Source organism: Jaculus jaculus, chromosome 21 (assembly GCF_020740685.1).
Source record: "Jaculus jaculus isolate mJacJac1 chromosome 21, mJacJac1.mat.Y.cur, whole genome shotgun sequence".
NCBI classification, from domain to species: Eukaryota; Metazoa; Chordata; class Mammalia; order Rodentia; family Dipodidae; genus Jaculus; species Jaculus jaculus.
In genome coordinates this window covers 6,067,668-6,204,633 of record NC_059122.1, presented here as the reverse complement: position 1 = coordinate 6,204,633, position 136,966 = coordinate 6,067,668, and the positions used below count along the sequence as shown (strand labels likewise).

The window sequence follows — 136,966 nt, the reverse complement described above, 5'->3', positions numbered from 1 at the left end:
CCCTTACAAACTCAGACTCTGATTGGCTAGCCCCTTACAAACTCAGACTTTGATTGGCTCAGCACTTACAAGCTCAGGCTGTCATTGGCTCATCCCCTAGAAACTCAAACTATGATTGGCTCATCCCTCACAAGCTCAGACTGTCATTGACCTATCCTCTAGAAATTCAAACACTATGATTGGGTCATCTGTTACAAACTCAGACTGTCATTGGCTCATTTTCTAGAAACTCAAACTATGATTGGATCATTTTTTGTTTGTTTGTTTTTTGTTTTTTCAAGGTAGGGTCTCATTCTGGTCCAGGCTGACCTGGAATTAACTCTGTCATCTCAGAGTGGCCTTGAACTCATGGCAATCCTCCTACCTCTGCCTCCGGAGTGCTGGGATTAAAGGCGTGTGCCACCACGCCCGGCTCTGATTGGCTCATTCTTTACAAACTCAGGCTGTGATTGGCTCATTACGTACAAACTTGGAGTGTGATTGTGTCGTCCCTTACAAACTTAGGCTCTGATTGGCTCACCCTTTACAAAGTCAGAAGTTCATTGGCTCATTCCTTACAAACTCAGGCTCTGATTGGTTCATCCCTTACAAACTCAGGCTCTCATCCCTTCCAAGATCAGGCTGTGATTGGCTCGTCCCTTACAAACGCAGTCTGTGATTGGGTCACCCGTTCCAACCTCAGACTGTGATTGGCTCAATCAATCAGTGACTCGGAGACCTCATTTTTCTTTTCTCAGTCATCCTTCCTGGCCCTAGTCTGTATTTCCTTTAGGAGACACGTCCCTGTGCGCTGTCGCTTTAAGAAGGCGGGACTTCCTCCCGGAGGAGGCGGAACTTCGATCTTCGAGTTTCCGGCAGCCCGTGCAGGCGGAGCGTCTCCGCGCCCTGGGCTCCGGCGCAGGGGCTGCAAGCCGGGCATCCCGGTCTCTCGCTAAGACCCGCCCGTGTACTGTGGGCAGTTCAAATGGGCATGAACCCATTTGACAGATGAGTCAGCCGAGGCCCCGAGCACGAACAGAAAGGAGAACCGGGAATCGAACCCAGGTGTGTGCGTCTGACCACACCCCCTGCCCCCAGAGCCTTTGCCGTACCTCATCCTCCACCTCAGCCTTCCATCTGTCCCTAAACGTTCAAGGTTAGTAGGTTAGTTTCTTTCTTTCTTTCTTTCTTTTTTTTTTTTTCTCGAGGTAGGGTCTCACTCTGGTCCAGGCTTTCTTTCTTTTTTTAATTGCAGCATCATTTATTTATTACTTAAGAGAGAGAGGCAGACAGAGAGAATGGGCGCCCCAGGGCCTCCAGCCACTGCAAAGGAACTCCAGATGCATGCGCCCCCTTGTGCATCTGGCTTTCGAGGGTACCTTGGGGGATTGAACCTGGTTCCTTTGGCTTTGCAAAGCAAGCGCCTTAACCGCTGAGCCATCTCTCCAGCCCTTACTACAGTTTTAATAATATTGAATGTTTAGTGATCATCTTTATATAAACCCGGTAGAAAATGAGGTAAGAGGGGGCTGGAGAGATGGCTTAGGGGTTAAGGTGCGTGCCTGCAAAGCCAAAGGACCCAGGTTCGATTCCCCAGGACCCACGTAAGCCAGATGCACAAGGTGGCACGTGTGCCTGGAGTTCGTTTGCAGTGGCTAGGGGCCGTGGCATAACCATTGTCTCTCTCTTTCTCTCTATTTTATTATTATTATTATTATTATTACTATTATTATTTTGGTTTTTCAAGGTAGGGTCTCCCTCTAGTCCAGGCTGACCTGAGATTCGCTATGTAGTCTCAGGGTAGCCTTGAACTGGTGGTGATCCCCCTACCTCTGCCTCCCATGGGCTGGATTAAAGGTGTGCGGCACCATGCCTGGCTTTTCTCAATATTTTTATCTAAACATTTTTATTTATTTATTTGATAGAGAAAGAAGCAGAGAGAGAAAGAAAACGTGTAGCGTTTGGTTTGCAGGGAAGCACCTTAATCATTAAGCGCCCATTCTCTCTATCTGCCTCCCTCTCCTTTCTCTCTCAAATAAATAAACAGAAATACAACTATTCATTTTTATTTTTTACAAAGAAGGTAATAGGATGTAATACCGTTTCACCCGGGCTGACCTGGAACTCACTGTGTAGTCTCAGGGTGGCCTCAAACTCACGGCGATCCTCTTACCTCTGCCTCCTGAGTGCTGGAATTAAAGGCGTGCGCCACCATCAACGGGCTCGATTCTGTTTTCTTAATTTCACTTATTTCTTCCTTTTAGGCCTCTGCAAAGCTTCTCCTTCACGATCGGGATAAGCCCGGCTGGCTGAATGGCGGCTGTAGACGTCTTGCAGTTCGCAGGTACGACAGTTGGATGCTGCTTATGACCGTTGCTGCCCCATCACAGCAAGGGACTCTCACTGCTGTACGGCTTAAAGAATTTTACTTCGTGGGGCTGGAGAGATGGCTCAGAGGTTAAGGTGCTTGCCTGCAAGCTAAGGACCCGAGTTCGATTCCCTAGGACCCAATGTAAAGCCAGATGCACAGGGTGACTTGTGGGCACCTGCAGTTCCTTTGCTTGCAGTGACTAGAGGCCCTGGTGTGCCCATTCTCTCTCTCTCTTCTCTGTATCTTTCTCTTTGTGCAAATAAATAAATATTATGGGAGGGAATTACCATGGGATTTTTTTTTATAATTATGGAAAATGCTAATAAAAATTTAAAAAATTTAAAAAAAAAATAAAAATAAATAAATAATACCAAAAAAAAATTATATATATACACATACATATGTTACTTTTATTTATTTGAGAAAGAGAGAATAGGCAGGTAGAGAGAGGGAGAGAGAATGGGCACACCAGGGCCTCCAGCTGTCTTGTGCATCTGGCTTACGTGGGTCCTGGGGAATCGAACCTGAGTCCTTTGGCCTTGCAGGCAAATGCCTTAACCGCTAAGCCATCTCTCCAGCATCCAATAAATATATTTTTTTCTAAAAACAGGATTTTACTTCAGTTCTTTATTTATTTATTTTTATTTATTTATTTATTTTTGTTTGTTTGTTTTGTTTTCCAAGATAGGGTCTCAGTCTAGCTCAGGCTGATCTGGAATTCACCACGTAGTCTCAGAGTGGCCTCAAGCTCACGGGGATCCTCCTACCTTTGCCTCCCGAGTGCTGGGATTAAAGGTGTGCGCCACCACGCCCGGCTCACTTCAGCTCTTGATAAGAGACTGTTGGCCACAGCCAGGCTTTTGGCCATACAAGGCCTTCATTCTTTTCAAATGACCCTTCCAATTGGCAACAGGTACCATGAACACTTACACAGTACTTCAGGTAATCAGGTCCTGTTCTAAGAGCTCTACAAACAAGACAGAGATCAGTCTTGGGCTTAGTGGTTAAGGAGCTTGCCTGCAAAGCCAAAGGACCCAGGTTCCAATCCCTAGCACCCACGTAAGCCAGATGCACAAGGTGCTGCATGCGTCTGGAGTTTGTTTGCAGCAGCTGGAAGCTCTGGTGCGCCCATTTTATTTTATTTTTTACTTTGGTTATTTATTTGACAGAGGAGAGAGAGAGACAGAGAGTGACAGAAATAGAGGGAGAGAATGGGTGCTCCAGGTCCTTCAGCTGCTGAAAATGAACTCCAGACACATGCGCCACCTTGTGCATCAGGCTTACATGGGTGTTGGGGATTCGAACCGGGGCCCATAGGCTTCACAGGCAAGCGCATAACTGCTAAACCATTTCTCCAGCCCTTTCTATTTTTATTTATTTATTTATTTGAGAGTGACAGACAGAGAAAGAGGCAGATAGAGAGAGAGAGAGAGAATGGGTGCGCCAGGGCCTCCAGCACTGCAAACGAACTCCAGACGCGTGCGCCCCCTTGAGCATCTGGCTAACGTGGGACCTAGGGAATCAAGCCTCGAACCGGGGTCCGAAGACTTCACAGGCAAGCGCTTAACAGCCAAGCCATCTCTCCTGCCCTTACTTACTTTCTTGTCCTCATATTTTCTGTGTTGATCACATAGGACTCAGTGGAGTCAGATGGTGTAGATTGGGTCGCTAACCTAAAAAACCTAAAAGCCTCAGTTATTCCCAACTCCTCCCATGACATTACAGTGCCCACATTGACCCTACTGGGTTCAAGATCTTCCCGCCTCAGCCTCCCTGGTTCGCAGTCTGTCGCCGATGGTCTTAGATTCGTGTGGACCCCGGCAAAGCTGAGGTTGTGGGGTGGCGCCAGGGGGTGCCAGGAGTTCCAAGCATGCACCTTGGCATTGCACCGCATGCCCAGCCCCAGAGCCTGTCTCTCCATAAGCGGCACTGGGTGGCCAGCGTGATGATTATCTCTGTGCTCTGATGTCAGAATTCGGCGATGGAGCCGTGAGCCCGGATGCCACCTCGATAAGCATCGACGAGCCTGGTGAGGCTTCCGCCCGCCACCCAAGGGCCCTGGGAGGCGCAGGGCGAGAGGAGGATGAAGAACTGCTGGGGAACGACTCTGACAAAACTGAGGTTTGCGCTTGCCTTTCACGTCTCTGCCTGGTTTTTTCTTTTTATTTTATTTTTTTGTTTTTTTTCCAGATAGGGTCTCGCTCTGCCCCAGGCTGACCTGGAAATTCACTATGCAGCCTCAAGGTGGCCTCAAACTCACGGCCATCCTCCTACCTCTGCCTTCTGAGTGCTGGGATCAGAGGCGTGCGCCACCACGCCCGACTTCTTTTCTTTTTTAAAGATATTTTATTTATTTTTTATTTTAAGACAGAATGAGAGAGAGAGAGAGCTGGAGGTGGGGTGGGGGGAGAGGTGAGCCAGGGTCTCCAGCCACTGAAACGAACTCTAGACGCATGTGACACCTTGTGCATCTGGCTTTACCTGGGTCCTGGGGAATCAAACATGGGTCTTTAAGATTTGCAGACATTCATCTTAACTGGCGAGCCATCTCTACAGCCGCCCCACCCCCCCCCCCTTTTATTTTCCCCGAGGTAGGGTCTCACTCTAGCCCAGCCTGACCTGGAATTTACTATGCAGTCTCAGGGTGGCCTCGAACTCACAGCGATCCTCCTAGCTCTGCCTCCGGGGTGCTGGGATTAAAGGTGTGTGCCACCACACCCAGTAACTCATTAACTTTCTTTCTTTCTTTTTTGGTTTTTTGAGGTACAATCTCATGCTAGCCCAGGCTGACCTGGAATTCACTGTGTATTCTCAGGGTGGCCTCAAACTCACCGCAATCCTCCTACCTCTGCCTCCCGGCTGCTGGCATTAAAGGCGTGCGCCACCACACCTGGCTCATAATCTGTTTCCTTCAGATGTGTTTAAGTTTCAATTAAGGTAGGCTGCCTCTTTATGATTATTTTGAAAATATTTATTGCCTAGGACTTCTGGTTTAGCACACACAAAAAAGCTAATTTAAGGGATATTAAGTGTTTCTGATTGAGGGGAATGCCAAGCCAAATTATCGTTAGTTAGATTTTCCCAGTTTTTCTTCAAATATTTGCGAGTTGAATTAGCACCATTATCAAACATAAGGCCAGCTGGAGTGCCAAATGACAGCTTTCCTCCCCACATTTCCTCCTGCCTTAAATTAGATATTGGAGGAGCGGCTGGAGAAAAAGCCCTACTGCTGGTTAATGAGCAGACCCAATGCCGCCAGTGCCCCAAAGCCAACCGAAACAGAGCGAGTGGTCAGCAAGCAAACAGGCTGCATGACCGCCTTAACCGCAGAGGCTTAGAAAGCAAACACAACCAGTGAATACACCCTCACCATCAGCCCCGAGCAAACCAGCGGCCCGCTCCCCTCCACAAAGAGCTCACCAGAACGCACCTGGGGAGGCTCCACTGGGAAGCCGGGCACACAGGATCCGTGCTGGCACCTGGCACTGGTCCACATGAATCCTCTAGTTCAAGTTCGATTGTTATTGGGGCTACAGCCATCCATGCCAAAAAACATAGCTCTTACCTCCGTGGGCGTGGTCTGGGAACACAGAATGAGGTGACCCCCCCCCCCACATTCTGTGTTCCAGTGAGGGCATGTTTCATGATGTTTTTGTAGTAATAGTACCAAGAACGTCATAAATCAACACACTTTCTCAGGGCTGGAGAGATGGCTTAGCCGTTAAGCGCTTGCCTGTGAAGCCTAAGGACCCCAGTTCAAGGCTCGATTCCCCAGGACCCACATTAGCCAGAAGGGGGTGCATGTGTCCGGAGTTCGTTTGCAGTGGCTGGATGCCCTGGCGCGTCCATTCTCTCTCTCTCTCACACACTCTCTCTCCTCCTCTCTGTCACTCTCAAATAAATAAATAAATAAAAATAAACAAGCAAAAACCACTTTCTCAGTCATCAGTGCATACCTCAGGTAGGTGGTCCTAACTTAGTGGGGACACCTCTCTGTGTACCTCAGATGCTGTGCGGTTTGGTGAGACCTAAGAGTCTGCTTGTACGCCCCAAAACAGTAAACCCCCAAACAGTGTACTGATTAGGCCCAAGGATGTCAGTTCACACAGAGGTGGGCAGTACGAGGGTATTTAAAGGGCTGAGATAATCCAAGATAATTTGTCTCTAACCTGTACCCTTCTAAAGCTCTCCACAGTCGTCAAAGTTCTGATCAGCCTCCAATATCCAACACAGATTCATTTCCCTGGGATTTCTGTCCATAGCTTACAGTAGGAAAGTAATATTTACACTCATACCTTGTGTGGGTATGATGGTGTGTGTGTGTGTGTGTGTGTGTGTGTGTGTGTGTGTGAGCATGTGTGTGTGTTACCCGTAGTAAAATTTCTCTCAATGATAGACCAGACAAACCTGTATAGGTTCTTTTTTTTTTTTAATATTATTTCTTTGTTTATTTTTTTGAGAACAACAGAGAGAGAGAATGGGTGTGCCAGGGCTTCCAGCCACTGCAAACGAACTCCAGATCAATGCACCCCCTTGTGCATCTGGCTAACGTGGGTCCTGGGGAATCGAGCCTCGAACCGGGGTCCTTAGGCTTCACAGGCAAGCGCTTAACCACTAAGCCATCTCTCCAGCCCATGTATAGGTTCTGGTTGTTGTTGTTTTTCAAGGTAGGGTCTCGCTCTAGTCCAGGCTGACCTGGAATTCACTCTGTAGTCTCAGGGTGGCCTCGAACTCACGGCGATCCTCCCACCTCTGCCTCCCGAGTGCTGGCATGAAAGGCGTGTGCCACCTCACGTGGCAGGAATGTTTACTTCTGTGCCTGCCTAGGAGTGGGCGTCATGATTGGAGTTGCTCGTCACATGCCCCTTGGGCTGTTCTCGGTGCCTGGAATTAGGAAGTGAGTTCGCTGGTCACTGTGTCATCTTATGTCTCTGACAGTTACTTGCTGGCCAGAAGAAGAGCTCTCCCTTCTGGACGTTTGAATACTATCAGACCTTCTTTGATGTGGACACTTACCAGGTTGGTAAACCACTTTCACCTTTCCTTCTCCTTAGCAGGGATGTGGTGCTTCCGGAATTAAACAGCCAGATTCTGTAGGAGCCATTGTGTGCTGTTTTATAGAAACAAAAGCTTGCTGGCCTGTCAAGATACCATCATGAGGGCTGGAGAGATGGCTTAGTGGTTAAGCGCTTGCCTGTGAAGCCTAAGGACCCTGGTTCGAGGCTCGGTTCCCCAGGTCCCACGTTAGCCAGATGCATAAGGGGGCACACGTGTCTGGAGTTTGTTTGCAGAGGCTGGAAGCCCTGGCGCGCCCATTCTCTCTCTCCCTCTATCTGTCTTTCTCTCTGTGTCTGTCACTCTCAAATAAAAAAAAAAAAGAAGATACCATCATGAAAGTTCAAGTAACTGCATTTCAGTTTTGCAGTAGTTGAGTATATTAAACTTTTTTTAAAAAAATCATTTATTTGGGCTGGAGAGTTGGCTTAGCGGTTTAGCGCTTGCCTGTGAAGCCTAAGGACCCCAGTTCGACGCTCGATTCCCCCAGGACCCACGTTAGCTAGATGCACAAGGGGGCGCACGCCTCTGGAGCTCATTTGCAGTAGCTGGAAGCCCTGGCATGCCCATTCTGTGTCTCTATCTGCTTCTTTCTCTCTTTGTCAGTTGCTCTCAAATAAAAATTAAAAAAACTATATAAAATAAATACAAATAAAAATAATTTATTTATTTGACAGAGGAAGAGAGAGAGAGAGAGAGAATGGGCACATCAGGGCCTCCAACCACTGCAAATGAACATGTGCACTCCCTTGTGCATCTGGCTAACTTGGGTCCTGGGGAATCGAACCTGGGTCCTTTGGCTTTGCAGGCAAACACCTTAACCACTAAGCCATCCATCCAGCTCTGTTTTTGGTTTTTTGAGGCAGGGTCTCACTTTAGCCCAGGCTGACCCGGAATTCACTATGGAGTCTCAGGCTGGTCTCGAACTCACGGCGACCCTCCTACCTCTGCCTCCCTAGCGCTGGGATCAAAGGTGGGCGCCACCACGCCCAGCTTTCTCACTTTCTCTAAAATAAATAAATAAAACATTAAAAGCAGACAAAAAGGGCTGGAGATATGGCTTAGTGGTTAAGCGCTTGCCTGTGAAGCCTAAGGACCCCAGTTCAAGTCTCAATTCCACAGGACCCACTTCAGCCAGATGCATAAGGGGGCGCATGTGTCTGCAGTTTATTTGCAGCGGCTGGAGGCCCTGGTGCGCCCCTTCTCTCTCTCTCTATCTGCCTCTTTCTCTGTCGCTCTCAAGTAAACAAATGAAAATGAGCAAAAAAATATTTAAAAAAAAAAAGAAAACTTCCATGTAATTACTTCTGTTATTTTTCCAGGTCTTCGACAGAATAAAAGGGTCTCTTTTGCCAGTGCCTGGGAAGAACTTTGTGCGGTTGTATATCCGCAGCAATCCAGATCTCTATGGTGCGTGCAGTGCCTTTGGCTTACTTTTTTTTTTTTTTTTGGTTTTTTGTTTTTTGGTTTTTTGGTTTTTCAAGGTAGGGTCTCCCTGTAGCCCAGGCTGACCTGGAATTCACTATGGAGTCTCAGGGTGGCCTTGAACTCCCGGCGATCCCCCTGCCTCTGCCTCCCGAGTGCTGGGATGAGAGGCGTGCGCCACCACGCCCGGCCTGTTCCCTTCTTTACCACATGCCAGTAAGCATGGGCGTTGCCTGGAAAGTTCGAGAATTGCCCTGTTGGTGGGCTGTACAGTCAGTGTTTCATTTGATTCTTCTAAGATTTAACAGCAACCCTTGCAAAGAATTTAGGGGAGTAGTGATATCAATGCTATGTCTACAAGAATTACTCTGCTATAGGGCTGGAGAAGTAGATAGCTTAGCAGTTAAGGCATTTGCCTGCGAAGCCTAAGGGCCCAGGCTCGACTCCCCAGGACCCACACGAGCCAGATGCGCAAGGTGGCGCGTGCATCTGGAGTTCGTTTGCAGTGGCTGGAGGCCCTGACCTGCCCATTCTCTCTCTTTCTCTTTCTGTCTCTTCCTCTCTCAAATAAATAAATAAAATACTAAAAAAGGGCTGGAGAGATGGCTTAGTGGTTAAGTGCTTGCCTGTGAAGCCTAAAGACCCCAGTTCAAGGCTCGATTCCCCAGGACCCACGTTATCCCTATGCACAAGGGGGCGCACACGTCTGGAGTTCGTTTGCAGTGCCTGGAGGCCCTGGCGCGCCCATTCTCTCTCTCTCTGCCTCTTTCTCTCTGTGTCTGTTGCTCTCAAAGAAATAAATGAACAAAAAAATTTAAAAAAATAGAAATAGAAACTATTTAAAAAATACTAAAATGGAAGAGAAAAAAGAATTACTATGCTCTGAAAAAGTCTTCAGATGACATTATTGTAGCCTTGGGACAAATTAAGTCACCGTGAGCATTATTGGCTTTCCTTTGTGGAGGGTTGGGTGGGGGGGCAGGGTGAATACGGATCATGTTTCCTCACATACCTTTCTACTGGCGAGCTGGCCTCTTCTTGGATTTAGTCATCATCCCTAGAAGCTTGATGGAGGGGTGGGCCAGCGCATAGGTGTCGTCCCTGACCCCCTTGTCTGTGGCAAACACAGAGGCCTCCCCAGATACCCGAGGAAGGTCAGTGGCCTTCTGCGTTGGAAGGGAGAAGAGAGTCCATAGCGCAGCCGCCCTCTGTGCCCGGTGCTGGCCAGACCGTGTCTGGGCATGGTCTGTTCTTCCCACACCCCTGGCACAATATACCTGCTCTCCATCAAGGTAGCTGACACCCAGTGATGCTGGCTGCAGCGCATGCCCAGTCCTGAACCATGGGTGGCGGAGCGGTTACCGCTGTGGTGGATAGAGAGGCTAAGGAATCTTTGAGGGTCACTGTGGGCCCCCTTAGTTTGTTCTTTTTTTTTTTTTTCCATTTTTTAAAAAAATATTTGATAGAGGGAGAGAGGCAGAGAGAGAGAATGGGCACACCAGGGCATTCAGCCACTGCAAAGGAAATCCAGACGCATGTGCCCCCTCGTGCATCTCGCTTGCATGGGTCTTGGGGAATCGAACCGAGGTTCTTTGGCTTTGTAGGCAAGCTCCTTAACCACTAAGCCATCTCTCCAGCCCTCTTCTTCCGTTCATTTTGCTGTGTTATGTGCTCGTGGCTTGCAGCGTCCACCCACTGCCTTGAATGCTGGCTTCTGTCCCTTCCCTCCCAACTTGTTTCTGTGCTTACTGATTTATTTGGGAGAGAGAAAAGTCAGAGAGAGAGAGAGAGAGAATGGGTGCGCCAGGGCCTCCAGCCGCTACAAATGAACTCCAGATGCATGTGCTCCCTTGTGCATCTGGCTTACGTGGGTCCTGGGGAATCGAACCTGGGTCCTTTGGCTTTGCAAGTAAGCACCTTAACCACTAAGCTATCTGTCCAGCCCCCCTTAGTTCATTTTTTTAGAGTTTTTTTTTTTAAGACTTACTTTTATTTATTGGAGAGGGAGAGAAGGGGGGAGAGACAGAATGGGCGTGTCAGGGCCTCCAGCCACTACAAATGAACTCCGAATGCATGTGCCACCATGTGCATCTGACTTAGGTGGGATCTGGAGACTCGAACGTGGGTTCTTAAACTTCACAGGCATGTACCTTAACTGCTAAGCCATCTCTCCAGCCCTTTTTCTTTCTTTCTTTTTTGGTTTTTGTTTTTTGAGGTAGGGTCACACTCTAGCTCAGGCTGACCTAGAATTCAATGTGTAGTCTCAAGGTGGCCTTGTACTATATCAATCCTCCTACCTCTGCCTCCCCAGTGCTAGGATTAAAGACGTGTACCACCACACCTGGCTTCTTTTTTTATTTTTATTTTTTTAGGTAGGGTCTCACCCTAGTCCAGGCTGACCTGGAACTCACTCGGGGTGGCCTCGAACTCCAGGCAATCCTCCTACCTCTGCCTTGTGAGTGCTAGGATTAAAGGTGTGTGCCTCCACGCCCAGCTCTATTATTATTCCTTTTATTTTGTTTGTTTGTTTGTTTTTCCAGGTAGGGTCTCACTCTAGCCCACACTGGAATTCACTATGCAGTCTCAGGACGGCCTCAAACTCATGGCCATCCTCCTACCTCTGTCTCCCAAGTGCTGGGATTAAAGGCGTGTACCACCACACCCGGCTGTTATTCCGTTTTACATGTGCAGAAACTAAGGCTGAGAGCAGTCAGAGTAAAATGTTTATTGTTGCCTGAAATCTGGACCTTTTTTTTTCTTTTTGGTTATTTGAGGTGGGGTCTCACTCTAGTTCAGGCTGACCTAGATTTCATTATGTAGTCTTACGGTGGCCTTAAAGCCACGGTGATCCTCTTACCTCTGCCTCCCGAGTGTGTACACCACTATGCCCGGCCAATCTGGTCCATTTTCATCAAGAGGTAGGAATATCTTATCTAAGAAAAGGAACTAAGCTACACAGGTTGGGAGGTTCCCTTTGGCCCTCCTTGGAGTGTTTGAACAGCTCCTCTGTGGGATTCCCAGCGCTGTCTAGGGACCTGGTGGGAAAGCATTGTCAACTGCGTCACATCTGAGGGTCATCAAGGTGATTTCTTCCCAGCGCCTCATGCCTTCTGAAGTTTTACATGAGACCTTCCTGAGGCCTGGACTTTGTGTGTCTAGCATCAGGATGTGGCGGCTCAGAGTAGCTGCTCAGCCATTTTCAACCATCTTTGCCAGGCCCTGTCCTTTGGTTTCACAGGCAAGCTCCTTAAAACTCTAAGCCATCTTTCCAGCACATTAAAATTTTATTCATTTATTTATTTTGAGAGAGGAAGACACAGATAGAGAATGGGAGCGCCAGAGCCTCCAGCCCCTGCAAACAAACCCCAGACACGTGTGCCACCTTGTGCATCTGGCTTATGTGGGTCCTGGGGAATCGAACCTAGGTCCTTAGGCTCCGCAGGCATGTGCCTTAACCACCAAACCATCCCTCCAGCCTCGTTTCACCCTTTAAAATGGAAGCTCCCTTTAAGTGACTGCAGATTGCATCTTGACTTTGTATATGTTATGTTCTGCTTGTTTAAATACAGATGCTGGTAAGAAATTGCTCTATTACACATCTGATAGCATGTGCCTCATTTTCTTCTTTCTGGATTTTTCTGGTTACTTTTGCAGGCCCCTTTTGGATATGTGCCACGTTGGTCTTTGCCATAGCAATTAGTGGGAATCTTTCCAACTTCCTAATCCATCTGGGAGAGAAGACGTACCACTATGTGCCTGAATTCCGGAAAGGTGGGTGAATGGCTTGACTCATTTTTTTTTAAAACTTTACTATTTATTTATTTGAGAGATAGATAGATAGAGAAAGATAATGGGTGCTCCAGGGCCTCCAGCTACTACAAACGAACTCCAGATGCGTGCACCTCCTTTTGCAGCTGGCCAACATGGGTCCTGGGGAATCGAACCGAGGTCCTTTGGCTTCGCAGGCAAATGCCTTAAGCATTAAGCCATCCCTCCAGCCATTTTTCCAACCCGCTTGACTCTTTTGAACGCAGCCTGTCTCTGACTGTGAGCTCTTGCCCCCAAGTGTGTGGGTCCAGTCTCTAGGCCCTACTGCCCCTGGCCTCTGTAAACTGCTCTTAATCTCAGAGTTTTCCACTGTTCATCTATATAAATCCACAGCTTTTTATTTTTTATCTTTTTGGTTTTTCGAGGTAGGGTCTCACTCCAGCTCAGGCTGTCCTGGAATTCACTATGGAGTCTCAGGGTGGCCTCGAACTCATGGTGATCCTCTTACCTCTGCCTCCTGAGTGCTGGCATTAAAGGTGTGCGCCACCACGCCCGGCTGCTCCACAGCTTTTTTTTTTTTTTTTTTTAAAGTACAGAATATGTATGTTACGTGCAGCTTTGCCATCTTAAGCGTATATAGTTTATCAGTGCACATACCTTCACTGAGTAATAACTCCACAACATTGGGTGGGGGGAAGGGAACCTCTTAGGCCAAATAGCAATTGGAGTCTATTTAATACTAATGTGCAAATTAACTAGAAGGCAGTGTGCACGGGGGTCCAGACTGTAGCCTCATGTGTGCTGTGTTGTCCAAGGATGGAAGACAACAGGTGCGTCGTTCACAACACGAAGGCTCGGCTTGCTGAGATGCCTGCACGTGCCGATTAGGAAGCGCCAGGCATCGTGGGAAGCCACTGACTTGTGCGGAATGGCCGTGTGATGTTGGCAGCTCTGTTAATGAGATGGTCAAGGCCCAGGGAGAACCATGCAGAATTGAATGTGACCTAGACATGGGCTTGCAAATGATATTCTAGCCCAAACTCATTAACTTCATGACCAACAGAACAGCACCGGGCAGTTGAAACAAAACAGCTAACGTGGGTCCTGGGGAATTGAGCCTTGAACCGGGGTCCTCAGGCTTCACAGGCAAGCGCTTAACCACTAAGCCATCTCTCCAGCCCCAGCTCTTGCATTTTTGATAGGGAGGAAGATGTGTTCTTTAAAAGGCGTAAGTGGCTTTATCTGATTGAAATGCTTGGTATTATTGAAACATTTTTAATTGTGTAATTCCATTGTTTCACAATAGTTTGGGCTTGTCACTAAGGCAATTAAAGACATATAGGCTTGGTGGTGAAGGTGCTTGCCTGCAAAGTCTAAGGACTCACGTTCAACTCTCCAGATCCCACGTGAGCCAGACACACAAAGGTGAGGCAGGAGCAAGGTTGCCCATGCCCACTAGGTGGCGCAAGCGCCTGGAGTTTGATTTCAGTGGCTGAGGCCCTGGTGCTCCAATTCTTTCTCTCTCTCTCTTTGTCTCTAAAATAAAATAAGAAAAGACATAAGAGACTGCCGGTCCTCACAGCAAAGACAGGCAGTAAAGATTCTATCTGTGTGGTGAGCGTTTATAAAGCACCTACTGCGTGCCGGGTGTGGTACCAGGCCTGGGGAACACATCTAGAGCCATCAGCACGATTGCAGGGAGGGTCTGCTGAAGCAGGTTGGCACGCTTGATGGTGAGGGCACTAATGTGTAGGAAACACCTGACCGTGGTCACAGGCTTGAGGAAACTGTCCTGTCGCCTGCCCCGCAGTGTCCATCGCAGCGACCATCATCTATGCCTACGCCTGGCTTGTCCCTCTCGCGCTCTGGGGCTTCCTCGCGTGGAGAAACAGCAAAGTCATGAGCATCGTCTCCTACTCCTTCCTGGAGATCGTATGCGTCTACGGCTACGCGCTCTTCATCTACATCCCCACGGCGGTAAGCCCCGAGGCGAGGAGCCGACCCCCAGGCAACGCCCCGTCCCCGGTTGAAAAGTCAACCAAGAACTCCAGTGGGGGCTGGAGGGATGGCTCAGCAGTTTAAGGCGTTTGCCAGCACACCCAAAGCGCCCTGGTTCGATTCCCCAGGACCCACGCTAGCCAGATGCACAAGGGGGCGCACGCGTCTGGAGTTCGTTTGCAGTGGCTAGAGGCCCTGGCGCGCCCATTCTCTCTCTATCTTGCTCATAAAAATTTATGAGAATAAAACCAAAACATACAAAAAAAAAGGGAGAGTCAGCCTGCAAGCCTTTAATCCCAGCACCCAGGAGGCAGAGGTAGGAGGATCACCGTGAGTTCAAGGCTGTCCTGAGACTACATGGTGAATTCTAGGTCAGCCTGGGCTAGGGGACCCTACCTTGAAAAACCAAAAAAAAAAAAAAAAAAGAAGAGAAAGAAAGAAAGAGGGCTGGAGGGATGGCTTAGCGGTTAAAGCATTTGCCTGCAAATCCAAAGGATCCCGGTTTGATTCCCCATAAACCACATATGCCAGCTGCACAAAGTGGCGCATACGTCTGGAGTTCATTCGCAGTGGCTGGAGGCCCTGGTGCATCCATTCTTTCTCTCCCTCTGTCTCTCTTTCTCTGTCAAATAATAAGTAATAAATTATTAAAAATATTAAAACGTGGGCTGGGGAGATGGCTTAACTGTTAAGTGCTTGCCTATGAAGCCTGAGGACCCCAGTTTGAGGTTCGACTCCCCAGGACTCACATTAGCCAGATGCATAAGGGGGCACACGCATCTGGAGTTCGTTTGTAGTGGCTGGAGGCACTGGCGCGCCCATTCTCTCTCTCTCTCTGCCTTTCTCCCTCTGTCTGTCGCTCTCAAATAAATAAATAAATATAATTAAAAATATATATATATTAAAAAGGAAAGAATTCCAGCAGGCATTATTATTCCCAGCTCAACGCTCCCACGCTGTCAGCAGCACCCGTGGAATTTCAAGGGTGCCCCGCTGGGTGGGGGGGGGCACCCCTCTCAGCCTGCATGCTGCCACCGAACAGAGTGGCACCAAACATCCAGCTGCTGACTGGTTCAGGGTCCGGGGAGCTCTGCCACCTCCCTCTTCTCCTTTTTCAGATACTCTGGATCATCCCCCAGAAAGCTGTTCGCTGGATTCTAGTCATGATTGCCCTGGGCATCTCGGGGTCTGTCTTGGCGATGACGTTTTGGCCCGCTGTTCGCGAGGATAACCGGCGCGTTGCCTTGGCCACCATGGTGACAATCGTGATGCTCCACGTGTTGCTGTCTGTGGGCTGCTTGGTATGCTCTTGTTGCTGTGTTTTTTTTTTTTTTTTTAATCTATTTAGTTATTTGAGAGAGAAACAGGTGGGCCGAGAGAGGGGGGGGGGGGGGAAGGAGAATGGGTGTGCCAGGGCCTCCAGCCTCTGCAAACGAACTCCAGACGCATATGCCCCCTTGTGCATCTGCTTAACATGGGTCCTGGGGAATCGAACCTGGGTCCTTTGGCTTCGCAGGCAAATGCCTTAACCGCTAAGCCATCCTTCCAGCCCCCATGTGTTCTTCTTGGTGTGTTTTATACCCACATGTTAACCCTCATTTTGCAAAGACCACAGGCTATTATAGACACTACACTTCTTTTAAAAGGGACAGTATGGGGCTGGAGAGATGGCTTAGTGGTTAAGGTGCTTGCTTATGAAGCCTAAGGACCCAGGTTTGATTCTCCAGGTCCCACGTACGCCAGATGCACATGGTGGCACATACATCTGAAGTTTGTTTGCAGTGGCTAGAGGCCCTGGCACACCCATTCTCTTTCTCCCTCCCTCTCTGTCTCTAATAAATAAATTATATATATATTTGTCGAGGTAGGGTCTCACTGTAGCCCAGGCTGACCTGGAATTCACTCTGTATTCTCAGGGTGACCTCAGACTCACAGTGATCCTCCTACCTCTGCCTCCTGAGTGCTGGGATGAAAGGCGTGTGCCACCACGTCTGGCTAAAATAATAATTCTTAAAAAAAAGCAAAAAAAACTTGACACTATCAACTCAACATTGTTTAAGTTGCCATAGGGAAGGATGCGGTAAAGATGGGAGAACTGGATTGTAACATGTAGCTTTATGTAGCCTGGAGAGATGTTTCACATTTAAAGTTTTGTGACTGGTTACAATTGTTTTATTTTGTTTATTTACCTGGAGAGATGTTTCACATTTAAAGTTTCGTGACTGGTTACAATTGTTTTATTTTGTTTATTTACCTGGAGAGATGTTTCACATTTAAAGTTTCGTGACTGGTTACAATTGTTTTATTTTGTTTATTTACCTGGAGAGATGTTTCACATTTAAAGTTTCGTGACTAGTTATAATTGTTTCATTTTATTTATTTATTTATTTAGTTTTGAGAGAGAGAGAATGGGTGCTCCAGGACCTTTAGCCTGCTACAAACGAGCTACAGATGTGTGCGCCCCCTTGTGCACATACATGACATTGCACGTTTGTGTCACTGTCTGGCTCTGTGGGACCTGGAGATTTGACCATGAGTTCTTAGGCTTTGCAGGCAAGTGCCTTAAACAGTAAGCCATCTCTCCAGCCCGTTGGAATTAAAAGGAAAAAAAAAATGTTTTGGTTTTTCGAGGGAGGATTTCACTCTAGCCCAGGCTGACCTGGAACTCACTATGTAGTAGAGAAAGAGGCGGACAGAGAGAGGGAAAGATTGAGACAGAGAATGGGCACACCAGGACCTCCAGCCACTGCAAATCAACTCCAGATGCGTGCGCCCCCCCCTTGTGCGTCTGGCTTACATGGGTCCCAGGAAGTCGAACATGAGTCCTTAGTCTTTGCAGGCAAGCGCCTTAACCGCTAAGCAATCTCTTCAGCCCCCATTATATATCTTGTTGAGAAGTTGGCAGAGCGATAGGGCCAGGAGAACATACCACTCAGAGCTCAGCTCTGAAAGAACACAGCCCACTGAACTGTGAGTTGAAAGTCCTGTGGATGTAGGGAGGCTTCCCTGGCTGGATATTGAGCTAGGGCCTGTATCTGGATGTGGGGAACCCTCCCTGTCTGGATGTTGGGCCAGGGCCTGTGTCGGAACTCCATTCTCTAGCCGGCGATGGCTTTTCCTGTGTCTTCTGGAGAAGGGCTGGCTCAGTGGAGGCCTGGGTTCTAGAACTGCCTTCTCAGCTTCTGCTCTGGAGTCCCACCTTTCCTTGTAGAAAAGAAGCCAAGCATTCATGCCACAGTAATGTCTTTTCTTTCCTTCTTTTTTTTTTTTTTTTTTTTTTTTGTTTTCGGAGGTTGGGTTTCACTCTAGCCCAGGCTGACCTGGAATTCACTATGTAGTCTTCAGGTGGCCTCGAACTCATGGCCTCCTCTGCCTCTCGAGTGCTGGGGTTAAAGGTGTGCATCACCACGCCTGGCCTTAGTAACATCGTTTCTGTTGGAGTGATCCAATATTTGCTACATGAAAAAATTATGACCTGTTAGCTGGGTATGGCGAGAGACTGAGAGAGGAGGACAGCCATGAGACCATGGCTAGCCTGAGCTACACTGTGTTCATAATGAGTTTAGGTTTTTGTATTTTAAATATTTTTATTTATTTATTTGAGAGAGAGAGAGAGAGAACGTACACACCGGGGCCTGCAGCCACTGCAAACAAACCCCAGACTCATGTGCTGCTTTGTGCATCTGGCTCACATGGCTCTTGGGGAATTGAACCTAGGTCCTTTGCTTTGCAGGCAAGTGCCTTAACTGCTAAGCCATCTCTCCAGCCCCCATAATGAGTTTATTGTTCAGAGGTAACAGCAAAACTCTGTCTTCCAAAGAGTTTTTATTTTTATTTTGAGTTTTGTTTGCTTTTTTTTTTTTTTTTTTTTTTGAGGTAGGGTCTCACTCTAGCCCAGCCTGACCTAGAATTCACTATGGAGTCTCAGGGTGGCCTCGAACTCATGGCAATCCTACCTCTGCCTCCTGAGCGCTGGGATTAAAGGCATGTGCCACCACACCCGGCTTTTATTTTTATTTTGAGAGAGAGAGAGAGGATTGGTGCACCAGGGCCTCAGCCACTGTAATCAAACGCCAGACTCTTGCGCCACCTAGTGGCCATGTGCGACCATGTGCTTGCCTCACCTTTGTGTGACTGTCACACGTGGGATCTGGAGAGTCAAACATGGGTCCTTAGGCTTTGCAGGCCAGCGTCTTAACCGCTAAGCCATCTCTCCAGCCTGTAGTGTTTTTACTGTTTTTTTTTTTAAGGAAGGAAAAGAGGGAAGGGGAGAGAAGGAAAGGAAGGAAAAGAAAGACAATTATTGTTACTGTTTCTGTAAGGTGGCAATTGGAATTGGCTGGGGTGTCATTTGAGCTGAGGAGCCCAGGCTAAACCACACAGCCTGGCTTTCTCACTCTCCCCTGGGGAGCATGATTTGTGTTTTTGCTCAGTGCACTGGAGTGACAGCCTCACAATGACTGAGGGCCCCTCAAAATAGCATGGGCATTGTAGCCTCCATCACTCCATCCCCACCAAGTTCAACGCTGACCTTACTGTGTGGCCAGAGAGCGGCTGCAAGGGAGGAAACCTTTTTAAAAGTAAGATAGGAGCCAGGCGTGGTGGCGCACGCCTTTAATCCCAGCACTTGGGAGGCAGAGGTAGGAGGATCGCGGAGCGTTCGAAGCCAGCCTGAGAGTCCATAGTGAATTCCAGGTCAGCCTGAGCTAGAGTGAGACCCTACCTCAAAAAGAAAAGGGGGGGGGGCTGGAGAAACGGCTTAGCAGTTAAGCGCTTGCCTGTGAAGCCTAAGGACCCCAGTTCGAGGCTCCGTTCCCCAGGACCCACATAAGCCAGTTGCACAAGGGGACACATGTGTCTGGAGTTCATCTGCAGTGGGCCCTGGCATGCCCATTCTCATTCTCTCTCTCTCTCTGCCTGTGTCTCTCAAATAAATAAAAATAAACCAAATTAAAAAAAAAAAAGTAAGATAGGGCTGGGGAGATGGCTTTGAGATTAAGGTGCTTGCTGGCAAAGCCAAAGGACCCGGGTTTGAGTCTCCAGGTCCCACATAAAACGAGATGTGCAAGGTGGCACATGCATCTGGAGTTCCTTTGCAGTGTCTAGAGATCGTAGCATGCCCATTCTCTTTCCACCTGTCTGTTTCTCTCAAATGAATAAATAAGCCGGGCGTGGTGGCGCACACCTTTAATCCCACACTCAGGAGGCAGAGGTAGGAGGATCACTCGGAGTTCAAGGCCACCCTGAGTCTACAGAGTGAATTTGAGATCAGCCTGGGCTAGAATGAGACCCTACCTAGGAAAAAAAAAAGTATTGAAGAGAAGACTTGTTGGGGAAACCCCAGCGTGTCCTGCTGGTGCCCTCTTGTGGCTAATGTGGGCAGAGCTGGAGAAAAGTGCTTCTTGGTTTCACTTTTCTGAGTCACCCCTGGCCAGGGGATCCTATGCATTCATGGTCCTTGGTAGAAGAACACATTCTCCCTTCATTTGAAGGTCCAGGGTTCAAGACTAGCGACGTTGCTGTTTTCCCAGCCTGGTGTTAGAATCCTCAGGCTTTGGGGCAAAAAGAGCAATTCCTCATTTTCTTTTAGATTTAAAAATTTTTTTCTTTATTAGAGACAAAGAGAGAGAGAGAACGGGCACGCCAGGGCCTCCACCCACTGCAAACGAACTCCAGACGTGTACGCCACCTTGTGCATCTGGCTTATGTGGATCCTGGAGAGTAGAACCTGGGTCCTTAGGCTTCGCCGGCAAGTGCTTTAACCACTAAGCCATCTCTCCAGCCCTGTTAGTTTTTAAAAAATATTTTATTTTATTTTTTATTTATTTGACAGAGAAATAGGGAGGGAGAGAGAGAGAGAGAGAATGGGCATGCCAGGGCCTCCAGCCATTGCAAACGAACTCCGGTCACGTGTGTCCCCTTGTGCATCTGGCTAATGTGGGTCCTGGGGAATCGAACCTGGGTCCTTTGGCTTTGCAGGCAAATGCCTTAAGCATTAAGCCATCCCTCCAGCCCCCAGCAAAAACGTGAGTGAGTTTTAATAGTTCCTCTCATCTGAGTGAGCGGATCAGACATAAGCAGTCAGTTGCATTTCAGCGCGATGACAAATGTGGTGGGTGGTGGGGGAGGGGAGGAGAGGCCCCGGGCCCCCGCGGGGGACTGTTAGCCTGGCACCTACAATGACGCTCAACCTGCGTGGATTTTCTGCTGACCCCCGTGCGTGGCCTCTTTCCTGCAGGCTTACTTTTTCGATGCTCCGGAGATGGACCACCTCCTCACTACCACCGCCCCCCCAAACCAGACGGCCGTCACGGCCAAGGCCAGCTGAGAAGGACCGCGCAAGGTTGACGCTGTCACCTGGCTGTGGGGCACATTAAAGGCGGGCAAGTGTGTCAGTCCCTGGGGGGCCTGAGTTCTTACACTCTGGGGTACAAGGCCCGGCTCTGTCCTCGTACACCCCCCCCCCCGCCATACACACTCTGTGGACTTCCCCGCATTCCATTTCATAACAGCCCTAGAGGGTCTCACCTGCATCTCTTAAGCTGAGTTGGGACTGTTGAGATGATTTCGCTATTTTTATTTTTTTTCTAAGGTAGGGTCTCACTCTAGCCCAGGCTGCCCTGGAATTCACTCTGTAGTCTCAGGGTGGTCTCGAAATCACGGCGATCCTCCCACCTCTGCCTCCCGAGTGCTGGGATTAAAGGCGTGCGCCACCACGCCCCGCTATTAATGTTTGCTTGGTGGGTTCGAGTGCAGGAAAGTGACCCGGCATCACTTGTCCCTTGCCTCCTGCTCCACCTCCTCCTTGTCATTGGACCAAGCCCACAGCCTTGTTGAGCCTAGATTGTTTGTTTGTTTGTTTTTAAGAAAAAATTTTAGGGCTGGAGAGATGGCTTAGCGGTTAAGGCGCTTGCCTACAAAGCCTAAGGACCCCGGTTCGACTCCCCAGGACCCACATAAGCCAGATGCACGAGGTGGCGCACGCATCTGGAGTTCGTTTGCTGTGGCTGGAGGCCCTGACGTGCCCATTCCCTCCTTCTCTGTCTAGCTGCCTCTTTCTCTCTCCCTGTCCCTCTCTTTCTCAAATAAATAAATAAAAATAAAATTTAATTTATCTGACCATATCCAGCTGTGTGTGTGTGTGTATGTAGGAAACTCACTCTGGTGTCTTGCCGCTAGAAAAGATGGCCGCCCATCGCACCACTTTTTGGGTCTGGCTTTATGTGGGTACTGAGGAATCGAACCCAGGCGGACAGGCTTTGCAAACAAGCACCTTGATCTGTTGAGTCATTTCCCCAACCCCCTTTTTGTTTTTAAGGTTTAGAGAGACTTTTTGAGATTAAAAGGAGGAAGTACATAGAGCTCCCGGCATGAGGGAGGTGAAAGGAGGTACAGCGCCCCCCATGTGGGCGTAGACGGGTTTACCAGAGTGGAGATCTGCAGGTTCAGGCTGCTGGAGAGATGACCAGCCAAAAAGAGTTTATTTTTTTCAGGGGGTTTTCGAGATAGGGTCTCACTCTGGCCCAGGCTGTCCTGGAATTCACTCTGTATTCTCAAGGTGGCCTCGAACTCATGGCAATCTTCCTACCTCTGCCTCTACCTCAGCGCTGGGATTAAAGGAGTGCACCACCATGCCTGGCTCTTTTTTTTTTTTTTTTCACTACTTAATTTATTTATTAGAGGGAGAGAGAGAGAAAGAGAGAGAGAGTGTGTGTGTGTGAGAGAGACTGGATGCGCCAGGGCCTCTAGCCACTGCAAACAAACTCGATACCCAAGCGTCATCATGTGCATCTGGCTTACATGGGACCTGGAGAATCAAACCGGTGTCCTTAGGCTTTGCAAGCAGGTGCCTTAACCATTAAGCCGTCTCTTCAGCCCTCCCCCCAAAATAGCCTTTTTTTTTTTTTTTTTTTTTTTGGTGGCTTTTCAAGATAGTATCTTGCTCTATCCCAGGCTGACCTGGAATTCACTATGTAGTCTCAGGCTGGCCTTGAACTCATGGTGATCCTTCTATATCTGCCTCCTGAGTGCTGTGACTAAAGGCGTGCACTACCATGCCCAGCAAGGCCTGTTTTTTTTTTTTTTTTAACAGAAGTTGTCAATAATTAAACAAAAATTTTTTTTAATGAATGGCTAAATGTCTCAACAAATTAATAGGCAGGCAGATGGACATACCAGCAGACAATTAGTGAGTACCAAGAGTGACCCAAAGTGTAATGGGACCACAAGGTCAGTGATGAGAGTGACAAAGGAAGAACATTTCCGACAGTGGAGGTGTGGGTGCAAAAGCAGCTGCATTTAGCCATTCATTTGCCCTCTTTGTGGGCTGGAGAGGTGGCTTAGCGGTTAAGGCGCTTGCCTGCAAATCCAAAGGACCCAGGTTCAATTCCCCAGGATCCATGTAAACTAGCTGCACAAGGTGGCTCATGTGTCTGGAGTTTGTTTGCAGTGGCTGGAGGCCCCTGTGCGCTCATTCTCTTTCACTCTCTGCCTCTTTATCTCTTTCCTCTCTCAAATAAATAAAAATAAAATAAAATAAAACATTTGCTCTCTGTGCACTGGTGTGTCTTCCTGGTCAGAATTGACTCCCTGAGAACAAGGGGTGGGTTTTATTGCCAATTATATAACCTAGTACATAATTGGTGCATAATAAATGTTTGGGGGATAACTGCTCACAACCTCACCGTGGGCCAAGAACCTTTTTTTTTTTTTTTTTTTTTTTTTGAGAGGGACAAACAGAGAGAAAGATAGATAGAAAGAGAGAATGGGCGCGCCAGTGCTTCCAGCCTCTGCAAACGAACTCCAGACGCGTGCACCCCCTTGTGCATCTGGCTAACGTGGGACCTGGGGAACCGAGCCTCGAACCAGGGTCCTTAGGCTTCACAGGCAAGCGCTTAACCGCTAAGCCATCTCTCTAGCCCGGGCCAAGAACCTTTAATCTGCCTGTTTTGTTTTGTTTTCCCTCCCGAGGTAGGGTCTCACTCTAGTTCAGGTTGACCTGGGACTCACTCTGTAGTCTCAGGGTGGCCTCGAACTCACGGCGATCCTCCTACCTCTGCCTCCCAAGTCCTGGGATTAAAGGCGCGCGTCACCACGCCCGGCTAATCTCCAAGAACAGGCTGTTCTTTCTGCCCAGCAGTGGGATTAACTGTCAGAATTAAATCCTGGTCCTATCTCACACCCACCGTGTGTGTGTTTGTGATCTTGGAGCCTCAGCTAAGATGTCTCTAAAATAGGGGTGACAGAACCCACACGGGAAGGCTGTGGATAAGGTTTAGAGAGCGCTTCGTAAGCTCCTGGCCTATGCGAGCTGTGTCCTCAGAGTGGCTAGTGATTTCTATCGAAATGCTCTGGTTCCCGCTATCTATACCTTGGTCCTTCATTTCCTTTGTGTAAAGTACAGGGCTTTTCTCACGCTCTCTCTGTCCCTCGAGGAATTCAGGTTGCAAGCCCCAGCAAGCCACTAAGATGTGAGGTCAGAGGGGCCTCCTTTGACCTCAGGAAGACAGCCTCCCAGGCTGCCCCATGCTATTTCTCCGTTCTCGGGGTAGGCAGTGTTCGCCTCAAAGAAAGCCTGCGATGGCATGGGCTTCCCTCTTGTTTCTGCCAAAGCAGCCAGGAGAGTGGCCAACTGCGTACACCTATCACACTGCTGCCCTTTAAAAACCGCTTCCTAAGGTCCCTTTTGGCAGCTTTGTCCACCCTGCTGTGTAGATAAGGTGGCAGGGTTTAGAAGAATTAGCTGGGATCTCAAAGCCATGGAGAAAGAGAGAGAGACAGAGACACTGACTCTATGAGTAAGAGGGAAGTTACAGCCTTACGTAACATATATATATATATATATATATATGGGAGTGGCAGTTGTCACTTGGTCATATTCTGCTACTAGAAGTAAGACATGAGCCTAGCCCATACTTTAGAGGAGATTAACATAAGGGCGTGAGTTAGGAATCGTTGAGGCCTTTTATTTTATTTTTTTCTTTTTCGAGGTAGGATCTCCCTCTAGCCCAAGCTGATCTGGAATTCACTGTGGAGTCTCAGGGTGGCCTCAGACTCATGGTAATCCTCCTACCTCTGCCTCCCAAGTGCTGGGATGAAAGGTGTGTGCCACCACGCCTGGCTGAGGCCATTTTAAAAAATTATTTATAATTTTTTTATTAACAACTTCCATGATTATAAACCGAACCTGGGTCCCTAGACTTTGCAGGCATGTGCCTTAACTGCTAAGCCATTTCTCCAGTCCTTAAAGTTAATTATATTGATGAAGTATCAGTCAAGGATCTGATATTTTCTTTTTGCTTCCTTGGTGGTTGGCTGGGGAGCCTTAGCAGGAGGAACACACGGTGGCATGTTTTCAGTCTGGTTGAATTGTCACGATTCAGGTCATCCCGCAGATGGGCTGTTGGCGGAGCAGGCCGTCTGTAATGTGGCTCCCTTCCTGAGGCCAAAGTCCACAGGGAAGGGACAGAAGCCTTATTTGACTTGGCTGCTACAGCCCATCCTAGTACGTGGCTGGGCTGGACAGTGCAAGTGACCAGGTCACAATGGGAACACATACCAACCTTTGTGCTGGGAGATCAGGATGGGGATTAAACCATTGAGCATGTGGCCTTCATTTGCTTAAACACACACCACAAACACAGGAAAAAGGCCACTGTGGGGAAAACCAGATACAGTCTCTGCCTCAGAGAACCTCACCCCACATGGTGTGAGAAGTTACTGAGGCAGGTTGTCAACTGAGCCCTCTGGGGATACATGGAGAAGTGGGGGGGGGTGGAGAGATCTTATTTGAATTGGGTTCTGAAGGTTGAGTCTAAATAATCAGTCACTGTTCTGAAAAAGTACTCCGTTTCCCATGGCTCTAGAAAGAGGACTCTTTTAGGCTGATCAGTGAAAATGATGATACCCTAATGGCTTGCATCTTGTTTAAAGAAAAAAATATTTTATTTTTATTTATTTGAGAGGGAGAGAAACGAAAGGAGGGAAAAACATGGGAACGCCAGGGCCTCCTGCCACTGAAAACAAACTTCAGACGCATGTGCCCCCTTCTGCATCTGGCTCACGTGGGTCCTGGGGAATCGAGCCTCGAACTGGGGTCTTTAGGCTTTACAGGCAAGCGCTTAACCACTAAGCCATCTTTCCAGACCCTCCCTCCCCTGCCAGGGCTCTTGAAAGGTTCATTAGCCTGGGCGACCTGGAGTGGACACACCTGGACTTTAAGCTCTGGTGGCTCCATTTGGGTGTCAACTCTCCAAATGTGCTAGTGATGAACAGCTGTTTTCCAGTCTCCCTGGCAGGAGCATCCATCGACTTGCCAACGAGAGGGTGCTGTCCAGAGCCCCGGGTGACACAGATGTATGAGTTACCTGTGCCTTCTTTTTTAAGCCCCAGGCTCCCCCCTTTCACCCAAGAGCAATGGCTTCTAATCTCCACGACAGCTTTCCTCACCTAAGTCTGGGCTTAGTTGCAGAGCAGGATCTGGTGAGAGCATGAACCTCTTCTCCCTGGAAACTTCTGATTACTGCTAGGCGGTTTAAGGAGGATCTGGTGTCTGTCACCCCTTCCCCATGAACTCATCAGTGCCATTTCTTCCGTGTCTGGAAATGACCTGAGAGGAAGGTGTGCGTGTCTTGATGGGGGGCAGGGTACACGAAAGCCCACATTTAGACTGGTGTGCCTCCTCCATGGGCAGTGACAAGCACATTTGTTCAGAGGGGGTCAGCCAACCAAATAATTGTTCCGCACACGGTGTGATAAGGGCTTCAATAATGGACAAACAAAGGGCTCCTGGAGAGGGTCTTGAAATGGAAAACCTCCTGACTGAGTACCTGGGTTGGTAAGCGATTGTCCTTTCTCTCCTGATTGGACACATGGCTTTGGCATGTAATCACCTTTCGCTCGCTTATGGTGGGAGTGCTTGCTTCATAAGCGGAGTGTACGCAGCATTTTACTGGGCTTGTATGCATCCGTCCCTTTATTCTGAATCAGGGTTTTTTGTTTTTTTTTTTAAATTTTTATTCACATTTTCCATGATCAGGGTTTTTTTTTTTTAATTTTTATTTATCATTAAGAGAGAAACACACACACACACACACACACACACACACACAGAATGGGTGCACTAGGGCCTCCAGACATTGTAAATGAGCCCCAGACACATGCGCCATCATCTAGCTTATGTGGGTACTGAGGAATTGAACCTGGGTCCTTAGGCTTCACAGGCAAGTGCCTTAACTACTGAGCCATCTCTCCAGCTCCCTGAATCAATTTTTTTTTTTTTTTCAAGGCAGGGTCTCATTCTGGCCTTGTAAGCCCCACAGTCAGTAAGACACTCAGGCCCAAAACAAGAAAGAGGAGTGCATGGACCTGTGCTCTGGGCCATCATGACAGAGTGGGACATCTGACATCTCCAGGCCACCACAGCCAATCGCCCCCTGCTTCAGGCAAACATATACGGCGCCACAGGACACATATACGTACATACCACACACACCCACACACATGTACACACATGCACGCAAAGAAAAGAGCGATTTGGTAACAAAAAGTCCCATATCTCCACATTTGCTGTTACCAGTAGTGAAGCTGAGGTCCTGATATTTCTGGGTTCCTGTTCGTAGGTTCGAACATGTTTGTCTTCGCTAAGATTGAAAGAATTGTTTCAAGCCCTGTCTTAAACAATCAAAAAACAAAACAGAACAACAACAATAACAAAAAAAGCAGAAGGGAAACTGAGGGATTTAAGGACTAGCAAATGGGGGGCTGGAGAGATGGCTTAGAGTTTAAGGTGCTTGCCTGAGAAGCCTAAGGACCTAGGTTTGATTCCCCAGATCCCACGTAAGCCAGATGCACAAGGTGGCGCATGCGTCTGGAGTTCATTTGCAGTAGATAGAGGCCTTGGAGCACCCACTCTTTCTCCCTTTCCCTCTAAAATAAAAATAAAATAAAAGACTACCAGACGTGGAAAGGGGATAGAAAAAGAAGAGAGATAAATGTGCTCAAAATATATATGTTTAAAATTGTTCTTATGAAATCCAACATTATATGAAATTAATATATACCAATAAATGATTTTGTTAAATATTTGTAAGGAAACTGTGTGTGTGTGTGTGTGTGTGTGTGTGCATGCGTGCACACGCACATTGGTGTACTACGATCTCTTGCCCATGAACTCCATATGCATGTGCCACTTTGTGCATCTGCCTTTACATGAGCAATGGGGGGATTTGAACCTGGGCCAACAGGCTCTGCAAGAAAGTGCCTTTAACCACTGACCCATATTCCCAGTCCATAAATGATGTCATTTTGTTCCTATTTGAGGCAGTCTTACTGTAGCCCAGGCTGACTTAGAACTCTTGGAGATCCTCCTACCTGAGCGTCCTAGCGTTGGTAGTAAAGGCATGTGCTACCACGCTTGGCTTACCAGTGATTAGTTTTTTACGTTTCTTCCCTCATCCCCCCAAAAGGGTCTCACTCTAGCCCAGGCTTACATGCAGTTCACTATGTAGTCTCAGGGTGGCCTCGAACTCTCTGCAATACTCCTACCGCTGCCTCCCGAGTGCTGGGATGAAAGGCGTGCGCCACCACGCCCGACTCAAATGATTATTATTTTTTAAAAATTTGGTGTTTTGAAGCAGGGCCTCACTGTAGCTCAGGCTGACCTGCAATTCACTCTGTAGTCTCAGGGTGGCCTCGAATTTACAGTGATCCTCCTACCTCTGCCTCCCACGTGCTGGGATCAAAGGCGCGTACCACCACACCTGGCTTCAGATGATTTTTTTTTTTTTTTTTTTAAAGAGTAAGCATTTTCTTTTTCCCTCCACCACCTGATCAGAGGTTTCTTCGGAGGCACAGACCCAATCAGGCAGTTGTAGTCCACATCTGTCCTGCAGGCTTTCAGACATGATTATGACTCTGCACATCATAGTTAGCAAACATGTGTGTCATCTGTTTCTCTCAGTAACCCGTGAATTTCTTCACAGTTACCAAATCATTGTGTATATTCCTCTGCCCTGCTGGAGTACTGATTATTGGCATTGCATACAATAAAATATGAAAAGGGAGCCTGTCGTGGTAGCACACATCTTTAATCCCAGCACTTGGGAGGCAGAGTTTTTTTTTGAGGCAAGCCCAACAAACTGGCCTTTTTGTTAAAACGTATGTGAGAGAGAGAGAGAGAGAGAGAGAGAGAGAGAGAAAACGAGCATGCTGGGGCCTCCAGCCACTAGGCAGAGGTAGGAGGATTATTGTGAGTTCTATCTGCTTCTCCCTCTCTATTTGTTAAGTAAGTAAGCAAATAAATAAAATCTATTGGGCCTAGCTAAAGGATCCCGGTTCGATTTCCAAGGACCCACGTAAGCCAGATGCACAAGGGGGCACATGCATCTGGAGTTCGTTTGCAATGGCTGGAGACCCTGGTGCGCCCATTTTTCCCTCTGTCTTTCTCTCTCCGCCTCTTTCTCTCTCTCAAATAAATAAATAAAATAACTATATTAAGAAAATAAAATAAAGGGTTTGGAGAAATGGATTGGCGGTTATGGCACTTGCTTGCGAAGACTAAGGACCCAGGTCCGATTTTCCAGGACCCAAATAAGCCAGCTGCACAAGGGAGGTGCATGTGTCTGGAGTTCATCTGCAGGGGCTAGAGGCCCTGACACACCCATTCTCTCTCTCTCTCTCTGCTTGCAGATAAATAAAATTTAAGTCTTATTTATTTAAGAGAGAGACAGGGAGAGAATGGATGGGCCAGAGCCTTCACCTGCTGCAAGTGAACTCCGGACGCATGCACCACTTTGTGCACCTAGCTTACGTGGGTCCTGAGGAATCGAACCTGTGTCCTTTGGCTTTTCAGGCAAGCGCCTTAACCCTCAAATTAAAAAAAAAAAAGGCAGCAGCAAATAGAATAAAAGGACTACATTTCCCGCCATGCCTCGCGTCACACCCCCCCCCCCGCGCCACTCCAGGTTCCAGAATGTAACGCTCCTCCTCCTCCTGGACCCGCTGTGGGGCGAGGAGACTACAGTTCCCGGCATGCAGCGCCGCAGCTACGTCCTTGCGTCGTCCCGCCGCTCCCTCCTCCGCAGGGAACTTTTGGACCGCAAGGGGCGGCTGGTCGAGGGCCCGGCCCGCGCGACTCCCGCACAGCCGTGGGCCTGGCGGACGCCGCCGCCGCCGCCGCCGAGGGACGCGCCGCGGACGGGGCCTCTCTCCGTGCAGGCATCGCGGCAGACAGCCCCGGCCGGGCCCTACGGGGTCCTTCCCGTCTTTGAAACGCCGTGGCGGGCGGGCCCCGTGTGCCCGGCACGCTGCTGCAGAGCGGGCTCCGCCATCGCCATGGCCACGGCCCCGGCGACGGCGAGCGGCGCGGGACACGGCGGCTCCAGGAGCATCCTTTGGCGCGTGAGTCCAGGCTGCGCGTGCGCGCTTGGGGGGCTGGGTGGGGGAGGGTGACGCTCTTTCCCCCCCCTCTTTCCCTCCCTAATTCCCACCATGCATGCAGGGGGAGTTGGTTGCAAGACCGTAGAGACGTCTTGGGTTGGGTTTATTATTATTATTTTTTACTTTTTTACCTTTTGAAGTTTTATTTGAGGAAACCAGGGTCTCCAGCCTCAGCAAACGAACTCCAGATGCATGCACCACCTTGTGCACCTGGAATCGTTCCTGGGGAACCGAACCTGGGTTCCTTTGGCTTTGCAGGCATCTCCTCCAGCCAGCTTCCGGCTTTTTTCTGGGTACTGTGGAATCGAACCAAGTTTGTTAGGCTTTCAAGGCAAGTGCCTTAACCCCTGAGCCATCTCTTCAGACCCTAGGATAGGGGATAGGGTTTTATACAAGGGTAGTTGCTTCCAGCTGGTACGAGAAAAAAAAAAAAAAACAACAACCTTAATTTCTCTTTTTAAGATTCTTGTAAAATTATTTTATTTATTTGCAAGGAGAGAGAGAGGAGAGAATGGGAGCATCAGGGTCTCCAGCCACTGTAAACGAACTCCAGACGCATGCACCACCTTGTGCATCTGGCTTGCGTGGGTCCTGGAGAATCAAACCGGGATCCTTTGGCTTTGCAGGCAAATGCCTTAACAGCTAAGCCATCTCTCCAGCCCCCACCCCCCTATTTTTTATTTTTTTGGTTCTTGAGAGGGTCTCACTGTAGCCTAGGCTGACCTGGAATTCACTATGTAATCTCAGGGTAGCCTTGAACTCATGGTGATCCTCCTACCTCTGCCTCCCAAGTGCTGGGATTAAAAGCATGCATCACCACGCCTGGCTAAAAGTGAGCTAAAAGCTGAGCACTCCTCTGTCACTTCTCCTTAGCACCATGGTGCTTTCTGAGTCATCCCAAGGTCACTGCCATCAGAAAAGAGAAGCTTCTCTTTTTTTTTTTTTGTGGAGTTTTTTTTTTTTTTTGGTTTTTCGAGATAGGGTCTGACTCTGGTCCAGGCTGACCTGGAATTCACTATGGAGTCTCAGGGTGGCCTCGAACTCTCGGCGATCCTCCTACCTCTGCCTCCCAATTGCTGGGATTAAAGGTGTGCGCCACCACGCCCGGCATTTCTGTGGAGTTTTTAACAGTAGGAACCATTTGGGCTTATGCATAACTGCATGAACTGTGATCTGTCTATATATATGTATATAAATATTCGTGATTAATGTTAACAGTCTGTATGAGAAACCAGGATTTGCATAACTGAAGGAACTGAATTCACGACTGAGGAGTTTTGCCTGTTTAATTTTAGGTTTTGGGCTGGAGGATAGTGACGAGTGTTGTGTGGTCAGTGACGCTTCTGCCCATCTGCACTGCGGTGTTCACAGTCTTCAGCAGGATCGACCTGCTTCATCCTATACAATGGCTGTCAGGTGAGTGATAACTTGGGGGAGGCACGTTTACTGTGGAAACTACACACGTTTCAAATTCTTTATTTTTTCTTAAAATTTAAAACCATTTTAAAAGCATTTTTATTTACTTATTTATTTGACAGAGAAAGAGGGGGAGAGAGAGAGAGAGAGAGAGAATGGGTGCGCCAGAGCCTCCAGCCACTGTAAACAAACTCCAGATAGGTGCGCCCCCTTGTGCGTCTAGCTAAAGTGATCCTGAGGAATCGAGCCTGGGTCCTTTGGCTTCTGAGGCAAACAATGCCTTAACCGCTAAGCCATCCCTGCAGCCCTAAAATTTTATTTATTTGAGAGCAAGAGAGGGAAAGAAGTGGACAGAGAGGGTGAGCGAGAGGGAATGGGCGTAAATTCTTTATTTTTATTGCAGATTTTTTTGTTCATTTTTTAAAAAATTTATTTGAGAGTGGCAGAGAGAGAGAGAGGGAGAATGGGTGCACCAGGGCTTCCAGCCACTGCAAACGAACTCCAGACGCGTGCGCCCCCTTGTGCATCTGGCTAACATGGGACCTGGGGAACCGAGCCTCGAACCAGGGTCCTTAGGCTTCACAGGCAAGTGCTTAACCGCTAAGCCATCTCTCCAGCCCTTTCTTTTCTCTCCTTCCTCCCTTCCTTCCTTCCCTCCCTCCCTCCCTCCCTCCCTCCCTCCTTCCTTCCTTCCTTCCTTCCTTCCTTTCTTTCTTTCTTTCTTTTTTTTTTTTTTTTACAAATAATGTGTATTTGCAAGAGGGAATGGATGTGCTAGGGCCTGAGTGTTGGGGAATTGAACCGAAGCAAGCAGCTTTGCAAGCCAAGTGCCTTTAATCACTGAGCCACCTCCCAGGGCCAACTTCTGTTTTTCCATAGTGCCGCATGAGAAAAAAACTATAGCCAGGGATGGTGGCACACATCTTTAATCCCAGCACTCGGTAGGCATAGGTAGGAGTATCACCGTAGTTCGAGGCCAGCCTGTGACCACATAGTGAATTCCAGGTCAGCCTGGGTAGGGTGAAACCTTACCTTGGAAAACCAAACCAGGGCTGGCCCAATCTCTCTCTGCCTCTTTCTCTGTCTGTTGCTCTCAAATAAATAAAAAGAAAAAAAGAAAAACCAAACCAAAAAAAAGAAAAAAAGAAAAAGAAAAACAAATGTTGCCAAAATACAGTTTCTTTTGTTAAAAAAATACACGCGCGCACACACACATATATAATTACAGAGAGAAAGGAAAGAGTCAGGCCTCTTGCAACTGCAAAGAAACTCCAGTCACATGCCCCTCTTTGGTGCACCTGGCTTAACATGGGTGCTGGGGAAGTGAGCCCAGGCTGTCAGCGTCTGTAAGGAAGTTCCTCTATCCAATGAGCCATCTCCCCAGCCCCAGAATAGGTTTTGAAGTCTTTAAAGCCATACCTATGGCTAAGGAACACAAATTCTATTTTTGTTTTTGTAATGTTTTTCATTTATTTTATTTATTTGAGAGAGAGAGTGAGAATGGGCATGCCAGGGCCTTCAGCTACTTGAAACCAACTCTACATGTGTGCATCTGGCTTACGTGGGTCCTGGGGAATTGAACCTGGGTCTTTTGGCTTTGCAGGCAAACTCCTTAACTGTTAAGCCATCTCTCCAGCCCACAAGTTCTCTCTCTCTCTCTCTCTCTTTTTTTTTTTTTTTTGAGCCAGGCCCAACAGACTGGCCTTTTTTATTTTATTTTATTTTTTTTTTTTAATTTTTTATTTATTTATTTGAGAGCGACAGACACAGAGAAAAAGACAGATAGAGGGAGAGAGAGAGAATGGGCGCGCCAGGGCTTCCAGCCTCTGCAAACGAACTCCAGACGCGTGCGCCCCCTTGTGCATCTGGCTAACGTGGGACCTGGGGAACCGAGCCTCGAACCGGGGTCCTTAGGCTTCACAGGCAAGCGCTTAACCGCTAAGCCATCTCTCCAGCCCGCCTTTTTTATTTTATTAAAATGACAGAGAGAAATTTGGTACAGCAGGCCTCTAGACACAGTAATCAAACTCCAGACCCCCTTGTGCGCATGTGTGATACTGCATGCTTGCATCACTTTGTGCATCCGGCTTATGTGGGACCTGGGGAGTCAAACATGGGTCCTTAGGCTTCACAGGCAAGCACCTTAAGCACCTAGCCATCTCTTCAGCCCCACAAATTCTTTTGAAATCTCTTCCCCCCACCCCACCTCTCAACAATAGTACATGTCTTTCCTCTTTTTTTTTTTTTTTTTTTTTTTGTTTTTTGAAGTAGGGTCTCACTCTAGCCCAGGCTGACCTGGAATTCACTGTGGAATATCAGGGTGGCCTCGAACTCCTGGCGACCCTCCTACCTTTGCCTCCCAGGTGCTGGGATTAAAGGCGTGCGACACCATGCCCGGCTTCAGCTCTTCTTTTTAATCCTAGTTTCTTTATCAGGCTGGTGAGAGTCTCTGTGTTTAAGTGCATCTCCTGTGCAAACATGAGGGCCCGAGAGGACTAGAGACTGCCTAAGTTCAAGCCACAGGACCCACATTAAGCACCTAGGCGTGGTTACACACACCTGTAACCCCAGTCCTGGAATCACCCAATCTCATGAGCTTGCAAACAAACAAACAAACAAACAAGCTGTGGGATCTATAAGAGGCTCTGGCTCAAATATGAACAGGTTGAAGCGTGATGGTGTGGGTCACCTGACATCCTGTGTGGCCACCTGAGGCCAGCACACTCCCTGCAGGAAAGCTCATGGGGTACCACAAGGGCATGGAGAGGTGCATGCACACATACCCATAAAAAAAAAAAATATATATATATATAGATATATATGGCTGGTGACCTGGCTTTGCAGTTAAGTGCTTGCCTGTGGAACCTAAGGACCCTGGTTCGAGGCTCGATTCCACAGTATCCATGTAAGCCAGATGCACAAGGAGGTACATGCATATGGAGTTCGTTTGCAGTGACTGGAGGCCCTGGTGCGCCCTTTCTCCCTCTCTCCCTATCTGCCTCTTTCTCTCTCTCTCTTGTTGCTCTCAAATAAAAATAAGCAAAAAATTAAAAAAATATATATATATGTATGTATATATCAGCCAGGCGTGGTGGTGCACACCTTTAATCCCAGCACTCGGGACGCAGAGGTAGGAGGATCACCGTGAGTTTGTGGCCACCCTGAGACTACATAGTGAATTTCAGGTCAGCCTGGGCTAGAGTGAGACCCTACCTTGAAAAACAAAACAATGAAAAAAAAAATAACCTCACAAAACAAAAAATACCCTAAATCTTTATCATTTGACCTTTGGAGACATTGTTGCTTAAAAAATAATAGAGGCTGGAGAGATGGCTTAGCTATTAAGGCCTGCAGAGCCAAAGGACCCAAGTTTGATTCTTCAGGACCCATGCAAGCCAGACGCACAAGGTGGTGCATGCATCTGGAGTTTGTTTGCAGTGGCTGAAGGCCCTGGCTCGCCCATTCTCTCTCTTTCTCTGTCATGTAAATATGCTTAAAAAACTATGTTTACTGGTGTCCCAGTCTCAGTCACTTCTGGGTTAGGTCACCCAGGCTACATGAGGTTCGTCCATGAGCCATTAAAGGGATAGCCGATATTTCACTGTGGAAGTTTAGGGAATATCTTCACTAACTTTGGTCTCTGATCCCAGACCCCATGGAAAGCCGTGCCCATTAGCACATGGCGTTCGTAATCCCAGCTCATACAGAGCAACTGGAGGCAGAGTCAGGAGAATTACGAAGCTTGAGGGCAGCTCGTGTGGAAGTGTGCAGTGTTAAAACGACAGTGCGTGTTTCAAAACCAGGAGGAAGATAAGGGACCCAAGTCCTGAGTCCTCTACCCGCACGTCCGTCCGCGCACACTTACACCCAAACACACACAAACAGGCAGAACTTCTGAAGTTAACATTACAGTGGTGGTGGCTTGAATCAGGTGACCCCCCATAGGCGCGCGTGTGTTCTGAATGCTTGGTCCCCAGTTGACGGTGTAAGACCCCCCAAAACGAGGACCCCACGCTCTGCCCGGATATGGCGACACCCCAAATCACTCACGAGAAGCGGTCTTGATGCAAACTGCAAGAGGATTTTATTCCAAGCGCGCTGGGGCCCACAGTCGTACACCGCACAGGGGTAGAGGACTGCAGAGCCCCGAATGCAGGAACGGGACAGTTTTTATAGGGTTTCTAACAAAGCCTGTGCATTAGACCAATCATTTTTTCAATATCAGGAGCCCGCGGGGTGCGAGCCAGTCAGTTTGTGCCACCCCATAGTTTCTAAAGCCAATTAGTTTAATTTGTTCAAGCTCCTCGTGGACCAATCATTCTCTTATGACCTTGGAGGTCAGCATTTGCGCAGGTCCTTGGGTGGGGGTAGCAGAGTGTGGTATCAGTCTCTTATGACCTTGGAGGTCAGCATTTGCGCAGTTCCTTAGGTGGGGGTAACAGAGTATGGTATCAGCCTCCTATGGCCTTGGTGGTCTGAGGCAGGCTGCTACAGCTTATGGTGCGGGCTACTAAGGCTTACAGTGTGGGCTATTAAGGCTTATAGTGTAAGGCTTATGGTGCAGGCTATTTACAGAAACCAAATAAGTGGTTTACTTCATTACTCATTTCCCATCCTTGAGGGCTATCTCATGCCCTTTTTACCTAGTTTTATATTAGGAGCGGGCTCTGATATAGTTAGAAGAGGGATTCTTTACTTGCTTCCAACAGAGAGTAAAGCCTGGAGTTTGAGGTATGCAGGGGCCCGCTTAAGCTCCCTTTGGAGCGTGATAGTATTTCTGGGCTTCTGAATTCTTGGGCCTTTCAATGGCAGGTTGGGAGATGGAGCCTTGCTGGAGGAGCTGTGTCGTTTGGGGCAGGCCCTTGCCAGAGACGGGGCTGTTCTCTTGCTCCTGTTGTCCACCTGCTGGGTCAGGTGATGTCCAGCCTCTTCTTATGCCATGCTTTCTCCTACCAGCATAAAGCTTCCTTTGAGACTAAACCAAAATATACCCCCCCCCCTTTTTTCTTTTGGTTTTTCGAGATAGGGTCTCATGCTAGTCCAGGCTGACCTGGAACTAGCTATGTAGGCTCCGGGTGGCCTGCAGCTCCCAACAATCCTCCTACCTCTGCCTCCCGAGTGCTGGGATTAAAGGTGTGCGCCACCGCGCCCGGCTCAACCCCTTTCTTATACCAGCTGCTTTTGGTTGGGTGTTTTGTCCCAGCAATGCAGAGGTAACCGTATTTTTTGTTTGTTTGTTTTACAGTGCTGTGCATTTATGCCCGTGGACTGAGGAAACGTCGCTAACTCATTTCTCTTGTGCTTCAGGTTCTGTCAACCACCTGTACAGTCGCCATGCGATTGTCTGTCTCCTGCTGCTGTCCGTGGTCATAGTGATAATCAGCATTTTCAATGTGGAGTTTTATGCAGGTTGGTTTCCAAATTTTAATCCTTTGAAGAAACTTGAGGGTACTGGGCATTGTGGTGCACACCTTTAATCCCATCACTCGGGAGGCAGAGGTAGGAGGATTGCCGTGTGTTCGAGGCCACCCTGAGACTACATAGCAAATTCCAGGTCAGCCTGGGCTAGAGTGAGACCCTACCCTGTGTGTGTGTGTGGGGGAACCCAACAAAACTTGATGGGCTGGAAGGGTGACTCAATGGTCAGATGGTCAAAGGCACTTGCTTGGAATGCATGACAGCCCAGGTTTGATTCCGCAGTGCCTGCATAGGGCCGAGTTCATCTGTAGTGACAAGAGGCCTTAGTGGCATCCATTCTGCCTCTTTCATTCTCTCTGTGCGTCTGTCTCTGGGCTTATAAATAAATAAAAAATATATTTTATAATTTTGAGCAACAACTGTGGTGGAATATGTTTGTAGTCCCAGCACTTGGGAGGTTAAAGCACAAGAGGCCATAAGAATTGGAATTATTTTACCAAGGGCAGACTTGGTGGCTGCCAGGGGCGGGAGAGGATTGTCTGGGGCAGATGGGAAGCGTCAGGAGATCATGATGGTTGCCAGAGTGCAGATGCACTTGCCTCAGAACTGTACAAGATTTATTAACGTAGATTTTATCACCATCAACAAATAGAGGACTTTTTAAATGTTTTAATTTAATTTTATAGTTGTGAGTTAGCACATGAATTGTGAAGTAATTTCTTTTTGTTTTGTTTTTTTGAGGTAGGGTCTCACTTTGTCTAGGTGGCCTCGAGCGCACAGTGATCCTCCTACCCTGCCTCCCGAGTGCTGGGATTAAAGGTGTGCGTCAGGCCCAGCCAGCTTCTTTATGTAGGTAGACCAGATGAGGGAACTGTAGTGCATGTCTCTTCATGCTCATGCTCTGGTTTCCATTTTCTTTCTTTCTTTTTTAAAGATTTTACTTTTATTTATTTATTAATTAGAGACAGAGAGAGGGAGGGAGAGAGAGAGAGAGAATGGGCATGCCCGGGCCCCTAGGCACTTCAGATGAGCTCCAGATGCGTGCGCCCCCTTGCACATCTGGCTCACGTGGGACCTGGAGAATTGAACCAGGGTCCTTAGGCTTCGCAGACATGTGCCTTGTCCTCTAAGCCATGCCTCCAGCCCTTTCTTTTTATTTTTGAGAGAGAGAGAGAAAGAGGCAGAGAGAAAATGGGCGCACCAGGGCCTTCAGCCACGGCAAACGAACTCCAGACACTTGCGCCCCCTTGTGCTCATGTGCGGCATTGCGTGCTTGTGTCACTGTGCGTCTGGCTACGTGGGACCTGGAGATTTGAACATAAGTTCTTAGGCTTCACAGGCAAGTGCCTTCACCACCACCACACCATCTCCAGCTGCGCTTTCTTTACATAGGTAAACCAGATGAGGGCGCTATAGCACATCATTCTGGAAGCCTCACTCCTCACTTTAAGTATTCTATTTTTATTGAGGTAGGGTCTCACTCTACCCCAGGCTGACCTGACCCTGGAATTCACTCTGTAGTCTCAGGGTGGCCTCGAACTCACAACAATCCTCCTACCTCTGTCTCCCAAGTGCTGGGATTAAAGGCGTGGCTCTACAGTGAATATTCTGTATACATATACTGTGTCCCACACATGACATGGTCCCAGCTTTCTCCAGAGGACCACAGTCACCAGGCCAGCTGTGCTGCGCGTTCATTTACAGTGAACTGGAGCTGTGATGAGGAGGATGTGGGAGCTTGCTGGAGGAGGTGCTGGTTAGACCAGACCTGGAAGGGGGGTTGTGTGAAGCCCACAGAAGGGAAATGATGTTCTAGAGAGATGGTGGCTTGGAAGATGATTTGACACATTCAGAGTATTAGAAGTCGGTCACACAGTTGTCCCTTGGGGCACTGCTGGAGGGGAGGAGAAGGTGATGGCAGCCTTTCCCCCAAACCATAGAGCCCTGAGTCCTCTCCCGTTGAGCCTGCTTTTCTGCCTCCCTCCGTCTCCTTTTCTATACACTCGTAGACTACTCTGAGCGAAGGGCAGAACGCCCTGGGCCACCAGTTTCCAGATAGGCACTTCCAGAGAACTGTTTTGAATTGTCAGGTCTAAAAGAACCTATACAGAGCTGGTGTGGACACACACAAATAAAAAGCTGGGCGTGGTGGCGCACGCCTTTCATCCCAGCACTCGGGAGGCAGAGGTAGGAGGATCGCCGTGAGTTCGAGGCCAGCCTGAGACTACATAGTGAATTTCAGGTCAGCCTGAGCTAGAGTGAGACCCTACCTCAAAAAACCAAACAACATGGGCTAGAGAGATGGCTTAGTGGTTAAGCGCTTGCCTGTGAAGCCTAAGGACCCCGGTTCGAGGCTCGGTTCCCCACATCCCACGTTAGCCAGATGCACAAGGGGGCGCACGCGTCTGGAGTTTGTTTGCAGAGGCTGGAAGCCCTGGCGCGCCCATTCTCTCTCTCTCCCTCTATCTGTCTTTCTCTCTGTGTCTGTCGCTCTCAAATAAACAACTAAATAAAAAACAAACAAACAAAGAAAACAAAACAAACAAAAAAAAACAACCCTGCTGCTCTGGAGGCTGAGGCAAGAAGATGGCTTGAGTCTAACAGTTGGGACCAGCCTGGGCAACAACTGGACCCTGTTTCAGTCAGGTTCGCGTTGCTGGCAGAAAACACCCAACCAACAGCAGCTTATGGGGAAAAAAGGTTTACAGGCTAGAGGGCTGGAGGGGAAGCTCGACGATGGCAGGGAAAAACAAGGGCATGAACAGAGCTGGACATCACCTCCTGGCTAACAATCAGGTGGACAACAGCAACAGGAGAGTGTGCCAAACTCTGGCCAGGGGACACTGGCTATAACACCCACAAGCCCGCCCCCAACACTACACCGCCTCCAGGGGGCGCTAATTCCCAAGTCTCCATCAGCTGGGGGCCTCCCGTTCGGAACATTGATTTTGGTTTTCTGTGTCTCCAGGTCGTGCTGGTTTTCTGGTGGGTGACACGGGGGCAGTTTTACATGTTGAAACACAAGCCGCGTGCAGAGCTGCACTGATGTGCTTTCTTTGCAGTTGTACCCTCCATACCTGGCTCCAGACTGGCCCTGATAGGAAGGGCCCTCCGCCCTCAGCAGCTCCTGCACTCGGCCGTGCACGCGGCCATGGGAGCGGTGACGGCGTGGTGTGCGGCCGTCCTCGCCCAGGGCCCCTTCAGCTCTCTCACCGTTCCCTGCGCTGGCGCCGAGAGGTAATAGTGAATACGTTCCTGTCCTCGTGTGTCCTCCACGCCCAAACTAACCTATGTACGTAAATAGTGTATAACGATCGTTGATCTCTAGCATCGAAAGTTCTTGTTTTTGTGGGTTTTTTTTACCATTTTAAATTTTTATTTATTTTTAACTTTTTTGTTTTATTTTTATTTATTTGAGAGTGACAGAGAGAGAGAAAGAGAGAGAGAGGGACAGAGAATGGGCACGCCAGGGCCTCCAGCCACTGCAAACGAACTCCAGACGCGTGCGCCCCCTTGTGCATCTGGCTAACGTGGGTCCTGGGGAATGGATTCCTTAGGCTTCACAGGCAAGCACTTAATTGCTAAGCCATCTCTCCAGCCTGATTATTTATTTATTTATTTGACAGAAAGAGAGAGAGAAAGAAAGAAAATGAGCGCACCAAGGCCTTCAGCCACTGCAAACAAAGTCCAGATGCATGCGCCGCCTTGTGCATCTGGCTTACATGGGTCCTGGGGAATTGAACCTGAGTCCTTTGGCTTTGCAGACAAATGCCTTAACCACTAAGCCATCCCTCCAGTCCAAGTTCTCATTTTTATACACCTTGTTCTATGCAGCAAATATTCTTGATGTTTTATATTTGATGAATTTAGCAAAGTTTTAAAGATGTGTACGTTAGGTGCGCTTTATGAGTTGTTCAGATATAGGCTATAAATAGCTGCTTGAGAGTTAAGAACAATGGGAAGTTAGGACCATAGATGCAAGTGGGTATAGTAGGAAGAACGAAGTAAGATGTCTATCCATAATCCAAAAAAAAGGGCTGGAGAGATGGCTTAGCGGTTAAGCACTTGCCTGTGAAGCCTAAGGACCCCGTTTCGAGGCTCGATTCCCCAGGACCCATGTTAGCCAGATGCACAAGGTTCACACATGCCTGGAGGACCTTTGCAGTGGCTGGAGGCCCTGGCGTGCCCATTCTCTATCTATCTATCGGCCTCTTTCTCTCTCTCTCTCTCTGTGGCCCTCAAATAAATAAATTTTAAAAAAGATGTCTATCAGATGGGTGTGGGGCTGAAAGGCCTATGCCCTCCCCCACTGTCAGTGTGTTTTATAGCATTGTTAAAGACCTATGATAGCATTTTTGTTTGTGTGTTTTTGGAGGTAAGCTCTCAGTCTAGCCCAGGCTGGCCTTGAGCGCATGGCCAATCCTTCCCACCTCTGCCTCCTGAGCACCGAGATTAAAGGCGTGCACTAACCATGCCCAGCGTGGTCTTAATTTTAAATTTACTACTTTAGTTATTTATGAGAGAGAAAGAGATATTTAGAAAGAGTGAGTATAGGGCTGGAGAGATGGCTTAGCGGTTAAGTGCTTGCCTGTGAAGCCTAAGGACCCCGGTTCGAGGCTCGGTTCCCCAGGTCCCACGTTAGCCAGATGCACAAGGGGGCGCACGCGTCTGGAGTTCGTTTGCAGAGGCTGGAAGCCCTGGCGCGCCCATTCTCTCTCTCTCCCTCTATCTGTCTTTCTCTCTGTGTCTGTCGCTGTCAAATAAATAAATAAATAAAAATACTTAAAAAAAAATTAAAAAAAAAAAGGATTTGTTTTAAAAAAAAAAGAAAGAGTGAGTATAGGTGCCCCAGGGCCTCCTGCCGCCGACATTGAACCCCACATGAACGTGCCGCTTAGCGCCATCCAGCTTTATGTGGGAAACTGAACCCCGGCCGTCGGGCTTTGCAAGCGAGCATTGTTAAAGGCACACGGCATCGAGAGCCCCTGTTACGGGTTCACAGTCAGAGAAGACAAGCAGGCGAAGCCCAAAGCCGCCTCCCCACACCTGCAGCTTGGATGTAGATCCCGGCAGGCCAGATGAGTGAGCCAGCTTTGTAGGCAGCATGCGTCCGTTCTCACCGGAGACTTCGAGAGCAGCGGGGCTACCGTCAGATGGCTCACGCTTACCACAAAAAAAAAAAAGAATTGTTTTTGCTAGAATTTGTTTTTGCTAGAACTCTGCCCTCAGCAGTTACAAACCCTAAGACAGCGATAATGTGTCCCTGGCTGTTGACTTAACAAGTGTTTTTCCTTCAGCTCGGACAGCCCCGCCGAAGAGCGCTGCCTGAATGAGGGTCACCTCTTCTTCCTCCTGGCTGGAGCGTTCACGGGCCACAGCTACAGCCTCCTGTACTTCGCCAACAACATGAACTACCTCCCGTTTCCCATCGTGCAGGTGAGATGCCCCTTGACTGGGACTGTAGGCCAGAACGCGGCAGCATCTACGCTGCCATGTGTTTGAACAGCCTCATCTTACTTGTTCATCAATAAAACGTGAGGACTGAAACCCTAAAGCCTCCTCAGAGCGAAGAGAGTTGTTTTCAGGAGACTTCCCGCCTGCCTCTCCCATGCCCTGGAGCCGACGCAGAGGGCTAAGCGATGGTGTGCTCCTTCCTTCCCTCCTCGAATCTGCCCCGCTACAAAACCAAAGACACAAGCCTGAGTGATGAGATGTCCAGAGAACGGAGGGACTTGTCCCCTGTCCTGTTGCACCCTCCACCCTGTGACCTGTGTACTTTGTTCTAGGCAGGAAAAGAGAACTGAGCAAAAACAAAACAAAGCAAACAAAAAAAAAAAACCCCAGAGAACAGAAAAGAAAAGATGATTCTGGGTACCAGGATCCAATCTCCCTTACCCTACTGTGCTGACCAACACCACCTTATTCCTGGGGCTGGAGAGATGGCTCAGTGGCTAAGTTGCTGGCCTGCAAAGTCTAATGATCTGGGTTCAGTTCCCCAGGACCCACATAAAGCCAGATGTACAAAGTGGCGCATGCATCTGGAGTTCATTTGCTAGTGGCCCTGGTGCGCCCACTCACTCTCTCTTTCTCTGTATCTTTCTGCTTGCAAATTACAACAAAACAACAAAAGAAAGAAAAAAAAAAAAAAAGCTGAGCTGGAGAGATGGCTTAGCGATTAAGCATTGCCTGTGAAGTTGAAGGACCCCAGTTCAAAGCTCGATTCCCCAGGACCCAGGTAAGTAAGCCTGATGCACAAGGGAGCGCATGCATCTGGAGTTTGTTTGCAGTGGTTGTAGGCTCTGGTATACCCATTCTCTGTCTCTGTCACTCTCAAAAAAATAATTAAACAAAATTAAAAACAAAAAGACAACTTTTATTCCACCCATCCTAAAGCTGAAAATTGCAGCTAGATGGGAGGAAATAGGCCTATTCAAGTCCCTGCAAGACTCCAGAGTGGGGTGATAGTTATGGTCATTTACTACTCCCTCCCTGTTTCTCTCTCTTTTAAAAGAATATTTATTTATTTGAGAGAGAGAAAGAAGGAAAGAGAGAGAGAGGAGGAAGAAAATAGGTGTGTCAGGGCTTCCAGCCACTGCCGACGAACTCCAGACACATGTGTCCCCTTGTGCATCTGGTTTACGTGGGTCCTGGTGACTCGAACCTGGGTCCTTTGGCTTTGTAGGCAAGCGTCTTAACCGCTAAGCCATCTCTCCAGCCCCAATTACTTTTGTTATTGTTTATTTTTATTTATTTGAAAGTGACAGACAGAAAGAGGCAGAGAGGGAGAGAATGGGCACACCAGGGTCTCCAGCCACTGCAAACGGACTCCAGACACGTGCGTCCACTTGTGTATGTGGCTAACGTGGGTCCTGGGGAACCAAGCCTCGAACTGGGATCCTTAGGCTTCACAGGCAAGCTCTTAACCGCTAAGCCATCTGTCCAGCCCCTTAATTTTTTTTTTTTAAATTTTTATTTATTTATTTATTTGAGAGCGACAGACACAGAGATAGACAGAGGGAGAGAGAGAGAATGGGCGCGCCAGGGCTTCCAGCCTCTGCAAACGAACTCCAGACGCGTGCGCCCCCTTGTGCATCTGGCTAACGTGGGACCTGGGGAACCGAGCCTCGAACCGGGGTCCTTAGGCTTCACAGGCAAGCGCTTAACCGCTAAGCCATCTCTCCAGCCCCCCTTAATTTTTTTTTAAAGTAAAATTCATTTGAGAGAAAGAGGAAGACAGACAGTATATGTCTGCCAGGGCCTCTGGGAGCTGCAAACAAACTCCAGATACATGTGTCGCTTTCTGTAGATCTGGCTTTGCTTGCGTACTGGGGAATTGAGCATCAGGCTGTTAGGCTTTCCAAGCAAGTGTTTCTGACTGCTGAGCTATCTCTTATGTTGGCTTATGTTGATCTTAAGTGTTTGCCTTAGCATAATATGAAATGTGTCATTTGATTTACATGTGATATTTCATTTTTTTTTTTACTGTTTTCCATAGCAATACAAATTCCTGCGTTTCAGGAGATCTCTCCTCTTACTAGTTAAACATAGCTGTGTGGAGTCACTGTTCCTGCTTAGAAATTTCTGCATTGTCTATTATTTCCTTGGTAAGAATTTATACTTCCTGATATAGTGTGTTTAGACATTATAGACATTATAGATGTGTGATAAAGCCAATGGATTTTATTCTTTAGATTGTCAAGAGTATTTACTTAATTAAGGCAAAATACTGTTAAAGAAAATGTGATGTAGTAATGTAATAAAATATTTTTCATCTTGTCGGCCATGGTGGCACACGCCTTTAATCCCAGTACTCGGGAGGCAGAGGCAGGAGGATCGCTGTGAGTTCGAGGCCACCCTGGGAATACAGAGTGAATTCCAGGTCAGCCTGGGCTTTAGTGAGACCCTACTCTTGAAAACCTGAAAGAAAAAAAAAAAAAAAAAAAAAAAAAATATATATATATATATATATATATATTTCTCATCTTTGCAAAAATAAGAAATCAGTTCTCATGTGCTACAACACAGGTAACTTATTATTCTGACTGAAATCACCCAGTCAGGGAAATAAAAATTTTACATGGTCTCACTTCTGTGAGGCGTTTCACGTGGTGAGAGTCTTAGAAACAGTACGGTGTTTGTTTCCAGCGGCTGCGGGGGCGGGGTGGGGGGCAAAGGAAGCCGGAGCTGTTTCGTGGGGAGAGCGCAGCCAGTCATGCGAAATGAGACTAGAGCTGTGTGGTATGTTAGAACATTGGCATCCGCATTGAGTGCTTAGAAGCGATAAACACACTTTTTGCCATAGTAAAGCAGATATTCCCTTAGGGAAAACAGCACTCGGGCTGGAGAGACGGCTCAGTGGTTAAGGCGCTTGCCTGTAAAGCCTAAGGACCCATGTTTGTCTCTCCAGATCCCACATAGTCCAGACGCACAAGGTGACACAAGTGTGTGAGATTGAACATTCCATAAGGTGGTGTATGTGTCTGTACTTTTTCATTTTATTTTTTCAAATTTTTATTAACTTCCATGATGTGTCTGCACTTTGATCGCAGTATCTGGAGGCCGTGGCATGCCAATTCTCTCTGTCACACATCTTTTTAATTTTTTTAAAATTTATTTTTAATTATTTTTTTTTTGAAGTAGGGTCTCACTCTAGCCCAGGCTGACCTGGAATTCACTATGTAGTCTCAGGCTGGCCTCGAACTCGCGGCGATCCTCCTACCTCTGCCTCCCCAGTGCTGGGATGAAAGGCTTGCTCCACCACACCCAGCCCTTTTGTTTTTTTAAAATATTTATAAGCAGAGAGACACAGACTGAGAGATAAAGATTGAATGGGTGCGCCAGGACATCTGCCCAATGCCAACAAACTCCAGATGCTTACACCACTTCTTGTGGGTACTGGGGAACCAAACCCACATCATTAGGCTTCGCAGGCAAGAGCTTTAACCACGGAGCCATCTCTCCAGCCCTTGTTTGCTTTTTTATATGTCTTATATATTTATCATGTGTGACAAACACATGCTTCGCTGCCTGTGTATGAACTGAAGAACGATGTGAGTGACCCATCACCCGTAGCCTTTCAGAGAGCAGTTGAGAATGTTTGCAGATCCCGTAATCTACATATACTGATTTGTGCGCTGGAAAGCTAAAAGTATTACGTGTGTTCTCAGCTAAGAGAACATGGAAACAGATTTGCACTATTGATAGGGCAGCTTTTGTTTTATTTATTTATTTTTATTTTGTTTCATTTATTCTTTTAATAACCATGGTTGGTAGCTAAACATGCATAACTTAGATCTGTACAAAGCATGGGCTGTATTTAGAAATTCTTCTTTCTGTCCGTTCTTTCTCTCTTTATTTGAGAGAGAGAGGAAGAGAGGATGAAAGAGAGAGAAAAAAAAAATAATGGGCGCGCCAGCGCGTCCAGCCACTGTAAACAAACTCTAGATGCTTACGCCCCCTTGTGCATCTGCCTTAAGTGGGTCCTGGGGAATCGAATCAGGATCCTTTGGCATTGCAGGCAAATGCCTTAACCACTAAGCCATCTATCTCTCCAGCACCCCCTCTTTTTTTAAATTTTTATTAGCATTTTCCATGATTTAAAAAAAAAATCCCATGGTAATTCCCTCCCCCTCCACTTTCCCCTTTGAAATTCTATTCTCCATCATATTACATATATATATATAATATCAACTTATTAAGTACCCTCCTCCCTTCCTTTCTCTTCCCTTTATGTCTCCTTTTTAACTTACTGGCCTCTGCTACTAATTATTTTCATTCTCACGCAGAAGCCCAATCATCTGTAGCTAGGATCCACATATGAGAGAGAACATGTGGCGCTTGGCTTTCTGGGCCTGGGTTACCTCACTTAGTATAATCCTTTCCAGGTCCGTCCATTTTTCTGCAAATTTTGTAACTTCATTTTTCTTTACTGCTGAGTAGAACTCCATTGTATAAATATGCCACATCTTCATTATCCACTCATCAGTTGAGGGACATCTAGGCTGGTTCCATTTCCCAGCTATTATAAATTGAGCAGCAATAAACATGGTTGAGCATGTACTTCTAAGGAAATGAGATGAGTCCTTCGGATATATGCCTAGGAGTGCTATAGCTGGGTCATACGGTAGATCCTCTTTTTGTTTTTTAAATATATTTTATTTATTTATTTGAGAGAGAGAATAGGCACACCAGGGTCTCCAGTCTCTGCAAATGAACTCCACACACACGCGCCCTCTTGTGCATCTGGCTTACCTAGGTACTGGGGAATCGAACCGGGATCCTTTGGCTTTGCAGGCAAATGCCTTTAACTGCTAAGTCTTCCCTTCAACTCTTTCTTTTTTTTTTTTTAATTTTTTTTTGTTTATTTTCATTTATTTATTTGAAAATGAAAGACAGAGAGAGAGGGGGAGAGAGAGAATGGGTGCTCCAGGGCCTCCAGCCACTACAAACGAACTTCAGAGGAGTGCGCCCCCTTGAGCATCTGTATAACATGGGTCCTGGGGAATCGAGCCTCAAACCGGGGTCCTTAGGTTTCATAGGCAAGCGCTTAACCTCTAAGCCATCTTTCCAGCCCCCCTCTAGCCCATTCTGTCCGTTCTTAATCAAACGACCTAGCATTTTGACTGAAGCCTCTCTGTGTTCTTTGACCTCCTAGTCTAAAGAAGCAAGTTTAAGATATGTTTTGTAGACAGACCACTTAGGTTCCTTCGTAACGTGGTGTTTTTCTTCTCAGGCCATATTCCCAAAGCTTGGATCCGCGGCGCTCTGGATCTTCCCGTAGATGAGTAAGCCGTCATAGTTACAAAGCCTCATTTTAACCCCGCTCCCAACTTTTAGATTCTGCCACTTTCTAGAATGCTTTGTTTAAATTTATACTTTCCTTTTTTTTGTGGGGGGGGGGGGTCGTGCCCTTTAACTCCTCTCCCAATGTCTATAGGACACACACAGAAAGCTAAAGTGTCACCCAGGAACGCTCCTTGACATTGTTTTTGAGGCGAAGCTGGCCTTGATCTTCAGATATGAAGTTGGTCCTGCCGTCTGGCCTCTTCCTTCTGTGTCTGATAGGTTTATTTAACTCCCAAGCAGGACTAGTAAGCGTTTTACCTACCAGCAGCCTGAGGAACGTGACGCACCCTTCCTTTAAATGAATGCGAGCGACGCCAGAGCCAGTTTAGGCCTGACCTTCCCCTGCGCCCCCCTGTGCACCTCCCAAGGAAGCGCTAGCGAATGTGCTTTACGAAAGGGTTCGCCAGGGAAGGGGGCCCGCACAGCCGGGTGGAAATTGGGCCTGGGGAGATGGCCCAGTGGGCAGCGCTGTGGATCTCCAGACTCCACTGGAAGCCCTAAGCGTGGCGGGCGGCCGGGATCCCAGTGTCCCCGCACAGACAGGGGAGCAGACAGTGGAGTCTCATCTCCACACACGTGCCGCGGGGCGTGCGCGCTCACGCACGTGAACACACGCCCAAGAAACTACCGCGTTGCCAGCTTGCGGTCAAGATCATGTACCAGGCACCTGTTTCTCGGTGCGGCGTCCCGCGCTGCCCGCGGGCTCTCACAGTGCTCCTCTGCCTTGGCAGGCGCATGCCCCGGCCTCTCGACACAGTGGGCGGCCTCTTGAGCTTCTCGCTGCTCTACCACGTCTGGCTCTGCGGGGTCTTCCTCCTGGTGATGTGGCACATCTCGTGGGCACTCTTCAAAATCTATGCCACGGAGGTCAGTATTGATTTTGTTGTTGTTGCTGTTGTCCTTGTTTGTTTTTCGAGGTAGGGTCTCACTCTAACCCAGGCTGACCTGGAATTCTCTGTGTAGTCTCAGGGTGGCCTCGAACTCATGGCGATCCTCCTACCTCTGCCTCCTGAGTGAGTGTTTTTGTCAATAACTCTTGAGTTTTAGACTGCAGAAACAGAGTTTTAGCACAGCACTTTGTGCCTAAAGCCATTTTATTTTTATTATTTATTTATTTGACACAGAGAGAGAGAGTGAAAGAGAGAATGGGCGTGCCAGGGCCTCCAGGCACTGTGAACGAACTCCAGATGCGTGTGCCACCTTCTGTACCTGGCTTACCTGGGTCCTGGGGAATTGAACCTGGGTCCTTTGGCTTTGCAGCCAAACACCTTAACTGCTAAGCCATCCCTCCAGTGCCCCAAAGCCATCTTCTGAGACTGTTGATGGCATATCCTTTGTAAGCATAATTTTTTTGTTTATTTTTATTTATTTATTTGAGAGCGACAGGCAGAGAGAGAAATAGGCAGAGAGAGTAACAGAGAGAGAGAGAGGAGAGTGGGCACGCCAGGGCCTCCAGACACATGCGTCCCCTTGTACATCTGGCTAACGTGGGTCCTGGGGAATCGAGCCTCGAACCGGGGTCCTTAGGCTTCACAGGCAAGTGCTTAACCGCTAAGCCATCTCTCCAGCCCATAGTTTTTGTTTTTTTGAGGACCAGCGTTGGTGTTCACTTAATATTTAGAAATGAAACTGGAGGTTACTTACAGTGCTTCCTTTGCGCAAAGTCTGTTTATCTACTAAGTACACTCGACAAGGGCCTGAGGGTTTTTTACTCATTTGTTCAAAAGAGAGAGTTTGGGAGCCCCAGGGTTTTTGCCACTGCAAGTGAATTCCAGACCCATGCATTATGTTGTCCATCGAACTTTACACGGGTACCAGGGATTTGAACTCTGGTTCTTAGGCTTTGCAGGCAGGCGCCTTAACTGCTGAGCCTTATCTCTAGCCCTTTTGTGGAGGGCGGGGTTTGAGGTGAGGGCTCCCTCCTACCTCTGCCTCCTTAGTGCTGGGATTAAAAGCGTGCACTGCCATGCCTGGCCCTTTTTTGTTTTCCACCTTTTTTTGAGATAGGGTCTCACTGTAGCCTAGGCTGACCTGGAATTCACTATGTAGTCTCAGCGTGGCCTCGAACTCATGGTGACCCTTCTACCTCTGCTCCCGAGTGCTGGGATTAAAGGCGTGTGCCACCACGCCCGGCTCTTTGCATCATTTTTATCATTGAGGTGTATGTCTTAGAAAATACCATTTCTGTGGGTTTGTTTTCTTTGGTAGCTTCAAAGAATACTGTTTTTTATTCCTGTCAATAAAAGTCAGTCTAGGGCTGGAGAGATGGCTTAGCGGTTAAGCGCTTGCCTGTGAAGCCTAAGGACCCCGGTTCAAGGCTCGGTTCCCCAGGTCCCACTATAGCCAGATGCACAAGGGGGTGCACGTGTCTGGAGTTCGTTTGCAGAGGCTGGAAACCCTGGCACGCCCATTCTCTCTCTCTCCCTCTATCTGTCTTTCTCTCTGTGTCTGTCGCTCACAAATAAATAAATAATTAAAAAAAAAAGTCAGTCTAGTAATAAAATTAGCACAGTAGCACTTTTTAACAGAATTTTGTTTTTTTAATACAATCTTACCCTAACCTGTGTTAGCCTTGAACTCAGTAATTCTCCGAACTCAGCTTCCTGGGACTAAAGGTGTGAGACAGTGTGCCCACCACCAGTTTATATTTGGGTTTATATGACTTTAAAGTCCTCTTTTTTTTTTTTTTGCGAGGATCACTGAAGATGTTGATTTGGTTCTGTTGTCTCTTAGAACAATTTTAACTAGTCTTTACTTATTAAACATAACAAGATCATGAAATAATTTTTATATTATTTGTATTTGGTTGTGTTTGCTAAGGCTCACGTGTTCCCTGTTCATCCACCATTTGCAGAGGAATCAGATGAATGTCTCCCGAAGGTCTTGAATACCAATCCCCCCCTTATCATAAAGGTAAAGATTGCCCTGATTTTGGGGTTTAGAAGGGGTCTGCCATCATTTATGAACCCCAAGTTTTGGGTCCTACCTTTAACAAAGAATTGATAACGATGGATTCCAGAAAGACAAATTATGAATTACTAAGTTTATTGAGGGGGGAAAAAATCACAAATTGTGGGATGTATGAAGCACTGCATAATTGATAAGGTTTATTTAAGGGGAATTGAGGTTTTTGGGGAAAAAAACTGGAGTAGAGCTGCAAGCATGTAGACTTAAGAGAAACTGAGGCTTAAAGCTTTTTTTTTTTTTAAGTTTTTACTTATTTATTTGACAGAAGGAAAGAGAGAGAGTGAGAGAGAATGGGCACGCCAGGGCCTCCAGCCACTGGAAACGAACTCCAGACGCATGCGCCACCTTGTGCATCTGGCTAACGTGGGTCCTGGGGAATCGAACCTGGGTCCTTTGGCTTTGCAGGCAAACGCCTTAACCGCTAAGCCATTCCTCCAGCCCAGAACTGAGGCTTTTAAAGAGAGATGGGAGTAAAGCCGCTAGCACGTGGGAAGTAGAATGATCTAGGAGCTTATGTAGTGGAAACTTGGGGAGCCCCGCACGTGGTAGACTCAGAAACCAGAGGGGAATCATGCACGCAGTCAGAGAGAAGTCACCACAGACTGAAAAGCTGAGGCAGACAGAAAAGCTGTCCAGAGAAACAGTTTTATGTTGTCCCCACCCCCCTCCCCCGGCAGAAGCTGGAACCCCCATGTATCCTGCGGCCCCGAAGAAGAGAGGTAGGGCAGCCTTCAGAGGAGCTGAACTGAGCTGCGCTGAGCAGGTTCTGCATGGGAAGGAGACATGAGCCTTTATAGGCAAGGGGAGACCTGACTGGTTGGTAGATTGAGGACGGATCCCTGGGCCATCCGTGTAGGTGAGCGCTTAGCCAGCCATCAGCGGACAACGCCCCGCCAGTGCTCATGACCCCCCAGCCACAGGCTTTTTTTTTTAATTTATTTATTTGAGAGCGACAGACACAGAGAGAAAGACAGGGGGAGAGAGAGAGAGAATGGGCACGCCAGGGCTTCCAGCCACTGCAAACGAACTCCAGACGTGTGCACCCCCTTGTGCATCTGGCTAACGTGGGACCTGGGGAACCGAGCCTCAAACCAGGATCCTTAGGCTTCACAGGCAAGCGCTTAACCGCTAAGCCATCTCTCCAGCCCAGCCACAGGCTTTTGACTAGGTTTTCAGTACCAGGAACTTCAGTACCAGGCGTGCGTTCCTTGCTTCATCAACACTGATGACCTCCCTGTCCCCCATGGAGCCGCATGCAGCATAGCTTTTCCAAGCCTCCCGTCAGCTGCTCTACAGGCAGTCGGTTTTCAGCTCAGCTCCAGCTAGGTTCCTCAGTGGCCGTGCACTCCAAGCATGTGGGGTTGTCAGCAGTAGAGTCTTACCTACTTCTGGTGGGAAACCGAGAGCTTTGGCAATGGTCTGTAATGTTTTGGGGACATCAGAGATCTCCCTGGTCACTGGAAGGTATCTTGTCCCTGGCACTGAAGTTTTTCTAGTAACCATCTACAGCTTCTCAGTGCACCATTGTCCAAAAAAGTAGGTTTTCATATGTTTTTTGATACCATCTTCAATTTTGATGAACTCTCCCTCTGCAAACAAGTGCCTTTTAACCACTGAGCTGCCTCCCCAGCCAGGAATTTTTTGTTTGTTTGCTTTAATATTTTTATTTATTTATTTATTTATTTGAGAGAGACAGAGAAAGGAAAAATGGGCATGCCAGGACCTCCAGCCAGTGCAAATGAACTCCAGATGCATGTGCCACCTTGTGCATCTGGCTTACATGGGTCCTGGGGAATCGAACCAAGGTCCATTGGCTTTGCAGGCAAGTGCCTTAACCACTAAGCCATTTCTCCAGCCCTATTGGTTTTTGAAGTAGGTTCCCACTCTAGCCTAGGCTGACCTGGAATTCAGTATGTAATCTCAGGGTGGCCTCAAACTCACGGCAATCCTACCTCTGCCCCCCCCCCCCCATGCTGGAATTAAAGTTGTGTGCCGCCACGCCCAGCTAGGAATGGTATTTTGAAGGATGAGTAGTAAGTTTTGCCAGTGGAAAGAATTTAGATTTTTCAGCCAAATGAACTGATTTGTGTTTATTGTCTGTTGGATCCTCATTTTGGACTTGGTAGTGAACCTTATAGTGTGGTAGACAGAGCCAAATGAAACAAGTGAACAGATGGAAATTGACAATGCATTGTGTTAAGTGCCAATTTGAGGGCCATGTAGTTTGGGAGACCAGAGAAAATTCCAGGGGGAATTGCTGGTTAAGGTTTCTACCACAGAAGTACAAAAGAACACACTTCTGTGGTTTCTCATACATGACCAAAGCCTACAATAGGTAATGATGGAAGAGGTAGGAAAGTTCTAGAAATGGAGACAGGAAGATTATGATGCTGAAATATTTATTTTATGAGAAAGTCTATCTGAGTTCTCCTTGGATATATAATGAACCGAATTCATTCATAAGATTTTTTTTTTTTTAATTTTTTTTGTTCATTTTTATTTATTTATTTGAGAGCGACAGACATAGAAAGAAAGATGGAAGGAGAGAGAGAGAATGGGCACGCCAGGGCTTCCAGCCTCTGCAAACGAACTCGAGACGCGTGCGCCCCCTTGTGCATCTGGCTAACATGGGACCTGGGGAAGTGAGCCTCGAACCGGGGTCCTTAGGCTTCACAGGCAAGCGCTTAACCGCTAAGCCATCTCTCCAGCCCACATTCGTAAGATTTTATATAGAGAAGTTAACAACATTAAATGGTGTTTTTTCCCCTCTCTTGTAGTATTTAGCCTTGCAGGACCTGATGTTACTTTCCAAGTATTCTCCTTCTCGAAGACAAGAAGTTTTCAGCCTCAGCCAACCAGGTATTGCTAAGACTTAACAGACGTGTTAGGCTTCTGAGTGCCCAACGTGCTCCAGTGAGTTTTGGTGGCAGAGGTGGAATTTCATAAAATTCCGTACGTCATTGATTTGACTGCGGGTTCAGTCACACACGACTTGGAGTTTGCATTGCGCTGAACAGAATTTGTTACCGTGAAAGTATTTATCCATAAGCTGTTGATCCACTCAGCACCTTCAACACACTGACACGAAGAAGAAAGTGTAGGAGGTTGACAGTTTCTCAACACAAAGTGCGGTTTAAGGATGTTAGACTTCGTTTATTTCGAGACAGGGTCTCGCTGTGGTCCAGTCTGACCTGGATCTCACTGGCCTCCCAGGCTGGCCTCCGTCTCATACCCACCACGCCCGGCTTCTTCTTGTTTCTTTGTTTGCGGGTCAGGTGACATGTGTGGGCTGTACGCGGGGGAGATGTTCAAGGAGAGATCTAAGTGAAGAGGGAAGGAGCGACACGCCCGTAAGATGGCTGAGATGGTTCTGAGCCGCTCCTTGTCTCAGCACAGAGCGGAGCGTGCTTGCTTCTCACAGGACAGCTCTGGGAGACAAAAGCCTTGGAAACGTAAAAGACAGGAAGATATGAGGGAATCGTTAAAGGAGCGAGAATTATTAGTTCATTAAATAGTATGATAGCAAGCATGTAAGCTCTCCAAGTATAACGTCTGGCCATTTTCAGACAGTGAGTCATTCCTAGAGATGTAATCGTAAATGCTAGCTCTTACGTGCAATCCCTTCCTTATCGGTGGGTATGATCCAGCGTCCCCAGTGGGTGCCTGAAATTGGGTGTACCGAACCCTATAAACTGTTGTTGTAGACAGTGTCACGTCGCTGGGAGGAACCTCTGGACCAGACCCAGTTTATGAGAGGAGGAAGGGATTTGCTGAAGCTTATACTGGCAGAAGGAGTCGGCCCCCTTTCACAGGTCCACGCACACAGAAAAGCCACCTCTCACCCCGCAAGCAAGCACACTCAGGAACCCAGGCAGAGCTCAGGCCCTTTGCATATCTTAAGTTGGAATTCAGAACCGCCTTACGGCTAGGCCCTAGGATCTGCTGCAGATCTGAATCACAGTCTTCTAATAAACTCCTGAGTATATTGGGGCTCATCCATTCAAACAACCACAAGTATGTTCTCTCATTTATGTTTACCTATGATAAAATTTAAAATTAAGCACAGTAAGAGGTTAACAATAAGAAAATGGAACAGTTATAACAATATAACAAAATTGCTATTATCACTACTTGTGTGCTGTGGGGCCATTGTTCATTAAATTAAGGGGAATTTGAACGCAAGCACTGTGATATCAATGGCAGTCTGTGTGATAAATGACAACGTATGACTTATAAATGGGCAAATAGAGAGAGGGAGGGAGAGAGATGGGCGCACCAGGGCCATCAGCCACCATAAACAAACTCCAGACGCATGTGCCCCCTCGTGCATCTGGGTTACATGGGTCCTGCGGAATCAAACCTGGGTCCTTTGGCTTCTCAGGCAAACGCCTTAAGCGCTAAGCCATCCCTCCAGCCCTAGCTTGGGAGTTTTTAATGGTCTAATGGCAAGTGTTGGCTTTCTGGCCTTTGGATAAATTGATCCACCCAAGTGTTGGTTAGGTTCCTTCATTCAAGAGAGCATGGTCATACGCCGAGTAGCTGAACTGGGGAGAGGGCCCAGAGCAGCGTGGAGCAGGGCATCGCTTGTTGCTCCCCGGCCCTGGCTTGCCAAGGAGAATCCATGCTTATTCCCATGTTAACAGCTTGTGTCGTGTCCTGTTAGGTGGACACCCCCACAACTGGACTGCCATCTCGAGGGAGTGTCTGACTCTTTTAAGTGATATGACTCAGAAACTGATTCTCCACCAGGAAGCTGCTGCTTCAAACGGGAGAGTGCCGTCTTCATTCCCCGCGGGCCCCAAGAAGCTCAGTTCCACAGGTAGCTCCTCCTACTTGATTGGGGGCGGGGGGGGGGGGAAGTACCTCTATCTGCTTCTTAAGCGTGTTGACAGTAATTAATCCATGCTGAATTAAATGAGTGTGAGGTCTATGTTTCAGGGAAGATTAACCCAGCATAAGGGATATTGTGTTGAACTAAGGGAAAGACCTGACTATGTCGTGGTACACTGAAAATGCTAAATAGAGGAGGACACACGACGCCTTCCTCTGGCCTCTGCACACACACACGTGTACACATACACCAAAAATAAGAAAACTGCAAAGCGTCAATCCATTGCATATCAAAAATACACATTTGTTTTCCCTTTTGCCAGTTAATAAAATGTTTTAAAGTGGTTCCATATGGCAGTGGTATTTAAAAAGCCTGATAAAATAATGGTCATCAGAGCTGGAGGGATGGCTTAGTGGTTAAGGCGTTTGCCTGCAAAGCCAAAGGACCCAGGTTCGATTCCCCAGGACCCACGGAAGCCAGATACAGGAGGTGGCTGGAGGCCTTGGCGCGCCTGGGTGCTGTTCTGGTTGTAGCATCCCAAAGAGTAAACGTCGCTGGTCCAGAGTTGGCAGCTGAAGTGATTGAGAGATTTTTGGAGGATGTGTACGTGTACCAACACTCCTTGGTAAATAAATCTCTATTTTTTCTCCTTCCCAATACTGGCAACTGAACCTAGGGCCTCATGCATACTCGACAAGTGCATTAACACTGAGTTATATACCCTTGCCACGCTCTCCCCTTTCTTTTTCTTTTCACTTACTTCCCAGGCCCTTTGAACTCGTTGTGTAGTCCAGGGTGGCCTAAAATTTGCAATTCTCCTGCCTCAGCCCACTGAGTAGCTGAGATTATGGGCCCATCTCACCAGACCCAACAACAACAGTCTTTGGTGTGATTTATTTTGGGGAAAATGGGAAAAGGTTTTCTCTCAATGTAAATTTGTATGTTTAGCCAAGTAACAATTACAGTAGTTGTTAATATGGTCAAGCTGTGTACATCCTAATCCTGTAAAGTTGTCATTCAAAAGAAAATGTGAGTTGACGAGTTCATTTAAAATAGCTTAGAGAAGCCGGGCGTGGTGGCGCACGCCTTTAATCCCAGCACTCGGGAGGCAGAGGTAGGAGGATCACTGTGAGTTCGAGGCCACCCTGAGACTATGTAGAGAATTCCAGGTCAGCCTGAGCTAAAGTGAGACTCTACCTCGAAAAACCAGAAAAAAAAAAAAAAAAAAAAAAAAAAGAAAGGAACCTTGAAGATCAAGATTTGAATCTTTTTTTTTTTAATTTTTTATTAGCATTTTCCATGATTATAAAAAAAATCCCATGCTAATTCCCTCACTCTCCCTCCCCCCGAATCTTTTTAAAATTTTATTTATTGGGCTGGAGAGATGGCTTAGCGGTTAAGCACTTGCCTGTGAAGCCTAAGGACCCTGGTTCGAGGCTCGGTTCCCTAGGTCCCACGTTAGCCAGATGCACAAGGGGGGCGCACGCGTCTGGAGTTCGTTTGCAGAGGCTGGAAGCCCTGGCGCACCCATTCTCTCTCTCTCCCTCTATCTGTCTTTCTCTCTGTGTCTGTCGCTCTCAAATAAATAAATAAAAAATTTTTAAAAAAAATAAAAAAAAATAAAAATTTTATTTATTTACTAGAGAAAGGAAGACAGAAAGAATGGGCACGACGGGGCCTCCAGCCACTGCAAATGAAATCCAGACACATGTGCCCTCTTGTGCATCTGGTCTATGTGGGTCCTGGGGAATTGAACCTGGGTCCTTATGCTTCACAGGCAAATGTCTTAACCGCTAAGCCATCTCTCCAGCCCCAAGATTTGAATCTTGAAGATCAGGATACTCATGGAGGGAAAGATAAATGAATTTATACTGATCTGACAGAAAAAGATGTCCAAGGGCTGGAGAGCTGGCTTAGCAATTAATATGCTTTCCTGAGAAGCCCAAGGACTCAGGTTCGACTGCCTAGGTCCCATGTGAACCAGATGCACAAGGTGGCTCATGCCCCTGGAGTTGGTTTGCAATGGCTACAGGCCCTGTCGTGCCCATTCTCCCTCTTTCTCTGTCTCTCTCACGTAATAAATAAATAAATAAATATATATTTTTTCCCTAAAAAGGAATATTTGTTCAAAATTCCAGTGACACTTGAATTGCAGAAATAAAATCTAGACCTTAGGCTTATCACCTTAAATGGAAGCCTTCCACTGTGCTTCAGGCCAGCACCTTCAACCACACTGGGGGCCGTTAAACAGCACCGAGAGCCTCTGAACTGGCCGGCTGGGACCAGATCCCCCACCCCATTGCATCTGTTCTCTTACAGAAGAGACCGCTTTTCACACACCCAAATCCAGCCAGGTGCTTCGGCCTTCCATGCCCCCCTTAGTGAAAACATCGCTGTTCTCTTCAACACTGCCCACGCCGGATGTTTCAAGTCCCCGCTCGGCCCCGTTTGGCTCCGCTGTGGGGAATCGCATGGCTGGAATACTGGACGCCAGCCCCTGCTACGGGTCTCCCCGCAGTCCCCAGCTCACCAGGAGAGGGCCGCGGCTCTGGACTTCTGCGTCTGGTGAGGGCTGTTTGCTGTCCAGCATTTAAGATCTCCGAGTTGCAGACAGACAGCTGAAGTGCTCACCTTATTTTTTTTTTTTTCTTTTTCCCCCTCCTTTTTCAGTAGATCAGGAAGCACCTGAGTTTTCTAACCCATTTCCTTACACCCCTGTTACTGCTGAGGGTAAGACAGTGAGACCGCCCAACGTGATCTACTTGTGGATTCAGAATAAGCGTGAGCAGGTAGGATTATAGGATTATGCGTTTATAATTTAATATAACATTAAGGATTTCACCTCAGTAACTTAAGTTCTTTTTTCTTTTAGAAAGGGTATGAGAGAGAGACAGAGAGAGGGAATTGGCACGCCAGGGACTTAGCCACTGCAATCGAACTCTAGACACTTGTGTCAACTAGTGGGCGTGTGCGACCTTGCGTTTGCCTCACCTTTGTGCGTCCGGCTTACGTGGGATCTGGAGAATCAAACACAGATCCTTAGGCTTCGCAGGAAAACACCTCAACTGCTAAACCAGCTCTCAAGCCCTGTTGTTTCCTGCCCCCCTGTGGCTTTATAAAAAAAATATTTTATTTATTTATTTGAAAAAGAGAGAGAGAGAAAATGGGTGCACCAGGGCCTCCATCCACATTAAGTGAACTCCAGACTCATGCACCACCTTGTGCATCTGGCTTGGGGAATTGAACCTGGGACTTTAGGCTTCACAGGCAAGTCACTTAACTGTTAAGCCATCTCTCCAGCCCTTTTCTTTTTTTTGAGGTAGGATTGCACTCTAGCTCAGCCTGACCTGTAATTTACTATGTAGTCTCAGGGTGGCCTCGAACTCATGGTGATTCCCCTACCTCTGCCTCCTGAGTGCTGGGAATAAGTACTTTGAGCCACCACACCTGGCTGGCCTTTTTTTTTTGTTCATATTTTATTTATTTATTTGAGAGCGACAGACACAGTGAGAAAGACAGATAGAGGGAGAGAGAGAATGGGCACGCCAGGGCTTCCAGCCACTGCAAATGAACTCCAGACGCGTGCGCCCCCTTGTGCATCTAGCTAACATGGGACCTGGAGAACCAAGCCTCGAACCGGGGTCCTTAGGCTTCACAGGCAAGCGCTTAACCGCTAAGCCATCTCTCCAGCCCTGGCCTTTTGTTTTTTGATACAAGTATCCTGTTCACCCATATGAAATTGCCAGTATTTGAGTGGTTTTAAGTTACATAAATTGCAATTGCAAAAGGCCCAATTGCAAAAGGCCTACCTTAATTCAAAGCCTCTTATCTGAACTCTAAGACACAGTTGAGTCTTCATATATGCAGAGGACCATTTTAGTTTATAGGAAAAACAACAGATAAAGGATTCTCTGCCCATTTAATACTTACATGTTAATAAGGGAAAATGAATGAGGAAGCAAATGTGTTACACTATTTGTTTGAAGCAAAGAATGCTACTATAAAAGATTTTAGGAGCTATTAAGAATGAAAGTTGTCTTAAACTATGAACTGTAAGATACGTTCTCATAGGTCCTGTTTAGGATATGAAAGTACTCTTAAAAGAGGAGAAATTTAGCCAGGTGTGGTGGTGCACGCCTTTAATCCCAGCACTCTGGAGGCAGAGAGTTCAAGGCCAGCCTAAGACTACAGAGCAAATTGCAGGTCAGCCTGAGCTAGAGTGAGACTCTACCTCGAGAAACCAAAAAAAAAAAGAAAGAAAAAGAGAAATTTGAATGTCTTAAGCATGGAGCAGGTTAGGGAAACTGCTTAGGGAACAGAATACCATTTGAGCGGACAGGTTCAAGACGTCTCATTGACGAGGTAGCGCAGTATGAAAGAACAGAAGGGAAGAGAAGAATGAAGGGAAATACACATAGACCCTAAGGTGGACGTGTGCTTGGCTTGTGTGAGCAACAGTGTGGCTGAAGCAGAGAGGGAGGAAGAGGGGGGGATGGATGGTGAGGCTGGAGAGAGGGGAGGCGCCAGAGTTTACGGGGGGTCACTTGGTGCTGCACTGACTACATTTTTCCTGAGTGATGTAGAAAAACCATTATATGGTTTTACCCAAGGAATGGTATGATAGAACTTAGACTTTAAAAGAGCTGCCCTAAGCCAGGCTTGTTGGCACACACCTTTAGTGCCAGCACTCCAGAGGCCGAGGTAAGAGGATCACTGTGAGTTTGAGGCCAACCTGGCACCACAGAGTAAATTCCCGGTTAGCCTGGGCTAGAGTGAGACCTAGTCTGCTTCCTTCTTCTCTCTCAAATAAATAAAATAATTTTGTTGTTGTTGTTTTTTGTTTTGGTTTTTCGAGGTAGGGTTTCGGTCTAGTCCAGGCTGACCTGGAATTCACTCTGTAGTCTCAGGGTGGCCTCGAACTCAACGGCGATCCTCCGACCTCTGCCTCCCGAGTGTTGGGATTAATGGTGTGTGCCGCCATACCCAGCTAATGAATAAAATATTTCTAAAAATTGAAATAAAATAATTAAAACACCAAAAATTAAAAGAGCTGCCCTAGTGGTAAGGTTGAGACTAGACATTTAGAATTTGACGTCTCTGAGTTAAGTGGTGTGCCTCTGATCATAGGAGTTACGTTGACAGCTGTAAGGTGTCCAGATCAGGATATTTATTTTCGCAGAGGAAGAGATTGAGCGAGGTGACGCAAGGATCTCAGAACTCTGGACATGGTAACTGCAGTTAATGCTGTTGAGTTGCATACGTAGCCCTTGTTTATTTTATTTGGCCACACGGTCTAGTATTCTGCCCATGCTGGCCTTGAACTTGCTCCACCTATATCCAGGGAAGGCCTTGGCCTTCCATCCTGTTGTCTCAGCCTCCTAAATTGTTGAGATAAACGGGCTGTGCCATCTCACTTGCCCTTATCTTACTAGAGTGTTAGTGTGCAATACACTGCAGAATTGGTGTGGGTCAGGAAGGGTGGGTAGAGGAAACAAACCCGGAGAAACCCAGACCTCTGAAGTTTTACTGTAAGCAGAGCTGGAAATCAGTCAGTAGCTTTAGAGTAAAGTCCTTGGACTTTTAACAAATTTAATTTTTTAAGGTGGAAGAAATTAGTACCTCTTTGATGACGGAACCTTTCAAATCAGTAGAAAATGACTAAAGAAATTTATATAAACTTTTTTTTTGGTTCCACATGGGCTTATGGCTTTGCCTGACCTCCTTATTTATTTATTCTTTTTGTTTGTTTGTTTGTTTGTTTTTCGAGGTAGGGTCTCACTCTAGCTCAGGCTGACCTAGAACTCACTGTGTAGTCTTAGGGTGGCCTCGAACTCACGGTGATCCTCCTACCTCTGCCTCCCGAGTGCGGGGATTAAAGTGCTGGGCCACCATATCCAGCTAAGTGTCACTTTTTATGTAGCACCTCAGGGCATCTCACTGACCAGTCTTTGCACTTTGAGTGAGAGTATAGCAGTCATGAAATTTTCTTAGACGTCAATAGGTTCACCTCTATCTTGATAGAAGAAAATTTTGGTTTTTATAAATGTCAACTACTAGAAAGCCACTTTGTGTCTCGCTTTTAAGTGGAAAGTGAAAAGTCTTGACTGTGGAGACAGAGAGAGTGTGTTGTGTTCTAGAAAATGTCCTCAGAAACACTGAGGGATTCATGACAGTGAGGAGACCGAGAGAGAGAGAGAGAGAGAGAGAGAGAGAGAGAGAGAGAGAGAGAGAGAGAGAGGGGGAGGGAGGGCGAGCGAGCGAGCGAGCACGAGTGTGTTGTAGAAGATGTCCTCACGAACACCGCGGATGCTTCTGTAGGTACGGGGCTCTGTTTGTGTGTCCTGGGTGTTCACATCGGACACAGCAGAGTTATGGTTAGATTGCTTGTCATTGCCGTCCAACCCAAAGCACAAAGATGTTAACTCACAGGGTTTATTGTAAACGTTACTGTTTGCAAGATATGGGGCATGTTTCCATATTTTTATTTAAATTATGACAGGAAGGACCTAGAAGTTTGTAATATATTACGATAGAATTAAAAATGCAAATGTTCTAATTCTACTTTTATTTTTTTCCCAATTCAGATTAAGAACTTCTTGTCAAAACGGGTGCTGATAATGTATTTTTTCAGTAAGGTAAGAATATGAAGTGGTAGTGTTAAGATTGGCAAGGGAGTGGGCTGGAGAGATGGCTTAGCAGTTAAGCGCTTGCCTGTGAAGCCTAAGGACCCCGGTTCGAGGCTCGGTTCCCCAGATCCCACGTTAGCCAGATGCACAAGGGGGTGCACACGTCTGGAGTTTGTTTGCAGAGGCTGGAAGCCCTGGCGCGCCCATTCTCTCTCTCTCCCTCTATCTATTCTTTCTCTCTGCGTCTGTCGCTCTCAAATAAATAAAAATAAAAAAAAGATTGGCAAGGGAGGAAACAAGGTTGAAATAGCAGAGAATTGACCTGTAGAAGTTTTAGAGGTTAATTGCAGTAACCCGGCAACGTTGCTTAGCGCCTCACTCAGTACTCTCCCCGACACACCTCACGCCTCACAGATCTCTATTTCTTTGCCTGCGTGTATGCCTATGTATTTATGGGTGTACCAGATACATGCACTGGCTTCATGTGGGTGCTGTCAAATTGAACCTGGGCCTGCAGACTTTGCAGGCGCCTTTCACCACTGAGCCATCATAGCCCCCAGTTATTAAATGTTTTTATTTTTATTTATCTGTGCGAGAAAAGCAAGCAAAGAGAATGCGCATGCCAGAGCCTCCAACTGCTGCAAACGATCTCCAGAGGCATGCAACCCCATTGTGCATCTGGCTTTTGTGGGTCCTGGGAAGTTGAACCTTGGTCCTTTGGCTTTGCAGGCGAGCTCCTTAACTGCTAAACCATCTCTCCAGCCCCTGAGATGTTTAATTTTTTTCTTTTTTAAAAAAATTTTTAAATAGTTTTATACTTATTTATTTGAGAGAGAGAGAGAGAGAGACAGAAATAGGAAGGTAGAGATAGAGAGAGAGAATTGGCATGCCAGGGCCTCCAGCCACTGCAAACAAACTCCAGATGCATGTGCCCCCTTGTACATCTGCCTTACGTGGGTCCTGGGGAGTTGAACCTGGGTCCTTTGGCTTTGCAGGCAAGCCCCTTAACTGTTAAGCCACGAGATGTTAAATTTTTGATGGGCAAAGATTTTCATTCCCATGCCAGGTGTGGTGACTCAGTGACATCTCTATTCCTAGTACTCTGGGAGCTGAGGCAGGAGGAGTGAGGGATTTGTGTCAGATCTTGCATCATATGAGCTTGTTTCAAGCCAAGCTCTCCCCCGCAACCCCAAGAAAGGTGAACGTTCACATTTGCCCCTCAGTCACTCCAGACCCCTGATGAATGAATCTGGGGCTTGGCGTGTGGAAAGCCAAGAGTTGTCTGTTTTCATGGGCCGCAGCTGCTGTGTAGTGACTGACAAGTGAAACCTTCGCCCTGGCTGGCGGAGAGCACTTCTGCTAGTGCATGTTCATGTGCTTATACACACGTACACATACATATGTATGTATGTATGTGTGTGTGCAGCGTGTGCACATGTGTATGCAGGCGCCTGTTTCTCGGGCACAGCTGTGGAAGTCAGGGGAGGCCCTCAGGTGTCTCTTCTGAGTGAGAATCCTTCTCTGGAGGAGGAGCTCCCCATTTTTGTCTGTTGGGTTTTGGTTGTGGTTTGGTAGACTGACCAGGGAGCCCCTGTGATCCCCGTGTCTGAACCCCTCAGGCCTGGACTTCTGAAACATGCGGGCTGGGAAATCAAACTCATGTTTGCAGTGGCTGGAGGCCCTGGTGCGCCCATTCTCTCTTCCTCTCCCTCTTTCTCTGTCAAATAAGTAAAATAAGAGAAGTTGAAATGACTCTTAAGTGAACGTACATTCTCTCAGGGATACTCACATTTCTTTCCCAGTGGAAAGACTGTAGGAGAGTACAGATGAACCATGAAAAGTTGCTTGAGCACACAGAGTGTGCTCTTAGCCTATTAACTCAAACTGCAGCAAGAGAGGTTGTGCTTAAACCACTGCCACAGAAAAGACTCGCCAGGGCTGAGGACATGGCGCCTCCAGCCATTGCCAACGGACTCCAGACGCATGCGCCACCTTGTGCGGCTGGTTTACGTGGGTCTGGGGAAATCCAACCTGGGTCCTTTGGCTTTGCAGGCAAGCGTTTTAACCGCTGAACCATCACTCTAGTCCTTAAAACATTTTTATTTCATTTGTAGCACCCAGAGGCCTCCATTCAGGCTGTTTTTTCAGATGCCCAGATGCATATCTGGGCCTTAGAAGGTAAGAACTGTAACCTACAACCGCAAGTTCCATTGGTGAAACACTCAAGTGTAGTTCACAAAAGTCCGTGTCTGGACTTCAATTGTAGCGCTTGGATTTTTCACTGACATTCTTTTCTTTTATGTAAACTGCTTTGTTCTGACATCTTTTTTTTTTTTTTTTTGTATGTTAGAGAAAATATCTTTAGAACACAGGTAGGAAGAAGTATAGATTACAAATGTCCTAAGTCCCCATATCAAAGCAAGATGTTCTGACATCTTGATGAGTCCCGTGTCCCTCCTTCCTGGGCTTCGGGGCCCACGTCTAAAGTGCTACCAAGCCGTCATCACAGCCCCGGCTGCACATCCAGCCCTGGGCTCGCGTTCTCCCCCAAGAACTCACCAAGCGCGACACAGTGTTGTGATTTTTTTTTTTTTTTTTTTTTTTTTGGTTTTTTGAGGCAGGGTCTCACTCTAGCTCAGGCTGCCCTGGAATTCACTGTGTAGTCTCAGGGTGGCCTCGAACTCACAGAGATCTCCCTCCCTCTGCCTCCCGCATGCTGGGACTAAACGCCTGTGCCACCACACCTGGCCTATTGAGTTCTTTTTGTGTTCAGAACGTTAGCCTTTCCTCAGATGGATGATGGATAGACTTGACTCACTCTCGTTTCCTTCCCCTGAGGTCTGTCTCACCTGGTGGCGGCATCATTCACGGAAGATCGATTTGGAGTTGTCCAGACCTCACTTCCCGCTGTGCTGCACACCTTGTTGACACTGCAGGAGGTGAGTGTGCTCTGTGGACTTCGTGTGGGGAGACCTCGCTTCTCCCTCCTCCCATCTTTTCCAAACACGTTGGAAGTTAAAATCATGATTCTGTTCTCACCCTTGATCAATTACAATATAAAAAAAGAGAACAGAAATATAAAACTTAACTTGCTCATAAAAAACTTCTATAGAGGGCTGGAGAGATAGATGGCTTAGCGGTTAAGCGCTTGCCTGTGAAGCCTAAGGACCCCGGTTTGAGGCTCAGTTCCCCAGGTCCCACGTTAGCCAGATGCACAAGGGGGCGCACGCGTCTGGAGTTCGTTTGCAGAGGCTGGAAGCCCTGGCTTGCCCATTCTCTCTCTCTCCCTCTATCTGTCTTTCTCTCTGTGTCTGTCACTCTCAAATAAATAAATAAAAAATGAACAAAAAATATTAAAAAAAAAAAAACTTCTGTAGAGGGCTGGAGAGACAGCTTCGCGGTAAGGACCCATGTTCAACTCTCCAGATCCCACGTAAGCCAGACCCACAAGGGTGAGGCAAATGCAAGGTCGCACATGCCCACTTGGTGGCACAAGCGTCCAGAGTTAGATGGCAGTGGCTGAGGCCCTGGTGCACCAGTTCTCTCTCTCTTTCTCTTTCTCAAAAAAAAAAAATCCTATAGAAGCTGAAAAAGAAATGTATGGTATGCTACTGGCATTAAATAGATAATTTAGGATATTGGAATGCTGCTGAGTTATATAAATTTGGCTGTGTGTGCGTGTGTGCATGTGTATGCGTGTGTTGCTTTGTGCATTTTGAGATAGTCTCGTAGCTCAGGCTGCCCTTGAACTCACTTTGCAGCTGAGGATGACTTTGAACCTCTGCTCCTTGTGTTTCCACCTGCCAAGTGCTGGGATTACAGGCGTGCACCTGGTTCATGCAGTGCCAGGGCTCAAACCTGGGGCCTCATGTGGGCCAGGCAATCACCCTGCCTACTGGCTACATCCTCAGTTAAAAAATTGTATTCTTGCTGGGCATGGTGGCGCATGCCTTTAATCCCACCACTTGGGTGGCAGAGGTAGGATCGCCGTGAGTTCGAGGCCACCCTGAGACTCCATAGTGAATTCCAGGTCAGCCTGGGCTAGAGTGAGACCCTACCTCTTTTTTTTTTTTTTTGGTTTTTCGAGGTAGGGTCTCACTCTGGTCCAGGCTAACCTGGAATTAACTCTGTAGTTTCAGAGTGGCCTTGAACTCACGGCGATCCTCCTACCTCTGCCTCCCGAGTGCTGAGATTAAAGGCGTGCGCCACCACGCCCGGCTGAGACCCTACCTCGAAAAAACCAAAAAAAATTGTATTCTTACACAGTTTGTAGTTACTGAAAGGGGCCTGTGCTTAAATTCCCTGATCAAGTAAGTCCTCTGTTGGTTCAAGAGCCACGGCGAGTGAATGCCTGTCCCCAGGCCGGGTGCTGGATTTCACTACAAGTCCTTTTAGTAGTGGACTTAGATAAAGTACAACCTGTGTTTCCTGCTGCCCAGTGGGCTTCGTTTCCTAACCTAACGCTGTGACTCGTCTTCCAGATCATCGTATGCCATTGCTGTGTCCAAGTTAAAAGCTTCAGGCCTGGAGGCATTTAGAAATGTATTCGGGGAATTCAGTCAGCTTTCTGTAGGTGGTATTGCTGCATCTTTCGAGGTTGAGATAGGGGAGAAAACATGTTTCACAGCTTTTTTTTTTTTTTTGGGAGACAGGCTCTCATGTATTCTGGGGTGACTGTGAGGTCACTGTATAGCTGAGGATGACCTTAAACTTCTGTGTTTTCTCCCTCCCGCACGTTGGGGGCTGTATCCAGTTTCTCAGTTCCTTTCTCTGCAGTGCAGTCCATTCATCCTCTTAGAAAGCTTGCTCACCAAAGCAGACTTCAGATTCCGCGGAGACAGTTCTCCCACTGAAGCTCGCGGCCCTGTGGCGCAGGCCCAGATGCACGTCCCCTTCACCTCTGCTCATGCCACCGGGAACCCTAAGTGGGTCCTGCGCAGACGTGTAAAGGCAGCGACCTAGGTACCGAGGCACACACCTCTCGTATAGCTCTTCCAGAGACCGAGGCCGGAGGATCGCCTGAGTCTAGGAGATGAAGGCTAATCTAAGCAACAAAACAAGACCCGCACTGTCGGGTGGTAACGTGATGCCCGGGATACGGTTACAAACATGGTTGTGTGAATCCCTCCTTCCAGAAGAATGGCCATAGGTGTTTTGCTGCAAAAAGAGCTAACAATTTTTTTTGTTGTTGTTGTTTTGTTTTTTGAGGTAGGGTCTCACTCTGGTCCAGGCTGACCTGGAATTCACTATGTAGTCTCTGGATGGCCTGAAAATCGTGATGATCCTCCTACCTCTGCCTCCCGAGTGCTGGGATTAAAGGCGTGCGCCACCACGCCTGGCAAGCTGACAAGTTCTGAAAACAATGACCCGTTAAGAGCAGAAAATCCCTTCATAAAAGCGATGCTGGGATGCAAGGAAGGGTCCTGATTAATTCTGGTCCTGCTTTTCTTCTGTTTTGCGTGTGTGACATATGGCCTTGTAACATATGTGTCTGCTGGGTGTTAACAGCCCTTCCATGTCCTTAAAAAAAATTGAGAAATTAAAGTGAGTTTGAGTGCAGAGGAAATACGCACTTAAAGAATCTAGGACCCAAGCATGTATAAAATCAAAGGCAAAACCCGGCGTGGTGGCACACGACTTTAATCCCAGCACTTGGGAGACAAAGACGTAGGAGGATCGCCATGAGTTCGAGGCCACCCTGACAGTACATACTGCATACCAGGTCAGCCTGGGCCGGAGCGAGACCCTACCTTGAAACCTCCCTCCCCTTCCCCCCAAAAAGTCTAAGGCAACCTTTTTCTTTTCCTTCCTTTCTTTTTCTTTCTTTTTTTCCCCCCTGATATCAAAGGTGGGGAGAGATGAAAATAATGATCCCAGGGACTGAAGGAGAAAGGGGTTTGGCCACAGAAAAGCTGTGTGCGGGCACCAGCTTTGTGGGCCAGCCCAAGTCACAGTCATCTTGACAGGGCCGTTGTGAAAGGAGACGGGCTGTATGTGTGTACCGTCTGCACAGCAGTTGGCATTGGGGACTGGCAATAGCTGGTTATATATAAGACGGAGGCAAATTTCTGTTCTTCCCGAGCGGACCTGTGTTGCGCCTTGTGGCTGGCCAGGAGAGGAGGGACCGCGGGGGTAGTAACCGCTGCCCTCTGCCGTCTCCTCATAGGACTTTGTGCAGTGGGAATGGTGAAAGCCCCCTCCCCTTGGCTGCCTGGGAAAGTTCTAGAGCTGTCATTTTACCACTGCCCATACTAACAGCCACCCATGCTTTCTTTTGCACATCCCCCTTGCCTCAGCTTTACTTCTGGCTCTTGGCATTCCTGTTCAGAATTATTATTATTTTTTTAATTTTTAAAAACTTATTTTTATTTATTTATTTATTTATAAATTTTTATTTTTATTTATTTATAAATTTTTTATAAATTAATTTATGAGAGAGAGAGAGATAGAGGGGAGAATGGGTGTGCCAGGGTCTCTAGCTGCTGCAAATGGACTCCAGATACATGTGCCCCCGCCTTGTGCATCTGGCTTATGTGGGTTCTGGGAAGTTGACCCTGGATCTTTATGTCTCGTAGGCAAGCGCCTTAACTGCTAAGCCATCTCTCCAGCCTGATCCTGCCTACTGTGACTTCGCTTTTCTGTATTTCTCCCCATGAGATTCCATTCTACAATCACTATGGATCATTCCATTCTCCCTCAACAGATCTTACTCCCCCCCCCCCCCATTTTATTTTTCAAGCTAGGCTCACGCTCTAGCTCAGGCTGACCTGGAATTCACTGTGGAGTCTCAGGGTGGCCTCGGACTCATGACGATCCTCCTACCTCTGCCTCCTGAGGGCTGGGATTAAAGCATTCACCATCATGCCTGGCTGCTGCTGCTTCTTTTCTTTCTTTCTTTCTTTCTTTCTTTCTTTCTTTCTTTCTTTCTTTCTTTCTTTCTTTCTTTCCTTCCTTCCTTCCTTTCTTTCCTTCCTTCCTTCCTTCCTTCCTTCCTTCTTTCTTTCTTTCTTTCTTTCTTTCCTCCTCCTTCTTCATTTCTTTCTTTCTTCTTCTTATGGTTTATTTATTTAAAGAGAGAGAGAGAAAGTTGTAGAGAGAGAATGGGCACGCCAGGGCCTCTAGCCACTGCAAATGAACTCCAGATACGTGCGCCCACTTGTGCATCTGGCTAACGTGGGAACTGGAGAATGGAACCTGGTTCCTTAGGCTTCACCGGCAAGTAACTTAACCGCTAAGCCATCTCTCTAGCCCCAGATCTTACTTTCTTACATGATGTCTTTTTTTTCTTTGCTTAGAACATGTTTTTCTCCTTTTATCTGTCTCTGCTGTATAATTCCCACATGACCACTTTATTGTCCGCTGGCTTATGTTGTTGACACCATTAGTTGGAGCCCACGGAGGACCTCATTTCCTTGCTCCCAGCATCTGATACGGTCCCTGGCAAATGCTAGGTACTTATTAAAAGCCTTGTTGGACAGTTGCTGAATTGCTTCATTGCTGGTCAAAGGAGCGATGACTTCTGTTATGGAACCTGAATTGAGTGGCACTTGTGATGCAATGGGTTGATATGACTAACCCCTTTATTTTGAGAGGCAAGGATGTGATATGGTTCATTGTAATTTTTTTTTTCTTTTTAGTTATTTTATTTTATTTGAGGGAGAGAGAGGTGCATAGGGAGAAAAAGAAAGAGAGAGACTGGGCATGCCAGAGCCTCCAGCCACTGCAAACAAACACCAGACGTATGTGCCTCCTTGTACATCTGGCTTATGTGGGTCCTGGGGACTTGAACTTGGGTCCTTTGACTTTATAGTCAAGTGCCTTAACCGCTAAGCCGTCCCTCCAACCCGTACTGATTGACTAGTGATAAATTATTTAAAATAATTTTTATTTATTCAAAGTTATAAATGAATAGTTTAAAGATTAAATAATATCAAGGGAATTACAAAGGAACAACATAGTTTCTGGCTATTCCCATGCTCAGAATTCTTAATTTTTTTCTTCTGGAATTTGTCTTGAGAATCTGTTGTTGTTGTTTTGAGGTAGGGTCTCACTGTAGTTCAGGCTGACCTGGTATTCACTCTGTACTCTCAGGGTGGCCTTGAACTCACGATGATCCTCCTACCTCTGCCTCCCAAGTGCTGGGATTAAAGGCGTGCGCCACCACATCTGGCCAGCCATCAGATTTTTAAATACTATGTCTATACTCTATGTATATTTTAGGCATACTCTGTGGCCTTCGTATAATGAAAGATGATGATTTTTCTTGTCTTTCTCACATCTCTTTCTCTCTTACACTCCTTTGTCTTTTGTATGTTTTTTGAGCTTATGTTCTGTGATCCAGAAGGGATCGTTGCCCTGAGTGAAGCGCGTACACACTACGTGTCTCTGTAATTCAAGGCTGTACGGAGGCAGCGCCTGGGCGTTACTGAGGCGTTCCTGTGTCGCTGGTCTGTCCTTTTGTGGTGCTTCCCGGTATCAGTGGCATCAGTCATCCAGCTGTGCATCGTTAAAGGCAAAACGTGAAAGGCCACAAGACAAGCCTTGTTTCTGCAGTGGCAGCTCTCTGGAGCAGTGGCTCCCGTTAGACAGCAGATCTCACAGCGCTGTCGTAGATCCGCATGTTTATTTTTTTATTTGAGAGCGATAAGGAGATGAGAGAGAATGGGCGCACCAGGGCCTCCAGCCACTGTAAACGAACTCCAGACGCGTGCACCACCTTGTGCGCCTGGCTTTCATGGGTCCTGGGGAGTTGAACCTGGGCCCTTTGGCTTTGCAGTCAAGTGCTCTCACCACTAAGCCGTCTCCCCAGCCCTCGGCCTATGTTCTTGTCGTCTGAATAGTGTGACCAGGCAGGCTGGCAGCTGCTTCTCAGAGGGTTCTGGGCACCGCTCTGGTTAGCTCAAGCCGAAATTCATTTGGAAACATGGCTGAGTTCATGGTATAGTCAGTTACTTTGTGCATCAGTAGATGGAGAGCAGCTTTTATCCTTTGGACATTCACAGTCTGTGTTTGTTTGTTTGTTTACACAGGCCCTTATGTATAAAAAGTCAGGAGCTGAAATTATGAGTATTTTTAAAATTAAAAATCATGGGCTGGAGAGATGGCTTAGCAGTTAAGGCACTTGTACCTGCAAAGCCAAAGGACCCAGGTTCAGTTCCCCAGGACCCATGTAAGCCAGACGCACAAGGTGGCGCATACGTCTAGAGTTCATTTGCAGTGGCTGGAGGCCCTGGTACACCCATTCTCTCTCTCTCTCTTTCTCTTTATCTGCCTCCTCCTGTCTCTCAAATATATAAATAAACATTAGAAACCTAAAACTATAATAACATAGGCCACTTAAAAAAATTTTTTTTGAGGTGGGGTTTCACTCTAGCCCAGGCTGACCTGCAATTCACTAGGTAGTCTCAGGGTGGCCTCGAACTCATAGCGATCCTCCTACCTCTGCCTCCCGAGTACTGGGATTAAAGGCATGCGTCACCACGCCACTTTGTGCATCTGGCTTTATGTGGGTACTAGGAAATCGAACCTGGGTTACTAGGGTTCACAGGCAAGTGCCTTATCCACTGAGCCATCTCTTCAATCCAAAAGTTAGATCTTGATCTATGTGGAATATTGACATTTACCTTTGTACCATTCACAGCCACCTGTATGCATCCAACTAGTAATTATTAAGTGGTTACAGAATGGAAAGAGACAGACACGGTTCCTGTAGACCAAACGCCTGCCAAAAACTGACAGTATTTGCAGTAAGGCCAGAGGGTCTAGAATGCAGGGTGACCGGAGGAGAGGACACATGAATCTGAGCTGAGGTGGCAGACAGAAATGGACATAAGGCCGTTAATGGCTTCCTCAAGGATTTGGAAGTTAAAAGGAAGAAAGGGAGTTTGGAAGCTGTCTTATTTTATTTTTTATTTTTATTTATTTTGGTTTTTCGAAGTAGGGTCTCACTGTAGCCCAGGCTGACCTGGAATTCACTATGGAGTCTCAGGCTGGCCTCGAACTCACAGCGATCCCCCTACCTCAGCCCTCCTGAGTGCTGGGATCTAAAGGCGTGTGCCCCCACACTTGGCTTGAAAGCTGTTTTAAAGCTCTTTGCTTTAACTACTTAACAAAAAGCAACTTCAGGGCTGGGGAGATGGCGTAGTGGTTAAGCACTTGGCTGTAAAGACAAAGATCCCAGGTTCGTTTCCCCAGGACCCACGTAAGCCAGTTGCACAAGGCGGCGCATGCATCTGGAGTTTGTTTGTAGTGGCTGGAGGCTCTGCTGCACCCATTCTCTCTGCAGGCGCCTCCCGCCCCGCCTCAAATAAATAATAATCAAAAAAAGGCAACTTCATGGAAGAAGGGTTTCTTTCTTCTGCCTCACACCCACAGGAGTGCAGTGTGTCGCGGCAGGCAAGCTCTGCAGACCAACCGGGAAGCAGAGGAAGGGCGATTCCACTGTCTCTCTGTCCTTCCACTTTGCCCTCTTCTATTTGTTCTTGGACCCCAGCCCACAGGGTGGTGCCACCCACATCTAGTGGGGGTTCTTCCTTCCAGGGCCCTGGCAAGTGTGCCCACCTCGTAGGCGCTTCTCAATCCAGTCTCGTTGACGGCGGGACGCTGCCTTCGCACAGGCGCAGAGCCCTCACCCGCAGTCCGCAAGCCAGCCCCCTCTCCGCTTGTCCGGCATTCATGGTGGTTGGCAGTACTCCAGACAAAATGATTTCTAACAAATTTTGTAACAGCCTGGGAAGGTTATTTTGCATGACTGAATTTCTCTCAGAAAGACCACATATTGCTATGATTTGTTCAGTCAAGATCACACCCAGTAAACGGTTGAGTCAGAATTGGAAACCCAAGTCCTCAGCAATTCACGTATCAAATTAGCTCTCGAGGGCTTGGCAGAGGTGTCCACTGCTGCACTTCCCTTCCCCGGACGGACTGGCAGTGTGCCACCAGGGCCCGGGTGTCAGATCTGGAATCAGACGTACTTGGGTCTCAATTCTAGCTCCTGCTGGTTCCTAACCATGTAGTCTTAGAAAGTTTTCTGGGCTGGAGAGAAGGCTTGACCATTAAGGCACTTGCCTGCAAAGCCTAAGGACCCAGGTTCGACTCTTCAGGTCCCACATAAGCCAGATGCACACGGCAGTGCATGCACCTGAAGTTCATTTCCAATGGCTAGAGGCCCTGGTGCGCCCATTCTCTCTCTCCCTTCCTCCCTCCCCTTCTCTCTTGCTCTTTCTCTAAATTAAAAAAATAATAATAATAAGCAATGATTTCTCCTGCATTTATTTGAATCCATGATGTCACTAATTAGAAGACATATTATCTTAGGAAGTATAAAACATATTTATTCTTTTGACTTGTCAAGGCAGGCTCTCACTCTAGTCCAGGCTGATCTGGAACTCGCTCTGTAGTCTTGAGGTGGCCTTGAACTGACAATGATCCTTCTACCTCTGCCTCCCAACCGCTGGGCCTGTGTGTGTGTGTGTGTGCATGTTTGCACGATTGTGGGTTTAGGGCGTGTGCGTGCATACGTGTGCGAACATGGAGACCAAGATTGGTGTCGGGTGTTTTCCTCAGTGGCTCTCCACATTATTATTATTTTTGTTTTTGAGGCAGGGTCTCACTCTAGCCCCAGGCAGACCTGGAATCCACTATGTAGTCTCAGGGCATCCTTGAACTCACGGGGATCCTCCTGCCTCCGCCTTCCGAGGGCTGGGATTCAAGGTGTGCGTCACCATGCCCGGCTATGTTAGTCATGTTTTACTTACCTGAACTTATCTGTGTGTGTGTGTGTGTGTGTGTGTGTGTGGTGTATGTACCCATGTGGTGCCTGCGCTGCCGTGCGCGGCCGGGTGCGCTCACCTGCAGTGGCCGGAGGGAATGTCACGTGGCCCCCTCCGTCACCGCTTCTGCCTGTTGTTACTTGAGCTGGAGTCTTACAGACCCAGGAGCCTGCTGCCTTGTTTTTTTGCAAGTCCCAGTAACTGTCCAGTCTCTGCTTCTCACAGGAGATGCTGTGGCCAGGCCCAGCTGCTCTATGGGGTCTCGAGGATCTAACGCGAGCGGTCTCTCAGGCCTCCTGCGGGTGTCCTGCCTGCCCGGCCACCGAGCCATCTCTCCAGCCCATGAACTTTTACTCACTTTGCCTTTCCAGCAATTTCGTTTTAACAATGATTTAAAACAAAACATCTGAACTAATCTGACTTTCTGCACGTTTAAGTTAGTCCTTTATCTCAAACGCTGCCATGTATTTCAGAATTCTGTTGTTATTATATTCTTTTATTTTTAAAAGTATAACACTTTGGGGGCTGGAGAGGATGGCTTAGCGGTTAAGCGCCTGCCTGCGAAGCCTAAGGACCCTGGTTCGAGGCTCGACTCTGCAAGGCCCACGTAAGCCAGATTCACAAGAGGGCGCACGTGTCTGGAGTTCGTTTATGGTGCCTGCAGGCCTTGGTGCGCCCATTCTATCTGCCGTTTTCTCTTTCCTTAAATAAATAAATGAATAAATAATTTTTTTAAAGTACAATATTTTACACATAAAAGTAAAACATGCCACATGATCCTCTTATTGGCATGCGCAGTAGGTTTCCCTTTGTCAGGTCCACGAGCGCTGTTCTCCAGGGAGATAGCCGGCTTCGTGGACTAAGTGGGTTGAGATCTGTAAGGAGTCCGTGCGGCCCCAGGTCTGCTTTTACTGCCGCATAATTTCAGGTCAGGTCAGCTTTTGCCACCAAAAGTTTTCTTTTTTGTTTATTTGGTTTTTTTTTCAGATTAGCGCTTAAGGCACTTAAAGTAAGACCAATACGTAATTTTAACTTTCAGCTAGGTAATATTATTTGGTGAAGTCCTTGAAGCTGAGACATCCTTGTCTTTTATTATTATTATTATTTTTGGTTTTTTGAGGTAGGGTCTCACTGTAGCCCAGGCTGACCTGGAATTCACTCTGTAGTCTCAGGGTGGCCCCGAACTCACGGCGATCCTCCTACCTCTGCCTCCCGAGTGCTGGGATTAAAGAAGTGCGCCACCACGCCTGGCTATATCCTTGTCTTGTAGTTCACACTTTCATGAGGACAAAGAGAGGTGGTGAGCATTTCAGCTTCAAAGTGATGCATCCTCCTTGGCTGAGCCTGCTCGCTCTGTTGGATATACCTCATTTATTTTTGCGTCTTTTTATTTATTTATTTGAGAGAGAAAGAATGGGCGCACCAGGGCCTCCAGCCACTGCAAGCCAACTCCAGAAGCGTGTGCTACCTTGTGCATCTGGCTTACGTGGGTATTGGGGAATCGAACCTGGGTCCTTAGTCTTTGCAGGAAAACCCCTTACGACTAAGCCATTTCTCCAGCTCTGCATTTCTTTTTTTGAGCAGTTCCAACTCTTTGTAAAGATTGTTGTTTTAGGGGTTGGGGAGATGGCTCAGTGGTTAAAGGTCTTGTTTGCAGAGCCTGCTAGCCCAGGTTCAATTCCCAAGCCATCCTCATAAGTCAGACAAAAATAGTAACCCAAGTGTCTGGTGTTTGTTTGCCATAGCAAGAGGTTCTAGTGTGCCCATACATGCACACACATGCATACAAATAAATACATCTAAAGAAGATTAGTATTTCCTATATCTAATTCATTCTTAGAGGGCTTTTAAAGAACAAAGAAAAGTTACTTAAGTTCAGGAAAATTTATTATCTTGCAATTACACACGTCAGCCTATTGGGCCCTTTTAAAACCTAGGGTTTATAATGATATCTTAATGTTTTGACATTCTACTATCTTGAAGCAATTTGTTGTTTACTCATCTTAAGAATTATCTCATTATTACTCATTAGTTTTCCTCAGTTTTGGTAATGGCCTAATAAAATGGAAAAATAATGAAATCATTTAGTATTGCATGGCTTTCAAAGAAAGGCTGTAAGAGGGGCTAGAATGCTAACGAGTGGTTTGCTGCATAAGGTCGAGGCCCGGAGACCAGCTGCGTTTAGCTTCCTTGCAACTGTGCAACGATCTGGGCCTGGCTCTGCACGTCCGAACCCTGTGGTTCTGTAGGGAGCAGAGACCGGACAAGAGATGCTGGGGTTGGCAGACAGGGCAGGGGAGGTTGATGGTGAAAAGAGGGACTTTATCTCGAGGAAACAGGCAATGAGCAAAAACAGAAGGGCATCTAGTGTTCTCTGGCCTCCAGACTCACGAATACAGACACACGCATGTGCATGCACTACCTCATGCCGTACACACCTGCCAAGAAAAAAACGAAAAAATAGACTATATAAGAAGTCTGGCCTTATATCTTTGTGTATATGTATACAGGTGTATATATTTATTTATAAAGGTTTCATTGAGTGAAGCTGGTAAGTCAGATGTTTTAACAAATTTTCTGGAGCCGGGCGTGGTGGCGCACGCCTTTAATCCCAGCACTGGGGAGGCAGAGGTAGGAGGATCACCATGAGTTTGAGGCCAGTCTGAACTACACTGAATTCCAGATCAGCCTGGGCTAGAGTAAAACCCTACCTCGACAAACCAAAAGAAGGTAAAAATAAAAATAAGTAAGGGCTGAAGAGATGTCTTATTGGTTAAGGCATTTGCCTACAAAGCCAAAGGACCCAGGAGGATCACTGTGAGTTCTAGACCTCCCTAAGACTATGTAGTGAATTCCAGATCAGCCTAGGCTAGAGCAAGACCCTATCTTCAAAAAACAAAAACAAATTAAAAAACTGCTGACAGAACTTTTTTGTCTTTTTTCTTTTTTTTTTTTCCCCCCGAGGTAGGGTCTTGCTCTAGCCCAGGCTGACCTGGAATTCACTATTTAGTCTCAGGTTGGCCTCGAACTGACAGCAATCCTCCTACCCCTGCCTCCCAAGTGCTGGGATTAAAGGCGTGCACCACCACGCCCGGCTTCTGGCCAATGTTTAAAAAATAAATATTTCATTTATTTGCAAGGAGAGAGAGAGAAAATGGGCATGTCAGGGCCTCTGGCCATTGCAAGCAAACTCCAAATGCATGCACCACCTTATGCATATGGCTTACATGGGTGCTAGGGAAGTGAGCCTGGGTTCTTGGGTTCACAATTAAGGCTAGCACCTTAATTGCTAAGCCATCTCTCCAGCTCTTGTTTGTTTTGAAGCAGGCTCTCACTATAGCCCAGGCTGACCTGAAACTCACTCTATAGGCCAGGCTGGCATCGAAGTCACTGGGGTACTATTACCTCAGCTTCCCTCATGCTGCAATTATAGGCAAGCATGAACCTTTGTGCCCTGATTGACAACATATATTTATATATATGTACATACATAGATAGTTCTGTTTATATTTCTTCTATTTTTAAAATTTTTAATTTATATTTATTTGCAAGCAGAGGAAGGTAGAGAGAAAAGAGACAGATGCCAGGGCCTCCAAGCACTGCAAACAAACTCCAGGCGCATGTGCCCCTTGTGCATCTGGCCTACGTGGGTCATGGGGAATTGAACCTGGGTCCTTTGGCTGTGCAGGCAAATGCCTTAACCACTAAGCAATCTCTCCAGCCCATCTTTCTCTATCTTTTTTTTTTTTAAACTTTTGCAAACAGAATGGGCATTCTTGCCACTATAACTGAACTTAATGTATGTGCAACTTTGTACATCTGACTTTACATGGGTACTGGGGAATTGAACCCCAGGTCTTAGGGTTCACAGGCAAGTGACTTAACCACTAAGCCATCTCTCCCACCCCAGATTTGAAGCATATAGAGAATTAATGTGCATACACATCCTACCTCTGCCTCCCAAGTGCTAAGATTAAAGGCGTGTGCCCCCACCCCCTGCATAATTTTTTTTTTGAATAAAGAGTATTTATTTGAGTGAGTATGGATGTGTCAGGCCCTTTGTCCCTACACATATGCTACTTTGTGTGTCTGGCTTTACATGTGTAATAGGGAATTGAACCTAGGCCGTTTAGGCTTTGTAAGCAAGCACCCTTTAACCATTGAGCCATCTTCCCAGCCCAGAACAATGTATTTTTGTTTATTTGTCTGTTTGCTTTGAGATTGGGTCTCACTCTAGCCCAGGTTGACCTAGAATTTTTCTGTAGCTCCAGGTTACCTTGAACTTACAATGATCCTGTAAAAGGTATATATATATATATATATATATAATTATTTTTTTCTAAAAGCCTGGTTGTTCACAAGGCTTTTTCTTTTTAATTTATTTGAGAGGGAGACAGAGAGAGAGGGAGAGAAGGAAGTAGATAGAGAATGGATGTTCCAGGGCCTCTAGCCCCTGCAGAGGAATCTTAGACACATGCACCACCTTTTGCATCTGGCTTACGTGGATCCTGGGGAATCGAACCAGGTCCTTTGGCTTTTGCAGGCAAGCGCCTTAACCACTGAGCCACCGCTCCAGCCCCGTAAGTGAACAAAGCCATTGCATCGATCACTTAGGTTTGTATTGATATTAAATAACGAACCGTGAAAATGTTTTACAATTGTTGTACAAAAGAAATGGCCTGTGTTCTCTTGAACAGAGTTCTGAGGCTTCAAAAAATTGTATTATGACTATTGTATTTTTATGGCAAGGCACAAAAGCCAAAAGTATCGAGGAGCTAGGACGTTTTAGGTACAGAATGAATGCGTTTCAGCCCTTGTGATGACAGCTGCTTAAGGGCCAGTTGAATTCATCAGGCACTGCCTGTTTCAGGCGTGTCTGTAAACATGGACAATATGCAATAAAAACTGGGTTTGGGCCGTGGTCAAAGGCAGTCTAATGAGGATGATGCACCCACAAGAAGCAAAGGGAAATGAATGGGCAACTTGGGAGACTGTATAAGCAACGAGCTGTCATCAGAATTCTCAGAAATAAAGGGTATCGTACCCTTGAAACAAAAATCGGATGCTGGGCCGGAGAGATGGCTTTAGCGGTTAAGATGCTTGTTCGCAGAGCCTAAGCTTAGACCCAGGCTCGATTCCCCAGGACCCACGTAAGCCACATGCACAAGGCGGTGCCCGCATCTGGAGCTCGTTGAAAAGCCTTACTGCCTAGAATTGAAAAGGATGATAAACTAGTTTAGTAAATAGCCTTATTTATATAAATTTGAAAGTTTTGTTCATTTTTTTTTCTCTTGCTGAGTTCCTTATAACAATCCTCTATTGAGCACATGCCTTTAATACCAACACTCAGGAGGCAGAGGTAGAAGGATTGCTGTGAGTTTGAGACCACCCTGAGGCAGCCTGGGCTTGAGTGAGACCCTACCTCCAAAAACCAAAAAAAAAAAAAAAAGTCCTCCTCTGGTTCACCATCATGAGCAGTGTGTCACTTTCCAGCCTTGCAGTTTCAGGGCTCTAGAGACCTGTTCCTCTTTTTTTTTTTTTAATTTTTTTTTTTATTCACAACTTCCATGATTATAGACAATATCCCATGGTGATTCCCTCCCTCCCCTTGCTTTCCCCTTTGAAACTGCACTCTCCATCATATCCCCACCCCTCTCAGTCAGTCTCTCTTTTGATGTCATCATCTTTTTCTCCTATTACGATGGTCTTGTGTAGGTAGTGTCAGGCACTGTGAGGTCGTGGATATCCAGGCCATTTTGTATCTGGGGGGAGACCTGTTCCTCTTTAAATGGCAGAGCTGGGCTTTTGCTGAACCCTGGCAGCTGCCCAGGTTGCTGAACGTGTCTACTGCATTGCTTTTCAAATGGTAGTGACCTATTCGTGGTAAATACACATATGTCTGTGTATGTATGTATTTCTGCCTAGGTATCTACAAGAAAAATTGAATTCCAGACTCTTGCGCCACCTAGTGGGCATAGGCTATCTTGCTCTTGCCCTGCCTTTGTGCGTCTGGCTTACGTGGGATCTGGAGAGCAGAACATGGGTCCTTAGGCTTCACAGGCAAGCACCTTAACCACTAAGCTGTCTCTTCAGCCCTGAGTTGGCTGTCTTGATTGTCTGAACTGATGTTTTATTTCTTTCTTGGTTTAGGCAGTCGACAAGTACTTCAAGCTTCCTCACGCTTCGAGTAAACCACCCCGGACCTCAGGAAGCCTTGTGGACACTTCCTATAGGACATTAAGATTTGCGTTCAGAGCCTCACTGAAAACCGCCATCTACCGAATCACTACTACATTTGGCGAACATCTGAAGTAAGTTTGCCATCTATTTATTTATGAGAGATGGAGAGAGAGAGTTTACCTGTTAGGATCGTAGAAGTCTACTCTCAGGGTTCCTCTGAAATGTAGGTAAGAGAATTCTGAAAGTTCACACATGTTGGAAGTCTTCAAGATGAATTAATAGCTTGGAATTAGACTTCATATATAAAACTTTTGTTTGTTGCAAGCTTTGGGAATTTCTTTGAAATAGACAAAGAGAGGCTAGAAAGTTGTCAATACTGTAAATGTGATTTTACATACATACATATTTTTTTAATTACCAAAAGATCCTCAAAGGAGAAAAAGTGCAAAAGAAAAAAAAAAAAACCCTGTCTTCCAGAAAACATTAAAAATAATTCTGTTACATTTTGGTCAAGCTAAGACTTGGGTATTTGGGTGAACAGAATATTCCATAAATGAGGCCATGGTGCTTTGTGAATCATGGTGGAAAAACACCGGCAGATCACAACACCTTCTGAGACGACCAGAGAGAAAACCACAGATGACAAGCCAGTTTATATTTAGTTTCATTGATGTTTACGGCTGTGCTCATGAACCGCTGTAGCTAGACAGGAAGAGAAATACTACTTTTCTATCTAAACTGTGTTTATCATAATTACAAATGAGTTATATATGGGGCATGCGAGATTGCTTTTTTAAAAAAATGTTTTTTTTTTTTTAAGTTAAATTTTTATTTATTTATTTGAGAGAGAGAGAGAGAAAGGGAGAGAATGGGCACGCCAGGGCCTCCAACCACTGCAAGTGAACTCTAGACACGTGCCCCTCCTTGTGCAACTGGCTAATGAGGGTCTTGGGGAATCGAACTGGGGTCCTTTGGCTTTGCAAGCAAATTCTATAACCGCTAAGCCATCCCTCCAGCCCGAGATTGCTCTTTTTGTATGTAGTCCGTAAGCATGACTTGCTGATCCTGCCTGCTGTGAGAAACCAAGGGTACGTTTCCCTTGACTTCTATTTGTGGGGCCCTTTGGTTCTGTATGGGAACACAAAACGAGCTACAGGTAATACGGTATCACCCTAACACTAACTCTCTCAAAAGCAAACCAAAATTATTCTGGGGGTTGGAGAGCAGGCTCCGAGGGTAAGAGCGCTTGCTGTGCCTGCATGAGGGCCTACGCCTGAGCCCTGGCGCCCTGGCGACACACGCTGAGGCAGGTGGGACCCACGGGTCGGCCATTCTCACCAAAAGAATGCCATGTCTGGACTCAGTGATGGACGCAACGGAATACAGCAGACACTCGACAGAGGAGACCTGGTGTTCCTCTCTGGCCTGCACACGGAGTCATACATCTGCCCATACACGTGCAGACATCACACACACAAATAATTTCTTTTTATTTATTTATTTGTTTATTTGTTTATTTGAGAGCGACAGACATAGAGAGAAAGACAGATAGAGGGAGAGAGAGAGAATGGGCGCGCCAGGGCTTCCAGCCTCTGCAAATGAACTCCAGACATGTACGCCCCCTTGTGCATCTGGCTAACGTGGGACCTGGGGAACCGAGCCTCGAACCGGGGTCCTTAGGCTTCACAGGCAAGCGCTTAACCGCTAAGCCATCTCTCCAGCCCACAAATAATTTCTAAAGATTACCAACTTCCAGCCGAGCGTGGTGGCGCACGCCTTTAACCCCAGCACCCGGGAGACAGAGGTAGGAGGATCGCTGTGAGTTTGAGGCCAGCCTGAGACTACATAGTGAATTCCAGGTCAGCCTGGGCCAGAGTCAGGCCCTACCTTGAAAAACAAAAACAGAAAAAGAATGATGTGATGGAGAGAATGTTGGGTGTGGAGTTATTAAGACATCTGAGTTCATGTCTTGTTATATCATTGACTGTTGGAGATTAGTTACCTAATGAGGTAAAGCAGCTTGCCCAAGATCATGCAGGTAGTTAAGTTAAGGAGCTAGAAAGCACACCCAAGTCTTTCTCATCCCAGAGCTGTGTACTCACCCAGCCCCTGTGGTCTGGATTCTTTTTTTTTTATTTTTTTTATTTTTTGAGAGCAACAGACAGAGAAAGAGGTAGAGAGAGAATGGACGCACCAGGGCCTCCAGCCACTGCAAACAAACTCCAGACGATGCACCCCCTCTTGCTTATGTGGGTCCTGGGTAATCGAACCTGGGTCCTTAGATTTCTGCTAAGCCATCTCCCCAGCCCGTTTTGTTGTATTTGAGGCAGATTCTCACTCTAATTAACCCAGGCTGACTTTGAACTCACTGTGTAGCAAAGGCTGTCCCCAAACTCAAGGTGATTCCCCCTACCTTGCCCTCCTGAGTGGTGGGATTACAGGAATGAGTCACCATGCCTGGACCCATTGATTCACTTAATTTTTCTTAAAAAAAAAAAAAAAAAAAAAAAGTGTTTTTTTTTGTTGTTGTTTATTTTTATTTATTTGAGAGCGACAGAGAGAGAGAGAGAGAGAGAATGGGCGCACCAGGGCCTCCAGCCACCGCAAACGAACTCCAGATACACGCATCACCTTATGCATCTGGCTTACGTGGGTACTAGGTAATCGAGCCTCGAACCAGGGTCCTTAGGCTTCACAGGCAAGCGCTTAACCGCTAAGCTATTCTTCTTCTTCTTTTTATTTATTTATTTTTTTTGTTCATTTTTTTATTTATTTATTTGAGAGTGACAGACACAGAGAGAAAGACAGATAGAGGGAGAGAGAGAGAATGGGCGCGCCAGGGCCTCCAGCCACTGCAAACGAACTCCAGATGCATGCGCCCCCTTGTGCATCTGGCTAACGTGGGACCTGGGGAACCGAGCCTCGAACCGGGGTCCTTAGGCTTCACAGGCAAGCGCTTAACCTCTAAGCCATTCTTCTTCTTTTTAAACGTGTGGTATAGGCATGGGGAGGCCGGAGGAGAACATCAGGTGTCTTGCTTGTGTCCCTCTTCTGCCACACTTCACTGCCACGTTGTCCTTCAGAGAGCTGTTGCTGTTTTTTCCGGCCGGCTGGATGCCCAGCGAACTCCAGCCTTCCCGTTCACTCTCCCGCCCTTAGCACTGACGTGGCAGGTGTGTGTGGCCACCCGCAGCTTTTAACCAGGGGCTGGCGTCAAACTCGGGTCCTCAGGCTTGTGAAGCAAGCGCTGTGACTCCCGGAGCCGCCCCTCGAGTCCCCCAAAGACTCAGTGCAGGCCAATTTACCTTTCGTCGGCCCTGGCAGCCTGGCGAAAGCTGTCCTCTCTCTCACTGACAGCGACGGGCAGAGGTGGCCCCACTAGGTGTACCAAAGGCATTTCAGGAGGCTTCGTGCAAAGGCCTTGAAACTTTAAAGGAACAACTGTTACTTATCTGCAATTTGATGGTACGTTACTAGTCAAGAACTAGAAAACCAGAAATCTTAGGGTCTTTTTCTTTTTGTTCAAAAGTTTCAAAAGTTATGTGCCAGGTTGTTGTTTTTTTTTTTTTGGTGGGGGGGGTGCGTGTGTGTTTGCTGTTTTTGGTGGTGGTGTCTTTTGCTTGGCTTTTGTCAAGGTAACCTGTGCTCCTGTGGTGGAGAGAACTTGGGGTGCTCGTCTAAACCATAAAGCACGTTCAAAGGGAACAGAATCCCAACCACCAGGCCGCTACCTTTGAAAGCGGCAAACGGAGTCTATTGTGTTTTTCACCGAACCTTTTTAGTTTAAAGGGTTTTCTATTAAAGGCAATTCAAATACCCCACAATTCAAAGATAATGCTTGAGTCTGGTTTAAATAAAATAATAAAATCCAGAAATCGTCCCGCAAGGCCTGGAACTCCGCACAGCAGGTTCCGCAGCGGAGCAGGTTCAGACCAGCGCTCCCCCCTCCCCCCCCCCCCCGCCCCTGTCAGTCTTGATTTGTTTCGGTCTCTCAGAAGGTCGGAACATGGCATTGCCGAATGCAAGCCCTCCTCTTCATTAGATTGAAAAAAGGTCTCCATCTCGCTTTTTCAGCAGTCCTACAATAAAGTGAAGATTTCTATTTGTTTTTAATTGTTTTGAAAAATATTGACTCTGCACTCTGTGGTTCACTTAAGATGCTTCATGTCAAAGAAAGCTTACGCTCTGCGTCTCTGCCTCCTTAGTGCCGTGCAAGCATCTGCAGAGCATCACAAAAGACTTCAGCAGTTCCTGGAGTTCAAAGAATAGCTAAGTAATGTAAACTGCGTTCCCTGCTCTGCTGATACAAGTACAGATGGGCCAGTCATGTTCAGCATTCCTGGATCAGAAGAAAACGGACTAATTAGAAGCTTCCTTTGTCGTGGTGGTTGCTTTGAAAACTATACTTTAATGGGAGAAATCATGGAAAGAAATTCTCAACAGAATAACCAAAAACTGCCTTTTCTGTACTGAATACATTTTGTGTGTGTGTGTGTGTGTGTGTGTGGTATAATAAAATCTTTATTCCATCTAACAGGAGCATCTGTGATGGCAGAACTGTCTCTTGGTCATATAACTTTATAACTGCTTAGAATTTTTCTAGAATTTACTTTCGCGAAGAGTGGAGCCAGTTTCCAAGTTTAAACAGGGTCACTTGATACAAGCCCATCCTAACTGGTCAAAGGGTTTAGTCCGCTCTGAACTCAAAATATGTTTCACTCTCTCTGTGATTAGTTTGTTTTTGTTTGCTGAAGAATAAAAATGGTAACTTTTGAGAAAAATTCACAGTAAAAATATTGTCATCTGGGCGTGGTAGCGCATGCCTTGAATCCCAGCACTCAGGAGGGACAGGTAGGAGGATCATCGTGAGTTTGAGGCCACCCTGAAACTACACAGTGAAGTCTAGGTCAGCCAGGGCTAGAGCGAGACTCTACCTCAAAAATCAAAATGCATACATGTATGTATGTATGTATGTATGTAAAGTCTAAGGGATATTTTGTGAGTCTGTTAGGTTGTTTTTGTTCCCAGGGATGAATTAAATTTGCATGAATGTCCAAAAAGAGTCTCACTTTACAGGTCCCAGCTCCATGTAAAGGAGGAGGAAGAACTCCCTTCTTACAGTACAAGATTCGACATCCACGTTTGCCTTTTGAAAACCCAGTGCTGATGAATTCATTTTGTATCATGCTAGTGAACAGCAAGAAAATGGCATTTGCCCAACTGGTTTTCTTTCTTGTTCTTTTTTTTTTTTAAATTTTTTGTTCATTTTTTATTTTATTTATTTGAGAGCGACAGACATAGAGAGAAAGACAGATAGAGGGAGAGAGAGAGAATGGGCGCGCCAGGGCTTCCAGCCTCTGCAAACGAACTCCAGACGCGTGCGCCCCCTTGTGCATCTGGCTAACGTGGGACCTGGGGAACTGAGCCTCGAACCGGGGTCCTTAGGCTTCACAGGCAAGCGCTTAACCACTAAGCCATCTCTCCAGCCCTTCTTTCTTGTTCTGAAGCAGAATACTAAGTGATTGCAAAAGTGAGAGGAAGGAAGGTTTTGCAAGAGGGAGCAGACGGCTTTCTCTGGATCCCCCTACCCTTGGCCCTTATTGCCCTAGTTACTTTGTGACACTCATCTGTCTCCTTAGAGGGAGCAACCTCAGCTGTTAAAATGTGACAGGACTGTCCTTAGAGCCAGGCACACAGCTCAGTCATCGAATAGCACGTGAGACCAGAGCATCTGAGGTATCGCTGTACTTGAGTCTGTATACGTCCCAAACTGAAGTGAGGTAATTTTCAGAATTTCTCCGATCCACGTCTTTGGAGGTGGAGGATCGGAAGTCGTGGTGGTAGAAATTCACTGGGTCAGCTTTGGACTGAACCGCTCCTCTGTAATTCTTCTCTGTTGATCTTTTCACTCCGATGACCCTCAGTTTTCCCTTTAAAGTTAGCATGGTATTGTATACGAATCTTTTTTTTTTAATATTTTTGTTCATTTTTTATTTATTTATTTGAGAGCAACAGACACAGAGAGAAAAGAGAGGGAGAATGGGTGCGCCAGGGCCTCCAGCCACTGCAAACGAACTCCAGATGCGTGCGCCCCCTTGTGCATCTGGCTAACGTGGGACCTGGGGAACCGAGCCTCGAACCGGAGTCCTTAGGCTTCACAGGCAAGCACTTAACCCCTAAGCCATCTCTCCAGCCCCTGTATACGGATCTTTAATGTGGTGTGTGTGTCTGCCCTTTGTCTACCAAGTGTAGTGTATCTTTGTATTTTAGCTCCAAGCCCTCTTGCCCCTCCAGCCAGCACACGCCAGGCTATAAATGAATCCTGATGGCCTGAAAATTGTCTTTATGGGACAGTTTCTCCATTGTCAAGTGTTGAGGATTTAAGCTCCCTGCCCTTTGTACTCCTTGTGTCTTTTATGTGAAATTTGAAATTCCACTGTGTTCATTTCTTACAGAGTCGAAACTGCGACGTCCCATGTATTAAAGCCATAAGCTTTTTATATTCCCTGGCTGAAAAATTGTGGGAAACAAGGCCTCTTAATCTTATGCTCCCATTAAAGATCTGTGGTATTTAACTCGTTGGATTCTGGAGACAAAAAAAAAAAAAAAAAGATGGAGTGATTCCTTTAGACTTTGACTTATGTAAAAGGTCTGGTTTAGTTTAGGGCCTCTCCATTTACTCTATATTTTGGGGTGAAGGTGTATTTGATGAGCAGAAAGTCTGTTTCCGAGGTGAGGTATGTATGAAACAGGCCACATGGTATCTGGCTGGTAGAAATCAGGACACTGCCCCCCCCACACCCGCCCCGCGCCCCACCAGATCTGTATTGTATTTAGTAGATAAGTATTTTCTCCATCGTATGTTGGTAATAATCGACGTGCTGGCTGTTGGGCTCCTAGGCTGCTATTAAAGGGAGCCCCTTCTGCACAGGAGGAGGACCTGAGGGAGGCCAAGAGGGGTGACACATTTCCTTTGGTGAAGTCATATCCCACCCACAAGGCCTAATGAAGCTAGCGACATCATCCTGAAAATGAGCAATTATCTGTAAAAGCCTCTCTACGTGATCGGTTCGAACCGCGATGTCATCTGCTCCTGTGAGTGTTGGCGTGACCCGCATGGAACGTACCAACGGGAACTGGGACGCTGGCCTAGAATAAACCCTGTGGGCCCTGCAGTGCCCAGTGGACACAGATAAACGCCACCATCCCTTTTCCTTGATTTCTCCCTTCCTGAGTGTTTCTTTCTATAAATATTTATGATAATCTGTTTGTCATTTTGTGTATCATTGATACTGAACTGGGTAGAAAAATAAAGTGACAATTTCTTTCTTTTTTTTTTTTTTTTTTTACTTTCAAGCTTTTTTTTAATTAAAAAAAATCCTAAGCCGGGTGCGGTGGCGCACGCCTTTTAATCCCAGCACTCGGGAGGCAGAGGTAGGAGGATCGCCGTGAGTTCAAGGCTACCCTGAGACTAGAGTTAATTCCAGGTCAGCCTGGACCAGAGTGAGACCCTACCTCGAAAAACAAAAACAAAAACAAAACAAAAAAATCCTACCTGGAATTATTTTTTCTTTTCACAATTTTTATTAACATTTTCCATGATTATAAAAAATATCCCACGGTAATACCCTCCCCCCCCCCAGCACTTTCCCCTTTGAAATTCCATTCTCTATCATATGACAATTTCCTTATAAAGAATTTTTATAATTACTTACTAGAGAGGAAGAAAAAGAGAGAGATAAAATGGGCGTTCCAGGGCCTCCAGCCACTGTAAATGAACTCCAGACGTATGCGCCACCTTGTGCATCTTGGTTCACCTGGGACCTGGAGAATCGAACCTGGGGCCTTAGGCTTTGCAGGCAAGCACCTTAACTGCTAAGCCATCTCTCCAGCCCTAAAGTGACAATTTTTTTTTTTTTTTTGTATTTAAGAGAGAGAAGCTGAGAGAGAATAGGCATGAATGCCAGTGTCTCCTGTTGCTGCACATGAACTCCAGACACATGTACCACTTAGCGCAACTGCTTTACATGAGTACCAGGGGATTGAGCCAGGCTTGTCAGGATTTGCAAGCGAGTTCCTTTAAGTGCTGAGCCATCTCCCAAGCCCCAGTGACCTCTTTTTTTTTTAAATATTTTTTTTTGTTCATTTTTTATTTATTTATTTGAGAGCGACAGACACAGGGAGAAAGACAGATAGAGGGAGAGAGAGAGAATGGGCGCGCCAGGGCTTCCAGCCACTGCAGACGAACTCCAGATGTGTGCGCCCCCTTGTGCATCTGGCTAACGTGGGACCTGGGGAACTGAGCCTCGAACCGGGGTCCTTAGGCTTCGCAGGCAAGCGCTTAACCGCTAAGCCATCTCTCCAGCCCGAAATGACCTCTTTTTAAATGAGAGAGAGGGGGGCAAGAGAGAATCAGCAAGCCGGGGCCTCCAGCCACTATGGTCGAACTCCAGATATGTTCACCACCTTGTACATGTGTGTCACTGTGTGTGTCTGTCTTACATGGGATCTGGAGGGTCGAACTTGGGTCTTTAGGCTTCACACGCTCAACTGCTAAGCTCTGTCTCCAGCCTGTGTGTGTGTGTGTGTGTGTGTGTGTATAGATAGATAGATAGGTAGGTAGATAGATAGATAGATGTAGATATAGATATATTTCTTTTTTTTTTTTTTTTTTGGTTTCTTTCTTTGTTTTTGTTTTTCGAGGTACGGTCTCACTCTAGCCTAGGCTGACCTGGAATTCACTATGTAGTCTCAGGGTGGCCTTGTGAACTCACGGTGATCCTCCTACCTCAGCCTCCCGAATGCTGGGATTAAAGCGTGCGCCACCACGCCCGGTCACGGCCTACAATTTTTTTTTTTTTAATGCAACTGTTTATTGAAATATGTGTCTGTAAGGTGACTTACTTAATTTCAAGTGTGTGCTTGTACATTTTCCCTTAACCGTTGCAGATTAGTTGTGGAGTTGTTGCTTACAAAACTTAGAGAGGTTTTAACTTTCTGAGTAAACAGAGTGTGCTCAGAACCAGACTAATTTGGTGGGTAAGCTATGTTTAGTGGTAACTCTTAGGAGTCTGCATTCTCAAAAGTCTCCCTTTTCTGTTGCCTTGGCTGTCTTTCTTCCAAAACTAAACAGAGGGTGCAGGTGCTGAAAGCCATCTCTTCTTTAATTTTTTAAAAATTTTTTCTCAATTTTTATTAACATTTTCCATGATTATAAAAAGTATCCTATGGTCATGCCCCCTCCATTTTCCCCTTTGAAATTCCATTCTCCATCATTTCCCCTCCCCACCTCAATCATTCTACTTACATATATACAATACCAACCTATTAAATACCCTCTTCCTTTCTCTTCCCTTTATATCTCCTTTTTAACTTACTGGCCTCTGCTACTGAGTTTTTTTTCCTTCTCACGCAGAAGCCCACTCATCTTTAGCTAGGATCCACATATGAGGGAGAACATGTGGCGCTCGGAAAGCCATCTCTTAACAGAGGTTTCTTTTCTTGTATTTCTTCTCAACAGATCACACTCCCCATTCTACCAGTTACATCTGTCAACTTTATTCAAATCAGTCTGAACTTCACCTTAGGCTACGGTCTCATGCTTCTGTTCTTGCTTTCCCAATCCCTGTTTTAATTTATCTTTAAAAAAAATATTTATTTATTTATTTATTTATTTATTTATTTATTTATTTATTTATTTATTTATTTGAGAGAGAGAATGGGCACGCCAGGGCCTCCAGCCACTGCAAACGAACTCCAGACGCGTGCGCCCCCTTGTGCATCTTGCTAACGTGGGACCTGGGGAACCGAGCCTCGAACCGGAGTCCTTAGGCTTCACAGGCAAGCGCTTAACCGCTAAGCCGTCTCTCCAGCCCCGATCTTTGACTTTTGTCACAGTCAGGTTCGCATTGCTGGCAGAAATCACCCGACCAAGAGCAGTTTAGGGGGGGTTGTAAAAAAAAGGTTTCTTTTGGCTTACAGGCTCTGGGGGAAGCTCCATGATGGCAAGGGAAAATGATGGCATGAGCAGAGGGTGGACATCACCCCCTGGTCAACATAAGGTGGACAACAGGAACAGGAGAGCGTGCCAAACACTGGCAAGGGGACACTGGCTGTAACACCCATAAGCCCGCCCCCAACACTACACCGCCTCCAGGGGGCGCTAATTCCCACATCTCCATCAGCTGGGAACCTAGCATTCAGAACACCTGAGTTTATGGGGGCAACTGAATCAAACCACCGCAACTCTATTTTGCCTCAGTTCCATTGGTAACTCTACATCGGTCTGTTCCTGACTGTCATGTCTCAGTAACAAAAGGCACTCCTCTTCCTCAAATTAGTTGAAGCATGGGAAGGGTGCTGGATCCTCACGAAGGTTTTTGCACCCAGGTTCTGTGCGTCCGCCTCCTGAGTTTTCTTTTCTGCTGACTGGCCTTCTGCCAGTCTCTTCAGCTGCCATCTGTGTAACACGCAGACAGCTGTTTCTGAATGCCAACCCAATTCCTGATGGCAAGAAATTAACCCCAAATGGGTCAGGTCTTCAAGGTCATGCAGGGTCAACATGGCCTCTGAGACAAGAACAAGGTACAGTTTTCTTAGCTCAACATAGTGGACAATATTTGGGGTTCAGGGCCTTCCCAAAAAACCTGGCAAATCCTCTTGTCTTGGAATGGCACCCCAAGGAGCTATGCCTCAGGTGGAGAAAGGATGGTTAATTAGTGATTAGAATCTCCTCATTAAGTTGAAGTAGGTAATTTCTGTCAGTACCTCCCAGGTCTAAGCAGAAGCTGCCCTCAATCCTCTGGGGGTGGGAAAGCAACACCCCGAGACCTTAAACTTTGTTTTTTTTTTTTTTTGGTTTTTCGAGGTAGGGTCTCACTCTAGCCCAGGCTGACCTGGAACTCAGTATATAGTCTCAGGGTGGCCTCGAACTCATGGCAATCCTCCTACCGCTGTCTCCCGAGTGCTGGGATTAAAGGCATGTGCCACCGTGCCTGGTTCTAAATAAATTTATTTTGATTTATTTATTTACTTGAGAGAGAGAGAGAATTTATGCGCCAAGGTACCCATCCACTGCAAATGAACTCCAGATACATGTGCCACCTTCTGCATCTGGCTTACATGGGTCCTGAGGAATTGAAACAGGGCCCTTTGGTTTTGCAGACAAGCGCCTTAATTGCTAAGCCACCTCTCCATCCCTGAATATTCTTTCTTATGCTTGAGAAAACTGCTTCATAAATTATGTTTCTCTTGGTATGGACTGTTGAGATGGTCTCTCAACCTTTTATCTAAAAATGCCTTCATTTCCCTCTCACCATATTTGAAGATGATTGCTGGCTGGACTGGGATGTAGCTCAGCCAATAGATTTCCTGGGATTTGGTCCCCAGCGCTGCATAGGCCAGGCATGGTGGGACACAGTTATAAATCACAACATACTGGAGACAGAGGTGAAGGGTTTGGGGCCAGCCTTGGCTATGTGTAATTGTCTCAGCAAAAAAACCAAAATGCCAGATAAAATCCTAGGCTGGTTCATTTATTTCTGGACTGATTTTCTATTCTAAAAAGTTTCCATAGCTCTCTCTCTCTCTTTTTTCCCATTTTTGTTTATTTATTTGATAGAGGCAAAGATAGAGAGTATGGGCATACCAGGGCTTCTAACCAGTGCCCACGAATTCCAGATGCATGCACCACCTTTTGCATCTGGCTTTACATGGGTCCTGGGGAATAGAACCTGGGTCCTTTAGCTTTGCAGGCAAGTGCCTTAACCACTGAACCATCTCTCCAGACCTCCATAGCTCTTTACTTTTTTTTTTTTTTTCTGTATGTGGGGAGCTAGAAAAATTGCTCAGTGGTTAAGGTACTTCCTTGCAAAGTCTAATGACCCGGGTTCGATTCTCCAGTACCCATGCAAAGCCAGATGCACAGTGGTCATACGTCTGGAGTTTGTTTACAGTGGCTAGAAGCCCTGGTATGTCTATTCTTTTTCTCTCTTGCCCCCTTGGAAATTAATAAATATTTAAACAATTTTTTTCAAGTTAGGCCCTCTCCCCCAGCCCAGGGTGACCTTGAGCTCGCAGTGATCCTCCTCAATTTTTCAAGTATTAGGGTTACCAGCCTGTGTCATTACTCCCAGCAATAGAAACCTTTGATATGTCGAAGATGTGCATTGTTGGCTGGAGAGATGGCTAAGTGGTTAAGGTGCTTGCCTGTGAAGCCTACGTACCCAGGTTCGATTCCCCAGGATCCACATTAACCAGCTATACAAGGTGGCACTTGCATCTCGAGTTTGTTTGCAGTGGCTGGAAGCCCTGACGTGCCCATTCTCTCCCTATAGCTGCCTCTCTCTCTCTCAAATAAGTAAATAAGTAAAAATAAATTTATTACAAATAAGATGCAGCCGAGTGTGGTGGCACATGCCTTTAATCCCAGCACTTGGGAGGCAGAGGTAGGAGGATCACCATGAGTTCGAGGCCACCCTGAGACTACGTAGTGAAACCCTGGTCAGTCTGGGCTAGAGTGAGACCCTACCTCGGAAAACCAAAATAAATAAATCAATAAAAGAAAGAAAGAAGTACATTGTAATTTAAGAATAAACAAAGTTTAAAACTAAGAGAGGTGGAATAAAACATAATTTTGGCTTGGGAGATGGCCGAGTGGTTATAAGGTGCTTATTTGTAAAGCTTCCTGGCCCAGGTTTGGTTCTTCACTTCCCACGAAAAGCTAGATGCACAAAGTAGTGCATACATCTGAAGTTCATTTTGTTTATTTATTTGTAAGGAGAGGAAGAGAGAGAATGGTCATGCCAGGGTCTCTAGCTGCTGCAAATGAACTCCAGATGTATGTGACACTTTTTCCATCTGGCTTTATGTGGGCACTGGGGAATGGAACTCAGGTTGTTAGGCTTTGCAGGCAAGTGCCTTAACTGCTCAGCCATCTCTCCAGCCCTCATTTTTATTTTTATTTTTTTTATTTTTTGGTTTTTCGAGGTAGGGTCTCACTCTGGTCCAGGCTGACCTGGAATTAACTCTGTAGTCTCAGGGTGTCCTTGAACTCACGGCGATCCTCCTACCTCTGCCTCCCAAGTGCTGGGATTAAAGGCGTGCGCCACCTCGCCCGGCTCATTTTTTTTAATTAATTAATTTATTTATTTATTTTATTTATTTATTTGAGAGAGAAAGAAAGAGGGAGAGAGAGAGAATGGGTGCGCCAGGGCCTCCAGCCACTGTAAACAAACTCCAGACACATGTGCTCCCCTGTCCACCCCGTGTATCTGGCTTATGTGAGTCCTGGGGAATCGAACTTGGGTCCTTTGGCTTGGCAGGCAAATGCCTTACCCACTAAGCCATCTCTCCAACCCTGCCTTTTTAAAAAAATTTTTATTTATTTGCAAGGAGAGTGAGAGAGAGAGAGCCCAGACACAAGCACTACTTTGTGTATCCAGCTTGATGTGGGTCTTGGGGAATTGAACTTGGGTCGTTAGCTGTTGGGCTGGAGCTCAGCAGTTTAAGAGAACTTCCCGTGCAAACACGAGGGCCTGAGGCCTGAGAGGCCACTTGAATTCGATCCCCAAGACCTACATAAGCAGCTGGGTGTGGCCACAGTCCTTTGGGGAGCAGAAAGCTACCCGGGATTTGTGAGAAGACAGCTCCAGAATCAGTAAGAGACTGTGGCTCAAGCCAGAACAGGCAGAAGCACCATCGAGGGGTACACCCGAAGCTTTTCCCTCTGGCCACTGTAGTTCAGTGGTGCCGAATGAACCTGTACACACCGCTGCCCATTACGCACACGCACACCGCTGCCCATTACGCACACGCACACCGCTGCCCATTACGCACACGCACACCGCTGCCCATTACGCACACGCACACACCACTGCCCATTACGCACACGCACACCGCTGCCCATTACGCACACGCACACCGCTGCCCATTACGCACACGCACACACCACTGCCCATTACGCACACGCACACCGCTGCCCATTACGCACACGCACACCACTGCCCATTACGCACACGCACACACCACTGCCCATTACGCACACGCACACACCACTGCCCATTACGCACACGCACACCGCTGCCCATTACGCACACGCACACCGCTGCCCATTACGCACACGCACACCACTGCCCATTACGCACACGCACTCCACTGCCCATTACGCACACGCACACCACTGCCCATTACGCACACGCACACCACTGCCCATTACGCACACGCACACCACTGCCCATTACGCACACACACCACTGCCCATTACGCACACTCACACCACTGCCCATTACGCACACACACCACTGCCCATTACGCACACACACACCACTGCCCATTACGCACACACACCACTGCCCATTACGCACACACACACCACTGCCATTACGCACACGCACACACCACTGCCCATTACGCACACACACCACTGAACATTACGCACACGCACACACCACTGCCCATTACGCACACGCACACCACTGCCCATTACGCACACACACCACTGCCCATTACGCACACGCACACACCACTGCCCATTACGCACACACACCACTGCCCATTACGCACACGCACACACCACTGCCCATTACGCACACACACACCACTGCCCATTACGCACACGCACACCACTGCCCATTACGCACACGCACACCACTGCCCATTACGCACACGCACACACCACTGCCCATTACGCACACACACACCACTGCCCATTACGCACACGCACACCACTGCCCATTACGCACACGCACACCACTGCCCATTACGCACACACACACAACACTGCCCATTACGCACACGCACACCACTGCCCATTACGCACACGCACACCACTGCCCATTACGCACACGCACACACCACTGCCCATTACGCACACGCACACCACTGCCCATTACGCACACGCACACCACTGCCCATTACGCACACGCACACACCGCTGCCCATTACGCACACGCACACACCGCTGCCCATTACGCACACGCACACCGCTGCCCATTACGCACACGCACACCGCTGCCCATTACGCACACGCACACCGCTGCCCATTACGCACACGCACACCGCTGCCCATTACGCACACGCACACCGCTGCCCATTACGCACACACACACCACTGCCCATTACGCACACGCACACCGCTGCCCATTACGCACACGCACACCGCTGCCCATTACGCACACGCACACCGCTGCCCATTACGCACACGCACACCGCTGCCCATTACGCACACGCACACCGCTGCCCATTACGCACACGCACACCGCTGCCCATTACGCACACGCACACACCACTGCCCATTACGCACACGCACACCGCTGCCCATTACGCACACGCACACACCGCTGCCCATTACGCACACGCACACCGCTGCCCATTACGCACACGCACACCGCTGCCCATTACGCACACGCACACCGCTGCCCATTACGCACACGCACACCGCTGCCCATTACGCACACGCACACCGCTGTCCATTACGCACACGCACACACCGCTGCCCATTACGCACACGCACACACCGCTGCCCATTACGCACACGCACACCGCTGCCCATTACGCACACGCACACACCGCTGCCCATTACGCACATGCACACACCGCTGCCCATTACGCACACGCACACACCGCTGCCCATTACGCACACGCACACCGCTGCCCATTACGCACACGCACACCGCTGCCCATTACGCACACGCACACCGCTGCCCATTACGCACACGCACACCGCTGCCCATTACGCACACGCACACCGCTGCCCATTACGCACACGCACACACCGCTGCCCATTACGCACACGCACACACCGCTGCCCATTACACACACACACACCGCTGCCCATTACGCACACACACCGCTGCCCATTACGCACACACACCACTGCCCATTACGCACACGCACACCACTGCCCATTACGCACACGCACACACCACTCCCCATTACACACGTGCACACAAATCCAACTGCTGTTAGCAAAGGACGTGGGAACAGCAAAAAGGCAGACATATGGAAGCCAAAACCACAGGAAACAATAAATACGGGAGTATGTTTGACAAAGTACGCCTCAGGGCAAAAAAAACCCCACTTTACTACAGATCAAGAAAGGTTAAGATCAAAAAGGTTGGGCTGGAGGGATGGCATAGCGGTTAAGGTGCTTGCCTACAAAGCCAAAGGACCCAGGTTCCATTCCCCAGGACCCACATCAGCCAGATGCACAAGGGGGCGCACGCGTCTGGAGCCCGTCTGCATCGGCTGGAGGCCCTGGCGCGCCCATTCCATCTGTCTTTTACTCTCTCTCAAACAAATCGAATAAATAAATATTTAAAAAGGTTAAGAAGGTTCCTTCAAAAGAAAAGATTCAGCTCACGAGAAAGAACTATAAGGCACCTAGTTACAGCCTCGGAGCACCGAACACAGTACGGGCAGGGCAGGGGCAGAGTGGGCACTTCAAAATGGAGCATGTGCCACCACACCCGGGTTTTGTTTCGGTTTTTCGAGGTAGGGTGTCGCACTCAGGTCCGCATTGCTGGTGGAAATCACCCAACCAAGAGCAGCTTGTGGAAAAACGAGGTTTATTTTAGCTTACAGGCTTAAGGAGGAGCTCCACGATGGCAGGGGGAAAACTATGGCATGAGCTGAGGGTGGATATCACCCCCTGGCCAACATCAGGTGGACCATAGCAACAGGAGAATGTGCCAAACACTGTTAAGGGCACACTGGCTATAACACCCATAAGCCCGCCCCCAACAATACACCACCTCCAGGAGGTGTTAATTCCCAAATCTCCATCAGCTGGGAACCTAGCGTTCGGAACACCTAAGTTTATGGGGGACACCTGAATCAAAGCAGCACATAGGGTCTCCCCCTAGCTCAGGCTGACATGGAATTCACTCTGTAGTCTCAGCATGGAACTCAAGGTGGTCTTCCTACCTCTGCCTCCTGAGTGCTGAGATTAAAGGCGTGCGCCACCATGCCCAGCCACGACTACCAGTTTGTGATCTTCATTTGTCCTCGCTCCCGAGGAGATGGGAATGTACTTTCTACAGACAGAAAGGAAGAGAGAATGGGCACGTCAGGGCCTCCAGCCACTGCAAACGAGCTCCAGACGCATGCACCCCCTTGTGCATCTGGCTTACGTGGGACCCGGAGAATTGAACCTGGGCCCTTAGGCTTCACAGGCAAGCACCTTAACCGCTAAGCCATCTCTCCAGCCGGGGCCCAGGCATATACTTTGTATTTAAACACAGCCAGTAGGCTCGAAGCAGCCTCCTCCATCAGGCATATTTCTGTTTATTTTTATTTATTTTCAGAGCAACAGACAGAGGGAAAGGGGCTGATAGAGAGAATGGGGGCACCAGGGCCTCCAGCCACTGCAAATGAACTCCAGACGTGTGCGCCCCCTTGTGCATCTGGCTAACGTGGGTCCTGGGGAAATCAAGCCTCGAACCGGGGTCCTTAGGTTTCACAGGCAAGCGCTTAACTGCTAAGCCATCTCTCCAGCCCCATCAGGTGCATTTCTGCCCAAAGAAAACAGTCCGGACTGCTTCCTTGCTGGGGGCGGGAGGGTTAATTAGAATGGGGTTGTTCATCCCAGCTGAATCAAATGTGCTCCCCATGATCTCCCCTCCCCCTTTTGTTGTAACATTTTTAATGATGTATTCCACTTTTTTTCACTCTGTTTTCTAAACATTTGTCACCACTTCTGCATTTGGATCTTCATGCTGGAAAATCTGAGGCTTACATGGAAGATTGATTTTTAATGCCCCTTGTGTTGTTTTTTTTCTGCTATAACATTTGCATGCAATTATGTTATTTTTAAAATAGGAGACCATCGAGTTTGGGGGAGTAAAAAAAAAAAAAAAAGAAGAAAAAGAAGATATCTGGTGGATGAGCAAATGGAAAGGCTGGTCTTTCATTTTGTGAACATCCCAATTACATCGAGGTAACCCTTGTGAAAGATTTCTGTCTCTTGTAAGGCAACACGTGGTTTTTTTTGTTCCAGGGAGACTGAGACCAAGTTTGGCTGCCTCAACCCTTGCTTGGTCATGGAAGAGGAAATTGGGAAGTATTGTATTTCCACTGGCCAGTAGAGGTCACTCTTTCAAAGTTAGAGGAAAACTCATCTCCGCAGGTCTTATTCACAGTAGTGGTAAAGTATATATAGCTTTAGATGTTTTTAAATTTTTATTTAATTTTTGAGAGAGAGTACTGGGTGCACCAGTACCCTTTGCCACTGCAAACTGACTCCAGAGACGTGTGCCACTTTGTCTGGCTTTACATGAATAGTGGGAAAGCTTTGAAAGCAAGTTTAAGCTGAGTTCTCTCTCCAGAACTGGGATTTTAAAACTTTTTTTTTGTTTATTTTATTTATTTATTTGAGAGCTACAGACAGAGAAAGAGGCAGAGAGAGAGAGAGAGAGGGAGAGAATGGGCGCGCCAGGGCTTCCAGCCACTGCAAACGAACTCCAGATGTGTGCGCCCCCGTGTGCACATGGCTAACGTGGGTCCTGGGGAATCAAGCCTTGAACTGGGGTCCTCAGGCTTCACAGGCAAGCGCTTAACCGCTAAGCCATCTCTCCAGCCTTTTTTTTTTTTTTTTTCAAAGTAAGGTCTCACTCTAGCCCAGGCTGATCTGGAATTCACTCTGTAGTCTCAGGCTGGCCTTGAACTCAGAGCGATCCTCCTACCTCTGCCACTCCAGTGCTGGCATTAAAGACGTGCACCACCACATCCAGCATAGGATATATTTTTTAACTCATGCCTTTGTTTGTTTGTTTGTTTGGCATTTTCAAAACGCTCTGCAAAGTAAGTTACTTGTATATATTATGTTGAAATGGCACGAGAAGGTTTCTCTTGGCAGGGGCTTGCAGAATAATAGAACTTTTATTGAGCATCAACTGTGTGTTAGACCCTGTGCTGCTTGGGTTACATACATTATATTTTTGTTTTTTTTTTTTTGTTTTTTTTTTTTCGAGGTAGGGTCTCACTCTGGCTCAGGCTGACCTGGAATTCACTCTGTAGTCTCAGGGTGGCCTCGAACTCTCGGCGATCCTCCTACCTCTGCCTCCCGAGTGCTGGGATTAAAGGTGTGCGCCACCACGCCTGGCTTATATTTTGTTCTTTTTAAAATTCTTATTTATTTGAAAATTAGAGATTGAGAGAGAGAGAAGCAGAGAGAGAGAGAGAATGGGGGCACCAGAGCCTCTAGCCCCTGCAAACAAACACCTGACACAGGCACCACATTGTGCATCTGACTTACATGGGTCCTGGGGTTTCGAATCTGGGACCTTTGGCTTGGCGGGAAGGAGCCTTAACCACTAAGCCATCTCTCCAGACTTGTATACATTGTCCTTAATGGCCTTCTGTCTGTCAGGGTTGTTAGGGAGCCTGAGGGGAGGAGGGCTGAAATGGATGCGGTGGAGATCAATTCTCTTTTTTTTTCAATATTTATTTATTTATTTGAGAGAGAGAGAGGGAGAGAATGGGAGCGCTAGAGCCTCTAGTCTCTGCTAATGAAATCCAGACATGTGCACCACCTCGTGCATCTATCTGGCTTATGTGAATCCTGGGGAATTGAACCTGAGTCCTTTGGCTTTGCAGGCAAATGCCTTAACCACTAAGCCATCTCTCCAGTCCTCTTTTTTTTTTTTTTTTAAGTTTTTATTGACATGCTGGGTGTGGTGGCATACGCCTTTAATCCCAGCACTCGGGAGGCAGAGGTAGAAGGATTACCAGGAGTCTCAGGGTGGCCTTGAACTCACGGCAATCCTCCTACCTCTGCCTCCCAACTGCTGGGATTAAAGACGTGTGCCACCATGCCCGGTTTGTATACCTATTTTATATACCCAGGGTCACGTTAAAGATTTTTTAGGTGAAATGCGATCATGAGTGGAAAAATTGAAGAACCTCTGGGCTAGCCTGCAAAAGTGAGCTGTGGGTTTGCTTTTTTTTTTTTTTTTTCGTTTTTTCGAGGTAAGGGTCTCCCTCTAGCCCAGGCTGATCTGGAATTCACTCTGTAGTCTCAGGCTATCTTCCTACCTCTGCCTCCCAAATGCTGGGATTAGAGGTACGAGCCACCACCCTTGGCTTTGGTGACTTTTGAGTCACTCCAGTGATCACCACCACCTGAAAAGAGAAGCTTCTCTAGCAAAAAGTGAGAATAGTGTTCATATATGGCCATCAACATAAGTATTTAGAGGGCACATGGGTGGGCATGATACAACTATTTAGCCAGACAGCAGTGATCATTACTCCACTATTGCTTATCACCTCCCAAGCCATATGTTTTTTTTTAATTTAAAAAAAAAACAACTTTCATAATTATAGACACTAACCCATGATAATTCCCTCTCTTCCCCACTTTCCCCTTCACAAATCCACTCTCCATCATATCCGCTCCCTCTCTCCATGAGTCTCTCTTTTATTTTGTTTTATTATGTATTTATTTATTGGTTTTCCAAGGTAGGGACTCACTCTAGCACAGGCTAACCTAGAATTCACTCTGTAGTCCCAGGGTGGCCTCGAACTGTAATTCCTCCAGCCCAGTTGGCACACGTGGCTTAACACCTTTGGTGACTTCTCTCTCCCAAAAGTTTTCTTTTTCTTTTTTTTTAAAAGATTATTTATTCGAGAGAGAGAGACAGAGGAAGAGGCAGACAGAGAGAATGGGCGCATCAGGGCCTCCAGCCACTGAAAACAAACTCCAGATGCACGTGCCCCCTTGTGCATCTGGCTTATGTGGGTCCTGGGGAATCGAACCGGAGACCTTAGGCTTTGCAGGCAAACACCTTCACTGCTGAGCCATCTCCCCAGCCCTCTTTCCAGTCTTCTGACAGCTCGTCAAGAGGGAGGAGGTTTGCAGCTGAGCTGCAGCTTCTTTTCTCTGCAACCTGCAGCCCAAGCACGTGGTGTCTTCAGCAATAGGGTCTTACCGTCTAGTTCTGGTGGGTAACCAAGAGCCTTGGCAATGGCCTGTTATGTTTTGGGGGCATCTGGGGTCTCCCTGTCTAAAAATCTCACTGGAAGATATCCCAACCCTGGCACTGAAATGTTTCTAATAACGATCTATGGTTTCTGGGTACACCAGTATCCTACTGTGTATTAGACCCTATGCTCCACGTGATACTTCTGCCCAGATGCTCTGTCTTTTGGTTTTTCATGGTAGGGTCTCACTCTAGCCCAGGCTGACCTGGAATTCAGTATGTAGTCTCAGGGTGGTCTCAAACTCATGGCGATCCTCCTACCTGTACCTCCCGAGTGCTGGGATTAAAGGCGTGTGCCACCACGCCCAGCTTCTCTCTCTCTCTTTTTCACACGTATTATTGGCTAGCGAAGAAGTAGATACTTTCCTATTTCCTTATTTATTCATTCACTTTTTTCATAACATCTTAAGGTTTTATTTATTTATTTTTAAATTGTTTTTGTTTATTTTTATTTATTTGAGAGTGACAGACACAGAGAGAAAGGCAGATAGAGAGAGAGAGAGAGACAGAGAATGGGCGCTCCAGGGCCTCCAGCCACTGCAAAGGAACTCCAGACGTGTGCGCCCCCTTATGCATCTGGCTAACGTGGGTCCTGGGGAATCGAGCCTCGAACCGGGGTCCTTAGGCTTCACAGGCAAGCGCTTAACCGCTCAGCCATCTCTCCAGACCATCTTAATTTTTTTTTTTTCTTTTTTGCGCTAGGGTCTCCCTCTAGCCCAGGCTGACCTGGAATTCACTCTGTAGTCTCAGGGTGGCCTTGAACTCATGGCAATCTTCCTACCTCTGCCTCCCGAGTGCTGGATAAAGGCGTGTGCCCACCAAACCCGGCAACATCTTAAATTTTGATTAGCCCTCCTTCCACCCTCCCCCCCTCACCTCTCCCTTCCCCTACTGTACTTAGACCATTCTACCTCCAGAGTTCTTTTCTATTTACATATCTATAATATCCTCCCCTTAAACCCTCCCCTTTCCTCCCTCATAGTCCTTTTCCAGCTTCCTGGCCTCTACTACTGACTTCTATTATTATTATTATTTTATTTCATTTTGGTTTTTCGAGATATTTATTCTCAGGGGGGCCTTGAACTCGCAGAGATCCTCCTACCTCTGCCTCCTGAGTGCTGGGATTAAAGCCGCGCGCCACCACGCCCGTCTTCTAATACCGAGTTTTACTCTGACTCACGTACAAATCCAAACATCAGTAGCTAGAATCCACTCACGAGACAGAATGTGCAGCATTTGACTCTCTGGGCCTGTGTTACCTCACTTAGTATATAATCCCTTCCAGATTCATTTATTTCCCTGAAAATTTCATGATTTCATTTTGTTTTATGGCTAAATAAAACTCCAGTGTGGGGCTGGAGAGATGGTTTAGCGGTTAAGCGCTTGCCTGTGAAGCCTAAGGACCCCGGTTCGAGGCTCGATTCCCCAGGACCCACGTTAGCCAGATGCAAAGGGGGCGCACGCGTCTGGAGTTCGTTTGCAGTGGCTGGAGGCCCTGGAGCACCCATTCTCTCCCTCTCTCTCTCTCTCTATGCCTTTCTCTCTGTGTCTGTCGCTCTCAAATAAATAAATTAAAAAAAAAAAAAACTCCAGTGTGTAAACACACCACATTTTCAGTTGAGGGACATCTAGGCTGGTTCCATTTCCCAGCTATTGTGAATTGAGCAGCAATAAACATGGTTGAGCAAGTATCTCTAAGGTAGTGAGATGCATCTTTAGGATATATGCCTAGGAGTGCTATAGCTGGGTCATATGGTAGGTCTATTTTTAGCTGCCTCAGGAACCTCCATGCTGATTTCTACAATGGCTGGGCCAGTTTGCATTCCCACCAACAGTGTAGAAAAGTTCCTCTTTTTCCTCACCCTGACCAGCATTTCTTGTCATTTGTTTTCTTGATAGTAGTAGCCACTATGACAGGAGTGAGATGGAATCTCAAAGTAATTTTAATTTCCATTTCCCTGATGGTAAGAAAGAGAGCATATTTTTAGATGGTTAAGGGCATCTGCATTTCTTCTTTTGAGAACTTTCTATTTGGTTCTATGTCCTTGTTCCCCCCCACCACCCCTGCCCCCGAGTTAGGGTCTCATTCTAGCCCAGGCTGACCTGGAATTCACTATATAGTCTTAGGGTGGCCTTGAACTCATGGCAACCCTCCTACCTCTGCCTCCTGAGTGCTGGGATTAAAGGCATGTACCACCACACCGGGCTTTTGCTTTATTAATTAGTTTTTTGGGTTCTTTGTATATCCTGGATATTAATCTTCTATTGGAAGTATAGCTAGCAAAGATTTTCTCCCAGCACTCGGGAGGCAGAGGTAGGAGTGTTGCCGTGAGTTCGAGGCCACCCTGAGACGACATAGTGAATTCCAGGTCAGCCTGGGCTAGAGTGAGACCCTACCATGAAAAACCAAAAGACAGAGCATCTGGGCAGAAGTATCACGTGGAGCATAGGGAGGAGAGAGAGGGAGAAGGAGAAAGGAGGAGGAGGAGAAAGATGGAGGAGAGAGAGGGAGAAGGAGAAAGGAGGAGGAGAAAGATGGAGAAGGCGAGAGAGGGAGAAGGAGAAAGGAGGAGGAGGAGGAGAAAGATGGAGAAGGCGAGAGAGGGAGAAGGAGAAAGGAGGAGGAGGAGAAAGATGGAGAAGGCGAGAGAGGGAGAGGAGAAAGGAGGAGGAGGAGAAAGATGGAGAAGGCGAGAGAGGGAGAAGGAGAAAGGAGGAGGAGGAGGAGAAAGATGGAGAAGGCGAGAGAGGGAGAAGGAGAAAGGAGGAGGAGGAGAAAGATGGAGGAGAGAGAGGGAGAAGGAGAAAGGAGGAGGAGAAAGATGGAGAAGGCGAGAGAGGGAGAAGGAGAAAGGAGGAGGAGGAGGAGAAAGATGGAGAAGGCGAGAGAGGGAGAAGGAGAAAGGAGGAGGAGGAGAAAGATGGAGAAGGCGAGAGAGGGAGAGGAGAAAGGAGGAGGAGGAGAAAGATGGAGAAGGCGAGAGAGGGAGAAGGAGAAAGGAGGAGGAGGAGAAAGATGGAGAAGGCGAGAGAGGGAGAAGGAGAAAGGAGGAGGAGGAGAAAGATGGAGAAGGCGAGAGAGGGAGAAGGAGAAAGGAGGAGGAGGAGAAAGATGGAGAAGGCGAGAGAGGGAGAAGGAGAAAGGAGGAGGAGGAGAAAGATGGAGGAGAGAGAGGGAGAAGGAGAAAGGAGGAGGAGGAGAAAGATGGAGGAGAGAGGGAGAAGGAGAAAGGAGGAGGAGGAGAAAGATGGAGGAGAGAGAAGGAGAAGGAGAAAGAAGGAGAAGGAGAGAGAGGGAGAAGGAGAAAGAAGGAGGAGGAGGAGAGAGAGGGAGAAGGAGAAAGAAGGAGGAGGAGGAGAGAGAGGGAGAAGGAGAAAGAAGGAGGAGAGAGAGGGAGAAGGAGGAGTGGCCTGCAGTTGGCTCTCCTAGTTTGGTCTTGGAAGCAGCGCGTTGTAGTCTTAGCTTTGTGACTTTGAGCTGAGATGTCACATCACCAAACCTCTACTTGAACTGCAAATCAAAGAAGGGAATTTGAGACCAGCCTGAGACTACATAATGAATTCCAGGTCAGCCTGGGCTAGAGTGAGACCCTACCTCCAATCCCCACTCCCACTCCCCGTAAAAAAACAAAAACAAAAACAAAAAAAAAAAAAAAAAAAAAAGGAGGAGGAGGAGTCATCTTGTCAGGCTAGAGTAAGGGCTCCGTGGTAAAGGACACTTGTCTACAAAGCCTCACGTCCTGGGTTCGACTCCCCAGTGCCCAATGTAAAGCCAGACACACAAAGTGGCGCGTGCACCTGGAACTCGTTTGCAGTGACTGGAGGCCCTGGTACATTCATTTTTTTTTTCTCTCTCTCTCTTTCTTACTGTCCCTCTCCCTGCGAGTAGATAAATGAAAAGATTGAAATACAAAAAAAAAAAAAAAGTATTGGAAGAAAAGATCATGCAAAGAGATGTCCATTGAACCATATGTGGCTGGCAAGCTACTAAGAGACTGAGATGGGAAGGTGACTTGAGCTCAGAAGCTTGAGGCCAACCTGGGCCAACACCATGACACTGCCCACTGCCCCCTCCTCCCCTGCCATTCCCTGCCACCCGTGCCACCAAATCTATCTCTCTCACACACACACAAATAAATAAATAAATAAAATTATTAAAAAAAGTCTTACAACCAACTTTGTAACTGAAAGGGTCACTTCAAACTTACTTATAAATACAATCCATTCATTTTAGAATGCTTTCTACACGCAGGTTTGGAAGACTTTATTTAACATAGGCCTGAAAAGAAGCACATGAATTATATAATGCCGTGTGTGCTGCATGAAGTTGCTGTTTATTTTATAAGAACAAATTTCATTTAAATGAGAATAATCAAACCTTTTTTCCTTACTTTAAAAAATATTTTATTTTTTAGCTATTTACTTATTTGACAGAGAAAGAGGGAGAGAGAGAGAATGGGCGCACCAGGGCCTCCAGCCACTGCAAACAAACTCCAGACGCATGTGTCCCCTTGTGTAGCTGGCTAACGTGGGTCCTGGGGAATCAAACCTTGGTCCTTTGGCTTTGCAGGCAAACGCCTTAACTGCTAAGCCATCCCTCCAGCCCTTTCTTACTTTTTTGTTTTTTCGAGGTAGGGTCTCCCTCTGGTCCAGGCTGACCTGGAATTAACTCTGTAGTCTCAGGGTGGCCTTGAACTCAAAGCGATCCTCCTACCTCTGCCTCCCGAGTGCTGGGATTAAAGGCGTGCGCCACCACGCCCGGCTTGGTTTTTGTTTTATGAAGTAGGGTCTAACAGTAGGCTGACCTGGAATTCACCCTGAACTCTCAGGCTGGCCTCGAACTCACAGCGACGCTCAGCCACTGCAGTTGAACTCCACACACTTGCGACACCTAGTGGGCGTGTGCGACTTTGCGCTTGCCTCACCTTTCTGCATGTGGCTTACGTGGGATCTGGAGAGTCGAACATGGGTCCTTAGGCTTCGCAGGTGAGCTCCTTAACGGCTGAGCCATCTCTCCAGCCCCATTTAACCTCTTTTGATCTCGTTTCCTGCATCTGTAGTAAGAGGTGGTAGTGCTGTTTTTAAAGGATCAGTGTCTGGGTAAAATAGATGCATATATAGCCAGGTGTGTGAAATCATCTGTAATGTGCTTCCATGAAGAACAGGCCTCTTCTGCGTGGAGAGTTCACGTTGCCACTTGTAACTTTTCTGGCTGTCAGATTTTACCGTCTTTATTAGTGGCATTTGATGCGCTTTTTTTTTTTTTTGGCCGTCTAAGCCTGTTTTCCCTGTGAATGCAGCGACGCGCTGAAAACCAATTAAACTTTCTGTGGAAAAGCTGTCGCATGTGGCTAGAGCGAGGAAGGGATCTGCCTTAGTGGCCTGGCAGTCGCGGCATCTTCTTTTGCTTCTGGAAACCACTATGAAAGACGGAGAATGCTGGGCCACCCAGGGGAAGTTGCCAATTCAAATCCTAAAACGACTATTCTTCCAGACACCCGGCCACTCGCTGTCCTTCCCTCCCATTTTGCTGACCTGTTAAGTTTGTCTCCTACATATTTCTTTTTGTTTTGGGTTTTTCGAGGTAGGGTCTCCCTCTAGCCCAGGCTGACCTGGAATTCACTATGGAGTCTCAGGCTGGCCTCGAACTCACGGCGATCCTCCTACCCCCGCCTCCCGAGGGCTGGGATTAAAGGCGTGCGCCACCACGCCCGGCTTATTTCCTAAATATTTCTGCCTCTCAGATCCTTCTCCCATTCCCTCAGCCCTTGTACCATGTCTGCCTCTTCAGTAGCTTTCTTTGGCGTTCTGCCTGCTCTTCCTAGGGTTCCTTTGTCTGTCCCGGAGGTGATTTTCAGAATGGATCTGGTCATGTCAGCTGTAGCCTACAATCCTTGATTGCTTCAGGGTCTGGCCTGCAACCTTCCCCTGTCTCATCTGGTTCCCCCCGTGCATTCACTCTGCCACTCCAATAACACTTCCCTGTGCCTCCACTGCCTAGCAGGGATAAGATTATTATTATTTTGGAGAGAGAGCGAGCGAGCGAGCAAGAGAGACGGGCGTGGGGGAGAATTGGTGCACCAGGGCCTCCAGCCACTATAATCGAACTCCAGATGTGTGTGTCCCCTTGTGTGCATGTGTGAGCTTGTGCGTCTGGCTTATGTGGGATCGGAAGAGTCGAACGTGGGTCCTTAGGCTTCACAGGCAAGCGCCTTAACTGCTAAGCCGTCTCTCCAGCCTGCCTTAGACTTTGCACATGCTACGCCATCTGGCTGGAAAGCTTTCCTCGGCTCTATAGTTAGTAACTTCTCATCCTATGAGGTTCTGTTTTATTTTATTTTTTTTTCATTTTATTTATTTATTTGCAAGGAGAGAGAGAGAGACAAGAGAGACAGACAGAGAGAGAATGGGCACGCCAGGGCCTCCAGCCACTGTAAGTGAACTCTAGATGCATGCGCCACCTTGTGAATCTGGCTTACTTGGGTCCTGGGGAATTGAACCTGGCTCTTTTGGCTTCCCAGGCAAATGCCTTAAACCACTAAGCCATTTCCCCAGCCCTGTTTTTTAATTTAATTAATTTATTGATTTCAGAGAAAGAGAGAGAGAGAGAGAGGGAGAGGCAGATAGAGAGAATGGACATACCAGGGCCTCCAGCCACTGCAAACAAACTCCAGATGCATGTGCCACCTTGTGCATCTGGCTTATATGGGTTCTGGGGAATTGAACCTGAGTCCTTTGGCTTTGCAGGCAAACCTTAATCGCTAACCCATTTCTCCAGCCCCATATATATGTGTGTGTGTGTATGTGTATGCATGTATATAAGTATAAGTATAAATATATATATATATATATATATATATATATATATATATATATATTTTTTTTTTTTTTTTTTTTTTTTTTTTTTGAGGTAGGGTCTTGCTCTATCTCAGGTTGACCTGGAATTCACTATGTAGTCTCAGGGGTGGCCTTGAACTCATGACAATCTTCCCACTTCTGCCTCCTCAGTGCTTGGGTTAAAGGTGTGCACCACCGTGCCCAAAAGACATATCTAGTTTTTTCTCACCCACTGAGTCTACAGTCTTTGACAAATATTATATGGAAACATCTTTTTAAAAATTAATTTAATTAATTAATTAACTTTTTGAGAGGGAAACAGAGAGAGAGAAAGAGTGGGTGTGCCTGTGCAACCAGCCGCTGCAAACGAACTCTAGACACATGCACCACCTTGTGCATCTGGCTTATGTGGGTATCGAAACTGGGTCCTTTGGCTTTGTAGGCAAGCACCTTAACCTCTAAGCCATCTCTCCAGCCCCCTCCCCTGTTTTCTTTAGTACTTTCCCCCTGAAAACTTGAGGTTTCCCTACTCTTTGTTTCTAATCTGGATGAGATTAAAGAAGGCAATTCTAGCTTGTTTTGCAGAGACTACTTTTTTCTTTTCTTTTTTGGTTTATTGAGGGTAAGGTCTCGCTCTAGCCCAGGCTGACCTAGAAGTCACTATGGAGTCTCAGGGTGGCCTAGAACTCACTGTGATCCTGCTACCTCTGCTTCCTGAGTGCTGGGATTAAAGGTGTGCGCCACTATGCCCTGTTTGTAGCTGGAAACAGATCTTATAGGGAGAGAAAACACTCGAAGACAATTAAGTAGAAGTCAGTCTGTCACCATCCAGTTACAGCAGACATTTGTCTCATACAGGCCTTGTGCAAAAGTCTCTTCTAGAGAAAGGAAGGGAGGAGGGTACTTAATAGCTTGATATTGTATATATGTAAGTACAATGATTGTGATGGGGAGGTAATATGAAGGAGAATGGAATTTCAAAGGGGAAAGTGTGGGGGGGGTAGGGAGGGAATTACCATGGGATATTTTTTTAATAATCATGGAAAATGCTAATAAAAGTTAAAAAAAATAAAAATAAACCCCGAAAAAAAAAAGAGTCTCTTCTAGTCTTGCACATCTACAACCTAAAGGTTCTGGTTTCTAGGATATGAAAACTATTCCATGGCTGAAAACAAAATATCCTGGTGACTGGGCTGGAGAGATGGCTCAGTGGTTGAGGCACTTGCCTGCAAAGCTCAAGGATCAGAGTTTGATTCCCCAATGGGGACACATGCACAAAGTGGCAAATGCATCTGGAGTCCATTTGCAGTGGCTGGAAGCCCTGGTGTGCCCCATTTTCTCTCTCTCTTCTATCTCTGCTTGTGAATAAATAATAAAAACATTAAAGAAGCTGGGCGTGGTGGCGCACGCTTTTAATCCCAGCACTCGGGAGGCAGAGGTAGGAGGATCGCCGTGAGTTCAAGGCCACCCTGAGACTCCATAGTGAATGCCAGGTCAGCAGGGGCTAGAGTGAGACCCTACCTCGAAAAACCAAAAACAAGAAGGAGGAGAAGGAGGAAGAGGGGGAGGGGGAGGAGGAGAAGGAGAAGGAGAAAAAGAAAAGTGGGCTGGAAAGATGGCTCAGCAATTAAGGGTGTTTGCCGGCGAAGCCTGAAGACTCATGTTCAACTCTCCAGGTCCCCAGTAAGTCAGAGGCACAGAGGTGAGGCAAGTGCAAGGTCGCACATGCCCACTAGGTGGCGCAAGCATCTGGAGTTCGATTGCAGTGGCTGAGGCCCTGGCAGGTCAATTCTCTCTCTCTCCCTCTATGTCTCTCTCTAAAAAAAAAAAAATAAAGAAAATTTTGAGCTGGACAACTTGGTTAGCCTCACCAGCACACGTTGTCTAGTTTCTTCTTTTTTAAATTATTTTTGCTTATTTTTATTTATTTATTTATTTGAGAGCAGCCGACAGAGAGAGAAAGAGGCCGAGAGAGAGAGAGAGAGAGAGAGAGAGAGAGAGAGAGAGAGAGAGAGAGAGAATGGGCACACCAGGGCCTCCAGCCTCTGCATCGAGCTCCAGATGCGTGTGCCCCCTTGTGCGTCTGGCTAACGTGGGACCTGGGGAACCGAGCCTCGAACCGGGGCCCTTAGGCTTCACAGGCAAGTGCTTAACCGCTAAGCCATCTCTCCAGCCCTGGTGTCTAGCTTCTTAAACTGTGGCCTGCAGCATTGCGTGCTGGTTGGGAAACCCAATGGGGGCGGTGTGAAAAATTAGGCAACAGCGGATACACAGTGGCCAGACCTTTAATTCAAAGCCATGACCCCCGCGGTGGTTTGGGTGGCCCTTCGCCCACGTTGCTTGACGCCTCCCTGCAGCCGTGGTTCTAAAACCACACACGTACCCTGGACCGTGCCCGCTGTCACGCCTAGCACTGCTGGCAAGTGTTGCCCATGGCACCTCAGCCCATTACTGTTGTGCTGTCTCTGTGTACGAAGTGTTCCTGTTCTTACAGAAACATGGTGGTTCAATGACAGAAAACAAAGACTCTTTATTTATTTATTTTTTCTGAGGCAAGCCCAACAGGCTGGACTTTTTAATTGTTTTTATTTTTATTTATTTATTTGAAAGCAACAGACAGACAGAGAAGGAGGCAGAGAGAGAAAGGGAGAGAGAGAGAAAGAGAGAGAGAGAATGGGCACATCAGGGCCACCAGCCACTGCAAACGAACTCCAGACGCGTGCTCCCCTTTTGTGCATCTGGTTTACGTGAGTCCTGGGGAATCGAGCCTTGAACCGGGGTCCTTAGGCTTCATAGGCAAGCGCTTAACCGCTAAGCCATCACTCCAGCCCTTAATTGTTTTTATTTTTATTTATTTATTTGAAATCAACAGACAGACAGAGGAGGCAGAGAGAGAAAAGGAGAGAGAGAGAAAGAGAGAGAGAGAATGGGCACATCAGGGCCACCAGCCACTGCAAATGAACTCCAGATGTGTGCGCCCCCTTTGTGCATCTGGTTTACGTGGGTCCTGGGGAAACGAGCCTTGAACCGGGGTCCTTAGGCTTCATAGGCAAATGCTTAACTGCTAAACCATCTCTCCAGCCCCAGATTGGCCTTTTAGAAAATTTATTTTTCACACCTTCCAAGGCTCAGGATCCAATGCAGAAGAGGTGGCGGAAAGAATGTAAGAGCCAAAGGAAGGGTAGGACTCCTTACAACGTGCTCCTCCACACACAAACTGGCCTGGATATCCATGACCTCACAGTGCCTGACACTACCTACACAAGACCATCATAATAGGACAAAAAAATCATGACATCAAAACAAAAGAGAGAGTAGTTGAGAGGGGGAGGGGATATGATGGAGAGTGGAGTTTCAAAGGGGAAAGTGGGGGGAGGGAAGGCATTACCACGGGATATTTTTTATAATCATGGAAGTTGTTAATAACAATTTGAAAAAAAACATTTTTTATTTATTTATTTGAGAGAGGAGAGCAAAAGAGGCAGATGGAGAATGGGTGCCAGGGCCTCAGCCACTGCAATCGAACTCTAGACGCTTGCGCCACCTAGTGGGCGTGTGCGACCATGCATGTTTGCATTACTGTATGTCTGGTTTACGTGGGACCTGGAGGGTTGAACATGAGTCCTTAGGCTTCGCAGGCAAGCGCCTTAATGACTAAGCCAGCTCTCCAGCTCGTTTTTTGTTATTTTTTTTTTTTTTTCTGGAGACAGGGTGTTGCTGTGTATTGATTCCAGGCTGGCTTTGAACTCACAATCCTTTTGCCTTGGCCTCCTTAATGCTGGGATTACAGGCATGCTTGACCTCCTGGCTTAGCAAATACTGTGATTCCTCCACTTGTACACATCAAAGCATGAATTTGGATTATATTGTTGGAATAGTTGATTTTAAAAATTGCTGTTTGAGTTGGTGACTTTAGTTTCGTAAAGAATTGTCAAGTCGATTTTGGTTGAGGATTAAGACAGAATTTCCAGTAATTTCTGAAATGGCCCTAAACTTTTGCTGTATACATATATTTTTTTAAGTTTTTCAAGGCTGACCTGGAATTCACTATGTAGTCTCAGGGTGACCTCGAACTCATGGCCACCCTCCTACCTCTGCCTCCCGTGCGCTGGGATTAAAGGCATTAAGGGATTAAAGGCGTGCACACCTGGCACTTTTGCCATTTTGTACTATGTGTTTATGTGAAGCATTGCTGATTATAAAATCAAAATCTCGATCAACTCGAGTTTTCAGTGTCAAATATTCAGCCAAGATGATTTAACCCATGTGTGAGAAAGTAAGCACAACCCATCTCTTTATAGTGCAAATGTGCGTCCATCTTAATAAATGGTAAGAATTATATGCATACCAAAGAATTCCTTTAAAGGTAAATCTCCTAATTCCAGCAACATTCGTTAGGTTGGAGTAGGAAGACTGCCATGAGTTCAAGGCCAGACTGGGGCTACCAAGAAAGTTTTAAGTCAGCCTGGACTACTGGGACACCCTATCTTACAAAGCCAAATTAGGGGCTGGAGGGATGGCTTAGCAGTTAAGGCGTTTGCCTACGTAGCCAAAGGACCCTGGTTCAATTCCCCAGGATCTATGTAAGCCATATGCACAAGGTGGCGCATGTGCCTGGAGTTTGTTTGCAGTGGCTGGAGGCTCTGTTGTGCCCATTCTCTCTGTCTGTCTGTCTTTCTTTGACTCTCAAATAAATAACTTCAAAAAATTAAAGAAAAAAACGAAATAAATTTTCTTATAATTCTTTGTCAGTTACATGTTTTATTTGTATACCTATTTTTTTCTTTTCTTGGTTTTTCGAGATAGGGTCTCACTGTAGCCCAGGCTGACCTGGAATTCACTATGGAGTCTCAGGGTGGCCTTGAACTCACGACGATCCTTCTACCTCTGCCTCCCGAGTGCTGGGATTAAAGACGTACACCACCATGCCCAGCTTGTATACCTCTTTTATATACCCAGGGTCACGTTAAAAAATTTCTTGGGTGAAATACGATCATGAGTGGAAAAATTGAAGAACCTCTGGGTTAGCCTGCAAAAGTGAGCTGTGGGTTTGCTTTTTTTTTTTTTTTTTTTTTGGTTTTTCGAGGTAAGGGTCTCCCTCTAGCCCAGGCTGACCTGGAATTCACTATGGAATCTCAGGGCGGCCTCGAACTCACTGCGATCCTCCTACCTCTGCCTCCCGAGTGCTGGGATTAAAGGTATGTGCATCACCGTGCCGGGCCCAGTTAAAATTTTAACCGCGGGACCGCCGAGGTGGCTTAGTGGTTAAGGCGCTTGCCTGTGATGCCTAAGGATTGATTCATGTTTGACTCTCCAGGTCCCATGTAAGCCAGACGCACAGTGACACAAATGCGCCAGGTCACACCGCGCTTAAGGGGGCGCACGTGTCTGGAGTTTGATTGCAGTGGCTGGAGGCCAATCCTCTCTCTCTCACGCTCTGCTTAACCGCTAACCCACCTCTCCATCCCCCACCACAGGGTTTTAAGAGGTCTGTCGAATGGAGCAGGACCTCTTTCTCACCACTTGGTTGGGCTTCCCAAGCCTGTCTATTCCGCCCAGGTGGACCCAGCAGCTCCCGGAGGGAAAGAAAGTCTCTTTCAAACCCAGCTTGGGTGTAAAGGGACTGGCCCAAGGCAGGGGAATCAGTGGACCAGCTGTGGCTGTGCTTGGAAGTTTGGAAAAGCCTTCGTCGGTTTGTCCAGTTGGTTAAGTGACTCATTTAGCAAATGTTTTCAGAGTCGTGTGTGTGTGTGTGTGTGTGTGTGTGTTTGGGGAAGTAGAGCACAGGACTTAGCTTGGGCAGAACGGATAAGGCTGGAGATCCTCCACTGTTCTTGTTTTTTTTTGTGTGTGTGTGTGTAAAATGTAATTTAGTTTATTTATTAATTTGAGAGAGAGGGGGGGGGAGAGAATATGGGCACACAAGGGCCTCCAGCCACTGCAGACAAACTCCAGATGCATGCGCCCACTTGGGCATCTGGCTTGTGTGGGTCCTGGGGAATCGAACCCAGGGACCTTAGGTTTCGCAGACAGGACACCTTAACTGTTAAGCCATCTCAACAACTGCCATTCTTGCTTTTTTAATGGGGGAAGCCGAGGACAGGAGTGAGGTAGTGATTTTCCTAAAGCCACGTGGCTGTGTGTGTGTGTGTGTGTGTGTGTGTGTGTGTGTACCTGGCCGCTAGTTAGAGGGCTGGTGAGGTTTTTCTTTCCTATCACTTCCTCCGACAGCAGACAATTTCCTCCCCACTTTATCCTGGACAGGGGCTCTGTGAAGTTCTTTAAGGTTCAGGAAATAAACAAAGCTGAGGATGTAAACAAGTCACACATCTCAGTCTCAGGAAGTTCCTGAAATTCACGCGACCCACAAGGCCCCCTCTTATGTGATTATATAAAATAAGAACTAATCGAGCAGAGCTTGTCTGGTCCAGAGAGCTCTCTTTGAAGCCCTCCAGGGAGCTTCATGGATTTTGTGTCTGCTTTTGAGTCATCCAGGCCTTCGTGATGAACCCCAATAAGATCACTGGTTCCCCAAATTGGACTTTAGTTTTTTTTTTTTTTTTTTTGATTTTTTGAGGTAGGGTTTCACTCTGGTCCAGGCTGACCTGGAATTCACTATGGAGTCTCAGGGTGGCCTGGAACTCACGGCAATCCTCCTACCTCTGCCTCCCTCCCAAGTGCTGGGATTAAAGGCGTGCGCCACCGTGCCCAGCTCCAAAGTGGACTTTAAAACATTTATTCATTTATTTCACTTAGTAGAGAGTGAGAAAGGCAGAGAGAGAATGGGCATGCCAGGGCCTCCAACCACTGCAAACGAACTCCAGACGCGTGCGCCCCCTTGTGCATCTGGCTAACGTGGGTCCTGGGGAATCGAGCCTCGAACCAGGGCCCTCAGGCTTCGCAGGCAAGCGCTTAACTGCTAAGCCATCTCACCAGCCCCTTGTTTTGGTTTTTGACAACCTTCTGGCTGGCTGGTCACTCCATCTTACCTTCGAATGCAGGGATGAGATTCCTACTGCCTCTGCTCTTTGCAAGTACCGCACTTACACGAAATTCAAACTTTTTTTTCTTTCTTTTTTTTTTTGGTTTTTCGAGGTAGGGTCTCACTCTAGCCCAGGCTGACCTGGAATTTACTATGGAGTCTCAGGGTGGCCTCAAACTCACGGCGATCCTCCTACCTGCTGGGATTAAAGGCGTGTGCCACCACGCCCAGCTAAACTTTTTTTTTTTTTTTTTAATCCCCCTTTTGTGATTGAGCTGCTGCTGTGTTTGGAAAGTTGGGAAATCCTGGGTTCTGGGAATGCCATTGGCCTGTGCTGCTCAGCATAGAATACTGCCTTGTACCAGTAGGAAGGAGCTTTGTGTCTGCTTTTTTTTTTTTTTTTTTTTTTTTTTTTTTTAAATTTGAGACCAAGGCTGAAGGAGACCTGGTGGCTCACACCTTTGATCCCAGCGCTCGGGGAGGCAGAGGTAGGAGGATCGCCGTGAGTTCGAGGCCAGCCTGAGAGTACACAGTGAATTCCAGGTCAGCCTGGGCTAGAGTGAGACCCTACCTTGAAAAGTCACACACACACACACACATACACACACACAGTAGGAAAACAGGCAGGAATCTCTGGTAGTTCTTATCACCAGCAAACAGGCACAAGGGGACACCCGCATGGCCATGCAGACATCTTGAAACCTTGCTGGATCCTTCAGTGGCTGGGGCAGAGGGGTCAGACCCGAGTGTGAACCTTGCTCAGTGAGGTTATATATCTGAGCCTTTGCTTCCAATCACTTACTATCTCTCTTTTTTTTTAAAAAAGATTTTATTTTTATTTATTTATTAGAGACACAGAGAGGGAGAGAGACAGAGAGAGGGAGAATGGGCACACCAGGGCCTTTAGTGACTGCAAACGACCTCCAGATGCATGTGACACCATGTGCATCTGGCTTACATGGGACCTGGGGAATCGAACCTGGGTCCTTAGGCTTCACAGGCATGCGCCTTAAGCGCTGAGCCATCTCTCCAGCCCTCGCTTACTATCTTCACGCAGGTCTCTTCCTACATACTGGGCAGGTCCCCTCGAAGACACGGCTGCGCAGGGCAGGTACAGACATCACAGAGGCTCTTTGAGACTCTCTCGCCTGGATGAGCTCTTGGCAGTGGGAAACAACCACAAATACACACCAAAAAAAAAAAAAAAAAAAAAAAAAGCCTTGAGAAAGTCGGCTGAGGCCTGTGTTGGGCGCAGGGGGTAGAGGGAGGCAGAGGAAGGGAGCAGCTCTGTCGTTGACTTGCAGGGAGATCGAAGCCAGTTTCTCCAGAGCACCAGTTGCGTTCTGCAAGAAAATAAACTTGCCTAACCTTTCGCGTCTATTTCTTCGGCTTTTTTTTTTTTTTTTTTTGGCAAGGTATGGGCTGTTCCTTTTTTCCCTGGGAGGGGAGCGGGGAATCCTATAACCCGGGGAGCCTCGGGTAAGCCGGAGTTGGGGCGGGGGTGGGCTCTTTGCAGGCGGGGACCCCTGACCATCCTTGCCAGAGAGAGAGAGAGAGAGAGAGACAGGCATCCGGTCCCAAGGAGCCACCCCCCTTCCAAAGACCACAGCCTGTCAAACCCATTCCCGGGCTGCGCCGCGCGCTGGGCACCGCCCAGGCGCCCCCGCCCCCAAGGCGAGGAGACCCGCCCTCGCGTTGCCATTGGCCTTGGCCGTGGCCGGCGAGCCAGTGGCCGGAGGGGCTGTCGGGCAGCGGTGGCCAGCCCCTCCCTGCTCCTCCTCCTCCTCCCCTCTACACCCCAATCCCGGGTCCCGCCCCGCAGGACGCTGGAGGTGGCCGCGGTGGCCAGAGGAGGCGCGCCCGTGCCGTGCGCCCCTCGAGCTTTGCAGCGCCCGCGCTAAGGTGAGCAAAGGGTGGTGGTGGTGGTGGGGGGGGTTGGTTGTCCGACACCGGGAGCTTCGGGGTGGCGGAGGGGAGAAGGTGGGAATTTGGGGTGTCCCCCACCCCTTTCCCAGGCCCTCGCTCCCGGGAGGATGATGGGAACCCCCCCCCCACGACTCCCGACCTCTCCGAGGCACAGCGCGCGCGTGCGGTGACAGTGTTGAGACCGCGGTGCACGCCTGTGCGCTCCCCCCCACTCCAACACACACACACCCCGGGAGTGCGCGCTTGACTGGGCGTGCGTGGGTGTTAGGGGGTTCACTTTCCACCCCGCAGGGTGGGGGCGTGCTGGTTACGGAGGGATGGGGTTCGTGCCGCGGACTCAATGTCTGCACTGTTTGGGGACTCTCGAGTGAGTCCCGGAGTGTCTGCGCCTTGGGACTGGTGCGTGTTCGGGTCCCCCCCGCACCCCCTGTCCCCTAGCGCTAGCAGGGAGATGCGCAGCTAGCGACCCCATTCCGGAGCCATCTGTCTCCGCGATCGCTACCGGCTCCAGGTCCCTCTGTCCCGGACAGGCCCACTCCGCTTCAAGGCCTCAGTTTCACCTTTCGTGCGAAGAGGGCTGTTCTCGGCTTTTTTGGTGTGTGTATATGTGTGTGTGTGTGTGTGTGTGTGTGTGTGTGTGTGCGCGCGCGCGCTCTCGGACTTGGGTGAGGGCGCAGGGACTTGGCTGGGGATGCAATGGAAGCCCGAGATGAACCCCACGCGCGGGGAGACTTCCGTGCGTGGGATCAGGTGGGTAAAGGCTTGGGGGAAACCCCTGAGCTGGCTTTTTGGGGTGTGTGTATGTGCGCGCGCTCTCTCTCGGACTTGGGTGAGAGCGCAGGGACCGAGCTGGGGATGCAATGCAAGCCTGAGACGGATCCCACTCGCGGGGAGACTCCTGTGCGTGGGGTCAGGTGGGTGAGGGCTTGTGGGGGGAACCCCTGAGCTGGCTTTTTGGGGTGTGTGTGCGCGCACGGAGCAGATTTGGGTGAGGGCGCGGGGACTTTGTTGGGGATGCAATGCAAGCCCGAGACGGATCCCACTCGCGGGGAGACTCCTGTGCGTGGGGTCAGGTGGGTGAGGGCTTGTGGGGGGAACCCCTGAGCTGGCTTTTTGGGGTGTGTGTGCGCGCACGGAGCAGATTTGGGTGAGGGCGCGGGGACTTTGTTGGGGATGCAATGCAAGCCCGAGACGGATCCCACTCGCGGGGAGACTCCTGTGCGTGGGGTCAGGTGGGTGAGGGCTTGTGGGGGGAACCCCTGAGCTGGCTTTTTGGGGTGTGTGTGCGCGCACGGAGCAGATTTGGGTGAGGGCACGGGGTCTTGGTTGGGGATGCAATGCAAGCCCGTGACGGATCCCACGCGCGGGGAGACTCCTGTGCGTGGGGTCAGGTGGGTGAGGGCCTGTGTGTGTGTGTGTGTGTGTGTGTGAACCCCCTGAGCTGGTTAACTTGAGAACGGTGGCTATCCACACCTGCTCCTGGGGGGGGGGGGAGGAGGAGGGGATGTCCTGCGTTTTAAAGCGCGCCTGATATCTTTTCCCTTTGCGCAGGAGGTCCCTTTCCCCCTCGTGCGTACCGGTGTTGGTGGTGGGGGGCCACCATGCATTGCGAAGTGGCCGAGGCACTTTCGGACAAGAGGCCCAAGGAAGTGCCGGGCGTGACCGGTCCGGGCCGTGGACCCTCGGGCCTCGGAGCGCACCACATGGCCTTCAGGATCGCGGTCAGCGGCTGTGGTGGCTGCGGGGACGGGGACCCGCGGGATCTGCTGCCTCGGCCGTCGCTGCCACCGCCTCCGCCGCCGCCTCCTCCTCCGCAGCGCGCCCACGACCACCACCTCCTCCTCCTCCGGCCCCGGAGCCCTCGAGACTATGGCACGTCCAAGGCTGCAGCGATCGTGGGCAAAGGTGAGTGTGGCCGTGCCATTGTTAATGGCCAGGTCACTGGTACGTGTGTGTGCGCGCAAGATTTGTGTGTGTGCTGTCGCCTGGACCACTTGATGGAATCTTCCCTTTCCAGCCACTCCTCATGCTTTATTTTTTTTCCCCCTTTCTCTGGTCGCTTGGGTTTTTTTTTTTTTTGTCTTGTCCTTCTGAAACGATGCCCTGTTTAGGGAGAATCCAGTTAACCCCCCGCCCCCAAAGAAGCACGTGCTCGGATGACTGGGAAGTTTTGCTTCTGTATGTTTCTGATAATAATAATAATAAAAAGTGGTGCGAGATGTCCACAATTTATTATAATACCGGTTAGAAGGAGCTAGCAACCTCTGGATCAGGCATTTGTGCTGAAGCAGCCGAAGGCATGCTTTGAAATCTCCCAATCTCTTTTAAATAACATCTGCCAATTGAGGAATTTCAGTATACCAAATGTTTTTTTTTTTTTTTTTTTTTGCTGAAAATTTTCGGAATTTTTACTCTTGACTCCAGCCGAGCCCGGTCTTAAGTCAGAAAGAGCTTTTCTATACTTGGTGAAATTAGTTACTTGGAAGGGCAAAGCCCGTGCTGGTCATGGGCAAAGTCAGGGATGGCTCTGGAATTCTCAAGAATGGATTCATCCAATCTCAGTTAATGATTATCGAGCTGTTATTTATAGGTTTCATGTTGACAAATAATTAACTAGACATTAGATTAAGGGGCTGCGCCTAACTTCTCTTCCTCCTCCTCTTCTTTTTCCTTTCTTTTTTCTTCGAGGTAGGGTGTTATTCTAGCCCAGGCTGACCTGGAATTCACTATGTAGTCTCAGGGTGGCCTCGAACTCGCGGTGATCCTCCTACCTGTGCCTCCCGAGTGCTGGGAGGAAAGGCGTGCGCCACCATGTCCCGCTCTCCTTTTTTTTTTTTCCCATGTTTGCAAACCAGAAGCCTTGGGCAATGATTATATCAGCCCATTTGACCTCTTGATTTTCTTCCCAGGTTTTTCTTTCTTAAGTTTTTTTTTTTTTTTTTTTTTTTTAAAGGCAGGGTCACATCCTTAGCCCAGGCTGACCTAGAACTCACTCTGTAACCCCAGGCTGGCCTTGACGTCATAGTGATCCTCCCCGTGTGCGGGGATTAAAGACACGTGCCGACGCCCTGGGCCCCAGAGTGTTTTGTAAGAAAGACTCTTAAATGAGGGCTTTCTCGCCATAGACATTTCTTCCTTAGCGTGTGCCTGGCGTTCTGTAGACGTAGACCAGCTTGCTTCTTTCTCAGTGTTAGGCCGGGTCAAGGAACAACTGGACAGATGTTTGCCTAAAGTAAACCACAGCACGCTGGGAACGCTGTTTGCCTCCCCGAGCTCCCTGGATTGCTGGGCTCCGTACAGTCTTCTGGTTAACACTCATACCCTTCTTCTGCGACACTTGTGCGTCAACATCAATGGCTGTCACCTGCAGATCAAGTTCTGCATAGCCCTAGGGAATGGCTTGTCTCTCAGGCCACCTCTGTTTTGGCTCCAAGCCGTGGCTAGCGGCTTTTCATCAGTTGTTCGATATAACATCTTCTTTCTCCATTCCTCCAAGTCTCAATTATTTTTATCCATTCCCTCTTCTAGTAAACACACACACACACACAATGTAGATATTTAAGTAAGGGGTTGTATTCCAATTTGAAAAGGGCAGAAGAAATAGAGTTGGGTAAAAGAGACCGACCATTTCATTGTATCTTAAACTTGATCTTTCTGGTTACATTGTTTTTTAGCAACTCTAAACTGTTTTTCCTTCTTCTTTTTCTTTTTTTTAAAGGCAAGCTCATCAGACTAACCTTTTTTTTTTTTTTAAAGATTTATATTTATTTATTTGAGACAGAGAAAAGGGGAGAGAGAGAGAGAATGGGTGCACCAGGGCCTCCAGCCACTGCAAAAGAACTCCAGACGCATGCGCCCCCTTGTGCATCTGGCTTATGTGGGGCATGGAGAATCGAACCTGGGTCCTTAGGCTTTGTAGACATGCACCTTAACCAACTAAGCCATCTCTTCAGCCCCCAGGACTAACCTTTTTTTTTTTTTTAAGTACAAGAGAGTGAAAGTGAGAGAAAGAGAGAGGGAGAGAATTGGTGCACCAGGGCCTCCAGCCAGTGTAATCGAACTCCAGACACGTGCGCCACCTTGTGCCCATGTGCGACCTTGCGCACTAAGTCACCCTGTGCGTCTGGCTTACGTGGGACCTGGGAGAGTTAAACATGAGTCCTTAGGCTTCGCAAGGCATATGTCTTAACCGCTAAGCCATCTCTCCAGCCCTGAACTGTTTTCCTTTACAGCCTCCAGGTAAGGCTGTGGGCGAGGGGGGGAATGGATCACACTCTTTAAAGGGTGAGGACCTTGAGGCTGGCAGGTGAGGGATGTGGTTACTATAGAGAAGGCCCACCCAGCAGGTAAGAGGTTGGGGAGGTGCCGCAAAGCTAGGCTGGGGAGAGAGGGAAGGTTCTGGGCGGTTCCACCTGGTCAGAGAGAAGAGTAGCTTCCCTGACCAGTATTCTCACCCCTCTTAGCAATGCTGTTAAGCAAATCCTTCCTGAGTTTCTTCCCACCAACAACCGCCCTCAGACCAGCAACCCTTAACACGTGGGCTGTCCAGCTTTTTGTCCCAGGCTTATTGGGAACAGAGTGGCAGAAACGCCAGTTGCAGGGTATTGGTGACTGTGCTGGAAATGATAAGACCACTCCCACCCTGAGATACGTGGGGAATGCCAGCGAAGGCATCTCACCCCTTTGAGCCCCCAAGTCCCCTCATTTACGGAAACCTTAACCCCGAAACAGACACGGAAAGACCCGCGGGCATTCGTGAGAAAACCGGGAGAGGACGTCTCGGCACCTGGCTAATTTTGGGGTCGCTGTCGCAAATGTTGTGTTTGAATGTTCTCGGTCTCTGTTTTTTTTTTTTTTTTTTTTTATCTGTTCCAAGGCGATGGTGCCCATTCCAGGGGGGGGGTAGATACAACGAGGTGGCGAGAATGCTTTCTGAACTAAAAAAGGTCACTTTTACCGATGTGTGTTGGGCACCATGCTAGGGATGGTACTGAAGGGAAAGGGGACAGAGCAAGGAGGGAGAGAAATTTGATTTTTATAAGTTTATTTAAAAAATATATATATTTATTTATTTAGGAGAGAGAGAGACAGGGAGAATATGAGAATGGGTACATGAGGGCCTCCAGTTACTGTAAATGAACTCCAGACATGTGCACCACCTTGTGCGTCTGACTTACATGGGTCCTGGGGATTCGAACCTGGATCTGTTGGCTTTGCACGCAGACGCCTTAACTGCTAAGCCATCCCTCCAGCCCAGATTGGACTTATTTTAAATTTATATATTTATTTGACACAGAGAAAGAAGCAGAGAGAGAGAGAGAGAGGGAGAGAGAGAGAATGGACACGCCAGGGTCTTCAGCCACTGCAAATGAACTCCACACGCATGTGACCCCCCCCCCCCCCCGTGCATCTGGCTTACGCGGGTCCTTGGAGAATTGAACTGGGATCCTTCGGCTCCGCAGGCAAATGCCTTAAGCTCTAAGCCATCCCTGCAGCCCAGATTTGGTTTTTAAGTGCTATGTGTGAAGGAGCTTTGGCCAGGGGAGGCTGAAAGGTGCTATGTTTTAGCAGTGGCCAGGGTACCCCGTGACAGCAAGGACAGCTACAGTGCTCATCTGGGGGTCTGGGTTTACATGCTCTCCTCTCTGCTTTGGATAGACCCTTAAGTGCATCGGTTTTATCCATACGTGTATGTGGGTGCTGTGTGTGTTTGCCCAGATCTGGACCAGGAGGCACTAAAAAAAAAAAAAAACCCAAAAAACAACAACAAAAAAACCATGGTGCGACGTCATGGGCTAACGTTGTCATCATTTACAATAAGGATCACGGTCTGTTTATAGCCGGGGGGGGGTCCCCCACTTATCCAGATTCCAAACAGCTGGGAAGGCCAGCTTACCAGATGCTGCATTATTTCTTTCTTATTATTAAACACCCGATACTGCTTTTATAAGTCCGCGCGAGGAAAGAGGGTAAACATCTGGGCTTCCCACACGGAAAAGCTTCCCGGCCCGGGCCAGATGATGCGCCCCCCCCCCCGCCCCCGGTGTGTGGGGAGTTTTACAGTGTTCCAAGTGTGTCCACACACACTGGCCCTCCCTGCTTCATGTACCACGGCTCTTACTGAACGGGCTCCCATTGTACCCTGTACATGCAGGCCCCGGGGATTTTTATTTATTTTTATTTTTATTATTATTATTTCCCCCCCACACCCCTATCAGAGCCGCAGACATTTTAAGTGGCAGTCTGCAAGGTTCCTAGCTCTTCCTTGCGTATTGATTCCGTTTCGGCAGTTTTGTACTGAATTCTGCATGTGTGTGCGGCGGCTTAAGAGCTGGTGTTTATAAACCCACGGACTTCTGAACATTCCCAGAGAATGTTGACTGTTTGTTTTTGGCATGTCTCCTGCCTTAAATCTTTGGAGATTGCTAACTAGTCTCTTTGCTCTTGTCTAAAAGACTTTGTAGTTTCACCAAATGATTCTGTCTGTCTGGGATCAGATCATGAGTTCACTGTTGAATTTATAGCTACTCACTGGGCCCGGGCCCTTTTTGCTATGTACGGAGACTGGATACGACTTAGCAGAATAGGATGGGTGAATGCCACAGCTGTGAACTTTTCTGGGCCACAGAGATGGCTTAGTGGTTAAGGCGCTTGCTTGTCTGCAAAGCCTAAGGACCCATGCTCGACTCTCCAGGTCCCACGTAAGCCAGACACACAAGGCGACGCAAGGTTGTACATGTGCACAAGATGGTGCACGCCTCTGGAGTTTGATTGCATTTGGCTGGTTGGCACTGGGCCCGAAAGTAATCAGTCTTGTAGCTTTTGTTTTTTTGACATAGGGTCTCGCTCTAGCCCAGGCTGACCTGGAATTCACTCTGTAGTCTCAGGGTGGCCTCGAACTCATGGCGATCCTCCAGTCTCTGCCTCCTGAGTGCTGGGATTGAAGATGTGTACTACTGTGTCTGGCGCCCAGCTTTTTTTCTTGTAGCTTTTCATGTCTGCTCTCTACTTCTCTCTGTCTCTCTCTGTCTCTCTGTCTCTGTCTCTCTCTCTCTCTCTCTCTCTATATATATATATATAAAGGTCCTCCGTCCCGGAAAGAAAACTTAAAAGTGAAGAAATATAAATTGCATGCTTGATGTCAGGGTAGGCGATGGTGGTTGTTGCTGGTGGGTTAGCCGGACATAGTTTCATTGACGTTACCTGGTGGAGTTTCTTTATGTGAGTAAGAAGCCACTGCCAGGTTCTGGGGGAGCAATGGCGAGGCCAGCACCTCCGTAACGGAAAGGTATAAGTTATTTTTTAAAGCATTTCCCCCCTCAGGCTCTGGTGGGCAATTTGCTTGCATTTCATCCATTTTAAAATGCTGGTCCTGTGATCCGGAAATAATCAGATCCAAATTTTTATTTTTATTTTTTTTTTCGGTGCTTGAGGTTTCAAATAAGGAGTTGGGGGGGTGGGGGAGGAAGAAAAAAAAAAACCCTGCTGGTGGCCAAATGTCAGGCTTGCCGAGACAAAGAGAAACAAGCATGCGTGTGGGTATATACAAGAGAGATAGCGGCGTGTTGCGTCTACAGTCATGAGCGTTATGTATCCGACAGATCTTTTATGGACATGTAGCGGAAATAGACTTCCCAGAGGTTCTCGTACGAATCGGGTGCGGCTGGAGCTTCTCCCCCTTTTCCTGCCATCCCGAGCTCTCTAGAAGATGTGAAAAGACTTGGCGGGAAAAATGGAAAGGGGAACCATCGCCTAAGATCGTCACTTATAATTCAGGCCAGGCTCCCGTGCCCTTTACCTACCCGGGCTGAGCCCGAGGCTGCAGGAGCCTCCCGGTTACGGAATCAGGAGCAGATCGATGGAGTGTGTTTGTTGCATTGTGCGTGTGTAAATCTTTTTTTTTTTTTTTTTTCTTTTCTCTCTAGGCCCTAATTTTTCTTCACACTTCTCCTCCAGAAGGGAAAAACCACTCGGTCTCAGTTACTTATCTCCCTGTTTTCCATTTGCGTGACAAGCCAAAGGGAGCCAGCACACTTATTTTTATAGTGCGTTAAAATCCTATTATAGGCATAAGTGCGCAGTGAATCATTTCAAGCTATATTCTTGCGTCCTTTGCTCTGAATGTTGCATAATTATCATCATTTTCTTCGGTTTTATTTCGTGGAGTTTGGCCAGCATCCTAGAACAGAGGGAGACGAAACTGAGGTTTGCAAGAGGGGTTTCAATCTTTTTTTTTTTTTTTTTTTTTTTGGAGAGGAAATAGGGAGGGAAAAAAACAGCAACAACAACAAACAAATACATTTTGTTTGGAAGTCGACTGGTAACTCTCATTAACTGTGGCTTTTGCGTAAAGATAATTTTCTTGGAAAACAATTCGTGGTTATAAGCCTGATACTATATAGATATGATATATATGTGACATGTACGTATGTATGTATAGTTGTGGTCAAAGTTAAGTTAGCATATATTGGTTTGCTAATATTTTTCCCCAGTCTAAGATTTTAGTTTCAATTATTTTGGACCCAGAGTATTGTATTGTTTCTTTAGATAGGGGGTGGTTTATTTTTGTGGATTAAAAAAGAAAAAAAAAACAGAGACAAGAAATAAAACAAATGGCGGTGGGTTTTGAAGTTGGAGTGTATGATGCAAAAAGCTGTAATTCCAGGCCTGGGGGGGGGGGGTGGGAAAAAAAGCTCGAAGTTCTGAAATATTTGTGTAGTTCATCTTCGCTGTGCCGGTGATTATAACAGTTTGAAATGGGCTATTTATCAACAGCCACTGCTCAAATTAATAGCTTACAATGAAAAAAAAAAAAAAAGCCTTCAGCTTAGAAGCAAAATCCTGGGACTGACAGCTGCATCATTGAGTAAGGACAGGGCCTCCTCCCTTTTTTTTTTTTTCCGTGACTGCTTTGGTCTTGCAAAGCCTTATTTATAAGAAACCGAAAGAAAACAGAGACAGAACTCGGGTGAGGGTGGAGGAGAAAATGCGGGCCTGGTCGAAGTGCAGTGGGCCTCAGTTCCAAGTCACCAAAATAAATGCATCTTTTTTTTTTTTCTTTATTCATTCGCCTCCAAAGCATTGTTCCTTCAGAAGGTTCCGGAGGATCGAGAGATCACGTTAGCGTTACGAGCCTGTTAAACTGAAGAACACATTTCCTGTAGGGCCTTGGATGTATTTGGTGGTCATGGTTGGGGGCTGTGGGGGGCACAGGCGTGCATCATTGTGCAGGTTTTGGTGCATGGGTTTGACGGCACGTCATCTAAGCCAGGAGGTTAGGGAGGGTCTATGATAGGCTGGCCGACGCCCTTGTACATCTTGATGGACCGAAGGGCCACAGGAGGAGTGAGGTCCGCTAGCTTTCTGTGGACCACCTACTGTGTGCCAGTCTGTCTGTGAGCATGTCTGTTACCTATGCCCAGCAGACGTCTGTCTGAAAAAGAAGGCTGGCACCTTCCCCTGGTGCGCACACCCTCAACGATGAACCCTTGAGAACCCGAGCCTTGGGCTGGAGAGACGGCTTAGCGGTTAAGCGCTTGCCTGTGAAGCCTGAGGACCCCGGTTCGAGGCTCGAGTCCCCAGGACCCACCACGTTAGCCAGATGCACAAGGGGGCACACACGTCTGGAGTTTGTTTGCAGGGGCTGGAGGACCTGGTGCGCCCATTCTCTCTCTCTGTCTCTCTTAACTAAATAAATAAAAATGAAGAAAAAATAATAATAAAAACCCCAAGCTTTGGAGCTCGGGGAAGCAGAAGGTGTCTCCAGAGAGCATACCTTTCAGAGTTTCAGCTTGCAGTCCCAGTGGGACATTTAAGGGGAGACTGCTTGGTTGGGCATCCCTCCCCCGCCCACCCTGTTGCAGCTCTGGGGGCCAGGAGAACAGTTCCCAGCGTGACTCTAGTCTTTGGGAAGCTGAGGTCCTGTGAATGCTCTCTTGGGCTGTGGAGGGCCCGGAAGCAGGGGCACCCTCCCACCCCGTGGTCATTGCAGGTTACTTACTGGACGTCAGCCTTGGGTGATGATGCCTCATAGTCTAGGGTAATTCCTCGTGTGAGATCATGGTCTCTCTTCTGCTACTTCTGAAGACGTCTGTTGGATAATTTGCCCAGATCACCCCACACTGGAGGCTCAGAGAGCCATTAAGCAATGATTTCAGTTTTTAAAAATTTACTTTTTTTATTGACAACTTCCATAATAGTACACAATAAGCCATGGTAATTCCCTCCCCCCACACACACTTTCCCCTTCTCAACTCCACTCTCCATCATATCCCTTCCCCCTCTCAATCAGCCTCTCTTTTATTTTAACGTCGTGATCTTTTCCTCCTATCATGATGGTCTTGTGTAGGTAGTGTCAGGCACTGTGAGGTCATGGATATCCAGGGCATTTTGTGTCTGGTGGAGCACGTTGTAAGGAGTCCTACCCTTCCTTTGGCTCTTACTTTCTTTCCGCCACCTCTTCCGCAATGGACCCTGAGCCTTGGAAGGTGTGATGGAGATGTTTCAGTGCTGAGCACTCCTCTGTCACTTCTTCTCAGCACCATGGTGCCTTCTGAGTCATCCCAAGGTCACTGCCATCTGAAAAGAGAAGCTTCTCTAACCAAAAGTGAGAGTAGTGTGTGTGTGTGCGTGCACACATACACACACACACACACACACATCCATATGGCCTTAGCAGTGTGAACAGACCAAGGATCCATTTGACCTTGAGGGTTTGTCTTGGGAAATGGGTCCCCCGCTGCCTGGTTGAGGAGCCTAGGCCTCGTATGTGAGTCCGTGAGATGCACGTGAGTGTGCACACTCAAGGAGTCACACTTATTCTTGGGATAAACCTGCGTGGGGGGGGGGGAGGCCTTCTGAAAAGGGGTGTGTGTCATGAAGCAACGTGAGGGATGTGGCCCCCCCCCCGGGGGTCCTGCTTAACTGCGTCTGTTGGGTTGCCAGGTTAGTTTCTTAGTCCCGTTGCTTTTGTTTTGAAATAACAGGCTTGCTGGAAAATAGAGCCTTTAGCAACAAGAGACTAAGAAGGACCATAAACCTCTGCTTGAAAAAGGCAGAGCCCCGTTTGCTGATTTAAGCTCTCAGGAGGGCTGGAGATAGGGTTTACTTTGGAACGCTGCTGGGCCCTGTGAATTACTTCTCTGAGCACTGGGGCATTTAATGCCTAGAAGTTTGTGTAAGAGCTGATGATGTATTTTGCCGACTTTCCCGACCCTGTAAATAAATTACACGTGCCGGCAGAGGCTGCCAGCATCTGCTGTGTCAATTGAAGCTTAATTTTTATCCCAAGCCACTTAATACTTTGTCCTAGTGAGCATAGCAAACGGGGCCAGGCATTGAGTTGCCCCCCCTCCCCCCATTCCAAGACGAGAAGGCAACTTTCGATGCTGGGCCGGGGCCCAGTTTCTACATTGGAGATTTTTGGTCAGTGCCTATGTGGCATCCGTGCCCTTCCTTCAACCCCAGCCCTCGAGATAGAGGGTGATGATAGAATGCTTAGCATATCATTAAAAAATAAATAAATAAATAAACGAAAGGGAACCCGCCTCTCGTCTGGAGAAAAGAGCTAAGACTGTGTGTTTCATCTGAAGACTGGCTTTACTTTTTTTTTTGTTTTTGGTTTTCCGAGGTAGGGTTTCACCTGGAATTCACTCTACAGTCTCAGGGTGGCCTCGAACTCACGGCAATCCTCCTACCTCTGCCTCCCGAGTGCTGGGATTCAAGGCGTGCAAAGCCCAGGTGATAAGCGTTGGCATTTCCAGCGCGAAACAAAATAGGGGTTCTAATTGGGAGACAACTATTAAATATTTCATGCTTCAGCCAAACTCAATTCTTTTTTTTCCCTCCCCCCTCCCTATAATAAGTTTAAATATTAATTCTCTGGAATGTCAGATGCCTAAAGCTAAGCATTTAGTGATCCGCAGTTTCAAGTATCTGGAAGAAGGTTTATGAAATCGGATAGTTCTCTGGGAGGGATGGGGCAGTGTGTTTCAGAGATATCTGAGTTCAAGGCACTGTCTTCTGATTGACTTTTTAAAGGGAAAAGGTCATAAAATAAGTTGCTTTATGTGCTGAGGGATTAAGTGGCTTAGGCTGAAATAACAGTAGAGACTTTACTGGTTTCCCCCGTTATAGTTTAACAATGCTTTTGGGGGGGGGGAGGGAGGTGGGTCATTTTGCCGCCTGCTTGTCTCCTCCTCCCGGCTCCACACCCCCCCCTCCAAGCCAGATGGCTTTAATTCTAACCAAATCCCATGCTGAGGCCAAACGATTGATCAAGCACTCATTTGTACTTAACGTAGCATCGCTCTTAGTGAGAAGGTCCCTGCTGCAGCAGGCTGACTCCTCACAGGGCCTTCAGACCTGCTTGACTGCAGGCAAGTTGAAGGACCTTGGGGGACCCCCCACACCCCGTCCCCGGATGCTCGGACCTTGGATCTTCAGAACTTCTTGCTTAAAACGTTTCATCGACCTTGCATCAGAGATAGCTTCCTATTAGCCTCATGATAGCATGACACTTTGTTTATTATTTAGAGAGAGAGAGAGAGAGAGAGATACACACACCACCTTGTGCATCTGGCTTATGTAGGTCCTGGGGAATTGAACCTGGATGCTTTGGCTTTGCTGGCAAGTGCCTTTAACCACTAAAGCCATCTCTCCAGCCCCAGGGACCATTCTTGCTGTATAAAGACCTTCACCTTTATTTATTTACTTATTTTTAATAATTACACCAGTTGCTTTATTTATTTATTTACTTACTTTATGTTTATTTATCTGACAGAAAGAAGGAGGGAGGGAGAGAGAGAGAGAGAGAGAATGGACGCGCCAGGGCCTCCAGCCACTGCAGATGAACTCCAGATGTGTGCGCCCCCTTGTGCATCTGGCTTATGTGGGTCCTGGGGGAATCGAACCTGGGTCGTCCTTTGGTTTCGCAGGCAAGCGCCTTAACCGCCAAGCCATTCCCTCTAGCCCAAGATCTTCACCTTTTGTCCTCCCAACTAGACTGACTATTTGCTGTGTGCCACCAAGTGCCAACTGCAGTAAGGGACGTTCTCTCTCCCCCGTCTTCCTTCTGCCCAGCCTTGTTTATGACTCCGGCGATGGGCTGCTTAGGTAACCCTGAGGCCCAAGTAAAGTGCCTCTGTCCTGTGTCACACAAGCATGGCATTGCACAGGTGTGGCTCGGAGTGGGTGTGGAAGAACGTGGCGAGTGCTAACCCAGTCCCTATTCTCAAGAGCCCATGCACTAGAAAGGAGAGTGCATTTGATGTTGGTAGGCTCTCACTCCAGCCCAGGCTGACCTGGAATTCCCTATGGAGTCTCAGGGTGGCCTCGAACTCACGGCGATCCTCCTACCTCTGCCTCCCGAGGGCTGGGATGAAAGGCGTGCGCCACCACGCCTGGCAGGTGTGTCTTATTTATTTATTTTTTAATTGACCTCTCTGAGGGGCAGATCCAGATCTAGGTCCTGGGTTGTCTTTGTCTACCGCAGTCTGTTCCACAGAGCCATACTCTATCCCTTGCTCCCCTCCTTTTTATTTTGGGGTGCAATTAAGAAGAATCCAACTGGGGGGCTGGAGAGACGGCTCAGCGGTTAGGGCGCTCGCCTGCGAAGCCTGAGGACCCATGATCGACTCCGCAGATCCCCAGTGAGCCAGACGCACAAAGGCGAGGCACGCGCAAGGTGGCACGTGCCCACTAGGTGGCGCAGGCGTCTGGAGTTGGATTTCAGTGGCTGAGGCCCTGGTGCACTGATTCTCTCACTCTAAAAATAAAATAAAAAAGTAGAATCCAACTGAAGTTGGGACCCTAGCCGTGGAAGACACAGGTCTGGTTGGCTGGCATCTTGGCTTCACCACCTACCTAGCCCCCAGGTCGGATCAGGTTGTTCACGAAGCTGGTGGGGGCTGGTGTTACTTAAGACAGAGGAGTGGGTCCAGAGGCACAGAAATTTTGCCCTGACAAGATTTAATGGCCTGAGAATTGCTGCCTGGCTCCAGCACCCTGTCTACTCCCCAACCTTAGCCCCCCTTTGTGACCTGACTAGCCTGTCTTTTTTTTTTTTTCAGAACTGTAGATCCTTGCTGGGAGTATAAACCTATAAGGTTTTCTTCCTCTGATTGTTTATCTCTTTGTTGATTTTGATTTGTTTATTTGGCAGAGAGAATGAGAGAATGGGTGCACCAGGGCCTGTGGCCGCTGCAAACGAACTCCAGACGCATGTACCTCCTTGTGCATCTGGCTTGCCTGGGCCTTGGGGAATCAAACCTGGGTCCTTTGGCTTTGCAGGCAAGTGGCTTAACCACTAAGCCATCTCACTAGCCCATACTTTTTTTTTTTTAAGTAACCTTTTTTAAAAAATGTATTTCATTGTTATTTTATTTATTTGAGAGAGGCAGATAGAAAGAGAAAGAATGGACGTGCCAGGGCATCCAGCCGCTGCCAACGAACTCCAGAAGCGTGTCCCATCTTGTGCATCCGGCTTACGTGGGTCCTGGGGAATTGAACCTGGGTCCTTTGGCTTTGCAGGCAAGTGCCTTATCCACTAAGCCATCCCTCCAGCCCCTAATCTCTTCTTACAAAGTGGGTCTCACCATCATTTTTCACCTAAGTTCCAGACAGGCCAAGTAATCTGCCCCACAGTACTGGCTGGTAATTGCTTCAGGCTCACCTGCTCTTTTCTCCCCTTGGTCAACTCTTAGGGCTGTACGGCTTTAGGTACCCGATCTGTTTCTCCTCATCAAGAAATTGCTTCTTGCCGGGTGTGGTGGCGCACACCGTTAATCCTAGCACTGGGAGGCAGAGGTAGGAGGATTACTGTGAGTTCGAGGCCACCCTGAGACTACATAGTGAATTCCAGGTCAACCTAGGGCTAGAGTGAGACCCTACCTCAAAAAACCAAAACAACAACAACAACAACAACAAAAAACTGCTTCTTGGTGCCAGAGAGATGGCTTGCTCATGGTTAAGGCGCTTGCCTGCAAAGAATACAACCTGGGTTTGATTCCCCAGGACCCACCTAGAGCCAGATGCACAGAGAAGCTCATGCGTCTGAGTGTGTTTGCAGTGGCTGGAGGCTCTGAAGTGCTCACTCTCTCCTTGCAAATAAATAAAAAGAAAAACTTTTTAATTAAAAAAAGGGCTGAAGAGAGATGGCTTAGCAATTAAGGTGCTTACCTGCAAAGCCTATGGACCCAGGTTTGACTCTCCAGAGCCCATGTAAGCCAGATGTACAAGGTGGCACATGTGTCTGAGTTTGTTTGCAGTGGCTGGAGGCCCTGGCATGCCCATTCTCTCTCTCTCGTGGGATCGCTCGCTCTCATAAATAAGTCAAAAAATACCTCCTTAAAAATGTTTAAGCCAGGCGTGGTAGCGCATGCCTTTAATCCCAGCACTCGAGAGGCAGAGGTAGGAGGATCGCCATGAGTTTGAGGCCACCCTGAGTCTACATAGTGAATTTCAGATCAGCCTGGGCCAGAGTGAAAGGCCTTACCTCAAAAAACCAAATTAATAATAATAATAATAATAATAATAAGTTTAAGAAAGAAACTGCTTCTTTTAAAAGAATTATTTATTTATTTATTGGTGGGGGGACAGAGAGAGAGAATGGCATTCCAGGGCCTTTCTAGCCACTGCAAACGAATTCCAGACGCATGCGCCACCTTGTGCATCTGGCTTATGTAGGTACTGGGGAATCGAACCTGGGTCCTTTGGCTTTGCAGGCAAGCACCTTAACTGCTAAGCCATCTCTCCAGCCTGAAACTACATTGTGAAAGTGGCAGCAGAAAGAAAGTGCGAGCCGAAGAAAGGTGAGGAGTGCTTTGTGATACTGTCTTCCAGGGACAAAATAGCATGTTATTCATGACCTCACAGTGGCTGATGCTGTTTACATAAGACCCACATAATAGGTTGGAAAAAATGATGACATCGAAATAGAAGAGAAAGTAATTGGAAACAAGAAGGGATTCAGTGGAAGGGATTTGGGGGGGGGGAGAGAGGATGGGGGGAGAGAGGATAGGGCAGATCTATTGTCTAGATGTGTGTCAATAAAATGTTAAATAAAAAAGAAACTGATAGTCTGGCGTGGTGGCATACGCCTCTAATCTCCGCACTCTGGAGGCAGAGGTAGGAGGATCTCTGTGAATTCAAGGCCACCCTGAGACCACATAGTGAATTCCAGGGTCAGCCTAGGCAAAGAAAGAAAAGAGCTATAGCTAACCTGGGCTTCTATTCTATCTCCCCCCACCCCTTTGTGGTTGTTTCTCAAGGTAGGATCTCACTCTAGCCCAGGATGACCTGGAATTCACTATGCAGTCTCAGGGTAGCTTCCAGCTCATGGCAATCCTCCTGCTTCTGTCTCCCGAGTGCTGGGATTAAAGACGTGAGCCACCACGCCCGGCCTTCTTATTTTATTTTATTTTATTTTATTTGGCTTTTTGAGGTAGGGTCTCACTCTAGCCCAGGCTGACCTGGAATTCACTACGTAGTCTCAGGGTGGCCTCGAACTCATGGTGATCCTCCTACATCTGCTTCCCAAGTGCTGGGATTAAAAGCACGCACCACCACACCTGGCTTCTTCTTCTTTTTTTTTTTAAATATATTTTTATTTTATTTTAGAGAGCGAGAAAGAGAGCAAAAGTGTCTCCTTCACTAGAAAGGAAGAGCTCCTGAGCACGGGTTTTGTGTCCATCCGCCCAGTCAGTCAACTCCACTGGGGGGTCAGAGTCATGCTCATCCCAGAGGACACCCCAAGGTGACCCATGCGAAAGGACACTTAGAGCCAAGCTCTTATGGGACCTGCCTGCTCCTGAGAGAAGTGCCAAAGGGTGTAAGAAGATAGAAGAGGGGCTGGAGAGAGATGGCTTAGCGGTTAAGGCGCTTGCCTGTGAAGCCTAAGGACCCATGTTTGACTCCCCAGATCCCATGTGAGCCAGACACACGTGCCCACTAGGTGGCACAAGAGTTTGGGGTTTGATTGAAGTGGCTGAGGGTCTGATGTGCCAATTCTCTCTCTCTCTCTCTCTCTCTCTCTCTAAAAAAGAAAATTAGTCCTTTAATTGTATTAACCAAATTCCAAGTGCTTAGTAGACATTAGGCTAGTGGTTATCCTCTTTTTTTTTTAAATTTAATTTATTAGTTTTCTTTTCAGTAAGTACAGGCAGTTTGGTACCATTATTTAGGCTCATCTGTGATCTACCCCCTCCCCTTAGACCCTCCTTGTTAATGAAAATGGGTCGCGCATTGAAAAATACGGAACGCTTCATGAATTTGCGTGTCATCCTTGCGCAGGGGCCATGCTAATCTTCTCTGTATCGCTCCAATTTTAGTATATGTGCTGCCGAAGCGAACACGTGGTTATCCTTTTGATAGTACAACTTAGGAATGTTTGCGTCCCTCATGGTCAGTTCTGCTGGACAGCATTAGAATATCAATTCCTGCCGCCCTCTAATCATGGAGCGTCTTTTGTCTTTGGCCTGTGTCTTGAGGGCCATAGGGCCAGGCAGATGGACATACCAGCTTCGAGGTGGGCCAGCTTTCTGCTTACAAGCCTAGGGCCTGTGTGCAGTACTTTCAAAGTTCACAGGACAGCAGTGAGAGATCAGAACAGGCGTCGTGAAGAGGGGGGATGCTGAGCAGCCCGGCCCCCAAGGGAGGCAAGCAGCCTAGCCGGTATCAATGGCCTCTTCAAACCCATTGCCAAGCACCCTGCATGCAGCACCTAGCCAGCTGTGGCTTCCTAACTTCCAGAAAAGTACTTGGTCTAGGGCTGGAGAGATGGCTTAGCGGTTAAGCGCTTGCCTGTGAAGCCTAACGACCCCGGTTCAAGGCTTGATTTCCCGGGACCCACGTTAGCCAGTTGCACAAGGGGACGCACACGTGTCTGGAGTTCATTTACAGTGGCTGGAGGCCCTGGCACGCCCATTCTCTCTCTGTTATCTCTGCTTGCAAATAAATGAATTAAATTAAAAAAAATTACTCAGTCTAACTCCTAATGCTGTTTTGAGAGGTAACTGATCCTTTGAAGAGAAGTTATTAATCCTTATTTTTTTTCCACTTCTGTAAGTGCTGTATTTATAGGAAGTTTGAATTCTGAAGATGTCAAACAATTCTTGGCTTGTGATTTCACCCACAGCGGTGACTACTGTTTACACTTAATTTTCAGTCATTTTTGTGTGTCAACTTGTTTGTTTATTTTGAAAGAAAAAGAGAGGGAAAGAAAGGCAAATAGAGGGAGAATGGGCACGCCAGGGCCTCTAGCCACTGTAAACGAACTCCAGACACACGTGGTCCCTTGTGCATCTGGCTTACGTGGGTCCTAGGGAATCGAACCTGGGTCCTTTGGCTTTGCAGGCGAATGCCTTAACCGCTAAGCCATCCCTCTGGCCCTTGTGTTAATCTAATTGTATGTTGGTGTCTTTTATACTATTGACATGCTGGGTAGAGTGATACACTTACTTATTTTTGTTTATTTTGTTGTTTATGTAATATATAACAATATATATCTATATGTAGATATATATAGATATTGCGAGAGGGTGAGAATATGGTGTATGCCCTGTGTGTCCAGATGTGTACGTTCATGTGTCCGCATGTGGCCAGGGGAGGACGTTGGGTGTCTATTCTCTTCTGTTACTTGTCCCTCTTGTTCCTTTAAGATTGGCTCTCTCACTGAGCCTGGAGCCCGTGACACTGGCTCACCAGCAAGCCCTAAGAAATCCCACCTTTGCCCCCCTCAGCATGAGAGTGACAGGTGTGTATGGCCACACCCAGCCTTTTTAGAAAAGTTAAAAGGTTTATTTGTATTTATTTGTTAGAGAGAGAGAATGAGAATGAGAATGGGAGCGCCCGGGCCTCCAGCCACTTGCAAACGAACTTGAGACACATGCGCCACCATGTGCAACTGGCTTATGTGGGCCCTGGGGAATTGATCCTGGATCCTTTGGCTTTGCAGGCTCAGTCATCTCTCCAGCCCAGTATTTCATTTTATTTCATTATGAGAAAGAGAGAGAAGAGGGAGAGGGAGAGAGAGAGAGAGAGAATATGTACATCAGGGCTTCTAGCTACTGGAAACAAATCCAGACACATGTGCCACCATGTCCATGTGCCCCTGGCTTTTGTGGGTAGTGGGGAATTGAACCTGGGTCATTAAGGTTCTCAGGCAAGTGCCTTAACCGCTAAGCCATCTCTCTAGCCCAATATTTCATTTTATTTATTAGAGAGAGAGAGACAGAGAGAGAGAGCGTGAGAGAGACACACAGAATGGGTGTACCAGGGCTTCTAGCCACTGCAAACAAATCCAGACACATGCACCATTATGTGCATCTGGCTTATGTGGGTCCTGGGGAATCGAACCTGGGTCCTTAAGGTTCACGGGCAAGCGCCTTAATGGCTAAGCCATCTCTCCAGCCCCTCACTCAGCTTTTTTAAAATTTTTATTTATTTATTTATTTATTTGAGAGCGACAGACACAGAGAGAAAGACAGATAGAGGGAGAGAGAGAGAATGGGCGCGCCAGGGCTTCCAGCCTCTGCAAACGAACTCCAGACGCGTGCGCCCCCTTGTGCACCTGGCTAACGTGGGACCTGGGGAACTGAGCCTCGAACCGGGGTCCTTAGGCTTCACAGGCAAGCGCTTAACCGCTAAGCCATCTCTCCAGCCCCTCACTCAGCTTTTTAACGTGGGTGTTGGGGATACAATTCAGGTCCTCTTGCTTCCACAGCCCATAAATATATTTTTTTTGTGTATGTTTGTGTACATGTATGTGTATGTATATACGGGAGCCAGAGGCTGATGTTGGACGTCTTCCAGAATCACTGTCTACCTTATTTACTGTGGCAGGCTCTCTCGAAGCCACGGCCCAGCCGACTCAGCTAGTCTCGCTAGGCAGCTTGCTGGGGGATTTCATTTCCGTCTCCCGAGAGCTGTGATTGCGGGTGGGCTGCCACACTCACCTGGCATTTCTGTGGGTGTGGGGTTCAAAACTCCAGTCCTTATACGTGAGTGGCAAGTACTTTATTCACTGAGCCACCTACCACCGCCCCGTGGTTATTTTTTCCTTTTCTTTTTCTTTTCTCGACGTAGGGTCTCACTCTAGCTCAGGCTGACCTGGAATTCACTGCGTAGCCTCAGGGTGGCCTCGAACTCACGGCGATCCTCC

At 47.6% G+C, this 136,966-nt stretch overlaps 3 protein-coding genes and 1 non-coding gene across 11 annotated transcripts in view; 3 read left to right on the top strand and 1 right to left on the bottom strand.

The window, feature by feature from the left end:
• The first annotated feature begins 834 nt into the window (after nt 1–834).
• Yipf1 (Yip1 domain family member 1) lies at nt 835–20,939 on the top strand. 2 transcript variants are annotated; one of them, XM_045139218.1, is made up of 9 exons: nt 835–1,044; nt 2,244–2,323; nt 4,323–4,471; nt 7,289–7,369; nt 8,728–8,815; nt 12,485–12,601; nt 14,409–14,575; nt 15,715–15,897; nt 20,835–20,939. In XM_045139218.1, exons 2-9 carry the CDS (start codon nt 2,293–2,295, stop codon nt 20,922–20,924), a joined length of 906 nt encoding a protein of 301 aa, XP_044995153.1. In that variant the 5' UTR covers nt 835–1,044; nt 2,244–2,292; the 3' UTR covers nt 20,925–20,939. The 2 variants fall into 2 exon arrangements, with proteins under 2 accessions (XP_044995153.1, XP_044995152.1); XM_045139217.1 differs by having other exon boundaries at nt 836–1,135.
• Nucleotides 20,940–29,906: 8,967 nt separating this feature from the next.
• On the top strand, nt 29,907–84,896 carry Ndc1 (NDC1 transmembrane nucleoporin). 3 transcript variants are annotated; one of them, XM_045139360.1, is made up of 18 exons: nt 29,907–29,995; nt 31,330–31,450; nt 36,758–36,859; nt 39,931–40,105; nt 42,166–42,304; nt 44,364–44,472; nt 47,601–47,652; nt 48,445–48,580; nt 50,534–50,626; nt 53,458–53,539; nt 55,344–55,499; nt 57,831–58,076; nt 58,185–58,300; nt 62,096–62,146; nt 64,252–64,315; nt 64,976–65,076; nt 80,059–80,219; nt 84,294–84,896. In XM_045139360.1, exons 1-18 carry the CDS (start codon nt 29,930–29,932, stop codon nt 84,355–84,357), a joined length of 2,034 nt encoding a protein of 677 aa, XP_044995295.1. In that variant the 5' UTR covers nt 29,907–29,929; the 3' UTR covers nt 84,358–84,896. The 3 variants fall into 3 exon arrangements, with proteins under 3 accessions (XP_044995295.1, XP_044995294.1, XP_044995296.1); XM_045139359.1 differs by having other exon boundaries at nt 58,182–58,300; XM_045139361.1 differs by lacking the exon at nt 50,534–50,626 and having other exon boundaries at nt 58,182–58,300.
• A 31,813-nt stretch (nt 84,897–116,709) lies between these two features.
• Glis1 (GLIS family zinc finger 1) overlaps nt 116,710–136,966 on the top strand; it is a 242,967-nt gene continuing 222,710 nt past the window's right edge. For 4 of the 5 annotated variants that reach the window (XM_045139273.1, XM_045139272.1, XM_045139270.1 and 1 more), the window contains exons 1-2: nt 116,710–116,784; nt 118,360–118,713. In XM_045139273.1, the coding sequence (XP_044995208.1) occupies nt 118,410–118,713 (304 nt within the window). In that variant the 5' untranslated portion in view covers nt 116,710–116,784; nt 118,360–118,409. Of the gene's footprint in view, nt 116,785–117,131; nt 117,208–118,359; nt 118,714–136,966 lie in introns of those variants that run through there. The other variant, XM_045139269.1, reaches the window with a different exon arrangement.
• On the bottom strand, nt 134,053–134,159 carry LOC123456400. Its single transcript, XR_006634502.1, has one exon. It is a non-coding gene; the product is annotated as a U6 spliceosomal RNA (small nuclear RNA).

Bases quoted from the DNA above. Each gene is read 5' to 3' on its own strand.
- Yipf1 (XM_045139218.1), top strand. From the start codon at position 2,293: ATGGCGGCTGTAGACGTCTTGCAGTTCGCAG. The intron at 14,576-15,714 runs GTAAGCCCCGAG...CTCCTTTTTCAG, and splicing joins TCATCTACATCCCCACGGCG to ATACTCTGGATCATCCCCCA. The intron at 15,898-20,834 runs GTATGCTCTTGT...TCTTTCCTGCAG, and splicing joins TGCTGTCTGTGGGCTGCTTG to GCTTACTTTTTCGATGCTCC.
- Ndc1 (XM_045139359.1), top strand. From the start codon at position 29,930: ATGGCCACGGCCCCGGCGACGGCGAGCGGCGCGGGACACGGCGGCTCC. The intron at 36,860-39,930 runs GTTGGTTTCCAA...CTTTCTTTGCAG, and splicing joins CAATGTGGAGTTTTATGCAG to TTGTACCCTCCATACCTGGC. The intron at 44,473-47,600 runs GTAAGAATTTAT...TTTTCTTCTCAG, and splicing joins CATTGTCTATTATTTCCTTG to GCCATATTCCCAAAGCTTGG.